Below are 133,550 nucleotides of genomic sequence, written 5' to 3' on the forward strand. Positions count from 1 at the left end.
AATGGGAATCGGTTTGCGTTTTTGGGGAATGGGTTTGCGGTGAGGGAGGGGGATGATGGGAGGGATGGGACGGGTTATTTGGGGTTGCTGGGGGGTGTGGATAGGCAGCCGGTGTATGGGGAGGAGTTGGTGGAGAAGTTGGCGGGGTGGAAGATGGGTGGTGGGGAGGCGGTGGGGACCGGGGGGGGGAGTGAGGTGGGCTGAGTGGGGGTGGTGGTGGTGGTTGGGCTGAGGAGGAGATGGATGGGTGGACCGGGGCGGTTTGTGTGGGACTTTTCTGTGGTCGCTTTCCGGTCGAATGACTTCTAGACTGTGTTCGGTAGCGTATGGTAAACCCGTTCTTTTGAGAGGACATGGTACGCGGAGGGCTAAGTTTGGATTTCAGATGACTATTCGGATAAGGTGTGGAAGTATAAAGTCATATTAAATACACTGTGGCTACGCATTATATGCGGCTTCCGATCCTAGAGAATTCGATGGACAGTAAAAGCATGTGTCCAACAGTATACATGTAGTCTGTACATATGCAGCCAGACGATGGAACATTACGCTCTGCAAAGACACGGCCCCTGATTCGAGTCTGAAACCCCTAGCAAGTCCATTGAGACATAGAATTCAGCTATCTATCTACGTAGAGCGCAATCTCCACAGTGTGACAGAGTTGGGCTGACAACACTGTTACTGCTCATATCAAACATGACCCATTGGAGCATCAATTCATAAATGAACACCTACTCAGATTGCGAGCAACCCGCCATCCACAGTGACGATTTTGCTGGTCACGTAACCTGTCTTGACCATCCACAACACCGTCTCCGCGATCTCTTCAGGACGACCGAGGCGTCCGACAGGGAGTCCTGAGTCGGTTAGCGGATTTTCCTCATCGCGATATCTCAGGAGACGACATGGGACCTACTCTTTGCCAGTTGTTCATTAGATGCAGGAAGCATGGCGGCAGCCTGGATAAGTGCGGGCGCGACACCATTGACTGTGATGCCCTTCGCAGCGTAAGCTCCGGCAAGCCAGTGGACCAACCCATGTAGCGCTGATTTCGAAGAGCTAAACAAAGAGGGATTCAGCATTGCATTATCGATGGATGTCGGAGGCGAGATCATGTGGTGCTTACGCATAGTGTGGCCCGAGCACCCCTCCGTTGAGGCCGGCAACGCTGGAGCAGAAGATGACACGTCCCCAGCCAGCCTTCTCCATATCAGGAAGGCAGAGTTGTGTGAGGAGGAAGGCGGAGCCGCAGTTGGAGCGCCAGGTCAGTTCAAAGTCCTCGATGGAGATGTCGGAAGCAGAACGCAGGCCGGGCTTTGACAGTGCGCTGCCGGCGTTGTTGAAGAGAATCTTAGGGGAGCCGAGAGATGAGGATACGGAGGAATAGAGTTTTCGAGCCTAAGAGATATCTCAGCACTACCGAAGAGCGCATTCAAAATAGATGTATAATTCAATGCTAACAGCTGATCAGAGATTGATTCGATAAAAATAACAACAGCATTAGGAAACGTGGCCCACATACTTCATCATAAATGCTCAGGTCTGCTTGAAGCGCTTGGACGTTGACGCCTTTGGCCTTTAGCTGATCAACGAGAGCGTTGGCAGCGTCAGAGTTGGTGTGATAGTGGACGGCAATGGAGCAGCCCATGTCGGCAAGAGCCAGACATGTTGCTTTGCCAATACCACCGCTTGCGCCGGTGACAAGAGCAAGTTGGGAGCTCAGATCAGTGGTAAGGGCCGACATATCTGGTGTTGTGTAGGCGTTGGATAAAAGTCAGTGTTGCGAGCTTGTATCTCACCCAGGCCGGAGTTAAGGACCGGACCAAACCGGCCACCACTTTTTCCTCTTGCCGAAGCCCGGTGCCCCACCGCTCCTCCCCACAATTGACAATATCGAACGGCACTCACGAAGCTGACGCGGCTGTGCACACTTGCAGTCTTGATACTACCTGCCTGCCGGAGTTACGGACATGTCAGCCCGTCTTGGTTCCGTGCTCAAGGTAAGGATGCAAGCGTGACGGAAAGCCGTGTCTAGTGATTTCTGCTGACGGCGCCGCGGCGCTTCGCCATGACTCCGCCGCGGCACGCGGGGCTTGTCCGTCCCAACTTGCGGCCTCGGTCCGCTTCCGATGAACTGTTCCCATCTCAAAGCACGACTGTGTGCTCGAGTTTTACTTTCCTCGAATCTTCTCTTTGACTGCTCCTACTCCTTGCCAAATCTCCCTACTACGTGCCTGCGCTTTTGAACCGCAACGGACAATTTTACTGAGCAGTGACAGCTTCTCCGACACCCCGCCGGCATCTCAACCCGTACTCAACAATCCCCACCCGGAGGACGCCAAAGATCCCCGAACAGCAATCTTTTGCTCCGCTCAATCGCCAATATGTCTGTCTCGGACGCACCTGTCAGCAACGCCGAGGCTGCCACGCCAGCCCCCATCCGCGTCCGCGCCCAAGACGCCGAGAAGTTCGTCCAAGACGTGCTTGTCGGGAATGGCGTGACGCCCGAGAACGCCGCCATTGTTGCCAAGTGCCTCGTCGCGGCCGATCTTCGCGGTGTCGACACGCACGGCATCAACCGCGTCCCCTCGTACATGGAACGCATCCGGCAAGGAGTCCTCGACGCGAAAGCGTCGCCGACGCTGCAGCAAATCACGCCCGTGGTCGCGCAGGTCGACGGCCAGAACGGGTTCGGGTTCGTGGCGGCGCGGCTCGGGATGGAGGCCGCGATCCGGATGGCGCAGGAGTTCGGCATCGGCATGGTGAGCGTCAAGCACTCGAATCACTTTGGGATGTCGGCATGGGTGGTGCAGCAGGCGCTGGACGCGGGCCTCATGTCGCTCGTCTTCACCAACTCGTCGCCGGCGCTGCCGGCCTGGGGCGGGCGCGAGAAGCTCATGGGCGTGTCCCCCTTGGCGTGCGGCGCGCCGGCTGGGCGGTCGAAGCCTTTTATCCTCGACATGGCGCCGTCGGTTGCGGCGCGAGGCAAGATTTACAAGGCGCTGCGGCGCGGGGAGGCGATTCCTCGCGACTGGGCGCTGGACGCAGAGGGGCGGCCGACGGAAGACGCGGCCTCGGCGCTGCAGGGTGTGATGTTGCCAATGGGTGGACCAAAGGGCTCGGCGTTAGCGATAATGATGGATGTTTTCAGTGGAGTGCTGTCGGGGAGCGCTTTTGCGGGCCACGTCACGAACCCGTACGACGCGTCCAGACCTGCCGACGTGGGCCACTTCCTCGTCGCCCTCAAGCCGGACCTTTTCATGAGCCTGGAGGAATTCAAGGAGCGCATGGACTACTTGTACCAGCGCGTGGTCGGGTCGGAGAAAATGGCGGGCGTCGAGCGCGTGTACTTTCCCGGAGAGATCGAGCAGCTGACGCAGGACGAGCGCGAGCGAAACGGCATTCCGTATGTGGAGGCCGAGGTCACGGCGCTCAACAAAGAGGCACAGCTGGTTGGTGCAGACAGAGTCAGACCCATGGCCTGAGCGACGCCACCGAGGCACCCGCATCACCCGCATCGGCACTGGGGCTGATTTACCCGAGCGTCGTCGGCGTTTGATCTGCTCTGCTCAGTGCCGCGCCCCAGAATGTCCAGTCGGCAATGCTACAGCTCTCAGACCCCAGCGTCGCGATGCAGCGAATTCGGTGTTTTTGCGTGCCAAACGTCAGGAAACGAGTGCAGCCGAAGCAAGGACAAGCTTCCCCGCGTGGGGCGCGGCCAAGTTTTCTCCACGGGTCCAAAGCTGGAGCGTGTCTGGTTGGGGAAACTAGGCCGCCGCTCTCTCCAGAAACCGAGCCCACAAGCCGGCTTTGTGTGCGCAACGGCCGCCCGAAACGATCTCGCAGCAATCATCTGCCGACATGCTTAGCGCGCCAAGCCGAGGGCCAAGTCCGCCGTCGGCCAGTAGCAGCGTCCGCGTTTCGAGCCTTAATCTGCCAGCATGGTTTGCGCAAGCCCGGCCGCGTGGTGGGTCTGCCTGCAGGTGGATTGCGAGCATCGAACGGCACATGGTTGCGGTGAGGCTGCGTACGCACACGCACACCCGCTCAGGCAGGTGCAGCTGTCCTTCAGCTGCTGCGGTCCTCTTCCCATCAGCCACCGAAGACAATAAAGTCGCCAAGGCTTTTCCGCCGCCTTTTGACGTGCCGTCAGCGCCGCTGGGGGCGATTAGCCGACTGATCAAGCTCCCGAAGCCTCTGCCATTCACACCAGCCAGTCCGCGCGCCGGAAGTAAGCCGTGCCCAGCGCTGCACCCACCAACGGGACGCACTGCTCCAAGCGGCCAAGTTTGCCAAGGCTGCGGGGGTTGTTGCGGAGAGCGGCGTCGCGTGCAACCACAGACGGCTGGCGCCGTCCTATCACAGCTGCTTCTAGCCGATCCTTCGCCCATGGCACCACAGCGCTCGAGCCCGCGATCTGTCTGCCGGCCTACCTAACTCCGCCCTGACGTCCGACACAATGCACTTTTCCGGCAATGTCACCTCATCCGTCCTGGCAGGAATGACTCGGGCCGCGACTACGGCACGCCTCGCCGCGGTAGCTGAAGGCGAGTCTGGAGTCCCCACACAGATCCCTGGGCTAGCTGGGTTGTGGCCTTGTGGTGGTGGGGGCAACCTGGCGGGGGACAGTTGGGCGCGTGAGCCAAGTATCTTCCGCTCAGTGGAACGCGCCGCAGATGCCGTGTAATATAAAGTTCCTGCTTTCCGCCTCTGTTTGAGCCTCTCCAGCTGCGGTCGTACCGGTTGTGTTCGGCGGTTCGCTCTTCTGGATTCTGTCCCTCTTCCCATTGCCTTTCCTGCCCTTTTGATCCCCTCCGTCGCGCCATACCGCCACCATGGGCATCTACAAGGCAGCGCTGAAGGACACCCCCAAGGAGGTGACCAACTGGCGCCTTTTCTATGGCGTGTTCGGTGAGCAATCGTGCTGGCTGCTGCGAAGCGCATTTCGACTGACCGTTTCTCAGTCTTCGGTCTAATGGGCGCTGCCCGCGGTCTCGACGAGGGTCTCACCGGCACCACGGCCGAACAGCACTCCTTCATCAACAAATTCGGCCTCGAGGACCCTTCCCTCAGCGAAGGGGAGCAGGCAAACCTCCTCTCGAACATCACCTCCATGGTGCAGATGGGCTCCATTCTCGGCGCCATCATTGCTTTCTGGGTAACGGATAAGATTGGGCGCCTTTGGGCGACACGCGAGCTCTGCCTTGTTTGGGTTACCGGCATCTCCATCTACCTTGCTGCTTCGGCCAATGGCAGCATCGGCATGGTTTATGCGGGCCGCTTCATTGCTGGCGTCGGCATTGGCCAGACCACCGTCGTCGCTCCCACCTATCTTGCTGAGATTGCTCCGAGGGCACTTCGCGGACTTTGCGTCTGCATGTTCGCTGGCAGCGTCTACCTCGGAATCATGCTGTAAGTCGTCTCTGCTTATCTCCGGACCTTCCTCATAGACGTGCGCGTGCGCTATCTAAGAAACGAGAACATGCGTTGACGCAAAGTGACTGCAGGGGCTACTTCGCTTCTTGGGGCTCCTCGCTCCACATTTCGGACGACAGCCAGAACCAATGGGTTGTTCCCAACAGCCTGCACCTCATGTTCGCCGGCATTATCTTCATCCTCAGCTTCGGTTCCATCGAATCCCCCCGCTGGCTTATCAAGGTCAACAGGCACGAAGAGGCTGCTGCGAACCTCTCGCGCCTGCGCCAGCTCCCGGCCTCGCATCCGTTCGTCCAAACCGAGATCATCGACATCAATGACCAGCTCAACCGTGAGCAGGAGGCAACCCACGGCGCTTCCCGGTGGGGCGTCGTCAAGGAGCTCGTCTCCACCCCAGCCAACCGGTACCGCCTGATGCTGTCCCTTTTCTCGCAGCTGCTGGGCCAATGGAGCGGCGCCAACTCCATCACCATCTACGCGCCCGAGTACTTCAAGATGATGGGCACGACCGGGCAGTCGGAGAAGCTCTTCGCGACGGCCATCTTCGGCGTCGTCAAGTTCATCTCGGCGCTCCTCTGCGCCTTCTTCCTCATCGACTTCATCGGGCGCAAGCGCTCGCTCGGCTCGGGCATCGCGCTGCAGTTCGTGTCGATGCTGTACATGGCCATCTTCCTCGCCATCGACAAGGGCGTCGCGGACACGGGCGCGCCGCAGAGCCCGTCGCAGAAGCACGCCGCCATGGGCGCCATCGTCATGATCTACTTCTCCGGCTTCGGCTGGGCCCTCGGCTGGAACAGCGTCCAGTACCTGATCAACTCGGAGATCTACCCGCTGCGGCTGCGCGCCATCGGCGGCTCCATCGCCATGACGATCCACTTCGTCAACCAGTGGGCCAACAGCAAGGCCGTGCCCAACATGTTCATCGCCCTCGGCAACTCGGGCACCATGTTCTTCTTCTCCGCCATCACCCTCATCGGCTTCGTGTGGGTGTGGTTCTTCCTGCCCGAGACGAGCGGCAAGAGCCTCGAGAGCATGGACCGCATGTTCGACCTGCCCTGGTACCTCATCGGTCGCAAGGGCAAGCAGATCAGCGACGCCGAGCCGAGCACCCTGGCCGAGGCGTACAATTCGGAGAAGGCGGGCGAGGAGAAGCGCCTCGAGCACGTGTCGGAGCAGGAACGGGTTTGATGAGGGGTTTTTTGATCCCCGGTCGATGATGACGATGATGGAAGGGATAGGCGTGATGACGTTTGGCTGTTTCTGTTTCTATGATGTGAACGACTACTCGTACTATCCCGTGTTACGTGTCACGAAAAATGAAAAATTTTAACGTCATCTGTCGTCCTTTGAAGACTTGCTGATTTGTGCGGAACTGTTGCTCGTTCGGTGTGGTGCTGATCCCGGGAAACGTCGTTCTCCGTTATCTTCGCCGTCTTTCCCTACTACTCAACGGACGAGTGTGTTTGGAACGAGGGAGGGAGGCACGGTTTAGTTGCCTTTCCTTTGAGGAGGTCTAAGCCCTTTTTACATGGTATATCAACGCTTAGATCGGTTTTCGTCAGTGTGAAATCATCCTCCCTTGATTTCTTAGTGTGTCCCATTATTTACCCACTCTACCGCGATTTCAACTTTCACTTGAGTGCAATATTCAGAATACCTACGCGTTTATTGAGACTGACCGCAATCAGGCAATCTTCTACCATGTATCTCTTTTCTTTTTTTGCGCTCTTGCAGGACAGAGGGAGCATGGTCTCCTGAAGAGTGGGGGTTCACATGCTCCGAGCTCGACGGGTGTCCCAACACACCGGCCTCGCATTGTTTTACTTTATACGGGTCTCCAAATGGTTAGCTCCGTGGGCGCCGGGCGCGGCCCGCATGCTACAGCTCCTTCGCGCAGCTGATGGCTAGCGTGGATCTGTTTTTTTAATGCTCATGTCATGGGTAGTTGAAGCCATCGTCCGGACGTGTATGTAGAATTTTAATTGGAAATGCGCTCCTCCATCGATGGATCGATCTTGTCGGAATCCATTCCAGCCATCCCGTGCAGGGCTGGGTCGAGCTCGTCGGCCCGGGAAACTTCGCAATCAGAAACCTTGCCAAGGGGACACTTCCTCTGGATTTTAACGGGATCCTCGGAATCGTTCCGGACCCATATGGCGTCCGTGTCTCGGTCCAAGATGTGGGCGTAGGCGATGAGGGCTCCCGATCCCCTCGGAGCCATCAGGGCGGTAGGCGACGGCACGAACTCGAAGTCTCTGCCTGACGGGAGAGCTTTGGCAAAGTTGACCTTGACGGGGGCGATTGACCTCGGCGGAATCGTCGTCTCTCGCACAGCCCAGGCTTTGAGATCCTTGTAAAAATTCTACATACACGTCCGGACGATGGCTCCAACTACCTGCGTGTTGTTTTTTTTTTCTCTAAGAACGAACTAAGGCATAGTTACGCCATGTTCTGCTATTCTTCGCGCTAGCCATCGGCTGCGAGAAGGGGCTGTACTCGACTTCGCTTATGGCCACATTTAATTTTCCCTCCGAGAAACGGACGTGTTCAGCAGTCGTACTTGGCCTGTCACCCTTTCTTCCTCCCCGTGTGCGCGTCCGTTTCTTGCGCTCTGTCCGAATATTTCACTGGCATCTCAACTCACAATGTATCGAAGCAACGCACTTGCACCACTTTTAGCATCACATACACGCTCATTGAAATCATCCTTTGACGGCGTGGAGCAATGAACAAGACAGGGAGCAAGTGACAATGTGACGGTAGAAGCTACGGCTTGCTGGGAAAAGCTCACCATGCCTGTGTAAGATGTTCTTCTGAACACCCACGGAATGGTAATGATACTTCCGCCCTGGATATCACCTCGTACCAACAACAACCGACACACTATGCCCCCTCCACCGTGACGCAGAAACAGCTCCCATACGAGAACGCTGCATGTATGTATGTACTTGCATGCTATGACGTCAGCTCGGTCTTACGAACATGGCGGAGAAACGCCATCTCGCAGACCACACCAGCGTTGTCGGCGAATGTATGTGCAGGGATTTACAAGTTCCCTCGGATGCGTCATCCAGCGGCGCTTTTCTGCGACGTTGTCTCGTCACAGCTAACCGTACAGTGCTATTCCCAAGCGCGCTGCTTCCTGCTTCTTCTTTGCTCTTGTTGTCTGGTATTCCTCTGCACCTGCGGAATGTGTCGCATGGGCGAGGCTAACGGACGGAATCGGTGTCCCCGGTATGATGGCGCCGAATCGGGGGGTTCAGGTATCACACGCAACCTCAGCTTCGACATCCGACGCGCATGAAAAGACTTAATCACAACTTTAGATAGTAGGCAGTCGCAGATCACTTCAAGAACACAGACGAACGCATCTATGAGAATGTTGCAAAGCCAAAAGCTTATGTATTCGTGTATTGGTATATACAGGCCAGCAGGACGGCGGCCAAACCAAAACCATTCCGCTGGAGAGAAAGTCTTCTAAAGAAAACGAAAAAAAAAAAGAGAAACGCCGCATGATCATATCACATAAAGGAGAGACTCAGACTCCACCAATCCCTCTCTAAACTCCCGCCTCCGTCTCACTCCCCTGACTTCACGACCTCCAACTGACTCGCCTCGACATCCTTCTCAAACAACGCCTCCTCCCTCGTCTTGACCGGCGCATCCCCATCCGCCGCCGCAGCAGCGCCCCCCTCAACCCCCACATGGCTGTCCCGATACGCATCCAGCTCCTTCGCCTTGAACACATTCAGATAGATGGGGAAACTCCACGCGACGACGAAAAACGCCAGCGGCACGACCATCGCATGCCGCGTGCCCGTGCGATCCGCGACATTCCCCAAGATGGCGGGCACGACAGCGCCGCCGCAGATGGACGCGACGATGAACGACGCGCCGCGCTTGGTGTGGCGACCGAGGCCGCGCAAAGACAGCGTGAAGATGGTGGGGAAGATGCAGCTCTCGAAGAAGAGCACGAGCATCAGCATGGCGAGGCCGGCCCAGTTGGCGCTCGTGCCGTCGCCGCTGTCGACGGCGATGGCGCACACGATGAAGACCATGATGAGGGTCTGGAAGGCGAGCAGGACGAGGCGCGGCTTGACGTAGTACATGAGGCCCGCGGCGGCGAAGCGGCCGGTGGCGAAGAGGGCCTGGGCGATGGCGTAGAAGTTCGCGCCGAGGTGCTGGGCGCGCTGGAGCGGGATGTCCGGGCGGGCCTGGGTGAAGTAGTTGATGAAGTAGCCGGCGATGCCGACCTGGGCGCCGACGTAGGAGAACTGGGCGGCGACGCCCCAGAAGAGCGTGTACTGCCTGCGCAGCGGCTTGTCGACGAAGCCGGTGGCGGCGGTGGTGAGCTCGGCCTGGTCGGCCATGTCGGCGTCGGTGATTTCGGGGATGGGCGCGAAGTAGAAGACGATGGCGAGGAGGCCGACGAAGGCGGCGATGCCGAGGTACACGTACTGCACCGACTCGAGCGACTTGCCGTCCTCGCCCACGTTCTTGAAGATGACGTACGAGGCTAGCACGGGCGCGACGACGGACCCGACGGCCTGGAAGGATTGCGAGAGCTCGAGGCGGAACTCGCTCCACTTGGGCGGGCCGCACACGGCGATGTACGGGTTCGCTGACGTTTCGAGCGTGGAGAGGCCGCTGCCGACGATGAACATGGCGCCGCAGAAGCCGCCGAAGGAGCGCTTGACGGCGGCGGGCCAGAACATGAGGGCGCCGACGCCTGGGGGGTGGGAGGGTCAGCGGTGGGGGGCTGGCGTTGGCTTGTGCATCATCACTTACAGTAGATGCTGAGGCCCAGCATGAAGGTGTACCGGTAGCCGAAGCGCCTGACGAACCAGCCCGAGTAGGTGAGGGGGCCGATGAAGTACGCTCTGAGAAGTGGTTAGATGACATGGTGGGTACCAAGTTTCGGGAGACGGCATACCCGAAGTAAGCACCTTGAAGGCCGGAGGATTCGCCCTGGGTGATGTTGAGGGCGACCTGGAAGCGCGAGTTCAAGACATCGAGCAAGCCGTACGCAAAGCCCTGTCAAAAGCGTCAGTTTCGTTTCTTCTGCGTCCCGGTGGTGATGGCGGGCGCATACCCAGAGGAAGAAGAGCACGGTAACAAGGGTGACTGGAACGATGGACTGGCGGGTGGTGATCTGAGAGGCGCCGGTGATGGCTTTGTCGCTGACGCTCTTCCTCCGACGGTCCTCTGCGATGGCCTCGGCGGCCGAGGGGCGTCTCGCCTGCTGGGCGTGCACGTCGTCGAGCGTCGGCTCGGCGCCGCCCTTGATGGTCACGGTGAGACCCATGCTTGTTCGGTTCAGCGGGAAGAATGAACGGCGAAGAGAATGGCGAAGAGAATGGCGAAGAGAATGGCGAAGAGAACGGTGCGAAGCTCTCCAGTGAGTGAAGAGGGCCCGAGTGCCTCGTTGCTGGATGGAGTGAATGTGGAGGGGACGAAGCAAGGTATTTGTACGCCGTTGTGCAGAGCAGCTATCGAGGACGACAAATGGCGCTGCCGGCAGCGGGCCAACGTCGCCGGACACGCCCATAGGACTGCGGAGGTTTTGGCGGAGAAAAGCTGGGGAAATGCCCACGGCGCCACCACCAGTTCGCGGCCAGGCAGGCCCTCTCGCGATCCAAGCTCGCCACTAGCCTGCCGCCTCGGCGCCGCGCTAGAAGCATTGCAGGGCTTCCGCCGAGGCTGCTAGAGCGCAGGCGGGCTGGCGGGTGCGCTAGGGTGCGGGCGAGGGGGGTGGTCGATGACGCGGAGGGCGGCAATTGCGATGTCGAGGGTGCAAGCATCGCCCAAGCTTCCGGCTAGCCACAGCGCCCACGGCTTGGCTGCATGGAGCGGACGCGGCCCAGCATGTTCGGTGCATGCGCTGGGCTGGCGAGGGCTCGTCCAGAGCGATCTGGCGCAAGGAAGACTTAGCCGAGTGCGGGGATGCGGGGCCAATCGTCGTCCCCTCTCCCTCGGTCACTCCACAATCGTTCAGTGAGGGCGAGCCGGGCTTGAGCCACTTCTCAGCCCTACTGTCAAGCGCTGCACCAATGTCTTACTGCAGCCGCTGGCGTGAGCCTCAACGATGCATCAGCTCGGGTGGCTTCAACATGGCCGGAAATCATACATTAGCTAGCTACTGGTGGCGTCCGAGGCCCGACAATCGTCCAATAAGCCTCGATACAATACAAAATGGTCATCCAAATAGCTATCAGCCCAAGGAAGCCAAGGAAGAGAAAAAAAATAACGCAAACTCGATCAAAGCGTTAGGAAAGGACGCAAAAACACAGCTCGGGGAATCGGAAATGATAATGATATAGGTCGGGGGGAAATGTAAGGCAGGAAGAAGATCGAAAAAGTGTCATCAAGCCGCACATGTGAGAAGAAAATAGAAAGACGGGACCAAGAAAGACCGAGTCCCGGAATGATGCAAGGGAGAAGTGAAGGGATCTGCTACAAAGCCCAAACAACATACAGTAAACAATAGATGAATCACCGGAAAGCCTCTCCTTGCCTTGGTCAATACTTCTGCCTGTGAGTACATGGAGGAAGCCGATGTGGGGTGCGGTTCAGGAATGATTTGGGCGTTCTCAGACTTATCCCCACTTGCAGTATTCACACGGATCGTGTGCACACAATGGGCACCTTATCGAGTTGGCATACAGGTTGTGGCCGCCGCACCGACAACAGGTCCAGACGTCAGTGTACGGCAAGGAGTTGAGCGGAATCGTGCCGTCCGAACACGGCTTTCCCCACCGGCAAGACGGCACTGGGCCATGGAGTTGGTCGGAAGCCGGAGTGACGGGGGTCGGGAGACGTTGAGGTCGGTAGTCATTGGCTTCAACCACCTCAGGAATCCCCCTTGTCCCCGAAGAGTTGCTGCGGGTAGAGCCTTGCGTCCCGGGCATGTTTGTGGTCGCAAAGGGGCTTGAAGGCGTCCAAACGGAACAGTAGGAGCATGGGTAATGACCACAGATCGGGCATGCTGGGGCAGTCTCGCACAGGTTGTTTGCGCCACACTGACAACACGTCCAGACGGCGCTCATGACTGCAATGTCCTGGGTTGTGATGCCTGGTCTTGATGACGCCACGGAAGACAAGTGTTTGCTGTGTCGATGCTGGAAAGTTCGAGTGAGAGCTTAGAATCACAACAAAGCTGAGCTGTGAGTGAGGGTTCCGAGAAAGATTGAAGTATGGGAAGCTGGAGAGATGACTGAGCTCCGCGGGTCGAAATAGAAACCGATGCTCTACAAGAACAGGCCGTGACGATGGCAGCAACTCATATACAGACAGCAAAGAGTGAAGCGGACGTCTCGAGGGTCAGAATAAACGCATGTGCGTGTTGCACACTGCTGCGGAATTCGCCTCACCGGGCGCTGTCGCCCTTCACGAAAAATGGTTGCAAAGGTTATTGGGTGACGGCCTTCGGCAGGCGAGGGACCAGAGTCCCGTAGGTCCATTTTGTGGCATGAGGACTCGTGGAGTACGAGAGTTGCCAAAGTGGCTCGGCGGGACACACGCCCGTAAGAAAAAAAGACTTTTGGCGATACCAACGCCCCAGCTCGCCCTTCACGAAGTTTTGGGACGGGGCGAAACCATGGTGCCTAATTCAGCGCGGTGAGAATCTTGGCGGTGCTGGTGCGTTGGCCATTGGCCGTTGGCAAGAAAACGACTGAGGGGAGCTACCTACCCGTGATGTCTTCACCATGTGGATCAGCCAAAAACCCACGGCATGTGATGGCATGCGATATGAGGTCAGCATAATGGAGCGTCGCGCAAGGGAATAGACTCATACGCGGATGCAAGTGCGCGGTCTCTCCCGAGGGCTGCATGTGCGGGAGGCACAAAGCGATTGGGATTGGTGTGTTATTCTCCGAAGACGGCCGTAGCCGCCCGTGTCGGCAAGGTGCTTGGGATGCGGTCGGGCGTCATGGCAGGCGGGAGCCTGTCGTCGCGCGCGCGAGCGGAAAATGGTGGCTGAGATCCAAACGGTGTACACCTGCCACGATGCGACAAGGACCGGCCGGCCCTGGGGAGGGCGGCTGCATTAGGTTGAAGAAACCCAAACCCACAGCAGCCGCGCGTGAGATTCCCTGTGCATCTGCGTCAGCGACATGCCGCCGGCCCATCGCCTTGCACCGCAGCAGGCGCCGGGACTGCGGTGAGTGTAACGCTGGTCCGGCAAAGACCGGAACAGGACAAGTATTAGCTTCAGGCTCAGTCGTGTGACGAGCGCGGTTGAATTGCTGGCAGGGCGAAGGGCGGCGGAGGCTGGATGCACACCGGAGGATGAGTTGTGAGGCGTGCGCTTGGGGCCGGGCGTTGCGGTGTCAAGCAGATGGCAGCGTCGCACGGCGAGCAAAGGAGCTGGGTGGTGCAGATGGGCGCATATGGGCGGCGCAGACGGGCCTCTTTTCCCTGACGCATCAATTCAGGGACGAGACCCAGTCAGGCGCGCCGAAGACGGGCGGTCCTACCTACCTGCCTACCCCGCCGTGACGTGCTGCAAGCCACAGACAGCCCCGCAAGGCTTCTCCGCCACACCAACCCTCAACACCATGCGCCACATCTCCAACAATCATGCAGCCTCGTGCCGAAATCTGCCTCGCCCACCCGTCAGCCACATGCCACGGCTCACTGTTACCCTATCGCCCCCATCGACACCGCCGTCACTCCCGCAATGCCCCTTCGAAAGGCTGGCGCCTCCCGCCCGGCCCGCTCCGGAGGAGCTGATCATGGGGCGAGCCCTGTGGCTATGACCTATCTAGACACTCATATGCGGCGCAGCCTCACGTGCAGTAAATGCGGACGGTTAGTGCGATGAGCATGCTGGTATATATGACTTGGCCCAACATCGCCACCACCAGTCACACTCACGTGGCAGAGGAGTATGAAGGTAACCTCGATCACAAAAGCATCCTCAGCCAACACCACTTTCCAGAATAGGCACGACAGTTCACCGAGCTGGCTCAAGAGTCAAGATCAAGCAGTGGTCTCGTCTAAAGACTGTATTTCTGAAAAGAAAGTATCTATCAAAAAGAATGTATCAAAACCCCAGACTCCCTCCACTTGTGCCCCATCGGCTGAAAAACCCCCTATTCTCCCTCATACTCCCTCCGCTTGTGCCCCATCGGCCCCAAAAACCCTCCACTTGTGCCCCATCGGCTTTGAAAAATCCTTTACTCCCGAGCTCCAGAGCCATATGGCCATGGCAAATCCGCTGGCACAACAAAGGTCTCTGGGACCATGTCTTGTCTTGTTGTTGTGCATTTGGTTTTGTGGGAGGAGGGAGGCAGGCAGAAAATGCGCTGCAGGATTGTTTTGATGCTCATTTTGATGTTGAGCTATTTTTTTTTTTTTGTGGAAAGGCCTATCGATTGTTAGTTGAGTGATCGCTGAATGTGAGGAGGCTTGCTTCTTACTTGTTTTTTGCCCTTTTCACGGGAGGAGGAGGAGGATTGGTGCGGATTTGATGTGTTTTTGTTTGTGGGTTGTGAGGCCTATCGCTTGTTAGTTGACTGGTAGCTGATCTGAGGAGGGCTTCTTCTTACTTGTTTTTGTGCCTTTCCGCGTCGAGAAAAATTGGTGTTGGGTGAGTCTGGAAGTGCACATTGCCCGCCATGGACGGTGAAGGACTCTGCACAAAGAGTGGTGGAAAGTGTGTGTGTATTCTCTAAGTGCCCTCCGAAGAGGGATAGGCAATAACTACTGCTAGATGCCAAAGCGCTAGTGCACGGATCAACAACGGCTGCACGAGCGGCTTTGCCTGATGCAAAACACTCTCGTTGCTGTGATGCGCAGGATCGCCGTTCGCCATGACGTTCTGGCCATTGTTGTCGGCGTTGTCGGCGAAGTGGATGGTCGGGTCTTGGTCTGCAGGCGGCCGCTGTCGGCTTCGGTGCTGCGGCAGCAAGGCAGTCGTTGGCGCAGGGGAAGAGATAGCGGTTGTGGCTGGGGGGTGTGAGCGTGTGGATGGTCAAGGTGTGGATGCGTAGCTGGGCGCACAGGGAGCCGAGGTAGAGTAGGCAGCAACCCATCGCACTTGCCAATTGATGCCGCTTCGCGCTTTCTACATGTAAATGCCGGCTATGGAAGGCGAGGTCGCAAGCCAGTCCGGTCATCGCAGCGATGGCAGTGGCATCTGGACTAATCACTCCATCGAAACGACCTACATGGCGACGTGGTGCAGTCGGAAAAGCTTTCAGCTGATCTTACTCGCAACAATTCTTGCTGATTTCCCGACTTGGAAACTGCAATGAGAATTTCTACCTTATCGCGTCTTTTTGGTATGTACAACGGATCGCGCGTGGGTCAACACCAATGACCACGAACACTTAACCACAACACAGGGGCGAGGCAGCAGCGCGTGATGCCGCCATGACTGATGCTTTCTCTGGGGCCGCGAGAAGAATTTTCAGCAGGCTCAGCATATCCATACTCTCGCCGTCTCTCTCCTCTCCTTTTCTCCTCCAAGTTTGCAGACGGCGGTCGTGATGCACCGGTGACACGGCTGCCAGGGTTCCTTTCCCAAACGGACGCTTGGGAGCCGAGCCGAGCCAACCCCGGGCACAGAGCGTAGGTGGGGCGAGGAGACGTGCGTGGTTCTTTCCAAAGAATGGCGAGCGAGGGCGGCAGCTGCCGTGCGGCGGCGCGCGGCCCCAGTCGAAAGCCTGCCAGAATGCATGGCCTGCGGTTCCGTTGGTCGCTATGGCGGCGGCATCACGGACGTCGTCTTGGCTGGAGATGGTGCTGCGAACCACTAGGTCGAGTTGCTCCCATCGCGCCGATGTTGGCGTTGTGCGCGTCGTTTCGGACTGTCGTCATCTCGGTTGGGGCGCTCCGCATTCCGTACTGGCGGTCATCGTTATCGAGGAAGGTTCAGTCGTCCAACCACTCGCCGTATGCAACAGCGAAAAAAGCAGCGTAGGGGATAAGCTGGTCATACACTGCAGGGATGGTGGAGGGCTGGCCAAAGGCGTGGGGGTTGGCGATGCTCTTGATGTTGGGCATGTACTGCAGGATGTCAGGCGAACTCTCGGTAATTGGGATTCGGTGGACATGTCTTACGGTGAATGTTGTATCTCACTGGATCTGCAGCTTCGAGCTTCGAGCCCCTTGAGACGCAAGATTCATTGTCGTGGATTATTCATAGCTCTACGCTAAAGGAAAGTTTGGCTTCGGCAAATCGAGCACAGCGTTTCATCTCTTCATGCGCACGGTACAGCCGTCCGGGAGCTGTTGAGGAAGCCATGTTCGAGATGGAGCACGAAGAGCATGGAACCTCATCCGCGGTGTCGACTTCGGAGGAATTTGAACCGGCTTCCGTCCGTGTTCTATGGGGGATGCATCACTTCTCTTTCGTAAGCATCTGAATCGAAGTACCTTGACGCTTTGAATGACTTGTTCAAACGTAATTTTAGACCTGGAAGCTAAATACCTATATAAGGCGGGAAGCAATATGTCTAGTGAGAAAGAGAAATTGGGAAGCCCGTATTTTGTGTTTACCAGTACGCTCCTCGACACGGCGCTTCAAACCCTCGACGCGAGGACCAAAACCTCCACAACAATAGCAAGGCAGCACGCTCATGATGTACTGTGGTCGGAGACACAAGTAATCTTAGAGTCTTAGCGTTGGGCTTTGCAGTAGGGGTAAAGTGGCCAGTTCAACCAATCAGGACTCTCGTCTATACTAGTCCCGCACGGTGCCTCGTCTTCCCCTTGCTAAAGGATCCAAGCTAACTTTGTTTATGCGTCCCATCACAGTAGAAGTCTATTAGTTCAGCATCGCAGGAGGTAAAGTCACATAGCACAGAAAAACCAAGCATGTTCAACCCTTTTGATTGTACGACCCAGATCGGCTGCCTTCCAACCCAAAAGCAAGAAAATCTCACATCATAGACTTTTTTCATATAACAATCCCGGGTGCTTGTACCGCCCTCTTAACGCCCCTTCGTCCTGAGTTTTCGTGGCTACGTCGAGAGGAGATGTTTCTGCATTTTTCCAATCTTTCGAAGATAACATAGCAACATCGCTGAAGTGGTCGAACACCTACGCCTGACTCTTTACTCCACCATATCAATGTCATCGATGTTAGCCGGCGCAGAGTTGGCAGGGGCGGTGCTGGCAGCCGCGCCAGCTCCATTGGAAGCGTGTCCACCAGCAGACTCATCCTCACCACCTCCACCGAAATAGTCTGCCATCTCGGCATCGAGCTCCTCAACAGTCTTACGGGGCCTTCCTCCAACCGCCGGCTTACCCTCGCCATCAGGCTTCTTGCCACGAGGCTGCTGTCTCCTCTCGCCAGGCCTACGACCGGCTTCCCTTCTTCCGCCATCGCCACGACGGCGGGGAGGCGAGAGCCTACGGCCATCGTCCTCACCAGGCACGTAGCGATCAATGCCAGCAGGTGCGGGCTTGGTAGTATCGCTATGACGGGGCCTATCAGGGCTCAAGCTGCGGTTGCTCCTGCCTCCCTCAATGCGTTCGAACAGGCTTCGCGAGGGACGCTCAACGGAATCGAACGGGTTGCGGCGAGATGGCCCAGATGGCCCCGGCGGGACGAGTGTCAGGCGGATGGGCTGTCCGTGTGCGTTGGCACCATCGAATTCGCGAAGAGCGACCCGTGCGTCTGCAAGGCTGTGATAGACTACACGCGCAATGCCCTGGCTGCGGTCATTGCGGTCGAACAGGAGTTTAGCGGTCTTGACAGGGCCAATGCGCTCAAATAGCTCCTGGTGCACATCAGCTAAGCCGTCAACGTCTCCATTGCGAGCGATACATACGCGGATGTCTTCCTCGGTCAGATCGTAGTGCAAATTCTCGACGCGGATCTCATAGCCGGCTTCCCTGTCGTCCCAAGTGGTGAGCAAAAGGCCTCAGCAGTTGTGGTCCGAGGGGGCGTACTTTTCGTAGTCGGGGCTGCGGCGGGACGGACGCTCGGAACGATAGCCCTGGGTGCGCGAGGGGCGGCGGGCTGCGATGTGTTAGCCATGCATGCCACGGTGTTTTCAGTGGAGGATACCCACCATCGTCGTCTTCGTAACGGTCGTGGACCCAGTCCCTGCGCCACATCAGCAAAGCTCTGATGCACGTTGGCGCACCTGGCGTTAATTTCCTACCGATCGAGATTCCTGGACTCATCTCTCTGACTCGACTATTATCGCAGAGAGGAATTGCAGATTAGCGGAGGTCTCACAGGATACCATGGCAGCCTGAAACAAGACTCGTCGGCGAACAGCGGCTGCATCTCCAAGAGCGACAGGAGCGGTGCAGGCAAGAGCAAGGTGTCGGCTCGGAGCGGTTACGGAGCGCCATGGCTATGAGGAGGGAGGAGGTGTAGAACCTAGCGGGGAGGGCAATCAGCGCGCGGGTCAGGCTACGCAGCACGGACAGGAGCGACAAACCTTTCTTACGCCGTCTCGCGGGTAGTCTTCAGTGCGGCGGCCGCCTCTGCGTCCGCGTGGGCCTCCGCCACCTCGCTGTGGGCAGCTTGTCAGTATGGTTGGGCTGGAGCAGCAGCGCAGCAGCGCAGCAGGGCGTCTCACCTGGCGGTCGGAGATGACGTCGTCAAGGGCGCGATCCATTGCTGCGTGGGATCGGGAGGAAGCCGCTGGGAACGGCCGGGGCAAGGCGAGCAGCTAGGCGGCGGTGCAGTCGGGCGGTAGGGTTGCAGCGAGCTCGGTAGCAGGGCGGTGGTGTCGGAGGGTCAAGCGACGGGCGGGCAGACGTGAAGCTGCACGTCGGCGGCCGCGGCGATTCATGCGCGCGGATCGTCCGGGCGCAGCGCACCGGCCAAGGCCAAGGCCGCCCTACGGCGCGACTGTTTCGCTCCGCCCATGGCCCCAGCCCAGCCTTCCGCTGCCGCTGCCAGCCAGCCTGGCGAGCGTCGCTCGAGAACGCCACCCACGCACCCACGTTGCCGCCCCCGCCCTGCATCCGTGTTGTGCCACCTGGACACACACCACCCATCGCGGCATCTCGCGACCGCAGACGGCGGCAACCGGCAAGCAGTGCGCCGAGCAGCCGGCTTGTTGGGCCACCGCAGGACCATCAGGCGCGCACCACGCACCGGCCGCAGTCCATGCTCGGCTCCCCTGAGCGCGGCCAGCAGGCCACGGCCAGCACCTCAACTGGAAACCATATTTAGACGCCCGGGGCCGTGCGCGGTGCGCGGTGCCACCGAGCCGCAAGTGTGGAGCAGGCCGCCTGTGGCTCGACCGATCACTCTGGGGTCCCAGGGTTGCGTCGGTCGACAACGCTGCACGCCAGACCACGCTTCTCCGCCCTATACGACGCTGGCACCTGGGCGCGCGCCGTCCGCGCCTGCAGCGTTACCTAAAACCGCACTTAACTCGATGCTTGATACGAACCGCGACTGTGTTCTGCCGACACTACCTGGAAGCTATGACGATGTCGCCAAGCACACCTCGTATTGAACGTCACGGGGATAGGGGCGGGTGAGGGACTGCTTCTAGAAGGACGCACATAAATACCAATGGACAAGCCATCGAGAAACAGCATCCAACAACCAGCTCTCACCACTTCCAACACTCCAATCCACTTTACAACCTTCGAACCTTTCCGTTCATCAATCTTCCAACAACCGCAAATATGTTCACCAAGACCGCCGTCGCTTTCCTCGCCGCCGCTGGCGCTGCCTCCGCTGCCCCCGCTGCCACCAACAAGTACTTTGGTGGTCTCGCCATCCACTCCGGCTCTGACATCCAGAACGCTGGTGTCTCTGCCTCCAAGAACAGCCTCTGGCTCAACCACGCCCAGGACGCTTCCTGCGACAAGCAGGGCACCGACTTCGCCACCTTCTACATCCAGGACGGCGCTGCCTACCTCTACTCCACCAGCGCTACTCCCCAGCAGCGTAAGTTTTGAGCAGATTTCAAGATGCGAACGAACAAACACTAATTGTCCTCCCTAGTCTACGTTGACCGCTCCGGCATGGGCCGTGGCAACATCGGCTACACCACCGGTGCTCAGCCCACTCCCAAGAACAGCGAGCGCACTGGCTTCGCTGTCAGCGAGAGCGGCTACCTCACCTTCGACGGCTCCGACGCCTTCTACGCCTGCCCCAGCACCGACGGCAGCTACGGCATCTGGCAGCAGCAGTTCTCCGAGGACTGCGTCTCCTTCGGCTTCAGTGCTCAGTACACCGACTCGCCCGTTGGCTGCTCTTACTCCCAGCAGGGCCAGTAAGCGGCTCGTGGCAGCACTTTGTCTTTTAGCATCGCATCGCATCGCATCGCATTTTGTGGAAAAATTTCATGTAAATATAAATAGCATCGCATCGGGTATCAATTAGCTCATGGCAACCACGCTCATGAAGTAATCGATAATGGGCATCGAAGCAACTCGCTTCGATCCATTCAAATTCTCCGGCCATTCCTACAATTGAGTGACATGCGCGCCTCGGTGCTGTTGATGATCTGATCCTGTTTCATGCATAACAAGATGCCTTGGCGATCCACGGCCGAATGTACCCTTCATCATTAAACTTAAAACTTTATCGTTCCTAACATATCATCCTCGTCACCGCCTCTTGGACCGTGCTCATTAGTAGGAGAACGTGTGTCGGATCCACCTGCCTCGCATTCTGGAAGGTTCATAGCCGCTGTTGACCCACGCGGGATGAAAGATATTACGCTATGCTATTCGACTACTTACAGCACAACAGTGTTTCCATTATTGTATTCGACCATCAGGCCATCCGCGTCGTTACGGAGCCACGGTGCTGAAGCGTCCTGTTATGATCGTCATTTTGAGACTGATATGTCCGCTGGAGAACGAACCCATTCGGCTCCGCGTTTATGCTGCTCGAACCGCAGGCGGCCCGCAGTGTTCATGCAAGCATCGCCATGCTGCAAAAACATGTCCATCTTCGCCCGTGGAGGCACGGCACCTGCGCCTTAACATCCCCGAAGAAAGAAAAGCCGAAGGACTAGTTACGTCCGAGAACGCTGTTTGACCACCACCATGCATTCGCAGAAACTCCCCGGCTGAGCTGAGGCACAGCTTCCACAAATCCGATCCATCGAACAGCTGCGCAGCTTCGATCGGGGATCAAACTTGTAGTTCATGGAAAGAATTAAATTCCACGCCGGCGCGCAACAACCCGCCCTTTCCTGAACGCACTGCTTTCTTTTCCCTAACGTCGCTTGGAACCATCCACCAAGCGTTGCATCAACAACACCACGTCGGACTTGACTTTAGGGGTGGCGGTTGATCAGCCGACGGGCTGGGCAGCCCCAGAATAATAAGTGGGGAGACCAGCGACGCGTACGGTTTAGCGGGCGTGGAAGACGCCGCAACGGGCTTGGGCCCCGGCCGGTCGGACGCGGGTGGCGGTGGGAAAGGGAGAAAAAAAGGCGCGATTGGAACGATGGGTACGAGTGGCGGGGACGATGTCACGTTGTCGGGACAAGAAAATAAAAATTCTATCTATAGAAGTTCGTTGGGCGCTAAAAAATTAATAATGGTACTGACGACATACCTACCTACCAGCTTGAGGGCGAGGCGAGGCGTTGACTAGGTTGAATGAGGCTGGGCTGGATGGAATTTAACCCCCGGAACCGACGTTTCTCGATGTTGACGATGCTGGATCTGTGCGTGTTCCGGGATCGGAGCTGGAGGCCTTGAGGGGGGGTTGTTCATATTAGGTGCGGCTGGCCTGAAGCATTTTGATTGGCTGTGTATTTATCGAGTCGCGAAATACGGAAAATGTGATGGGCAGCGCGGAGGTTTCCAGCGAGCCCGCAGCGGCCGGGGGCGGGAGGTGTTCCCGATCTCCGCGCCAGGACCGGAGGTTTCATCGCCCATGCGAAATATATCGAGCGCTGATCTTGAGCTCGAAATACGAGTGTGAGAGTCGACGTCATGGCGATGCAAGGCTGCGTTACTACACGAACGTCGACGTCAGGCGAGGAACTCGCCGCACTGGGGCAAGAAGCAGCTGGCTTTCCGCTCTCTGGCCCTTGCAAAACCGAGCAGTAAGATCATTCTTGATATGTCTTCCTCTAATCTCAATTAGGTTCACTTGGTCACAGCCTGAACAGCAGGAATTATCACGTGGCCAGAGAGAGAAAGCATATCTTCCGCGTGTTGTCTTTCTCCGCCTTTAGTACGTGCTAAAGCTCAGGGTACATCGCTTGCTGAAGTGCGACTTCGTCGCACTGGTTACGGCTACACCAATCGCCAACAACGTAGACTTGGTTCCGTACTTGACCATCTCAGCCACACCCAGTTGAACTCGAGGAGATCCAATGATGATGATGAACGCCAATATAGAATGTTCTAAAGCAGCATCAGTAAGAGATGTAGTCGTTCCGTATTGTCGAAGTGCTTTCCATCATGAAGTCGATCTCACCACTTTCAATTCAAGAATCCATGACCGCGGGAACTGAAGAATTGTGAGATTGCTTGGAGCTTTTCTCCCGAAGCGTCCAGATTCGACTGACTCCGCTACACCACTACCAGAGCCCCGATTTGAGCCAGAAACAGTGTTCCCCGGCTCAACAAACCACCATCCCGCATATCAGTGGAAAAGAACTCCCCAATGTCTCCATATGCCTTCCCTCATTTAATGGCCTGCTTCTCCAGCGGTCCCTGACAGTTCGGGCACATCTTGATAAGGTTGCCACCACCATCTGCACCACCACCACCACTCTCGCCTCCACCTCCCTCAATCTTGTCGAAGGCGCCGACCGCCGTGCCACCACCTCCGCCACCGCCATCGCTACTACGCACAACCGAGATCGCCGAGCTCTTGCGCGCCCCGCGCTCCTTCACGCCCGTAATCACAATCTCCATACTGCAATCGCAGCTCGGGCAGAAGAATCCCTGCAGCGTCTCCTCCTCGATCTGCTTCTTGCGGCGGTTCCAGAAAGCAGTAAGGTACTCGACTAACACATCCACACCCACGAATCAGCAGCACACATCACTTCAAACACCACCACCACATAAAGAAAGAAAGAAAGCAAGGGAGGAAGGAAGGAAGGAAGGAAAGTAAGAAAGAAGCAAGGCAATCAAGGCAAGACAAACAGACGAACAGCGACAAAGACAAGAGCAATCAACCAGTACTCACCCCCAAACCCAGGCCACTCCCTCACCAACCTCCCCACCTCACACGCCTCGACCCTATCCAACCCCGCCTCCACCACCCTCTCCGCCACCCACCCCCTCAACCCATGCTCGTCCCTCTCGAACCGCCGCGGCGCCAGCGCGTCCCCGAACAAAAACGGCACGAAATCCGTCAGCAGGTCCGCCTGGATGCGGAACAGCTCGTCGAGGTAGTCTTTGACGCGGCGCGCCGCCGCCGCCTGCGCCGCCGGGATGCGGTACTCCGTCGCCAGCATGTAGAGCCGCAGGTGCCGCAGCGCGGTGTAGGCTTTTGGCTCGGTGGGGTCGGTCGGTGGGATGAGGGAGGGGTAGACGCGCGTGTACATGTAGGTTATGAGGGCGCAGAGGAGCGAGGGGTGCGAGTGGTCGGTTGGGAGGTCGAGCGTGATCATTAGGCCGGGTCGGGCCGCGGATGAGGATGAGGCGGGAGGGTCGGTGGGCGGGGTAGACGCGGAAGCGGTCGCGGTCGCGGTCGCGGTCGCAGCGGAGGGATCCTGGGGGAAGGGTCGGCGGGGTTAGCGACGGTGGGCTGGGCTGGGTGGCGAGGATCGTGGTGGGTGGGCGGAGTGAGGTTGTGCGGTGGGGAGGGAGCCAGCGGGCGGCGGTTTTTTGGATCCGGCGGGTGACGGGTCGGGTGCGTGTGTGCGTATGCGTGTGCAATGGATAATAGACGGGGCATACCTTATTCATCTGGTCTTCGATATCCAGAAGTTGCTGCGCAAACCAGCCGGACTGGCTGGCGAGGACGACGCGGTGCGCCGACAGCTCGGTGCCGTCACTGAAGCGGAGAGTGATGTCGGAGTAGAGCTCGTTGTTCGCAAAGTGACCTGACACCTGGTTGATGAACGGCGGTTTCTTGCTCCTGCAGGTCGCCATGGTGAAGTTGTGGTGGTGGTTGGTTAAGAAGCGGAGTTGGAGGAGAGAGGCAGAAGAAAGGTAAGGGAAGGGCATGGGGCAGACTCTTAAAGCGCGAAGCCCTCAGTGACATGTGCTAACCATTTTTGTGAAAACAGTGACAGGCTGGCTGAATATCTCCTCGGTTGGTGCGGTCACTGGCGTGTCTACCGGCGCATATCAGGTTACGGAGGGTTTAAGTCTTCTCACTCTCGCAGAGAATGTGGATAGTTGAAGATTGTCTCCAAGCCATCGGCACGGCCCTTGAGGGCCAGAATCCCTGTGAGATTCTAGGTTGAGCGCCTGGCAGAGCCTGTTTTACGCGGTGAGCGGAGATCTGGGTGAGCATGGCACCAACACTGAGATATTTTAGCGGGGGTATATAGGTTAAATCCGCCACTTTTTCTCCCATCCAGCCGATAAAGGTTACGTGGCTAACTGGTTTACCAGCCCACGACTCCTAGGCAACGCTCGGGGATTAGAGCGTCATGGATACCGAAAAAAGGTGGTGGTCCCCCGTGTCACCTTTCTGTAGCGGTCCGGTTTACCGGTGCCGCACGGCCAGCTTAGGGAGTCCTTCGGGGCCTTGCCCATGTAGCTCTGTGCCAAGTTCGTCCAGATGGCGTACTTGGTCCGGCCGTGTGGTGTTGCAGCCCAGGGTTCAATCCCGGGTTGCATCAGCTTCAGTTTTGCTTTTTTGCACACCCGCCGCCTGGAATAGATATCCGAATGCGAGCCTTAGTCTTTTTAAACGCGATCACACTGATGATTCTAAGATCTACATAAGTTAAACACATGCTTTATCTAGACTGTAGTGTCGCCAAGGCATCTCAGTCATCTTCCTTTGGCAGCGAGCACTTATCATACCGTCATCTCACCTGCGAAGTCATGGTTCTACTGACACCTATAGGAATACGGCACCTTATAATCCTCAGGAAGGGACAGGTTGTCGATTTCACATCAACGTAATCTTTTTCATGAGGAGGCATGTGAAACCACACTAATTTCTTCGCATTACTCTCTTGCCGAGTAAGTGTTCTACCGTCACTATGAGCAGGATGTCATTCTTCCTGCAACTGAATTGAGCCCACCCGCATCTGTCTCACACAGCTACTGCAACAAACTCACGTAGATGGTTGAACCTGGGAGCGCGACCGTAGAAGTGACTCTTGAATCTTCTGTTGGGCGCAGGTGGCTTCAATCTTCCATGTCCTCACTCGACGTCCAGTATCTGCAGTGTCTGGAGGTGACAAGGCCAGACAGACTGAAGCTCCAGCCGCCCACATCCGTCACTCATGCTACAAAGGTCGAGAAAGCCCGCGGATTTCGACGACATGACACGACCCAGTTCCAGCACGCGTACAACGTAGACACCAAAGTCGAAGTATTCGCTATGTAATTCTTTCGATACAAAACCCCATTTGTAGGTGCCGCATCCAACGCCTGCGTATATCAAAGCCTGGGTATAACCATTCCGTTCCCAAAAATGCCCAAGTCCGTTCCGACGGGCTTTATCTTGCACCATAAATACTTTATCCCGCACAACTCCCTAAACGAAGTGGACTTCATATCCCAACAAGACTTCCGTGGAGTTGCCTTCCCAGCCTCTGTTGCCTCCCGTCGAGATCATAAAAGTGCAAGTGGGGTCGAGGTAGAGTTGCGAGATGACTCCGGTTCTGTGTCCGGGTACAATGGTGTACGGAACCGCCGCGTGCTTGGTGCCTTCTTGTTCCTTGAGGTCATACAAACGGAGAATATCATACGAAGCGCTGGATAAGCAGGTCAGCACAACTGCTTCTTCAGTGTCTGGACTGAGTACGTGAACTTACCAGACGAGGTGTTTTCCGTTGGGCATGGCCCTGACCGCACTGACCGCACCACTGACAGAGGGGAACCGGAATGTGCGAGAGGGTTCCCGCAAGCTCTTGTGTAGGCTATATTCGTCAACAGTGCCATTGCGGCGTCCAGCATAAATGTAGTTGCCGTCTGGTGACCAGCAGGCGTTCATGCACCATGGCGGAGTGCCGCGTATCCGTGCTATCGGGTTTGGCTGTCTTCGGTCCCAGATGCGCAACGTGCCGTCTATGGACGCGTCCAGGAATGTGGTTTCGGAAGAAGGGATTGTGTCGTCTTGCGAAGAGAAGGTGTTCGAGACGGAGGCTCCAGCATCGGCGCCTTCTTCGGCGTGCGGGAGACCGTTCATTGTGACATCAGGCTGTGTTGTTGTAATGCCTGGGGCATTCGCATTTGGTTCGGCAGACGCAGCCGCAGGAGCACCGTTCTCGCTGCCCTGCAACAAATCGAGGGCCTGGACAGGGCCACCGACGTCCGTCATGTCGATGTCACCCTGCGCATCCTGCTCTTCGGCGTGTCGAATCTCATTTGCAATGGCTCTTGAGAACTCATCATCTTCATCGTCGCCAAATGCAGCGCCCGATGGATTTGCGTTGGTGTCACCATTTCCACCAAATAAAGAGTCGTTATCATTGTCGCCAAATAAAGAGTCGTCTTCGGCTCCAGGTGCATCTTCATCCTGGCCTGCTGCTGGCACACCATTTGTTAGAACGCCGTTGGTGAGTGGCTTTGCGTCGTTGTTAGAGCTGAAGGTTCCATTGGAGTAAAGCGGTGGGCCTGCCTCTTCTGGTACAGGCAGGGTCGATAAGGGGCGCTGCTCAATCGCGGAAATTTGCCCTCCACTGGTTTCAAATCGCCGACGAACCTGGCCAACGTTGAGGTCCCAATCATTAATGGTCTTATCCCAACTGCCAGACAAGACCGATTTCTCGTCTTGCGCAAGACTCAAAACTGAGACAGCGGACGTATGCTTTCGAAGAGACGTGATGCGATGACCTTCTTGGTGCCGAACGGTCTGAAGGTTAATCGCACCGGATTCAGTGCCTGAAAGAAGCCAAAGAGCTTGGTGGTGCACAGCTAAAGAATACACGGGTGAGAGAGATAAACTGTCATCGTTTGTGGAAGGAGGGGTCCTGTCTTTTGGTTCGTTAGATTCTTCCGGGCGTGTGGCGGGCTATGTTTCACTGACCCGAGGTTTCCTCATTCTCCCAGTAACTTAGCAAAACGCCGGCTTTCGTGACGCTGTCCACGAAAGGGTGCCGTTGCGCCACGGTCAACATCAGTTTGGCGTTGGCAGTATCCACCCAGTTGAATTTTCTTATATATCCGTCCGCACCTCCGCTGAACACCCAGCGCATGTCTGGGGTCGCGGTAATGGTGTTGATGGACGTGCTGTGAGGAGCCGCGATGGTAGGAACTATGTCGTAAGAGCTGGCCGTGAGAGCTTCTGGGCGCACTGTGGGGCGCAGGGGGAGGGTTCCGTTCGGGGTGACGGAACGACGCGGGGACGCAGAAGCAAGGCGCATGGCTTGGTCTTGTCGCGACGGGGCTGCATCTGGACCGGTGCCGTTCTGCATTTGCGACCCGTCCGGCGCACTCGGCCGCTGGGAGCGCGAGGGGGAGTCCGGGGTATCATCCTGGTCCTCGTCCTCCTCGTCGTTGTCCCCGTCGTCGTCGTCATTGTCCCCTTCTGCATCGTCGTCGCCATCTGCGTCGGCATCGGCGTCGGCATCAGCATCGGCGTCGGCGTCGCCCTCGTCAATGTCGTCCATGGTCTCGTCAACCTCGTTCTCGGAGCTGGATTCTGGGCCTGGGTTAGAGACTACGTGACGTCACAGGGGCGGACGGAGGGCAAGCACCATTCTCGTCGTCGTCCTCAAAGCTCACCATGTTGGGCGCGCTTTACGCAGTGTATCTTGCGAGTCGCGGGTTGCGGGTGGCTGCGGGGATGGTCGGTTTGCTCGCGGGGTGGAAGCTGGATGGATGCGCCCAAACAAACACGGCAGCAGGTAGGAAACCGGGAGCTCGGGCGGCACTTGGAAGGACTCTGGCAGAAGCAGGCACACGATAGCGCTTTGGCGGATGGTTGTCAGTGGAGCAGTACAAGCACGAGGTCGACGTTGCACGCGTTTCCATCGGCAGATCCACGGCGCGGGCGGTGAACCCTCACTCTCAAGCCTCGCCCTGGCCCAGGACCCCGTCGCTGTCGATCCTCCGCCGACGACACCTCTGCCCTCACAGACGACAACCGTCATGGCGCGCGGCGCGAAAAGCCGCAGCCCCCCAAACAAGACGCGTATCGCTCTACAAGTCATCGTGATGGCAGGTCCCACAAGCGACGGCCGCCGGGCGCCGATGCGCGGGCTCCCAACTGGAAGGCTGCGTCGCAGCTGCCGCAGCTTCCCGGTAGGCGCGTTGATGCCAAACCGGAATTCAAGCATCTCTGTCCTACAAGAGCAGCCGATTGAACAGGGGCTCTGAGCAATCAAGCCTGAGCAATGATCATCCGAGCATTGTTCTGTAGCTTCCTATATTACGTCGACCCTTCGTCTACGTCTGCTCCTTCCTGCGGCGCTATCGCTACAAAGTTGCCTTTAGTCGAACCCAGTGGGTATCTTTGCTGTTGACTTACTACACTTGTTTCTGTGTTTGTTTCTTCGGAATCGATTCCGTGCCCTTAGCATCACGCTGGAAGACTAGTCTTCATTCACATCACGGGGTGAGGCTGATCACCATCAAGAAAGAACACCGGTGAGCACTGATGAGCCCTGCGAGCACCGGCTGTTACCTATAGTTAGGTGGCCGTCGCGGTTGCCGTTTCCAGCGGTGCGCCGCAACAACCATTCTGCGTCCGCCGCTCGGCTTTCCTCACCCAACATCTCTACACCCCGCTTTGCAACTGCGTCCGCACAGAAAACACCTGGTACATCCTGCAGCTAGGTGCTTGTTGCCATCGCTCGCCTGCGACGCAGTACCAGCAGCTGCTCGTCTCGCTGAAGCAGCTGTCCCTAACAGGCATCGCAGTCCTACAGTCTACTTGCGCTCGCTATCGCTATGGCGCGAGCCAAACCTCAGTTCAAGAGCTTCGTGGCGGGCCCGCCGCCTGAGCCTGCCGCTACCGCAACTCCGCCTGAGTTGACGATGGCTCCCTCCACGACAAGAGCGCCGCGCTCTGCTGCCGATTCATACCAGTTCGCCGCAATGGATGCCGAAGATGAGGTGAACCCACACCTCCACGAGAAGTTTTCACGCATAAACATCGCTGGTCGTTCACAACATGGAACTTCATTCGCCAGATCCTCCGTTGAACCTTCGGTTACCGTGCCTCATACCATCCGCCAGTATGTGTCCGAAGCAAATCTTCCCGTGGCCACTGAGTCATGGTTATCTCGGCCAGAGGTACCGACCACTGAGGAAATCCTTGATACAGAGGATTTTCTGAGTGACACGGTGTCAATTCTGCCAAACAACATCGACGGCCCCTGGGCATCGAAGGAACGGTATCTCGAGAGTCTGTTTGAGCTCTTGAGAGAGGACACGGTCCGGCCCTTACGCGAGACGGTCGGCCGGATCCGCACGAAGTCGTGGGGAAAAGAAGACGAGTATGGCAGTACTGTGGGCATTTATAATAATGTCCACATAGTCGGTTTTACCTTCTCTCCTCGTGGACTTGCCGCCCGCGTCCAATTCTCTCTTGCCCGCGCTGGTAAACGAATCCACTGGGAGCAATCTAAGCGGCTGCTTACAGGCTCACTCATTGCACTGACACCGGAGAGTGACAACTTCCGTTCTAAATGTACCGTGGCGGTCATCGCTGCCAGGCCGTTGGCCAACCTGGTGCAAGACCCGCCTGAAATCGACATCTTCTTCCCACGCCCCGAGGAAGTTGAGATTGATCCTGGCCAATGCTGGATGATGGTCGAAGAGCGCAGCAGCTACTTTGAAGGTACACGACACACGCTCCGTGCGCTACAGAAGTTGATGAGAGAACCGTTTCCTTTATCGGAGCATCTCATCAACCTCGAGACAGCTGTCGATGCCCCGGACTACATCGAAAGGAACCCACACCTTGATCTTACTCCAGTATTCGAGGGCGAAACAAGCATGAATGTCCTTCAGCCGTGGCCGGACTATCTGAAGACAGAGCTGGACAAGACTCAAGTCCTTGCCCTACAGCGCATGATCACGAAGAAATGCGCCATCATTCAAGGACCCCCTGGAACTGGCAAGACTCACGTGTCCGTGGTTGCTCTAAAAGCCTTACTGAACAACATGGAGCAAGGTTTCGACGCACCCATCATTGTCGCTTGCCAGACCAACCACGCTCTGGATCAGCTTTTGCGTCATGTTGCAGCCTTTGAGCCTAGCTTCGTGCGCTTAGGCGGTCGCTCTCGCGATGAAGAGATCAAGAAGCGCACACTCTTTGAGCTCAAGCAGGTTGACAGGCCACCGTCCATCGCCGGTGGTGCGATGAGCCCGGCGATCTTCCGCCTAAAGAACATTGAGAGGCAGATGCGTACGCTTCTCTCTCCTCTACAAGTCAGGAGTGCGTTCTTCTCCCACAATCTCCTCCACCAGCTCAAAATTATCACTGAAAAGCAATTCGAGTCGTTTGAGCGTGGTGATACTCGCTGGGAATCCCATGGCGCCCAACAGGAAGATCATTCTGAGGATCGAATCGCTGACTGGATCGGCAAGCACTATGAGTTTGTTGAGAGGGGCATCCCTCCAGACGATTTCGCGTTTGAGTATGAAGAGGTCGATCTCGAATTCGAGCAACTCAAGGAAATCGAAGCCGAGAACATGGTCAAAGACGATGAAGACTACGAAACACTACCAGGCGGTATAATAAACCTGTCAGAGAACCTTGTCGGCAAACATTCTACGTCCACGAGCGTCACGGATGAGGACGTTCGACGACTACTCTCGAAGACCGACAACATGTACAAGATCAAGGACAAGCTGAGGGGCGTGGTGTACAATTATCTGAGGAACCAGGCGAAAGAACTGATCTTGAAAGCATTCCGTGAGGTTGCGAAAGAATACCAGGAGGCTGTCGTACAGCGTGCCGTTGGTCGATGGGAACTTGACCATATGGTACTGAGGAAGCAAAAGATTATCGGTATGACAACCACTGGGCTCAGCAAGTACCGCGCTCTGGTGTCGTCTCTGGAACCCAAGATCGTCCTGATTGAGGAAGCTGCCGAGACATTGGAGGCCCCGGTGACCGCAGCTTGCGTCCCTTCCTTGGAGCACCTCATCCTCGTTGGTGACCATCAGCAACTTCGGCCCCATTGCCATGTCTCGGACCATGAAGATGACCCTTTCTTTCTTAACGTGTCGCTCTTTGAGCGCCTTGTAAGGAACAAGGTAGAGTACGACACTCTTCGCCGGCAGAGGCGCATGGTTCCGCAGATCCGACGTCTTATCAGACCCATCTACGGAGACCTCATCAAAGACCATCCCTCAGTCAAGGACCCAGCCATCCGCGCTCCTGTTCCTGGCATGGGTGACATCGACACTTTCTTCTTTACTCACGAGTGGCCGGAGACCGTTGATACCCAAATGTCCTCGTGTAACGCTATGGAGGCCGACATGATTGCCCAATTCTACAACTATCTCTTTATGAACGGCATGCCTTACGGAAACATAACGGTGCTGACCTTCTACAACGGCCAACGCAAGCTAATCCTAAAGAAACTCAGGTCCCATCCGAACTTACAAGGGACCGGACGCGACCTTAGAGTTGTCACCGTTGACTCCTACCAGGGCGAAGAGAATGAAGTTGTCCTCCTCTCGCTGGTCCGCAGCAACATCAATGGCCGCGTTGGCTTCTTGAGCAACGTGAATAGGGTTTGCGTTGCTCTTTCACGCGCTAAACGAGGTTTCTACATGTTCGGCAACGGCCAACTTCTTGCCACCGAGAGCAAGATCTGGTCGGAGGTCATCACCGTTCTAGCTGGTAAGAAGAGTCTCAAGGAGGAAGCCATGCGGGTTGGCTATCACCTGCCTCTGACTTGTGTCAAGCATGGGCGCAAAACTTTTATCGGTGATCTCGATGACTGGAGCCTTGTGCACGGCGGCTGCGAAGAGATGTGCAAGGGAAAACTTCCCTGCGGTCATCACTGCATTCTACACTGCCACCCGTTCCCGCACGAGACAGTCAGTTGCAACCAGAGTTGCCGAAGGACCCTAGGTTGTGGTCATATGTGTGCAGCATCTTGCGCTGACGAATGCCGTTGCACAATCTGCGTGCGTGCAGTCGGGTCCATTCTCCGCCCGGGAGCGAGGCCTACGCTTAACACTGGCCAGGTTGCGCTGAGAAAGAACGACACTGCTGCCCACTCTAGGCGTCCTCCAACGCCTGGTGCTGGACCCACTACTCAGCCATTCCGTCAGGCCGGCTCTGTACGGATTTCACCACTTTGTGGCGCCCATCGCAAATCGAACAGTGATGGATCTGACCACTCAACATGGCAAGCCTACACTCAGAACGTCAGGGAGCACGATGCAGAACTGGCACAACGAGCAAACCAACAGTACCAGGAAAGGCTGGAACATTTGGACCAGCGCCGCACTGCCCTATTGGAAAAGGAGATGGAACGTTCCGTCTTCAATGATGACTATCGGAGCGCCCCTTCAGCTTTACAGGCTACGGCTGGTGCTAAGTATTCTTCTGGAACGCGTGGTGCTACCCCACCCTCAACTGGCCGTGGCCCCCATCGCCAGCGATGGGTGCACGATTACGACCCTGTTTCGAGCAGCAGGACACCGACCAATTCGGAGCAGAGCCTCCTTGACTAAGTCTTTTCTTAAAGAACCCACTGATCTACACAAAGAGCGAGTTCGCTGCCGACGCCAGTAACACAACGCTGCATTGATTCGGCAACGTTCCATCTCCTGACAGCCCGTTCTGGCTCCTATGATTTCTCCCTTAGGACAGTGGCATTACGGGAGGGACTGCTTTCCTATTTTCTCTTTGACTTTTTCCATGATCGAACTTCAGCCACTGGTTCAACAATTTCAGTTCAATCGGCACTGCACTAATAATCAGCGGTGAATTTAATAAGGGCTCGGATTTGCTGGGTTTTGCTTTGCTTTGGTAAAAAGTCTTTACTTCAACTGCGGTCATTCTTTTTCATAGGCAACATAGTTATCAGCGAGGACAATAAGAATTTCAATCATCAGAGGGGCCATGCTTGTCTCTGTTCCTACCGTATTACTCATTACTATTATCTTGAGAAAACCCCCACGCCCATCCACAATTACCAACGGGACAAGCATATGTAGTAGCCACAACCCGCTTCCTCCGTCCTTTGTTCCTCCCTTCTTCCAACAACAACAACAACGACCATTTAAGCCACACGAACCCGAAATCCATGCACTGCATGCACCCACACATCCCCTCTCCCCTCTGACTCATCCTTTTTTTGTCCTTCCCCTTTCTGACTGATCATCGCTGTCATTCTCTTCCCTCCCAGTACTCCCAGTACTCCCAGTCCCACCATTCCCTCCCCCGTGCGCTCACAAGAAATACCGAAACGTGACGGCCCGGTCGCCCATCTCGCTCAGCTGGCGCGACGTGTAGTCGAAGTGGGCGCCGCGCGTGACGGCCGTCTGGCGGCGCCGGTTGAGCACCGAGTAGCTGAGCATCAGCACGGCGGCGGCCGTGGCGCCCGCGAGGATGAAGCCCAGCTCGAGCGCGTGGCCCAGCACGTAGCGCGGCGCGTCGCGGTCGCGGTAGAAGTTGGATGCGATTGCTGGGGGGGGTTTTTTTTTTTAATCTTTCTGTCGTTTTTTTTGGGTTCGGGTCGTGTGTGCGGAGGGGGTGGGGGAGAGGGGGAGGGGAGAGGGGGAAGGGGGTTTAAGGAGAGGAGAGGGAACGAAAGGAAAGGGAAGACGACTTACCACCGCCCAAGGAGCCGAAGCCAATCTGGATGCCCATGCCGGCGGCGCGCTTGGACGTCCCCGCGAGGTTGTTGCTCAGCCAAGTGACGTTTGCGAGGAAGGCCGGGTAGATGGCGCAGGCGGCGATGTAGACGCCGGCGTAGACGACGCCGGGGCGCGCCGACGACACGCACGTCACGAAGCCGACGGCCATGGCGAGGAAGAAGAAGAGGAGGAAGGGCGAGCGCTGCCCGCGGCGGTCGCTGAGGAACGCGAAGAGCACGGAGCTCGCCGCCGCCGAGACGTAGATGGGGATGGTCAGCAGCTGCGCCGTCGACGGCGACACGTCCATCTCCGTCTGGATGATGGTCGGCAGGAACAGCGCGATGCCGTACAGCGGGCACGCTATCCCCCAGTACACGACGATGTTGACCCAGATCTGCCAGTCGAGGATGGCGGCGCGCACGTGCGTCCAGCGGATGGCGTCGTCGTTTTGCGGCACGACGAGGCGGCCGGAGGAGTCGAGGTCGGGGGCGGTGTTGAGGTCCGAGATTTGGTACTTCAGGCGGTGGACGACGAAGGCGCGCTCCTCGGCGGTGAGGAAGGTGGCGGTTTGCGGGTAGTCCCAGATGACGAAGTAGGAGAGGAGGGCGACGAGGACGGTGCCGAGGCCTTCGAGGATGAAGATCCAGCGCCACACTTCGAGGCCGCCGATGCCGTCCATTTTGGCGATGGCGAAGGCGAGGAGGCCGGAGAAGGCGCCGGCGATGCTGGCGGCGCTGAAGAAGAGGGATTGGCGCCAGAGGGCTTCGCCGCGGCAGTACCATGTCGTTATGTAGAAGGATGCTCCGGGGTAGAGTCTGTGCGGTTTTGTGTCAGTTTCCCATGTGTAGGCCGAAGTGTGTGAGGGGAAAAGATACCCGGCTTCCGTAAGCCCAAGGAAAAATCGTGCTGTGAGGAGGCCCTTGTAACTTTGCACGAGACCCATGAGCGTCATTACGATGCCCCAGGCGAGTACGGTTATTGGTAGCCATATGCTAGGTCGTAGCTTCTTGAGGACGATGTTGCTGGGAAGGTCGAAGGCGCAGTAGGAGAAGAAGAAGATGGTCAGCGTCCAGTTGTATTGGCCGCTGGACATGTTGAGGCTTTCGCTCAGGCCCTCCACTTTGGCGTTTGCGATATTGGAGCGGTCGAGGAAGGACATGAGGTAGAGGAGAGCGAGGATGGGAACGATGCGGACGTCCATCTTGCGGAGGATTTTCTTCTGGTCCAGGTGGGCGAAATTTCTCATGGAAACGCCGGCGGCAGTTGCTTGCTCGTCAACCTCTCGCTTTTGGTCCGCGACAGACATTCTTCGGCGTTGCGTCTCCCGACGCGGGCGTTGGCCTGTGTCGGCATCGGCCTGCCGAGGGTCGGGAGAATCGCGAAGAGCAGATACAAGGTCTACCTTTGGCGCCATACTGTCGGGATACAGCTTGAAGAAAAAAAATGGCGGGGACAAGGGTGGAGGAGAAGGCTAGCTTCTCAGCTCGAGTTTTGAGAATGGGTGGCATTGACTGCAAACAGAAGTCTGAGACATTCGCTTCGGGGAGACGAACGGATCGAATGAGACACAGCGAGACGACGATGAGTCAGCGTGGAGTGAAAGCTCGTCTGCTGTTTGATCAGAGCTGAAGGAATGTCGGCGCTCAAATAATCGGTTTGCAGCCAAGGTGTTGTCGGTACTGTGTAGAGCGAGAGATGGAGTGGGAACGCGCTGGCATTGAAATGGGCAAAACGCACCCACTTCTCCTTGAAGCAGGAACCGTAGTATGAAAGCAGCACGCTTCCATTATCTCTAGAATATAATCTTCTGGCCTTTGAATCATAATGCCCGTCAACTCGGTCAAAATCGCAAGTTTACCGTACCTTTTGACTCACTCTCCTTTCCCTTGCCTTATTGTGCTCTTTCCCAATCCGAGCACGCCCTCCATTACTCATCCCATAATTCACCCTCCCCCAATCTCATCCTCATCATCCCCATCACTAGGTACCAAACTCCGCCTCCGCTGTCCACCGGTACCACCACCCAACCCCACCCTCGCCAATGCCGCCAACACATCCGCATCCTCAATCCCCACCTCGCTCATACCCTCCCACTCCTCCTGCCCATCGCTGTCATCGTCGCCGTCGCCATCTAGGAGCCCTTCATCGTCGTCGGACCTGTCCAGCAAGTATGCGTCCGCATCTAGATCGTCGCCATTATCGTCGCTATCACCGTCGCTGGCATCGCTGCCGTCGATTATACTTCCGTTCGTTGTTGTGCGCGGAGGAGGGTGTGCGGCGAGATAGGCTTGCAGCGCCCAGGCCCAGCCGAGGCACATGGCGAGCCAGACGCGGCGGTTGCGGGAGGCTTTTTCGGCTGTGATGGCGGTGGCGGGGTTGGTAGAGGGTGGAGCGTCGATGTCGGTGTCGGGGTCGGTGGGGGATGGGGGGGATGACCATGGGGCGCCGGAGGGGTAGAGGATGGTGAGGAGTTTGATCAGGAGGAAGGTCGTGGGGGGGATGGTTACGAGAGTTGTGTGAGAGGATGAAGAGGTGTCGTCCCGAGGCCGGTTGTGCATCGGAACGCGGACGGTGATGCTGCAGAGACCCGTTTCGTCGTCGATTACGGTCGTGGCTTCTCTTTCCGTTTGAGCCGCTTCCCCTTGTTCGTCTCCTCTCGCTCTGCTGGTGTCGGGTGCGGTTGTTGTCGAGCCCCGGTAATAATTCCTCACAAGCCACCTCCCGCACCACCCCAGCTTCGCCGCGTCTTCGGTAAGCTGCCGCCTGCTCCTCTCCTTGCCCTCCCGCCCATCACCGTCGCTGTGCCACCGGTAGCACCGCAGCGGGCCGCCTCTCGTCGCTAGATCGACCAGGTCCGCCGCTGTCCAACTGCTTACATCTGTTCGGCACTTCGTCCGCGTATCATGGAGGGTGGCGGCGGTACTGCGCAGCAGCCAGTTGCCCTTTGTCGCGTCAATCGCATTAGCTCTGCCGTTGAGAGGCTCCACTGCTTTGTCTTCTTCTTCTTCTTCTTCTTCTTCTTCTTCTTCTTCTTCTTCTTCTTCTTCTTCTTCTTCTTCTTCTTCTTCTTCTTCTTCTTCTTCTTCCTCCTCCTCGTCCTCCTCGTCTTCTCCCTCATCCATCCCCTTCCCTTTCCTCTCCATCACATCCAGCGCCACCCAATTCCCTCCCTCTCCGCCACCTCCCGCATCCACCACCACGCCGCCACTACCACTCCCCACCCTCCCATGCCCGTGTCCGCGTCCGCGTCCACGTCCGCGTCCACGTGCTCTCCTTGCCACCTTCGTCGACCAATTCCCACTCCCACTCCCACTACTACTCCCACTATCACTATCACTCCCACCCCAACTCCCACCACTACTACTACTACTACCACTTCCCCTTCTCCCCATCCTCCCACCATTCCCCATCACCTCATCCTCCGCCGCCTCCTCGTCCTCCACCTCCACCACCTCCGCCTCCGCCTCCCCCTTCCCTTCCGCCACTCCCACCACCCACGCCTCCAACGCCCGCGCATACACGCGCTGGAAGCCGCGCGCCTCCCTCACGACGCCGACCCAGTGCTGCGCGGCGAGGGTGCGGGCGGGGGCGGGGGCGGGGGCGGAGACGTTGGCGTTGGCGGAGACGTTGGTGGGTGGGTCGAGGCGTGGATGGAGATGAGGAGGAGGAGGGATTGCGGTGTGGTCTTGGTCTTGGTCCTGGTCCTGCTCGGAGGAGGACAAGGAGGGCGAGGCGGAGGGGGAGTCGTCAGCGGCGTCGTCAGCGGCTTCGTCATCGGAGGAGGCCTCGTCAGAGGATGATGATGATGTGGTGGGGGAGGGGGCTGGGGAGGAGGAAGAAGAGGAGGATAACGACGACGATGACTTGGACTTTGAGGAGGGGATGGAGGGGGGTGGGGCTGGTTGGAGTGCGGTGGTGGTGGTGGTGGTGAGCTTCAAGCCGTTGGGGGGAGGTTGGCTGTGGCTGTGGCTGTGACTGTCGTGGCGATGGTGGCTGCCGTCATGGCGATCGCGATGATGGCTGTTCTGCTTCTGTTGGTGTTGGTGTTGTCGCGGATGGTGGTCGTCGCCTTTTCGCGCAATATCTTGCTGGTCCGGCAGCACGTGGAGCTGGGCCGCGACGAAGAAGCTGTCGGCATCGTGCCAATGCTGCTTGGGGAGGGCTTGGCCCATGGCTGGTAGCTCGTGTTTGTTGTGGCTTGCGCGTGCGCGCGCGCGTGTGCGTAGTCGATGATGAAACCTTGTGCGTGTTTCGCAGCGTCGACCGTGTCGGCGGCGGGTGGAGGCCGACCCTGGCTCGAGCAACGTCCGGCCTCGATCAATTGGGAATTTACCGGTGAGTCGCGGTGCTATAGCTGCGACGCGCTTGGCCGTTCGAAGCACAAGTGTGTCGGGTGTAACGTGCGAAGAGAGAGGGAGGACTGTAGGAATGAGGGGGAGGTGAGGTTTCGGTGTTGAATGGCGGGGCTGCGGGTCTTCATGAAGAAAATAAAGACAAAAAGCAGTGTCACCTGGGCGAAGATGGAGCAAGGTAGGACAAGTTTTCAGCACGTGATGGCAGGGTCCAGGTTTTAAGTCCGGGATCCAGGATAGTTGCGACGGAGAAGAATGACGCGGGTGACGACGGCCGCGAGCTGGAGCGTGGATCCCCTGCGTTGGAGACGGGATAAGCACGCGGCATCTTGATACTGACGCATTGGACGGAAAGTAGACGGGACGGTAGCGGTCGACAGCCACACAGTCTGCAACGTGTGTGTGCAGGGGTATCATATTGCCTATTTTCTCTATTGCTGCGCAGCTCTAGGGCTACCTCCAGAGACCGTAAGGGCCGGTTGTGAACTTCCACAGCTTGATTGTGCCGTCCTCGCTGCCCGTTGCATACAGCTTTCCATCGGGTGAGAACATGCTCGTCCAGACCGGACCATGGTGACCCTTGCCAATCTCTGGTGTGACTCGTTAGCGCGCGCATGCAAGGGCAGAGCTCAGGTGATGTGCGCTTACCCAGTTCCTCGCCGGTGCTGAGGTCGAAGACATGCACCCACGTGTCGCTGCTGCTACCCGCGACGAACTTCTCCTGCGCGCTGTGTAGCGCGACGCTGGCCAAGTCGTACTTTGTCGTCACGCTCTTGATCAGCGTTGCGGGCTGCCTTCCGTCGAAAAAATACGCCGTCTTGCCCGCGGCGACGCTCAGGATGCCGCCTCCCTGGCTGCCGTCGGCCCCCATGTTGTCCAGCTCGCAGCTCCCAAAAGTCCCGTCAACGGCGTACTCGCCGATTGTCGACTGCGTCCGCAGGTCCCACCACCGTATCTTCTTGTCCTCCGACGCCGTGATGATGATGTTGGGGTCGTTTGCCCAGACGATGGACTTGATGGATCCCTGGTGCACTCCAGCGCCGATCTCGAAGCTCGCAGACGACACGCCGTTGGGCTCGGTGGGCGACGAAGCTGCGCTGGTACTCCTCGAAAGATCGAAGATGCGGAGTCTCTTGCCGACCGTGCCCGTGGCCAGTATTTGGGGATGCGGCTGGTTCGGGAAGGCGACGGCGCGGACAATGTGCTCGTGCTCGAGCGTGTGCAGGGCTTCGCCGGTCTGGGTATCCCACACCTTGGCCGAAAAGTCTGCCGAGCCGGTGGCGGCGAGGGTGGCGTCCGACGAGATGCGCGCCGACCAGACGGCGCCCTTGTGGCCCAGGAAGGTGCCTATCCAGTCGCCAGTCACGCCGTTGCGCAGCATGGGGTTGTTGTCCTTGCAGGCGGAAATGAGGAAGTAGTCATCGTCAATGACGGACGAGAAGCTGATGTGGGTGATGGGCCGCGAGTGGCCATGGCACGTCAAGGGGACGACTTTGACGGTTTCTGGAGCGTGTTGCGGTCAGCATATAGCTCTCGCGCGTCTGTGAGGCCGTGAGGGCTGCGAGGCAGCTCTGTGCCAGCGCTGCTCGGCTGCACCGACGGACGTACCGGTAGCCATTGCGGGCGCTCGGGGCAAGGAGAGACGGGTGTGAGGGTCGGGTTGTTGTGGCGGGCAGAGCTGCTCATAGGATGCTGTAGTTCAAAGGCAGGCGCGAAGGAGGGTGAAACGTGGGCGCGAGAAGCCGAAAGCACCGTCGGGCTCTTGCAGATCCGGACCCTGGGAGCTAGTGGGGCTTTTTCGGAAGGCGTCTATTGTACAAAGGGACGGGGAGGGACCAAGGAAAGAAAAAAGAAGACTCGTGGGAGCTCGTCACGTCGTGAGAAAGGGAGACAGCGGGGGCTCTGCTCTTGTCGCGGGGTGCAGCGGCGCGGAGCAGGAAGGAGCGAGGTGATAGCAGAAGCGCCCGCGTTAAGGCTGGGCGGCGGCTTTGTTATTCGCGGGAGACCAGACCCAGGCACGCCATTCGCCTGCCCTCAACAGCGCTATTCTGGAAAAACTGTTCGCCCGAGTCTGTCCTGAGACCGCACCTCTCACCTCGCCTGCGTGCCCTGTCGCCGTCACACGCCGCTCTGCGCCATCCCACACCATTCCACACCATCTGCGTTGCCATGCGCACCGTCTCTCCTGTTGTCTGCAAGTTCCGAACCAGTAGCTCCGCATATCACACATTGCAAACCTTTAGCGAGCAGCCTGTCGTGGCACATGACCGCGAAGTGTAAGCCTATGGCAATGGTCCATGCCTGGCCGAGAAGCCGGGAGCCACTACGAATGGTGAAATAATTCAATCCGTCTGCGTCGCCTTGCAATTCGTATTGGCGGATGTTTTATTCCCTACGCTTGTGTAGCACCAAACATCAGTGGTATTTTTTGCTCGTTCGTCCCAGTCGCAGGCAGCGGCGAGGCGATTGCGCCTACTTCGAACAACACGGCCACTCCATTTATTTCCATGTGCTAAAATTCTTCCTCCTGTAGTCGCGTCGAGTGATGAAAAATTACCCTTCATAATAACAGCGTCAGACTCGACCCCAGCAACCGTTGTTGAACCCACGCGCACGAAAAAGGCTACCGTCATGCTCAACACCACGCTAACCACATCCGTCACATCACCACCCAATCCGAATTTCCCAGCGGCAAAACCCCGGCTTTGACGTGAGACGCCCTCGCCCAAGCCAAGAATAGGCCCGGTGCCGCCCTTGAACACCTCATCGCCCGGTCGCGCGCCGTCCCGGTCGCATCACTTACCTCCTACCCCCCATCCACGCGCGACAAAACACCAAACCTGCATTTCGATACACATGGACCTAGCCTTCTTCGACCCCGACCGCTCGCACGCGGACCACCTGCGCGCCGCGCTCGAGGCGACCGTCGCCGCCGACGCCCGCCGCGCGGCAAAGTACGGCGTCCACGACAACCACACCTCCTCGTCCTCTTTCTCCTCCTCCGACGACTGCTGCCACCACCATCTGCTGTGGCCGCGCGGCACCACGCCCGACGATGTGCGCGCCGCGTACGACGACCGGTTAAGTGCTGCGATGCGGGAGCTGCGGGAGGCGACGGCGGAGACTGAGGAGGAAGAAGACGGCGAGGGGGTGCAGACGATGCCGAGGGTAGTGGCGGTCGCCGCTGGTGGTGGTGGGGGGAAGGGCGGGTGGAAGATGAAGAAGGGACGGGGGGAGTTGGTGACGCCGCCGTCGAGTGGGGATGAGGCGGGGGTGGTGGTGGTGGGAGGTGGGGGGAAGAGGAAGAGAGGGTGTGGGGAGGGAGAGGGGGCGGATGGGTGCGCGACGAAGAGGATGCGTGTGGATGTGGATGTGGATGCGGATGTTGTGAGGTGAGTTGCGATGTTGCGTGCGGATGCTTCTTCTTTCTTTTCTCTGTTTTTTTGAGGGACGCATGCTGATGGTTTTATGGTAGGTTTGGCCGGCATCTTGCCACGCCGCGTTTTTCGCCCAAGAGGAAGTCGCATGCTTCTAGGCGGCTTCCGAGGGGTAGGAGATTCGCGGCTGGACTCCAGGTGTGTAACACGCATGCGATGACGACGCGGTCGAAGGTTAGGAAGAGCAGGAGTACTGGATGAAGAGAAGACTCGACCTGACCATTCAAACCACAATCACCTCCCGATGGTCAACTCGGATTCGCTACTGCGCCCCTCGGACTCCTTGGGAACGAGTATCATGAGCCGGGCCCTCGCAGCCTATCATTATCGACTTGCGTTGGTCGACAGGCTGGATGGCTGCCCGGCGATTGCGGAGCCAACAGCGACGATATGGATCCAACACCGGCAACATGCATTACCGGCCTTTCGGCAGAAACAGCTGTGCTCGCTACTGGGTTGCACGCACTGACGGCCGGAACGCCGCCTCGCCGTGCCGTGGGTACGGTTAACATCCACCCGAAATCAAAGACCCTTGTCGGAGGTCGTTTATGTCTTTGTTGTGTGGAAGAGAAGATGCAGGAAATGGAAATACTCCGGGCTCGTGTTGGAAGGAAGAGAAGTGCCTGGAAATTCTTGTCTGCCGAACGCACGGAATGTGAGAAAGGAGAAGTTTCATCTGAAGTGCGTCCCGAACCTACACCGTAGTTAGTCTTAGGTTGGATAAAGCGTAGATGGACTGACCTGGAATGGTCAAAATCTATGGGTGCAGGCTCCACGATCAACATGCTGCTCTGCAGTTGCATGTCCATGTGTGTTCAATTTTTGTGAGGGTTGTATCTGATTGACAATTGATCCAAGCCCGGTTCTGGCTGTAAGCGTGTGCTATATTGCCCACATGGTCTACAATCCATTGGAGGACTGACCAGGGCGTGTTGCTGCCTGAAATCAGCGAGCTTAGGTAACCAGAAATGTGCAATTCCATTGGCCAGAATCCCCCGCACCCCATGTCGCTCATCCGTCGCCTCAAAACAACATGGACACGGGCCATCTCCACATACCCTCCCACGTTTTGATACTACCAGACACACTCCGCCAGCCTTCTAATGCACTCCCCCACGCATCCCCTCCCTGAAAGCCTCACGCCGACCGAAGCTGATGAATCTTCCACCTCGTCGCACCGCACCGTCAGCACCGACATCGACGGGCAGCCCCCGGCCACACAGCCCTCAGACCCATGTGACTGTTTCGCACACCTTCGGCCCGCAAATCTGGAGGCCTGCCTCGCCTTCGACGAGGTAGCATCAGAGATCAAGAGCGCGCCGGACGCCTTTCCTTACCACCGCAACTTCCTTTCCATCGAGTCCATCGTGCCGCTCAGCTCACTACAGCACCCGCCCCGGCCAGCCGATGGTTATGATGACGACGAGGACCCGCCCCTGAGCCAAAGCCAGAGCCAGTCCGGATTCCCGCCCCAGGCCAGCGCCACCGAGACGGAGACGGATGAGGAGACGGCCACGCAGGACCCGCGCCTCGTCTGGACCGGGCACTACCGCTTCTCGTTCGACGCGCCGCTCGAGCTGCCGCCGCTAGGCTGGCGCGTCGGGTCGGGGCGGTGGAAGAAAAGCAAAGGAAACCCGTCCACCACCACCACCACCCCGGCTTCCGCCTCCACAGTGCGCAACCACGGCGGCGTCGACCTGCTGCTAGCCAAGACGCGGGTCCCAGCGTCCGGGCTAGCGGGCCTGCACGCGCGTTTCGCCTTCGAGCGCAACGGGGCGTTCATGCTGGTCGTCGAGAACCCGCGGCGGCCGGTCGTGGTGCTGGGCGACGAGAGCTTCGACAGCGGCGGGCGCGTGCTGGCGAAGCCGCGGTGCCGCATCGGGCTGGGGAACCTGGCGTACGTCTTCGAGTACGTGGTGCGCAGCGGGGGGCCCGCGAAGGAGCGCGCGTTCCAGCAGCGGCTGGGCCAGTTCCTGCGCGAGACGTTTGGAGGCAGGGATGGCGGTGCCGGTGCGACGCCGCCGCGCGAGCTGCTGGCCAGCCCCGCCGAGGCGGATCATCCGCTGTGCGATTGGCTGATCAGGGGCACGGTGGGCAGGGGCGCGTTCGGGACGGTGACGGCGGCGAGGCATCGGGTGACGGGGAGGATCGCGGCGGCGAAGATGGTGGTGAGGACGCAGAGGAGCGTGAGGGAGTGCATGAGGGAGATTGATATCTGCGCCAAGGTGCCGGGTCATGTAAGCATCCTCTCTATCTCTACATTCGATCCAAGCAGAAAACAAGCAACACACGCATGGCTTCTAGCAAACGAAGCCCGAAAAGACGCTGAACGAAAGTGTGACGTGCAACAGCCCAACCTCTCCTCCCTCATCGACACCATCTACGAACGCGGCGAGCGCTGGTACACGGGCCCGCGCCCCGAGCGCGTCTGGCTCATCTCCTCCCCCTTCGTCCGCGACACGCTGGCCGCCCACATCCAAACGACCTCGCCCGCAGCCTCCGCCCTCTCCACCCCGCTCCCGCCCCACCTCCTCCACCTCCGCCTCACCCTCTTCCACCAACTCCTCTCCGGCCTCGCCCACCTCCACGCCCACGGCTTCATCCACCGCGACATCAAGCCCGCAAACATCGGCATCGTCTCCATGCCCCCCATCAGTGCCCCACCGCCACCAACAACAACAACAACCACCCACCCCCTTCCCTCCTTCTCCTCCATCGCCGCCATCCTCGCCACCACCACCACCACAAACAAACCCCCTCCCCCCCGCATCGTCATCCTCGACTTCGGCCACGCCATCCACGCCCCCCGCGCTCACCCCCGCCCCGGCACCGTCGGCACCATCCCGTACCTCGCCCCGGAAATGGAGCCTCTGCCTCTTCCGCCGCCACAATCGTCGCCATCATCGCCATCATCGTCACCGCCACCACCACCCACATACGGCCCCGCCGTCGACGTGTGGGCACTCGGCGTGGTGGGGTGGCAGTTGTTCGTGCAGCCGGGCCTGCCGTGGCGGCGGGTGCCGGAGGAGGAAGGGGTGTGGGCGGGGAGGGTGGCGGCGTTGAGGGGCGCTGTGGGGAGGGTGGGGGAGAAGCGGGGGGAGGGGGAGAGGGAGAGCAGCAGCAGCGTGTTTGCGCTTTTGGTGGAGATGTTGGCGTGGGAGGAGGGGGGCAGGGTGGGGGCGCGGGAGGCGTTGGGGCATGCGTGTTTTGGGGGGGTGAGGGGGGAGGTTGAGGAGGTGGAGGCGGAGGCGGAGAGGAGGAGGCGGGGGACGAGGAAGAGGGCGAGGAGGGGGGAGGGGGAGGAGGGGGAGGAGGCGCTGGAGGTGGTGGGGTAGAGGTGGGGGAGGGGGAGGGAGGCTGTTGTACATGCTCGTTGGCGTGGGATGGTGGGTGGTATGGAGGTCTTGGAGTTCGACTGCAGCGGCGTGCCGATCGATTTTTTAGATGGCTGATACTGTGACTGTAGTTGGAAGCCTCAAAGCGGGACATATCATGTGGCATGGTTTCGGGACGGACGCCAGACCATTTTCGTTGGCATCACTTCACAAACACTACGTATTCCCTAACGCCCGCGGTCTCACCCTCCATTACCCCGTGCACGTAGCAGTCGCCAACTACATTGCGCCAGTGTCTGGTAGGCTCGAGCTTACTGTCGGATGGAGAATACCCCATTTCCTTCGGCCCGCGACCATCCAGCGGTCGAAAAACGAAGGGAACCTTGCTGCCGCTGGGAACCCATATATCGTCGCCTGGTTCCATGTTGGACGGGCCGAACCCGACCAGCCCTCCCTTTGTGATGAAGAACTTGCGGTTGAAGACATGAAAGCCGATGTCCGAGAGCAGTTGGGAACGGATGTTGTCCGGGAGGTGCTCGTTGGGCCAGAAGAACACCCAAGTCTTCAGCTGATCGATATCGCTCTTGGTAGGAATCCGTTTGGCGCCGTCCGAGGCCTCGGAAGCGCGGCGGTTTCCAAAGATGGCTCGGTAGAAGGCCTCTCGGTTTTCGACGTCGGTGTCCGGGTCCCGAGCGGTGCCGGGACAGACGGGGTAGAGCAGGTTCTTCCGGCTGCGGTATTCGATCACGGGCGCGCATTTGCTCGACAGGAAATGCTTGACCGTCTCCGCTTCGAGCTTGGTGCAGGCCGCGTCGGTGGTCTTGGCGACTTGGCCGACGTGGACGCAGTGCATCGACATCACCGCTCCCCCGTGGTGGACGACCGCGGTAGCTCTGTTTGCAGATGCGTTGTACTCCCTGCGGTTCCGTTCGCGATCTTCCTCGATGCTTTGGCCGGTGCGGTCGAGCGTGCGGCTGAAGTCTTGCGCCCATGACGGGAGGGGACTCGAATGTACGTGCCTCCCATCCCCGTACATGATAGAGAAGTTGCTGTATAGTCGTTCTGGTGACTGGATAATGCGTTTGCTGAGCTCCCTGTTCAGAGTCGTCATGTCCAGCTTGTAGTCGACGTCTATCAATCGTTGACCTTCATGGAGAAGTCCGAGAAGCCCGTATATCTTGTCGCGGGGGTTCGTCGCTTCACGGTGGCCGAAGGACTGGACAAGTTGTAGTAGCTCCAAGCTTTCTGGATGTGAGAGGCTGCCGCGGACTCTGTGCAAAGTCTTGATATCCTGGGGAAAAAGCTCCAGTATCTCGTACGTGGGTCGGCCATGGGTGGGGTATGACAGGTAGCCAACGACTTTTTCGTACAGTGAGGCGCAGCAGCTAGCTTTGGCATGGTGTTGTAACTGCAAGGCTGCATTCACTATTGTCTCCCACCGTATATTCAGAGCCCCACATACAAGCGTCGTCTCCTTGGGCAACACGGTCTCTTGCACGGTCCAGATGCGTTTCCACCAAGGACGCCGTATCAAGGCCCACAGCGCTTGGATTGGTTCCACGAACCGGCGATCATCGGTGTTGTATCGCGATGTGAGATAGGCGAAGCCAGGTATTTTGTATAGATGGATCCCCTCGGCCAGGATTTCCAGGAGCTTGAATGCTTCCGACATTCTTGGTCGATTTCCGTGCCACTCACACCGCACAGAAGCATTTGAAATAGGGCTGGACACTCCATAACTGGCCTTGTTCGGGCGATGATCCGGATCTTCGCCATCGCCGTCATCGGAGGAGTATGATTCAATGTCGACGGGTATTCTGGGCACGAAGCCAAGTGTTTCGCAGGTTCCGAATGTCTCGAATGCGCACCAGTCGTCGATTTCCTCAGTTTCCTCTCCTATCCAGAGTATGCCTTTTCTACAGGTCTTGTAGATCTCGCCCATGATTCCGACTTGTGCTGACTTCTCAGCCTTGTCGCCCTGGTTGATACAAAGAGCATCAATCCACAGCACGCGAGACTCCATGTGTTCCCGCAAGTAAGTCAATGCAGAAAAGAGGTTGACTGTGACGTGCACCATCTCCCCCTCGCAATAGATGGTCCGTGTTCTCGACTCGTCTCCCCAGAAATAAGACAGAGCTTCGAAGGGTTTGATGTTCTCATCGTCCAACGAAATGACTTCAACCCTGAGTCTGATGGGGTCGTCCAAGAATCCGGGGAGCAGATTGACAAGCCGGATCTGTCGACTCTTGATCGGAGTGAGGTAGTTGTAAGCAGTGCTTGAAGAATCTTGATCAGATCCTTTGCCTACTGAACGCGGTTTGTGGACGGCGCCGGCCTTGCCGAGCTGCTTGCTGTTGCCTCGCATCGCTTCCGAGCTCGGTTAAGTTGTGGAGGTTATCCTGCCTGATGCACTTGGAGTATTTCAGTGGTCAGACGGAGAGCACAGGAGGGGATTCGCCAAGGGCATCTCTGATCCCACCATTCAACCTACTTATTCGCTGGGCTACCCCGCTTCTGCGTTGACATCAGCAAGCAGATGAGACATGTGAGGCTGAGGTTGCACACGAAGCAAGATAAGCAAGCCCATGAAAGGTCCTACCAATCAGCAACGACGACGTGGTCGGTTCCCAGCCTTCCCCCGCATACACAACGTGACGACGTATCACAGACATCCGAGACACAAATATTTCGATACGCACCGAGCTGCACATCTGGAATCTTCTTTTTAGTTTATCTGACCGGAGTGATGCGTTGCTTCCTTCCCATTATTCGTCCATGATGCCGACATCTTGAAACACTCATGACTCAACCTACACACACTTTCTTGACCCTTTCATACATGACAATCTCAATGTCAAAACCGAAACCGGTGAAAATGAGATCAAAAAGGTGAGAAAATATCCTCTGGTTCAGACTTTCGGAACGAGATCCGCTTCCAGTGCTGTCCCTCAGGCTTCTGCTGAGATGGAGCAGGGGAAGAGCCCATGTCATAATGCTGGTTTTTCCAAACTCTTCTCCAACTTGAGCGACCGTTCATCATTGACGCCATACGCCGACATGCATGCCGACCAGGCTTGCTGGAAGAATGGCTTCGCATAGTGCCACGCGTGTGACTTCTGGTACTGAATGCCAATGTCGATCAGGAGCTGGATGGTTTCTTCGCCACACTCACCGAATGCCTTCTCCGCATTCGCAGCTATCTTGTTGTGCATCATCTCCGCACTCTTGTAGCGCGCAGCTGCGATGTGCTTTGAGACAAGCTCGAGTGCGGCATGGCAAAGGGGTTTCGACCAGGTGCAGTTCAGTCTCGCGATCACCCAGAACTTTCTCTCGGCATTGTCAAGCTCCTCTGCCTGGCGTCTTTCGCTCCCAACGGAGAAGTAGAGTTCGATCAAGGTAGACTGAGCTCGGAGAGATTGCCCGGGGAGCCGTTCCAGCACTTGGCTGCATTGTTGTATCAGTTTACGCAGGTTGCTCTCGGCTTCCGGGTGCCGTGCTTTCACCTGGACACGAGTGAGGAGCAGATTATACTCGGCGGAGCGAACCTCTGTAGGTTCGCTAAGAGCCGAAGCCGGTCTGATCTCTTCTGTAGAGATGGTCGCGGCCAACCGCTCAACAAGCTGTACAGCATCTGCAGCTCGGTCGGAATGTTCAAGCAGGCTCACCACCTCATCCATGTGCTTTGTGAACCGCACATCCCCAAGCCCCCATGCTTCGGCGGCGCTCTTGTTGAGCCAGTGGAGGACGGAGGTCGCCTCACCAAACTGGCTGTGCTTGTGGTAGAATCTTGCCAGGTCGTACGCAAGAGACACCGTGTCATCGTGCATTCGGGGCAAAGTACGCTTGAAGCCATCAAGCGCTCGCTGGTATTTGATCTGGGCCTCTTCAACGCGCCCTTGACGATCAAGTCTTTCAGCCTCTTCTCGTATGGTATAGTATTGATCTCCGCCGGTCTCTGTCAAGGTCGGGGCCGGACGTCGCTGGCTTCTTTCGATGCCAGTGGGCTGTCGGTGCCATTCCGAGGGCGAGAGGATGGCTGACTGGACCGTGAATGTCTCGTGAGGGGAGTCTGAGGGGTTCGAGGGTGTGCTGATGTCGAACCAAGACGGAGCTGCGTTGCAGATTTAGCCTTTCACCACCTCTGTGATCATAAATCCAGAAAGGTGCACCTACTAGTCACAATGATGTCATCAGCTTGTCCCCTGAGCCTTTTCTTCCCTCTTTGTGCCGCTTTGCGGACCTGCGCCTCTTCAACCCGCTGCCCAGACATGCGGATGACTGTCCTCTGCCCCTCGCTTTTGCGCTTGTCCAGTTTGGCTTCCATGTATCGCGCTACATTGTTTGGGATGTATTTGTGGAAGCCCCATTCATTGAACTTCTCCTTGTATTGCCTCTCGCTAACAGGGGTCAGCGAGCCGGTAAACTGAAATCAACAAGACGAAATCACTTACGTGGCCGAAAAATTATGCCCCTCCATGAGTTGCTTTGTCGTCTTGAGATCATTGTTCTCCTCGAGGTAATACTTTTCGATCAGTGCCTTGTTTGCCGTCCAGTCGAGGGGTTGAGTGGCGCCGCGTCCTGGAGGCGCACTCTGCTGCACTGGTGCAGTGAAAGTTGTTTCCTCAGACATCTCTTGGAACAATGGAACGGACGGAATAGCATGAGCTCCAATATGGCCGAACACTAGTGATTGAGCTCGACCTGTGTGTTGCATTGGTGAGACATGACGAGCCATGTTGGAAGGGGGACCATAGCTTTGTATCGGTCTGAACCCGTGGTTGGCACTGCGACCGTCGAGTGCATACTCGTTTGGCTGGTAGCGGCTGGTACTCGAGGAGCTCGGTTGTGGCAGCTGCTGAAACTGTGAATCCCACGTCGAACCGTTGAAACCACTCATGAAGCTGTTGATGTCCATGACGGCGTTTCCTTTCAAGTTGTTTGCTGCCTTGAGCCGTTTATAGGGGTTTTCTCTCGCAAAATGCAGATGTTTTTGTGGCTTGGGGCATGTGACGATCCCAGCGTGGCATGATGAGGGCAAGGCTGCAACCGTCAGTTTGTTGGGCAGTAACCTGTTGACTAAAGAAAGCAAGTCTTGCGAGAGGTTACGCCACATGCAGGCAATCACTCGGTAGAGCTGGGAAATCTTACTCCCGAAGGCATTGCAGGAAGACCCCTGCTCCCTCCTCAAAGTCCTCGAAAATCCACCAAAGTCCCACGTCGGCCTTGCCACTACGTATGATAGCCCCATTCCAAAAGCAAGCCAAGAAGTTTTGGTAATTTTTCGGCATCCGCCTTCCGACTCCTCGTAGAGTCGTGTGAGTGCTTACCCTTGGAAGGCAGTGATCAACATGAACTTTTGTACTGGACTTTTGCACTGCAAAAGTCTGTCTCGGCAACATCACAGGTCTGGAGCCGAAGCTAACACAGGGACTTTTGCAAGGACTTTCGGGGCTGTTTTACCATCGCTGCCTACTTGATATTGGCGAATGGCTAGATTCTCCGCAGAAGCCCGGCCGATATCTTAATGTATTTTTGATGTATCAACGAAAATCCCCAAAAGTTCATAGAAATTTGGAAGCTCAGAAAGCTGGTGAGGACAGGTGTGAGGCGTTCAGACGCGCGCGCGGCCTCTCGTGGTCTTCGGAAGCCGTTGATATTTAAAACATGGCTCTATCGCAGACATTCAAGATACACGCTCCACTCGTCTTTGATCAATAAGATAGTCGAGATTGATTTTTTCTGCCTTTCTGAAGAAACTAAAACCTCCCCCATTTTCCCAATGGCAAACTGCGAGCAAGGTCGCTCGCTTGATGGGTCGAGTGCGATTGCACCTCCTGAAAAGGTACGATAAGTGAGGAAGCGAGAATAATCTACCTGTCTGACGCGATCTATATTAATTTTAGAATTCGAGCGGTCATGAATACACAACTCTTACTCGTCACTGGAGTGGGGCGGCCTCCGGACCTGCAAGCTCGGGCGAGACGCCCGCTGCCGCTCGTGGCGCACACCCCGCCAGTGCCGCCAGCCCAATGGAGCGCTGGCTGAACCAGGGTATGGCTGATGAGCCATATCACAATATGCATGCCGTCTCAAATGCATCGACGGGTCTCCAGAAATTCTCCACTGGTTCAGCCTGGTCCTCGTCAGCCACAAACGGCTCCACCCTGCCGCGTCAAGGAGACGGGAATCAGCTGCATGGAAAAGGCACAAAATGGCACATGTGATGGGTTGGTCAAGGGGAGGCACTCACGAGTAGCGTTTGCTGCCTGATGGGATCATCATCCGTTTACTTCCGTGCAAGGCACGTACCGGACTTCTACTCATAGCAATATTTAAGCCTTGTTCCCTCTTCGCTTGATTTCACAAATCTGCCTGCCTCTGACGGTCGCATCCTTGCACTGACCCAACACCGAACGACACGAAACCCCCGACAGCTACGCAATGGAGAATGATGTGTTTGAATCCGCTTCGGACATGGACGAGGATTCTCAACGACTGGAAGATCCCTTCGCGCACGCGTTCGGAACAGCCGAAGATGAGGGTGCCATGGGCATTGACTGCGAAATCAAGACTTACGATGGCCGGTACAATTCCAAAGGCGAACGCGTCTTCCTCCAAGTCGGCAAAAAGAGTGAGTTGCTGGAAGACAAAGACAGCGATTTCAACTCTGCGCTCGTGTTGAAGAGGATCTTCAACCATGCAATGGAGATGAAGCACACCGAGCTGTACATCCAGTCACCCCACATGAAGAAGGCCCTCCGAGAGACCATTCAGCGCTATCCAGGCGTTGACTTGCATGCGCCGTCGATAATCATCATCAACGAACCAAGGTGTATCTTCCATTACCGAAAGGAGCTCGAGGCCTATCGCAAAACGCTCCAGGATGAAGACGAGCAGGAGCACGTGAGGTTCTTGCTCCAATACACATTCCGTGCACTGCATCGTGCAATCACCAGCTTCGTTGATCATATCGAGCAATCGACATCGGAACCGGGGCTGGAATATCAGAACCTCTGGATGCTTTTCCGCCCCGGGGATATCCTGCTCTACAAGCTCTCCAAATCCACTGAAGCCATGCGATTCCGGTCTATGGAACTTCAGTTCAAGACTCCAACGTCTAAAGAAAAGGACTGGGTTGTGACGGCCGACGTGATGAACTACGATGGAAACGTCTTCGGCACTGTTGCTTGGGTTGTCCGGATTGCTCCATATCAGGGCTGGAAACCCGTCAGAGAACTTATCGTTTTCCCTTTAGAGTATCATCCCGAGAAAGGAAAGGTTCGTGAGCAGCTCTTAGAAAGAGGAAGGAAGTTCGTGTCCCTTCGAGAAGCCAAACATCAATATTACAACGGTGAGGTCATGGCGCTGTCACGTTGTCGGAAAGGGACGTTCCTCAATGATACTGACAGCGTTGAGGCTTACGAGACTACTGTAAGCCCCTTCTGTCATCTACGTTATAAAATTCTTTGTTTTAACATCGCATAGGTAAAAGGACGGATCATGATTGATGTCAAAACCTTTGACAGAGTTTTGCCGCGTCACTCAATTGATATTGAGTACGAAAATCGTACTTACAGCCCGGAGAAGGACGAGCATCTTGGAATGAGTGAGACGGACTTGATAACATGCGCGCATGACATTCCTGGATACTCTTTCGCCAACGGGCAGTGGGCCTTGTTTGAAGTCGACAAAATCGAGGATGTCAAATTCAATGACAGCGCGTTTGACCAACTCATTTTGCCGCTGGATCAAAAGGAGATGATTTCTTCGGTGGTAAGAGTTCATTCCACTAGACGGGTCACATTTGACGACATCATCTCTGGCAAAGGGAAGGGTATCGTCTTTCTCCTGCACGGTGATGCCGGAGTGGGGAAGACTCTCACTGCCGGTCAGTCACTGCTTTCCCCAGCCCGTGCTCATCGCGTACGTTTTCAATTGACTTGGTTTCCAGAGAGCGTTGCCGATTTCACAAAGCGCCCCCTGTTCACCGTGGGATGCGGTGATCTGGGCGTCGATGCCTTCTCCGTCGAGGAGAACTTGGATTCGACCTTTGAACTTGCGCTGACCTGGAACGCAATCGTGCTCCTGGACGAGGCCGACATATTCTTGGAAACCCGCGCCGGATCAAACCACGACTTGAAGCGAAACGCCATAGTGTCAGGTATACAATCTCCCCAGACGCGCCCGTAACAGACCGCTAAAAGTAGTCGTAGTGTTCCTACGCATGCTCGAGTACTTTGAGGGCATGCTGTTCCTCACCACGAACAGAGTGCGCAGCATCGACGCAGCGTTCCGATCTCGAATTCACATCGCTATCCACTATCCCGCATTGACTTTCGACTCCCGTCGCGAGCTGTGGAAAACCTTCATCCAAAAAGCGACGTCAGAGGTGCACTTCTGGTGGGCCGAGGAATACCTGGATCATCTGGCTTCGCAGGAACTGAATGGACGGCAAATCAAGAACATTGTCAGGACTGCCCACTCTGTAGCTGTTGGAGAAGGGGGCTTTCTCAACTCTACTCATATCAACTCGGCCATGGTTGCAATGATGGCGTTTGACGCGAGCATGGCAGAGCCGTCTCCGTTGCCTCTCATTCAGTAACGCTTCTTCTGTCCGTAGTATTTACTCTGTTTCTGTTGCTGTTCCTCGGTTGGCAGAATCTACCCTTCTCTTCTTCTTACGTCTATTCCAAAGCCTCAGAAGCAGCGGTACGACATGTCCATTCATAAGCCCTACTACACCCCTCATTTCCATCCCCTACACTTCCCGTCGTACCTTGTGTAACGCATCCATCCCCCGCACGTCTGGGGATGGTGGGTCGTTGGATTCTCGGCAGCGGCACGATGCGCGTTTGATCGACATGAGTGGGCATGTGCTGCTGCTGCATGACAGACAGCAGCAGCTGCAGGGACGGCAATCCAAAAAAGCTTATCGGCTCGACGCGGCGCGAGGCGGGGTCGCTCAGGGAATTAGATGTGCCGACGAGGGGGTCCATAAGTAGTGTCTCAGCTGTGCGGCTTGGCTGATTACACATTGCGTGGACGTGAGATTGAGGACGCGTACGTCGCGGGTTTGGCGCTAGATGCGCCGAGTGACTGCCGTGGCGCCCTCGCACTTCGCTCGCCATGTGTGCACAGTTTCCGAGTGGTGGATGGTTGGTCTCTGAATGCGGTTGTGGTATTGCAACTTCGGCCTCTCTATCTAATAATTTCGCTTCGAACATGTGCGCTGCTGCTATGCTATCCCCAAATCCAATGCCTCCCCCTTTTATAACCACTTTACAACCCTGTCTACGCTATGCATGCTGCAAGAGGAGAGAGAGAGAACTCTCCCAGAAAAGAACCCAAAAACGCCGTAGGCTATGCATAGACCAGGACCTACCCTATTCGCATCTCGTGACATCCAACGTGGAAGACGATATAAAAGTTACAACCAATAAGAAAGAACAAATCCAACAACGAAGAAAGGAGCGTCATGACCTCGTGACCGTCAAGAGGAAGAAGAAGCAGGGAAGAAGAAAGAACAAGAATCCCTCACAGCGCCATCACCGCCACAACGACGCCCACCACGGCCGCCACCGCAGCCCCACCCCTCGGCACCCCGAAGCTCGCTCGGCCCGCAGAGCTGACCGAAGAATCCGTGCTCTGCGTAATCTTCTCCTCGCTGACGGTCGCGCGGCCGCTCGTCGCGCCCGCGACGCCGTTCAGGTTATCCACGGCCTCGATCGCGGGGCCGACGTTGAAGAAGTCGACCAGCACCGCCCACGGCGCCTTGCCGTACGTCTCGCTGCACGAGGCGGCCGACTCGCCCAGCGAGCCCTCGCCGACGTCGGTGGTGTTGGCCGAGTTGGTGGTGGCCAGGTACGTGGTGTTGGGGCTCTCGATGCCGAAGGCGGACTCGGCGTAGAGGAAGTGGTTCATGAGGAAGAGGCGGTCGCCGCTGGCGGCGGATTCGGCGTCGCCCTTGAGCGACGTCGGGCGGTCGGGCTCGCAGCTGAAGTTGGACGGCGACGTGTTGTCGTACGCGTTCTCGTACAGGAAGGTGAACTCGTCGAGCAGGTAGGGGGCGGCCGTGTTGGACGATGCGTCGAGCGAGGCGACGAAGGTGACGAGGCGCGTGTTGTTGGAGATCATGGACTGCAGCGTCGGCCACTCGGAGGGGGCCTCGGTGGTGGATTCGGGCGTGTAGGCGTAGTCGTCGATGCCCGAGGTGGTGAATTCGGCGGCCAGGTCCGAGGCCGAGGCGTCGTCCGAGTTGACGAGGAGGAGGGTGACGACGTCGTTGGTGTTGGCGTCCATCCACGTCTTGATCTCCGAGAGCCAGTCGGACAGCTTGCCGGCGTCGAGGAGGGTGCAGGAGCTGTGGCACAGGTGCCATTCGTCGGCGTTGTCGTCGGTGTAGTGGTGGACCTGGGCGGTCAGGAGGCGCACGCCGGCGTTGAGCTGCACGGTCGAGTTGTAGTCCTGGTTCCCGGACGAAGAGTAGCTGGTGGTGGAGTCGGCAAGAAAGGGACTGTCGTGGGCGCCCAGCAGGGTGACGTTGCCATAGGACTTGCTGCACAGTGAGGCGGCATTGTTGCAGACGGTTTCGGCGGCGGCCGAGAGCGAGAGGAGCGGCAGGACGGAAGCTGCGCGGGCGAGGGTTCGGAAAATCATGGCTGCGGGCGTGGTGTTGTGGTGTTTCTGTTTTGGGCAGTGACGACTGATGGAGCAACAGCGAGTGGTGGGAGCTCCAGAGGCTAGCGGGAAATAATACACGAGCGGATAGGAAGACAACGGTCAGGGCAGACGGGAGCCACGTCTTTAACTAGGCCGGCGTGCGTCTTACTCGGGGCGTGTGGGCTGCTACAATATATTTTTGTCTCCTGCACTGCCCCGCTGGGGCCAGCAGAGCCTAGCATCCGCGCGTCGTCAGCGCCGCGGCCACCGCCCTAAGCAAAATGTCGCGCCGAGCCACCAGCCGCGTGCGCGAGCTGCCAGTGCTGCCAGTGCCGGCGCATGGCCGCGACACGAGCCCAAACGTCTCGGCCGGCGGTGTTGTCGCAGCACGCGTGCCGGAGAGTCGCAGGTCGCAGGTCGCAGGTCGCAAGTCGCAGGTCGCAGGGTCGCAGGTTGCAGCCGGCCTGCCGTGCCCTGGCGTGCCCTGCCGCCTTCAGGCCCCCCCGTTCTTTCCAGAAGACCAGGGCTCGCGAGGATCACTGGCCCCACCCAGCCTTAGCACCAGCCCTCCGCCGCGTCGCCCCCCGGCCTGCCCAGCCAACAACAACGCCATCGAAAGCAAGCCTCTCGCCGCAGCCCCTGCGTCTGGCGTCACCAGTCGCTTGTCGCCCGCACCACCCTGCACCCTGCACCCCCAACCTCCGTCAGCCTCGTACCCCAAACCGCCGCATTCCACAAAACCGCTTCCCTCTCTCTCCAGAATACGATACCCACCACACACATCTCCACCACACAGCCCGCCCGACCCTCTCCAATCCCGCCACGCCATCCCGCCACGCCACGCCATCCACCCACTCCCACCCCGACCCACCACCCCGGGACCCATCCGCCACCCGCCGCCGCCATGTCCAACGACAACGACAACCACCACCCCCCCATCCCCCTCCACGCCCCCATCACGACCGCCCCCTCGCCGACCAGCGTCTCCCCCGCGCAGCCCGTCCCCGCCCCCGCCTGGCTGCAGGGCAAATGGCACGTCACGCACAGCACGCTCCCCATGTGGCGCACCAAGCGCAACGTGACCATCACCTACACGCCCGTGGCCGACAGCACCAAGATCGACGACCTGGTCGAGTACCAGGCCCTCGACGGCAGCAGCACCACCGCCAAGATCAAATCCGTCCACGGCGTCGACACGCCCGCCGCCGACTGCGCGGGCTGGGCGTGGGACTGGCGCGGCAAGGGGTGGTTGGTCATTGCGAGCAGTCGGTGGGAGGTGCTGGGGTATGGGGACGAGCTGGACGGTGGTGGAAATGGTGGTGGTGGGGCGCAGACGCAGCCGCCGGATGCCAGGCAGTGGGTTGTTACGTATTTCGCCAAGACGTTGTTTACGCCGGCGGGCATCGATTTGTATAGCCGGCACCCGGACGGCTTGAGGCCGGGGACGGTGAGGGCGATTGAGGAGGCGTTGGCGGGGGTGGAGGATGAGGGCGTGAGGAGTTTGGCGAAGGAGCTGTTTGAGGTGAAGATGGATGGGGCGAGGAAGGATTGATGGGTTGGGTGGGTGTGGGAATGGGGCTGGGCTGGGCTAACGTTTTTTGGTTGATGTGGAGGTTATGCGGTTTAAGGTTATTAATGGGAAGGTTGGGGCCCGGGGCGGGCGGCGCGGAAAAGGTTATTGTTCAACCGGTTATGAACGTACTTTCCACGAGGCAACAACACGCTTGGAAGGAGGATGCAACACCGACGCCATCTAATTTTGACGGTAATTGGGTATTTACTGCTGGCTGGATGTTTTAATGATTCGGGAAATGGAATGATGCCCTTCCTCTTCTTGGCGACAACGGATGGTCTATTGGAAGCACGGTTGCCGCAAACTCGGGATCTACCGACTATTTTATCTCCGATCTTATCGATATATTGGCTTTCTTTGATTCGTCTCATCACCCTTCTCGTTTCCTTTCCTATTCCGAAATCCCTCACTCATTTCGCTTACCCGATCCGGACTGCAGTAGCACCCAGACTAACGTTGTTTTTGTGTAGTTGCCCACGTGTACTCCTTTCTCATATCCCACGTGGAGGCGCAGTTCGATGGGCTCCGGATCAGCAACAACGGCACAGTGCGCTGCGGTTGTATTTAACCCTCCCTGTGTCCTATCAAAGACTGCAATCTTCCTGCATTGCACTTGAACAAATATCCAGATGTGAATATGGAGAGTTTGAATCCCGACATCTGGACGTAGAGTTCCATTACCCGCAGGAGCATCGTACTGCCTGCTGGATTGAGATCGGGAAGAACAGTCCCAACTGCATGTCCTTATGATGAAAGCATGACACGACGCGATACGCTCAAACCTAGGCATCAGTGGTAGACAACCGCAACTTAAACCTTGCAGTGTCGACAATTTTAACAAACACTACACATCAATGCATCAATATCAACACCCTGCGTACTCGAACTCTCGACACCTCCCACCCATCAATAAAGTGAATCATTCCCAATCCACCACGAACGAACCCCGATACTCACCCACAACCCAACCCAAACCCATCCACCACACCAGCCCGACCCTCCTGAACCAGGAAAAAAAAAAAAGAAAAGGACCACCGTCTCTCACAAACCCCCAACCGCACCGCATCCACTCACCAACCATCCCGCAACTACCATCCGTGATTCGAGCGGTTCGGACAGGTTTCTCCCCCCTGGTGGTGTCGCTTCCGACGTCCCATGCTTTCAGAGACTTCCAGGTGTCACTTTGCAGAAGAGGCTTCGATGAACGAGCGTGTGGTGGAGACATACCTAACCATGTCTGTGTGGTTGAGTGGCCTTCCTTGTATATGTTTAGTACCGAGGTTCGCTCGATCACCTTCTATAAGTCTTTCCTAACGCACAAAAAGCTGCCTCCAATACACCTACCTCAAACGCACCCAGCACTTGTACAGCTACTAGACATAGGCACAAGCAAGCAAGCCATCATGGAACGACAATAGCGGTACCGCCCGCCCTCCTCCACACTCGCTCGAAAGGCGATCATTCCAGCAACAACGAATGGATGATGCAACGACGACACGACTCACTACCGCAAACGAGTCTGAGCGCACACGCCTGAGCGCGAAGCTGGCGAGGCTATTGTAGATTATGATGGCTTGAGTGACGATGGAGAAAGCCCCGTGGTATAAACCACCAGAGCGGGTCTTTGAGAGAGTAATGGTCCTCAGCCGTACTGTTTCGCATTTCTACTACCACTCACAATAGATAGGTACAGGATGGACGTGGGTACCTCTAGTATCTTCATCAAACTCCTCCGCCGCTCAAATATCCTCGGCTGATGATAGGTTGGAATCACTTGGAGGCCGACCGGTGCAGACAGCAAGCACCCCGAAGGAAAATACCTACACCATTGTGACATCATCCATCGCGTACCTCAAAAAAGATCACGCGACAAACAAACAAGAAGACCGACGAGAGACTGCAGTATGAAGACGTTGGCATCATTGAGTTCCATGTAAATTTACGTACGTTTATATTTCATATTTCCGTGCAATACTTTGCAAGTAAGTCGAGAAACCCAGCCAGAGTCTCTGCTCCTCTCAAGTACCACCACCAAAAAATCCCGTAAACGTTTAACCTCTCAAAAAGAAAAAAAAAAAGGAAAACAAGTAAAAAACAACCATAAGCTAAGAACAAGAGAAAACCCATATAATCATGAACACATGAAGCCAAACCGCAATGGCACCGCCAGCGCCAGACCCAAAACCTCTTTCCCCTCAGTAGCTAACTTGTACAGCACTCACCCTCTGATCATGTTACAACTTCCTTCCACTCCCCTCCTATCCTCATCTCACAAGAGAGACGAAAAAAAAAAAAGAAAAAACCTACGCACTCGCCAACTTCTTCAACAACTCCTCCTTCTCCCCCGTCGGCAGCGTCTCCAACGCCGCCAAAATGCCCTTCAGGCCCGCCTCCCTATCCTTCCTCACCAGCTCCGCGACCTGGTACGCCGTCGTCTCCCTCGTCAAGCTCTCCACCTTGGACGCGACCTCCTTGCGGTTGGTCTCGATCCACTCGGCGACGGCCTGGTCGGCGTTCGCAAAGTCCTCGACGCCCGACCAGGCCGCGAGCTGCGCGAGCGCCTCGTTGCGGCTGATGGCGCCCGAGTCGGAGACGGCGAGGCGCTTGAGGATGTACTCCTCGTTGATGCGGCGGCGCAGGCGCCAGTAGAAGAAGCGGCGGGCGTTCTGCCAGCGCAGCGGCATGCGGATGGCGCCCTTGGCCGCCATGCGGCCGGCGCGGTCGTGCAGGTCGGCGAACTGGAGCGAGATCTGGCCGTACACGGGCAGCAGCAGCTGCTCACGCTCCGTCATCTCCGCCCGCAGCTTCTGCTGCTCCTCCTTGGACAGGCTGCTGCTGTCCGCCAGCTTGCGCTTGAGCTCGCCGTACGTCGGGTCCAGGCGCGCCATCGTCTCGAGCTGGCGGTCCTTGCGGAACTTGATGCCCACGATGCCTTCCGGCTCGAGGACGCCGCCGCGCGAGTCCTCGTCGGCGTACATCTCCATGAACTTGGGGTTGATGGTCGGGTCCACGACGACCCACGAACCGCCACGGAGCTCGCCGAACGGAGGAATGTAGACGAAGACGGGCTGCTCGTACTTGACGAGCGCGTCGACGATGTAGGAACCGTACTTGAGGACCTCGTTGAACATGTCGCGCTGACCACCAGAGAAACCACGCCAGTTGGCAAGGATGAACAGCGGAAGCTGCTCTCCGTTGTTGAAATCCTTGATGGCCTGGGCCGTCTTGAAGGCCGAGTTGGGGTACCAGACACCACCGGCCTCCGAGGTGATCTGCTCGATGGAGTCGGGGTTGGCGGGATCGGCAGGAATGACGTTCTCAACGGCGCGGGTCTCGACACCGATGACACCAACGGGAAGACCGCCGAGACGAGCACGACCAACGACAACCGTCTTGGCCCAGCCGCCAAGCGACTCCTCGAAGGAGCCACGGTCAAAGAGACCAGAGAGGTAGCCCTCTTCGTCCTCCTTACCGGCAATGAGCCACCTGACGTCGTAAGGCTGCTTCTGCGGCGGGTAGTAGGTGATATCGCGGTCCCAGTGCTCGGCAGTAGGAGACAGGGGGATGGGCTGACCCTTGCTGGACGGGATGTACGACAGCCAGCGGACGATCTTGGACACACCCTCAAAGTCATCGGAGGCAGTCATGTGCGAGACACCGTTCTTGTACATGATTTGAGTGCCACCAAGCTGCAGGTTAGAGGTGTAGACCTCACGGCCGAGCAGCTTGTTGATAGCCGGAGCACCAGTAAGGATGATGGGCTGGCCCTCGATCTGAATGGCACGCTGGCCGAGGCGGACGAGGTAAGCACCAATACCAACCGAACGGCAAGTGACCAGGGTGATGGTGAAGATGTCCTCGTAGGCCCTGGAAGTCTCACCAGCGATGAGACCGGAGCCACGCAGACACTCAACACCAAGACCATCCTCGGCACCAATAATGGTCGTGATCTTGTGCCTGACCTCACCTTCGTCCTCGATCTGCTCGGTGATGACCTCGCGCCTGTCACCCTCGTCGAAGGCCTTCTTCTTCTCCTCGGTGATGTAGAGGTACTTGAAGCCCTTCTCGGGGTTGGTAGGGTCGTTCCAGGCGACGGAGAAATGCGGGATCAGCTCCTCGGCCATACCGATGCGGGCACCGGAGTTGGCAGACAGGTAGATGCGAGGAATGCCAAGCTTGCGGGCAAGCTCAGAGCATTTGTGGAAGAACTTGTCTTCCGCCGGGCCGAAGGAACCGATCTTGAAGGTGATGTCGTTGGAGATGATGATGAACTTACGGCCCTTGGGGTACTCAGGGGTCTTGGCCGTGACGATCCAACCGACCATACCGATGGTGTTGGCACCCGGCTCGCGGTTGACCTCGGCCAGGTTGTCGTTGTCGTCGAGAACAAGCTCGTTGTACTCGATGCACTCTCCCTTGACGGGCTGCTTCTCCTTGAGCGCCTGGCTCTTGGCGCAAGAGGAGTGCCAGCAGTTCTCAATAGCCTGCCTGAAAAGCTCAGGGAAATCGTAGACGTATTGAGTGCCCATGATGTGGGCCTTGTAGCGCTTGGGCTGGAGAGCACCCTTGGTGGGGTAGGGAGTGGAGACGGGACGCAGGTGCATGGCGCCAATCTTGGTAGTACCACCAATGCTGTGGAAGAGCCACTGGCCACCCTTCTCGGACTTCTTCTCGGCGTAGAGCTCAACGTCGACGACGTAGCCAGCAGTGTTGGTGATGACCACGCGAAGAGGGTAGGGCTCGCCGTGCTCGTCGGTGCAGATGATGCGAATCTCAGCACCAGTGACACGGAGCCTCCAGGCGCGGCGACCGAACCTGTCGAGGAAGCTACCGAGAGCCTCCTGGACATCCTGGGGCTGCAGGGGGAAGACGGTGGAAAAGTTGATGAAGATGTGGTTCATGTCAGAGCCGTTGTTGCCAATAATCTCGAGAGCATCCAGGATGTCGTTCATCAACCTGTCAGCCTCGGAGATCATGAACTCGGCCGTGGGAATGCCCTCCCGGAGACGGCCCGGACGAACAACGGCACGCGTGAAGTACCTCTTGTCGTTCTCCGCGCCCTTGCCAACAGCCTCATAGATGTGGATGTTGCGGTTCTCAGTGAACACAGGCTTGATGTTGAACTTGCTCAGGCGTCCAAGCTCAAGCTGGAAAGCAAGAGCTGGCTCGATGTGACGGATGCTGGCGTCTTCTTCATAGAGGGGGCCCCTGAAAGTGTAGTAGCCGGGGTAAGTGCCATCCTTGTGACCGCAGATGAAAGTCACACGGCGGACGCGCCTAGCCAAGAGCTCCTCCTTATAGTCGTTGACGATGGGAGTAATGCGACCCAGGATCTCAGTGTCATCGAAACTCTCGGCATCCCTGACGGCAACGTTGCAGACGGCAGTAAGCTCATCCTCGCTCTCCAGCCTAGGGGCAGGCTTGCGCTTGCCAGCAAGATCGGCGATCAGACCGTTGTTGCCGCTGGAAGCCCGCTTCTTGGTCGAGCCGACCGTAGGGAAGGCCTCAAGAGCACGCATCAGGTACTCCTCAGCATCCTCGAGGAAGGGAATAGGCACAACCGCACCCTTGCGGGTGGGCTCACCCTCCGCGCCACGGCGCAAGTAGCTCATATCGCTGATGGAGTGAATACGCTTGCCGAAGAAAGAGCTCTGTTCACCGCTGGGGGTCGAGGGGGTGGACGGGTGCGAAGACTCGACCGGGAGGCCAAATTCAGACTCGCCGACCTTGCGCAGGGCGAAATCCCAAGAAAGGACGTAGGGCGCCTCGGTCTCGATGTGGTAGTCGATCTGCTTGAGCTGGTAGGCACGGTAGGCGCGGCGCGTGTAAACCTCAAGAGCAGCCAGAGCGACATAAGGGTCAGAGTGAGCGAAGAAGGTGGGCAGAACATCGAAGACAGTGTACTTCGAGTCAACGACCTCCTTGATGATATCGAAATCAGGCTCCCTGTGGTCCCAGCCACTCTCGCCGTACTTGGACTCGACAACGGAAGTGCGAAGGATGTGCTCCATCTGAGAGGTACGCTCCTCAAGGGAAGGCATGGCGCACTGGATCAAGACCTCGCGAGCCTTGATGGCGACCTTGGCGGTAGCCCTAGACTCGAGCTCGGTCAGCTTGCGGAGAGGCTCCTTCAGGTACTTGGCAACGTTTCCGACACCCGGCTTGTTGGGCTTGTAAGAGTCCAGGATGGCAAGGAGAAGGTTGTTCTTGGACCCAACCCTGGTGTGAGACAGGACAGTGTAGACGATAGGTACAAGATCATCTTTCTGTGAATCCCTGAGCTTAAGGACAATCTCCTCGTCCCTGTTCTGACGGTAAGAGAACTGGTACTCGACAGCAGTGTACTCTTCAACGAGGGTAGCCATGATGGCAAACTCGTGCGCCTTCAGGCCCTCAATGTACTGGTTGGCAATCTCAAGGAGAGGGGAGAGAGTGGTGCGGAGAAGGGAAGCATCAGCAGGGTCAACACTCTCCTCAAGGAAGCGGTTGAAAGTCTTGATGAGCTGCTTGGCGGGGAACTCGACATTACGGCTGTGGGCGCGATCCACAATCTGTTCGAGAGCAGCGTCGAGCTTCTGAGGCATGCGGGCGTGGAGAGCAGAAGCCTGAGCATTCCACTGGCCGTAAGGAAGCTCAGGGTCGCGAAGGACAGCGATGAGCTCGTTAAGAGTATCGGCCATGATGACCTGGTTGTCGAAACCCTTGAGGATGTCCTGAAGAATGTTGTACAGGTAGGTGAAGCGCTGCGGGGGCTTGCTGCCCATGATTTGAGGCGGACCAAACTCAGGCAGCTGGCCGAGGAAGAGCTGGGCAGTCTTGACCTTCGAGGGGTCGTCCAGGGCCAAGATACCGAGGATATCGCCAGCTTCGAGAGTCGCGCCGGGCTGCTTGATGAGGTTGACGACACCATCCTCCTGAGCGATCAGGGGCATGTACATCTTCATGACCTCAACTTCGGCGAAGGCCTGTCCCTTGCTGATGTGCTCGCCGTTGGCGACGCTGAACTTGACAAGCTTACCAGGACTGGGGGTACGGAGCTGAGTGGGGTCGTTCTCCTGCTCGAGCAGGCAGGTCTTGCTGTCGACGGAAAGACGCGTCGCACCGACTTCCTCCTTCCAGTAGACGTTGTGAGACTTGCCGCCGAGCAGAACAAGGAGACCGCCGTCCGCAAGAGCGCGGACACCGACCTGGCACCTCGAGCCGTTGATGAACAAGGTGTAAGCATCGGTGCTAGACCTGGTAGCGGTGAACTTATAACGGAAGCCCTCGTAGATGAAGTCGATGGGGAAGACGGTCTTCAGGACATCCTTGGACGGAACCTGACCCTTCTCCAGACCCTTCTTGTACTCGGTGATGCAAGCCTCGCTAGCGACGTGGGCCTTTTGGACTGCACCGCAGATGACGGCGATCATCGGGTCAGGCCTCTCGGCGGTGAGCTTCTTCGAGATGAGCTCATCAAGCCAGCCGGTGGTGATGGTGTTGTCTTCGAAGGCGGGAGTCTCCAGAAGCTTGATCAGGTACTCAACAGTCGTCCTGAAGTCGCCACGAATGCTCAATTCCTTCAATGCAACAACCATGTGCTTCCGAGATGCGGTACGGTTTTCGCCATAAGCGAAAATGTGACCGAACTGGCTGTCGGAGAAGCTGTGGATACCACCGGCAGTACCGACGGAGAAGTAACCCCAAACATTGGAGCTACTCCTGAAGTTCAGCTCGTGCATGGTACCGCTGGAAGGCTTGAAACCCTCTCCGGGATCTTCCGAGGTGATACGGCAGGCAGTCGTGTGACCCTTGGGCTTGGGCTTACGCTGGTTGACGAGGGACTCCTCAGAGGAGAAATCGAAGTCGATCTCGGTGGCGGAGTGGGGGTCAACACCGTACAGAAGACGGATGTCGCGGATCTGGTGCAGCGGAATGCCCATGGCAATCTGGAGCTGGGCTGCGGGCAGGTTTACGCCAGAAACCATTTCGGTGGTGGGGTGCTCGACCTGCAGACGCGGGTTCAGTTCCAGGAAGTAGAAGGCATCGTCCTCGTGCGAGTACAGGTATTCCACCGTACCCGCCGAGACGTAGCCGACCAATCTACCCAGCGCCACTGCTGATTTCTCCATCCGTTGGAACGACTCCGAGTTTGCGACCGTCACCGGCGCCTCCTCAATGATCTTCTGATGTCTCCGCTGAACGGAGCAGTCACGGCCGAAGAGCGAGATGTTGTTGCCGTACTGGTCAGCCAGGAGCTGCACCTCCAGATGCCGAGCGTTGCCGGCCAACTTCATGATGAAGATGGGCGAGCCGGGAATCTCGCTGGCGGCAGCGCGGTACATCTGGATGAAGTTCTCCTCCGACTCGACCTTGCGGATACCCTTGCCGCCGCCACCCTCCGAGGCCTTGACCATGACGGGGAAGCCGATCGCCCTGGCCTTCTCAAGACCCTCCTCGGGCGAGTGTGTGCAGCCCTTGTCGTACACGTCCTCGGGCACCGTGACGATTCCGCCGTCGTCGACGACGACCTGGTCCACGCCAGTACCCGACCACGGGATACAGGGAACGTTCGCATGCTGAGCAACGATTGTAGACGAGATCTTGTCTCCGAGCGAGCGCATGGCCGAACCGGGAGGGCCGATGAAGACGATCTTGTGTGGCGACGCGGCGAGCGACTCGGGGAGCTTCGGGTTCTCGGAGGCGTGACCCCAGCCGGCCCAGACGGCGTGGACACCCATGCGTTCTGCCACGTCGACGATGAGCTCGACGTTGGCGTAGTTGTTGTTGTTGGTGCCTCCGGGGACCTGTTTGATCGCTGTCAGCTCTCGCCCACTCTCACGCAACGCTCGGGGTGGCTACGCACCTCAACATATTGGTCGGCCATGCGGATGTAATCTGCGTTCGCCTGCAGATCTTCCGGGGTGGCCATGACGGTGAATTGGATTGCCCTCTCGTCGCCGAACGTCTCGTACGCCCATTTCCGCACCGATCTGATCTCCTTGACCGCTGCGATACCGTTGTTGGCGATGAGGACCTGCAAAGAAGAGCATCGTTAGGCAACCGCGCATGACCGCTGCTCGCGAGGCGATTCTTACATTCGTGATGACGGTGTGGCCTGTCGCGCGTTAGCTGGGCTGGAATCGGGCGGCGGGAATGAAGAGTCTTACCGTCATGGCTGGCCACGAAGTCCTTCACCTTCGAGGGTGGTGCGTTTCCGAGGTGGTTAAGCCCAATGAAGTGCTCACCTGCGGGTCGTCAGCAGGCTGCGCAGCTGGGCGCAGAGGAGCTCGTGGGCGGTCGATTTGCCGCCTGGCGCGTGGGAGCCCGCCGCGGTGTCCGTGAGCTTACCGATGTTCTTCTTGGCTGCCCAGCTCGACGGTGTCCCGTTCGGCTGAGCGCCCGAGTCTGCTGAAAGTCCCATTTTCTAATGTGCGTGAAGATGGGATGTCGGGGTTGGGAGAGGCGGCGGGAGGAATTCGGCGCGTCTCTCTGGTCTACTGGGTGGGGGGAAGGAGATCTACTAGGTAGAGATCTAACGCAACAGGCGGACGGGGTATCGAGAATTAAAAAGATGCAAAGCAGACCGGTGCCAGTGTATGCAGGGAGCTCGCGGGGGCGGGGAGCGAGATAAGAGGCAAAAGCACACGGGGGAAGGCAGGGCGGCAGCTCAAGAAGTTCAGCTCGAGGTCAACGGGTGAGAATGGCTGGCGCGCCGCGGGGGAACTTTATGGCCAACTGCATGGGCTTTGCGTCCGAGCTTCGCAGGTGCCCCCAACGCGTCGGAAAATGCAAGATGCTGGATAAGAGCTGCGGCGGCTGACGGCGCCTCCACGCCGCTTCCCCAGCGATGCACCATGACGGAGTTTATCGGAACGCCATTTGCGGCGGCTCCCTGACCGCGCCCTGACGGGCCGCAACAGAATTGCGCAGCGGGCAAGCGGGCAAGCGGAAGCTGCGCTGTCGGGTTGGAGTGGTCCCTCAACGCGGTGGCCCAACAAAGCGACTCCCTCTCATCCAAATGCTCACCAAAATCACAGATCATCCCTTCCGATTCTTAACCGAGCGGGCCTCCGTTCCTTCCTGCCGCCGCCGCCGTGTGCCTGTGGCCTGTCGCTCTCTGCACCGTCACCGCTGTGCCGCCGTCAATTGGTACCTGGCAGCTGTCGCATCCCCCCAGAAGCCGGCCTAAAAATGGCACCGTCGCCTCCGTCGCCTCCGTCGCGTCCCATTCTCCGGCCCGCCAACTGCGATCAGGATGGATGACCTCTCGGCCCCGGGGGTTGCGGCTGGCGGCGGGCGGCTGATGAAGGGATGCAACACCGATCGGACCCCCACCTTCCGCCGGCGCAAGCGCCCACCTGCTATATCGTCGCCGTATCCGTAGGTAGTGTGCCTCTCTTGATCCGAGCCGACAGCGATCTCGAATCGCCTCTTTTTTTTCGCGTCGATCGCGGGTGCATTGGGCTCTTCTCCAGCGCCCAGACGCACCCAAACGAAAAATGCTGGGGTACAGCTTGCGTTCGGGCCGTAGCTCGATCTCCGTCCGCGGCAACACGCTCGCTGGTACTCAGCTATTGATCCTTGCCAGCCACCCGATGCACCTGAACCCTTTCGGCTCCGCCCTCGCGGAAGACCCTACAGCTCCTGCGTGCGCCATATCGCCTCAGCCGCTCACTCAGGGTCGACGGCTGATACCGCCATACCTCTTTCGGCAAAGCTCGCCCTGTCAGCTTTGTCATGCTTGTCAGCCCCGCTGGCGCTGCACTTCATCCCATGTCGTCCTGCATAGCTTCTCGCTTCACACCCTCCTGGTGCCTTGCCTTTTCAGATAAGCTTGATTGCTATTTCTCGAATGAGTGATAGCCAGCGTATGTCCTCGATATCAATGCTAGCTCTTTGCCGACAAACACCCCAGGTGAAGCGGTTTTTTTTTTTTTTTGAGAGCGAGCATTACCCGCCTCTCGCCCTCTGATTTAGAGCACCGGCAAGCCAGAGGCTAGAAGGGGAGAAGGATATGGCGGAACGGAAGAGGTTCAAAAAATGCTGGATCTTTTGTCGGTATGTACCAGGAACCAGAACTGACGTCGTGGAAGTACGGATGCCGTGGAACCAGCCGGGGGTCTCGACGGTGGCGGGGTAGAAGAATGGACCGTGACCGCCGCCAGATTTGTCGTCGTCGTCGTTGTCGTGATGACCGCCATGTCGGCCATGGTGGCCATCGCATCCGCCGTACGCGACCACGTGGTGTGCGATGCGGCCCGTGCTGGCGGACTCGGCAGCGGCTGTGCGATTATGATGCGGTCGCGCAAGCCGCTGAAGAGATGCATGTGGGACTGCATGTGGGACTGCACCGAGCGAACGGCGAGGCGTTGGTCGTGCGACCTGGACACGATGGCCTAGAAGCTGAACTACCGAGGTGGGCACGGCAAAGGGCACGCACAGCACATCGCAGTGTGCCAGCTGGAGAGCCATCCGACTGGCTTGAAAGGGATTTGCGGTAGTTCTGAAGAAGAAAGAAGAGGCTTGAGGCTAGAAGAGAAGCAAGCTTGAAATAACCCTTGTGCAGCTGATGCTTAACCAGGAAACAACCTGGCCCGCTTCTCTGGGCAGGTACGCCCAGCTGTTCCCTCCCAAATCTTCCCAGTAGAATTTCTACTTCACACCTACAGCCAGACATATATCTCTGCCACGGCCTCACCGCGGGGAATCATCTCCAAAATATCCCTATCCTAGCACTACACCAATGCACCAACTATTACCGGCTGCTGCGCCGAAGGAAACATCCGGGAGACCATCCTCTCTGATTGCCAGACACGACGAACTTCACTCTGGTTTCTGACCGTACGCAACGTGGCTGCATTCCCGTCAGTACTGGCACCTCGAAGAACTCCAAGGCTCACTTACAACGTGTAGTACGGATGAATCGACTTGTTCTTCAGCTCCTCCCTCACCTCCGCATTGATGACCTTTACCTCTTCGAGCTTCCAACCCAGGACGTTGGTGAACATACGGAACGAAAAAGCCTCCAGTCCATCAAGGTACTGCATCAGATTCACAAGACCGACCTCTTTCTACACCAGTGGTCAGCAATTTGTTTCAACACCCACACTTTCGATCCATACCATCTTCGGATCCTTGGGCCAAGGGCCCAGAGGAATCTTATACACGCGTGTATGCACATTGACGAAGCCTGCATCTTTCAGCCACCCCTCGGCCAACGGTCCCGGATACAGTTCTTTCCCGAGCTTCTTGCAACCCTCCTCCAGCGTTGCGAGGAAATGGTTGATATGCGCGTCGGCCTTCAGCGATCCGTCGTCGGATCTGTAGTGCGTGTCGAAGAGGTGGAGCCTAGACAAAACAGTCAGCAGGGACGATACCACACCAATCGCACCCCACAAGCCAGCCAGTCAGCCAGCCACTCACTCGGTCCAGCCGTCCGGCCTGGTGCACTTGAACATGTTCCCGATGAGCGCCGGCCAGTCGGAAATCGAGCCGTCCAGCTGCCTAGCGTAGATGAGATCGAAGGGCGTAGCGTGCGTCCAGGGCGCTTCGACGTCGTCGACTTCAAACTTCACATTCGGCGGCTTCAAAAACCCCCACATGTCAGCCCCAAGCCCAATTGACCCAACAACACCTTCTTTCCTCCCTGCGCACAAAAGAATACCGAAAACATACCACCCAATGCGGCTGCACAGGCGAGAGGTCGTTGCCCAGCACCTCGGCATCCGGATGATCGTCCGCAACCTCAATCGCCCATATGCCCGTCCCCGTCCCGACATCCAACACGCGCTTCAGCTTTTCCTTCCCGATCGGCGCGAAGAAGTGCTTCCTGCCCGTGGCCAGCATCACCATGTGGTGCAGCAGGTCGAGCCGGTCCTGCTCGTTCTCGTCGTTGGGCATGAAGTAGGCGCCATCTTTGTAGGCGTGGTAGCGGCGCCCGTTCTCGACCGGGTAGTTCACGACGCTGGACGAGAGCGATTGCGAGTACGCCGACAGCTGGTCCTCGATGGTGCCGACGGCCGAGTCGGTTTCGAACTACAGCCAGATTTTCCCCCCCGGGTCAGATCGAAGCTGGAAACGCCAATGGCTTCTTCGTATTATGGAAAGGGAGGGGGAGAAGAAAAAAAGCAAGTAACGTGGCGCAGCAGCGACCACATGCAGCATGTTGCGCCAAGGTACACGAGCTCCACTCAGCAAGGATGACGCTTACCCCAGTATCAACCTCGATGTGCTGCTCGGACGTGAACATTGTGATCTTTGAAGAATCGCAGGGCGCTAGTGCAGGGGGTGGTTGTCAATGCCACAAAAGAACTGCAAGCTGATGGGGAAGGGGGGTGGGAATCGAATGAGTCGGCTCCGCGCCCACGGGGCGGGCCGCCATAGTTTAAGAGCGGGAGGGCGTAATCACCGTGTTCGTGCGGCGCAGCAACGAGACAATGCAGCAGGGATTGACAGAAAACAGCCGACAATGCCCCCACAGGGGCCCCGCTTCTCAGGAGAGGTGGACGGCTACTGGAATCCAGGTTGGGCCAACTATCGACAGGGATAGTAATCATGCCGGGTACCTGAGCCGCCGGATTGCAGAGAGGGGAGACGGATCGGCCATCTTGCACGAAACGGCACGAACGGCGCGAAGAAAATGTGATGGTTCCGATGGCCCATGGTTGGTCAACCGCTTGTGTCTGATTGGCTGGCATGTCTGGACATTGATGTACGCAGAGTACCTGGACACCACTGGGGTCTTTCTGAAGTTGGAGGTGTCGATGCCGTCTTCGTAAGGGAGATCCTGTCACTGGTCGATGGCAAAGGTTTTCAGCATCTCCCTCTCCATTCTTGCTCTCAGCCGCTTTCACCCCAGCAGTTGTACGGGTAGAGCTTCCAGCGGGCCATATGCATCAACCCCTTTCTCGTCATGCAGGGTAGCATGCCCGGAAGGAAAGGCGATGCTTTTGAAGTCGAGGAGGTCTCTGAATGGGTGCCACACCAACCACGCCGAATTCCGGATATCGTCATCCAAGAGATAATTGAAATAGACAGTCTTCAATCACTGGCTACTCGGCGGTGTCGTCTGGAAGCGTGTCGTCCAGGTACTGCTCACGGGTGGGCTTGGCCTTTCCACTGTCGAAGACAATGAAGAAGATATGATACTGATTGGTGGATAAAGGACTCGTATCATCCCTCAGTGGTAGCGTTGTTGGTCAAAAGCTTGACAGCTTCAGGGTCCTGTGTTGGACGAGGATTGAGGATGGAAGCGGTTGAAAAGAAAAGAAAGTCAGTGAAGCCAGCGCAGTGGATGACGAAAAAAATTGACCTACGAATTCTGCAGGCAATTGAAGCAAGTATGCCGACGTATGTGCAAGGCCAAATTTACCAACAGTAGTCGAAGGTAGGTATCCGGGCGTAGATGTAGATTTAAACGACCTTTCTCCATATGCAGCTGAAGCAGATATCCGGATGTAAATGCAATTATCAAAAACATACAAATGCAACCAGGTATAGGATTTCGTAATCCATGCGGAATAGATGTAGGTGGGTCAATTTATCTTGCCCCCCACTGTGCCTGCCTCGGTGCCCCGCGATCGCGGTTACCAGTTTGAGGAGTCAGCAGGACCGGCACACAGTCACCATTCGGGCGGTCTTCACGTCTTGCGCCATTCGGGTTCCGCTGCCAACCTATTCTCAAACATCTTTTTTCAGTCCAACCGATCAACGTGCCACCAAGCCGACTATGGAGGAGAGGCAAAGCACCGTACAGGTATTTACAGACGCAGACTTGGGTAGAGAGTAAGTAAAAGCCTACCTCATCCGTGGCCCGACCACACAAACGCGTTTTGCGGAGACCCACGGTACTGATCCTCTCTTAGGTTGTTACAGGACCGCGTCACGGCCAACGCTGAGGTTGTTTGTGCGGACGGTCCAGTCATCGTAGCAAACTCCTACCACCTTTGCAAGAGCGCCTGGCTCATGGAAGCCCTCGGCTGTGTACCTCAGGTAAGCAAGATTCTACGGAGAGGAATTGGCACTGCCCTGATTAATGTGGCGCTGACGACTCGGAATGGCAGGCACAGCAGATAAGACGCATCGAGCTCGTGTACAATTATCCCGTCCCGGGTCTCCGCTACGATTTCCAGGCCGTCTACCCCATGGTGCAATACCTGCACTGCGCCGAGTACACGGAATCCCAGGGTGCAGACGACGACCTCCTGAGGAACATTCATTTGCACATCAATATGTATGCGATGGCAAACTCATTCGGCATTCCAGGACTCGAAGCCTACGCCAGCGACAAATTAAATAAGATCATGGATCGGCTTGTTTTAGATCCGATCCTACACGAAATGATCCACGCAGTATACGGCAAACCTCCCAGCATCGTCAGCGGCATCAAGTCGAGGCTCGTGGCTTACCTCGCAAAGAGAGCATGTATGCTAAAGAAGTTGAACAAGTGTACTGCCTTGATGAGGATCTACGGCGATTGTGCTGTGGATGTGCTGGAGGAACTGTCCAAGGATTCTTACATACTTCCAAGATTGTGGACCTCATCACAGCAGGTTGACCGTGGTTGAGGGACCCTGGAAAGCAGCCGATTCTTACTTTCTGATACTGTCACTACCTAGTCTAGTAGATGACAGCTTCACCTGTAGCAATCAAGTCACTTTCCCACCATTTCCCCGAAAACGTAGTCGTTTTGTCCAGCAACAATCTCATCAGTACAACACCAGCATCCCTCTATAAATGATGATTACGACCAATCGCCCGATCCAGCTAGAGTCTAACCGATTGCCAAGCAGCAAATATCCAGAGCAAGTACACATTACGACAACCTATCTCCATGTTTTCGCTACCCCACTAACGAGGACAGATCGAACGACATACGATGTAGCTCCAAGAAAAACACGGCCAACAACCAGCTCAGGCGACGTATCGAATCCCGTCCATCCATCCTTTCCATCACTCGACATCACATCACAGCCACAAACCGAATTCCCAAATATTAAATTTTTTCCATCATTCCATTTTTTTTGGTGTGCTATCTGTCTTTCATATCATTCTAGCCTCTCCACCGCCCAACCAGCCAACAGCACACACACACACTTCCCCCCTTTCCATCCAGGGTAAAGCAGCGGCATCGTATTGTTGCGGCGGCGACGGCGGCGGCGACAGCGGTGGCGGTGAGTACCAGTAGTACTACTTCAGTATATTCGCCCCCTCCAAAAAAAAGCAAACGAAAAAAAAACCCAACAATTTCCCTGGCCCAGCCCAGCCCAGCCCCCCCCAAAAAAATATAAAAAAATTCCCTCCTCCCCACACACAACCTTTATCATCATATCCTTCATCTCACTGTTTCCTTCCTTCCTTCTTCGTCTTCTTCTTCTTCTCCCAGTTTGGCAGTCATCCTCCCTTTTTTTTTCCAGCCCAGCCAAGAAAAAAAAACGAAAGTCTGCCATCATCGAATCCCCTCCTTCCCTCCCTTCTCTCATCCTCAATCAAGATAAAAAAAATAAAAAACAAAGAATCAAACCCCCTCTCGGAAAAAAACAAGAGTCGAAGATAAGAAGCAGAAACAGAACCGAGAAAAATCTGTGTACAACCGAAACGAATCTCAAATTGGACAGAAGAAGAGAAAGTCAAAAGAAGAGAGAGAGAGAAAGTCGGGTAATAGGAAAATGGTTTTCTCAGGCAATTTGTCTTGTAGTAGGTTGGTCGTTTGGTCTGTCGGTCGGACGATAGGTAGGAAGCAAGGAAAATAAAAACAAGAAGGAAGGAGCTCGTAAGGAAGGTGCTTTGATTTGTTTGTTTGTAAGGAAAAGTCTTTTTTTTTCAATGATTGAACGTTCTTCTGTCCTGGCTGTGTTTGGTCGTAAAAAAAAAACAAAGTGGAAGCCAGCTGGTCGGTTTGGATGTTGTGCGTGTGCGTATAGCAGCAGTCTTTGAAAAGAACAGCAACAAAAAAGGAAGAGGGGGGTATCATGCGGTGAACTGATGATCTTATGTACCCGAAAAGGTAAGAAAAACAACAACAGTAGTCGTCGGCGAGAAAGCCAACGACTGAGAGAGTAGCAGGTGTGCTAAGGTCAAGAGGTCGGCCTAATAGTTGTGGAGTTTTTTGAGAGTTGTAGGGAAAAAAGGAAAAGGCAGTCGCGACTCGTGTTTCTTTAATGTGAGAGTCTGTGTGTGAAGGTTCTGTGCAAGAACTGGAGACGGAAAAAGGACGAGGAAAAGCAGCAGTGAATGGCAACAGCAGATGGAAAGCGCCAGCCCAAGGTTCCGAGATAAACCCCAACCAGAAAACGAAAAAATGCTCTGCAACGCCAGGACGCCAAAGACGCCTTGAAATCCCGCCCATGTCCTCGCTAAAGCAAACAAACCCAGAGGACAATCTGTGAATTTCAAGCCCGTCTTTTCTTCCCTTCCTGGCTGAAAAGGCTGAACTCTGCTGTGATGAATCGGATCGGAAAAAAGTCTTGATGATGATGATGATGATGGTGGTGGTGATGATGATAGGAAAAGCATGAAAGCTTTTTTAGGTCATGTTGTCGTTGTCCGCACGCAAGCGGTGTCCGGTCTGGGGGCAGGGACAGCGCCTCGTAGCCCCGCGCCTCGTGGCACTCTATGCTCCACAATCCCCCTGGAATTCTCCATCTCCGATCTGGCCGAGCACTTCGATTTCCCAGATTGACCGGATCGCTGCGTCTTTCGTCTTTCGGTCTTTTCTCTACCACGTCTCTCCGACCTCGCTCAATTGCCTGGTGTGGCCAGGCCTTTGCAAAATCGGCGGGACCGGCGGAATGCCTGCACCCGGACCCTGATCCATGCTAGGCCTACGGCTCTTGGGCGCCGAGACACTCTTTCTTCTGGGCAGACCAGAGGGCGTGGGAATGCCGGTGCCGGGCGTCGGGATACCGGAACCGTTGGAGCCAACGCTACGACTGAAGTCGTTCGTCTTGCTGCGCGTGAGAGGCGTGGAAATGGATCCTATCCTGTCGCGGTGGGCGTTGGGACCTGATCCGGGCTCGTCGAGGTCGTCGAACTGGGAGCGCGTGTTGGCCCTGTTGCGTGTCCTGGTGCGAGTGGGAGCGCCGTATTTGTCGTTGTTCCAGAAACTCGAGTTGGCAGCGCTGGTGCGAGGGCGGCGGGCTTCGGTCGTGTTATTCGTGGAGAAGTGGCCTAGCGGGGTGCCGCGGCCTGGATTGCTGCCGCGCGACGGAGGCCGGCCGCTGCCACGAGAGACGGGGCGACCGTAGCCGTTGCTGACGCCACTGAGCTCACTGGCGCGGCTAGTGGGCCGGCTGCTGGCACTCAACGTGTCGCTGGGAGCGCTCATGAAACCCGAGATGCTGCCAGTCTTGGCTACGGATGCACCAAAGTTCAGCCTCGAGATGCCGGTGGTGCTGTTGTCCTCGCCATCCTTGAGAGAGCTGTTAGTGCTTCCGCTAGTCCGTTGCCGGCCGGCTGAGCGGACCGTGGTGTTCGAGGGCTGGTGTGAGTGGTTGCTCTGAGCGCTGCCACCGCGAGGGCTGGCGCGCGGAGGCGTGTTGGTAGGTGCAGGCAGCTTGCTGCGCACGTTGTGGACGCGAGCCTCGAGCTTCTGCATCTTACCAATCAGCCCACGAATCTGATACAGCGAGCCCGAGCGAGGGAGTGCTCCATCACGGCTAGGCTTGTACGAATGGCCTTGTGTAGGTCTGCGTGCCCTTGTGGGTGAGGAGCGGCCACTCGCCGAAGTCCACGGCATCGACGGGGCCCGATTGTGCCGCGTGCGCTGTGGGCCACCATAGTCTCTGGGACGTGGCGTGTTGTCGTGGAAGGCGATGGAGCCTGTACGCTGGATCGGAACGCCACGCATATCCTTGGAGCGATCCATGAACTCCGCAAAGTTGGGGGATGGTGGAGTCGTGGCGCTGGTGCGGTTCGACTTGGTGGGTGGCGGTGTGGACGTCGTAGGCGACGATACGGTCGTAGCCGACGTCGACGTCTCCGACACGGGCGACCGTGACCGGCCGTGGTCGGCGGTAACCAGGGCGTGAGTCTTCTCGGTGCGGTGACGGGAGATGGTGTCTTCGGCGATGCGAAGTTTCTCCTTCACGATGTCGGCTTCGATGGAGATGTCGGCGAGCTCGTCACGTAACCGCTGGTTCTCTATCCGCAGCTCCTCACGCTCCTGTTCGCCTGCCTTGATCTCCTCCTCGAACATGACTCCGCGCTCGATGGAGATGTTGTACTTTTGCTCGAGGTCCTCCAGTGACGAGGTCTGGTTCCGGGCCTGGCGCTCGAAGTCATCGTTGGCGACCTCGATGTCGCGGAGGCGCAGCTGCATCGACCGGTTGGTCTCGCGGAGGGTGGTAATCTCCTTCTGGAGAGCGTTCTGCGCTCCATTGGCCTCGGTCTTGGACTGCTTGTACTTTGCCTGGCGTGCGGGGTGATGCGCGTTAGCTGTCGCTCATCTTCGTCGACGACGGGCCCCCCTGGAAACGGGTCCGCCAGCGGGCCCCACAACCGAGTCACCGCGACGACCACAACGGTCGCGATGCGCGGGGCCGCAACATTGGAGGGTATCTTACCTTCCACTCCTCGACCTCGAAGCCCATGCCCTCCAGCTTCTCCTTCAGTTGGCGCTCGCGCTTCTCCGACGCCTCGATGTCCTTCTCCAACTCCGACTCCAGCTCGCGGCTGGAGGCCTGGAACTCCTGCAGCTCGCCTTCGAGCTGCTCATACTGCTGCTTGTAATAAGCGAGGTCCGCTTCGAGCGAGCCGCCGGGCGCGGGGCTCGACGGGGGGCGGTCCTGTGTCGACATTGGGGTGGTGTGCGTCTGCTCGCGCTTCGCTCGCGCGAGAGGTCCGCCGGTGATGTAGGAGGGTTATCGTTACGGGGCGGCGTTATGAAGTCGTCACGTGAGGTCGTTGTGGCGGGGAAGAGGGTGTGTCGTGAGTGTCGTCGTCCGGCGCGATGCGGTGGAGGCGCGTTAGGCGTGTGTCCCTGCCGCAGGCTGTGCCGAGCGGTGTGTGAAGGCCTGGGCGGTTTCACGGGCGGGTAGGGGCGCGATGTCGTCGGGGGGCGCGCGAGGTCGGTCGTCAGGTATTCTATTGCCGCGGGTTCGCATTTGCGCCCATGTCCTGGTGTGCGGCGGCGCGTCCGTGGGGTTGCGGTCGGAAGAGGGAGTAGGTGTGGAAGGTGTTTGGCTCGCCAGCAGCAGGCGGGCGCTCGCACGGTCGCGCAAGCAACAGCCCGGCCGCAGGGATCTTCTCCGGAAATCCTTGCACTTGCATGAGCGCCCGCGACTGCAGTCCTAAGGCCGATCTCGTTGAGCACGCCCGAGACCACGTCACGGCCGCATTTGTGCACGGCGTACCCAGTAGTGGCGTTTGGCAGCTGGCAATGGCTCTGGCAGGGAATGGCAGGCAGGCACCCTCACTTGGGCTCGCATCGCAGCAAGCGCGAGGCGCCCGAAACTCCACCCACAACGACGCACATGACAGCTACAGACGAGAAAAATTCGCCGACGGACCCTCCCCGTTCAATACTGTTAAATTAATTTCCCTGCTTACCGCCGTCCCGCTTGACCAGCTCCGCCGCGCGCTCAACGCTTTTGCCGTAGACGTCGCCCACCTGCGTCGACGTCTGCTCCATGGCGCCCGCCAGCTTCTCTGACGCCGAGCCCACCAGTTCTCGGCCCGCCTCCACCGCCTCCCGCATCTCCTCCTGCGCCTGCGCCGCCAGCTCCTGCGGGCCCGGATACCGCCGCAACGCCTTGAGGATGAGGTAATACAGCTGGATCACCACCACGTGTATGCGCTCCTTCATCAGCATCGTGAGGCCGTGGCTGAAGAAGCCCTTCAGCACCTCCCCACCCAGCCCTTGGTACAACCCTGCCATGCCTTCCCTCCGTGCGATGGCCAGAATCGAGCCGAAGATGGTCGCGCGGCCCGCCCGCTTCGTCTGCTTCGTCGCGGCCGAATTCGAGTCCTTCTCCCGCAGCGAGTCGCCGCCCTCCGTTTCCTCCGTCGGGGCCTGCGATGACGCCTGCGCGCGCGTCTTGGCCAGCGAGACCGGGTACGTAATGGTCGAAGCGACCACCTTGCTGAAGGCCGCGATCAGAAACGTGACCCTGGACCCGGGCTTCGCGCGGCCCGCGCGCGGCACCACCAGCCTGAGCAGCGACTCGTGCAGCAGGAACGTCAGCGCCGGGTTGAGCGTGAGGATGAGGGCGGCCGAGTAGCCCGACCAGAAGCCTCGCACGCCCTTCTCGTGGCGAATCTGCAGCGCGATGTCGCGCGCGCTGAGCTCCGGGCTCGCGCTGCTCGTCCTGTCCCGCGCCGCCACCATGCTGGCCGTCTGCTTGCGCGTGACGATGTTCTGCACCGGCGTCGTCCAGAACTTGGAGAAGGCGCCGGCCACCATGCCCACGGCAATCTCCTCAAACGCCGGCAGCGCCTTCTTCGGATCCGCCTTGCGCGCCTGTCTGCTGCTCTTGACGAAATTGTACGCCAGGAAGAAGAGGAAGGAGTCGGCCACGCTCTTGGCCAGGTCTTGCGCCACGCCGCTGTAGAACGCCGGCAGCCCGCCCTCTCTGGCGTAAATCTTCTTGATCGCGTCGATGATGTCCTTGTAGTCGGCATCATCGTCGCCATTACCATCACCGCTCTCGAACTGTGCTTGCACCTGCAGCCGCGTGATGACGAGGTCGAGCGGGTACATTAGCAGCTTCGCTATCGCGGAACCCAGCGCGCCGGACGTCGCGTGGCCGAGCGCGGGCAAGGCGGGGCCGAGCGGGGCGCGCCGCGGCCTGGTTTCTTCCTGGACGATGTGGTAGAGGTCGAAAGCATCCTGATGGGCAGGCACGGCCGTTAGCAACGAGCGCAGAGTGCAGCTGTGTGAGGAAACCGTTCGCCGCCGCGAACGACGCGGGAGAAAGCTTCTTGGAACGAACGCACCAGCTGGCTGTTGTAGAGGAATCCAGCGGCCGCCTCGTCGTCGCCATTGTCGGCCATGTTTGCGGCGCGGTACGTCTCTTCTCAAGTCGTCGTCGGCAATTGCTTCGGCGGCGGACAGCTACGGATTAGGTAGGCGGGCAGCAAGCAACGCTCAAAGTCTGCATTCGCGAGCAGAAAACAGGACTGGTTGGAGTGATGATGATGATGATGATGATAATATTCTGCCATCCACCGGTGTCGTCGGACGTTTGCGTTCACATGCTGGAAAATGATGATGTCGGCATGCGGTCTGGGGTTGGCGGGCTGGGCTTCCCTCGGTCCACAAACCCACACACGTCATCCGCGACGCTCAAAAGAGCTTGGCATGCACCCCAGCAATCTTGTCCCGGCTCAGACGGCTGCACGCGGTCAATCACCCGGTAAGGCGATACGAGTCATCTCGCACAAAAATCGATACCGTGATGGCCTGGCGCTGTGGGTTGGGCTGGCCGGCTGTGGCGCATGGCCGGAGAGCACAAAAGCATAAGTCGCGAAAATCTCGCAGTGGAGAACGGCATATTTGATCTGGACCAGGAAAAGTCACGATTGGTGGGAGATATTGCAAGGGTCGCTGCAAAGAGAGCGCGGTCCAGCCAACCCGCGGGCGGGACTCCATTTTTCGTGTATCAGAGGCCTGCCAAACTGCCCAAAACATCAGCCGCTACATGCGAGATTCGACGTATCACATCGTCCGCAACAGGGGATGGCAGCCCATGCGAAGTCTCGCCAGCCTTGAGTCACAACACAACCCCGGACGTGATCGCAATTTGTTTGTAAACAATGTTGGTTGAATTTAACTGCCTGGAAACAATGGGTATCATGTATGCGTGCGCCTCACTACCTCTCAAGCCATCTGGCCGGCCCTCCCCCGCACGACCTCAATCTTGCTGGGGTTCTGCATGAACCGACTCCTGATCCCCCCATCCACATCGCCAATGCTGAGTTGTTTGATGTCGGGAAGGTCGAACCCTCCCTTGGCCTGCGACGTGAACGACTCTGCATTCTCCTCCTGCTGGCCGGGCAAAAGGACTTTTTTCGCTCCCAACGTACGTTTGATGTCTTCCAAAAGGACCTGCATGGGGCAGATGTATGCCACGTGGTTCCTGTCGCACCACGCAAGGACATGGCCACAGATGCGGCCATGCTCATTGTCAATGACCCAAGCGCCCGAATCACCGCCGACTGTAGTAGAACAATTAGCTGCTGGACTGGGAATACGTGCATTTGATCACTCACCACCTAATCCTCCGCTGACATGCCAGCTTCGGGCATAAGACTTGCGACCATGGATCTTGACCGCGGTCATTGTATGGCTAATGATGCCGCCTTTCAGACCACTTGTCCGTCCGAGACTGTGAACTTGAAGGCTACCCAGGTCTTCTGCCTTAGCAACCTTTATTGGGAAAATTAGATCACGACCCCGCACGCTCCCACCGACGAAAAGACTTACTTGACTTGGATATTCGTCTTCCTCTGGCGTGGAATGTCGCCTGTCCACAGGGTCCACCAGCTTTGGGCATAGCTTCGCCGGCTGCACGCAGTATCTCTTCCCTCCTTGGATGAGATTGTACGGCTGCAGCCGTTCATCCTTCAACTTGAGCAAAGACCAGTCGATCTCATGAACCACACCATCCCGGTTCCAGCGCCGAATCCCAGACGAGGCATGGACGTGCCCCAACTCGTGTGAGTCGAGATGGTCTTCGTCACGGTCTTCTTCACAAGGGAAGAAGTCGTCCTCGACGTCGTCGATGGCGGGCTGAGTAATGAGAATCTCTTCACCGTCGCCCGCCTCGATGCCTGGGATGTCGCCGGGTTCGGATGATGTCGCTTCACTCTCCGAGTCGGAAAAGTCTTCATCAGCAGAGTCGTAGGCATAGCTGCTGGCGCCATCGTCGAAATCTTCGTCGTCTGAGATTTCAAACGCTTGCGGAATGTCCGGCAAATCATGCAACAGAGGCTGCGAGCCTATCTGCGAGGTCCAATTGTAGTTGGGAGCCTTCGCACTCGATCGCAGAACATCTTCACTTCTGTAAGTCGATGTTAGCTGAAGCTTTGAAAACTGTATGGGTGGCCTTTGAAAGAGCATGGTAGTTACCGAGGGAGACAGATCCACCTTTTGTCGGCTCAGATGGAGGAATTCAAGGGAGCTTCGAGAATGGCGGGCGCGCAAAGCCTCAAGGGAAACACTTACTCCACATCTGAGTATTCGTCGCCATACTCACTCTCGTCTTCACTTGGAGTGTCCAACATGTGGTGAACACTCATTCCGAACGGCTCTCCATCGACCAGCACGACTCCTCCATACGATACGGGTGGCAGGTGTTCCCCATTATACGCCCCGATGGATGCACCGCACACTGGGCGTTGCTGAAAACATCCGTTCAGCGCCGGTATCTCGTCATCCTCATCCATCATAGATCGATACGGTGCTCTCCGCCTCCTAGTGGATCTCGTCAATTTGGAGCGCTTGATCTTTCCTTTGTGGACTTTAAGATCGAAGGCAGCACGATCGTAGCTAAACTTCTTCGCCAATGCGGCCTTCACCTTTGCCGTGCTGGCACAGGTGACGACTATGGTAGCTTTTGCGTCTGAAGGAGACGGGCCAATGCCAAAGAGATCAATGCTGGAGCTCTCTGGAGAGTCGCGGAGTACCCTCTCACATATGCGCATTAGTCGTGGAAGGATGGTCTGGTCCCACTCAGCTGCGATGCTTGGTGTAGGTCTCCAAAGCGGCTGTACCAGTAGCTTTCGTTTTGCTGCAGACTTTTGTTGCTTCAATTTTATGGATGTCTGCACGTTGATCTCATCGATGGTGATGTCCATAGCAGGAGCCGGGTAGCTGTCGGTCACGGCTCGATGCAGCATCGGCGGTTGCTCCTCTTGAGATGCAGATGTCAACCGAGCCTTCTTTTCCCGCCACTTGGTTTGGATTATGGCGACTCTCTTCCTGTATTCTCTGAAAGTCATCTTGCCGTGAGATCTTCGCCAAGCTCGTTGAATGATTTTTGCAGCGTCTACAGGCGCTAGCGCTTCCCGCGAGTGGGAACGAATGTCGTGGCCATGCTTGTGGCGCTCGGGAGCGAGATCCTCCCCACCACCTCTTAAGCCTGACTCGGGAGAGCGAGACAGAGACAAGAATGCAGTGAGCTCAGGATTGCCCTCCACAGCCTCTCCGTGGGCGAGTAACGGTTTGCTGTGCTCATGAGGAAAACGCTCGGTGAACTCTGCAACGTTCCGTTTTTGGAGCTTCGCTCGCTTCATGCCCAGGCCTTGGTCGTGCGCGCGCTTCAGGAGGCTTGGGCTAGGAGAAGGGCTAGTTGTCAAATGGTGCCCCAAATCGTACGGATAGGGGTCTGCATCATCCAGGAGAGTGCATCTGTGGAGTCGTCCCAATACGCGGTCATAGACCACCTTGGTGTCTGTGCTCGAAAGGTGTCGGTCTGCAGCCGAAAAGCATTCTCGCACCGCCTGCATGTAGGCTGTGCCGCATTTGCCAGCTAATCTCCTGATCCAGATATCTTCGAGGCGAAGCTTGAAATCCGCGAGGGTATATTTGGCTTTAAAGATGTCCAAAAGGGGGATCCACAAGCCAATCTCAAGCAGGATAAGGGCAAGCCCATACATGTCAAAGTGTGGAGCATAAGCTGACTGTGATGGTGTCTGTGCTCTGGGGTCGTGAGGATGACGGTAAATGTTGGAACCAGTCGACTGTACCTCGACGTTGAATTCCGAAAAGAGATCGAAGGAGCAAACATAAGGTGACTGCAGCTCGTACTGCGGATGCTTGGAACTGTGGCCCGGCTCCTTCGGCTTGCGGAAGAGAAGAATGTTACTGCTGTTGACATCTTTGTGGACGAAGCCGCTGGCGTGGAGCTTGCTGAAGGACAGCACCAGATTCAGGGCTATGCGGAACCGTTTTTCCAGAGCAGGAATATTGGGTACTGCAACGTTGTTCTTTGCGCTGGACTGCAACACACTCAACAGGGTGACGGGGCGCATTGCTTGGAATTCGGCAGGTCGCAATGCCCGAGTTATGCCACCGTACACGAAGCCTGGAAGTTCAAAAACGAATCCAAATCGAGGCTGACTAAGGTCCTCGAAGTAGCCCACGCATTTGAGAGTGCCAAAGGCAGGGGCGTCGGAACCCTCGCCAAAGCGGCCAACGCCTCGGGCAAAGACATCAAGTAGGTTCTCGACACGTTCCAAAGGTGGTGAGAGTTCGTTCATCCGATAGACTGGATCAAAGCCCGCATACTCGATGAGGACAGGAATTGTCACAACGTCTCCGGACTCAAATCTCCAGGGGTTGGTCGAGGACTGGCTCCGACGGAAATGGCCGATCAGACGGGTACACGACGGGACTCCTATGCTCTCGTATGGCGGGGGTTCTTCTTCAGGGAGAATGAGGCATGACGGGTCAATCTTAGGAACAGACTCTGTCTCGATGGTTGATGAAGCAGAGACTGTCGGAGGGCTCACGAGAGTGAGGGAGGACTGGGTGTAGTCGTCATCCAAGAAAGGGGTTTTGAAGGGAGTGGAGGGAAGAGACTCGGATTTGGCCAGATGTGGTTTGGTGTCCCGGGAAGGGGTTCCAACGGCCGAGATCCTCCTTGCTCTGGAAAGGTCATAAAGGGTATCGATGGAAGTAGTGAGATCTCGAGCTAGGTCTTCGTAGCGGGATTTGTCGGCAGGTGTCCAGCTGCTCGGACTAGACGGCTTCTTTGTGTCGGAAGGACTCTGGCCGCCTGCATCTCTGATGCGGTCGGCCTCGTCAAGGATGTCCTGGATGGTGCCGAGAACGCTCGTGACAGTTTCGGTCAGGCCAGCCTGGGCAACAGACTCATCGATGCTGCCTTGGGATGCGGCGGAGCTGTTGTCGCTCCATTCAAGACCCCATGCGATGAGGCGATCTCGCTGGATGCGGAAGCGGCGATGGAGGGCGTTCAGCTCGGGCACGTTCTCCAGCTTGGCCTGCTCGTCATTGATGTCCTGCTTGGTGTCGGCGTACAGCTTGGTAAGGCGCCGGGGGAGGTGGGCGAAAGCGGACATGTTGGCGTGAGGTGGGGCTGTTGTCGTGAAGCGCGGGAACACCCTCTTACGCTGCTGCACAGGGCGATAACAACATCGAAGCTAGCCGGGCCAGTGTGTCAAGTAGCGGCAGAGGCGCCGGGGTCTCGATTATTTAGAAGAAGTGCCGATTAGGCCCCAGAGAAAAAGCTCGCGGGGCGGGCGAGGGCAGCTGCCGCGGTGCATGATCCTGCTGCCTAAACTTTGGGCACGCTGATTGGTCCTTCTGCCCTTTGCCGCCCTCAGCCCTGCCCGATCCAGCCGCCACCACTCTGGCGTACGCGTCCCGCATCGCTGTGGCTCAACACCTGACGTGCATACATTAATTCGTTACTATTGATTTCCGAGTCTTGAGTATATTGAAGCCTCAAGACATGTCTAGTATACCGGGCCGCCGGAGTAGCTTTGATGCCTGCCTGCTCCTTATAGCCGAGGTTCTCGCCGTATCCCCGATCATTATCCAATCATTGACGCGCCGCTCCATTCTGCAGGCAAGACAATCAGAAGCATGCACACAAGACTGCCAAATGAGCGGGGTGTGCCTGGACCGACGCGCGATGCCTGCGGATTCTGGCAGGGTAAGCAGTGTGAGTTTCCCTTCCCCAGTCCAGCCGAGGTGAGCCTTTCTCCCGGCGCGGTATATTGATAAATGGCCAAACTGTCTCGGACTCGGCCATCTCCTTGTGCTCTGGCTGTGTTGAGGTCGTTCTTTCTTTCGCTCAGAGATACTTCTTTGCGGCAGCAGCGACCCGCGCTCTGAAGACCGGGCTCTTCACCGGCTGGTTGAGCGAGTAGAAGGGGTTCATGATGGTCTTGACCCAGCTGTCGTATACCTCCATGAAGAAGTTCTTGATGGCCTCCTCGGCAGCAGGCGCAGTGGGATTGTATGCACTCGACGAGGGGTAGGCGGAGCTGCGCACTGAGGACATGGAAGCGGCAGACGAGCGAGGGTTGTCCGGGTTGGGAGAGGTCAAAAGGAGGAACTTGATGTTTCCAGCGGTCAGGAAGCACGAGATGTAGTTGTTGTGGAAGCGGTCGATGTGCTTGAGATACCTGCGACGAGGCACGTTAGCTGGTGCTTGGCAGCGGAGACACAGGCTCGCCCGTTGCTGCTTTACATTTGGCCAGTGCCCCACTGCACCTCCTCGACGATATCCAAGCTGCTGTGCACTATGAACTGGTTCATGTGTCGCGCGTCGTCTCTGAAGCGCGCAATGCCGTCGCCGCCGCCTCTTGAAGTGCCGAATTCATGCTCGAAGAGCGGGTTGTCTCTTGTACCGACGATGGCGAAGTAGTACGACATGACGAGCAGCCGGCGCCGGAGTGGGAGCTGCGAGGTGTGGTGGGGAAGCGTGGCACTCGAGCTCCGGGGTGACGCCCCCGGCCCGCATTCTGCCCAGGCGGTGAGCTGCGGGCCCAAAGTCGTCGCGCCATCGCCAGCGCCGCCGACTGCGACACACTGCAAGCCCACCATGTTCGGAGCCTTCAGACCCTCGCAGCCCCTCTCCGGAGGTCTTCTCTGGTCAGCATTGCCGCCTCTCTGGCTACCAGTGCCATTGTCCCTCATCCAGGCGATCCGTTGCTGATACACTCCCACAGGAAAATCCCGTGGCGCATGTCCGCTCCTCAGAAGCAACGGCAGCGAGAGCGCTTGCGTGCGGTTGACAGAGTGATCGCTACCGTCGACAAGGCACTCGCCAAGGAAGGCACCACGACCAAGAAGCTGGACCGCTGGATGGAGGAAATGCCCACCGAGGCCGAGATGCTGGCTAGGGACAAATACACCATCTTCGCCCGCTATGAGAAGAAGTACAGGAAGGGAATACACAGTATGTGGATACCCAAACCGTTCCTGTTCTCGGAAGAGCCATTGTCCGTGCTGCAGCCTGTGGCTAATAAGCAGTGCAGAGCTTCCAAAGTGGACCAGAGTATCCCAGCGTCTCAACCCGCCTGGTTTCTAAGGCTGTGCGAAATCGAAACGAGCCTACCTGCTGTATCATATCTACGGTAACCTCTGGAGTCATGGGAGCATTTCTTGGCGCTGTTGACGATGCCACCTGGTCCATGGTAGTGGACTCCGCCCTGAACATCTCCAAGCATCGATGCCTAAGAACGCACTACACCGTTTGAATCATAGAAGGGTCTACATCTTTCCTTCCGCTGCCTTAGTAAAAGTTAATGATACCAATTACTTCAATTCACTTCATACGCCACAATCTGATTGTGGTCAACTCCAGTTGCTGTGCTTGCAGATCAACTCGTGGAACCCCTCTGCTTTTCCATTACAATCATTTCAACGCCAACGACCACGTCTCACACTCCAGTCTCATCCAATGTTCCCGAAGAGCTGCTTTACAAGAAACTATGAAAGTTTTCCTCAAATATCTGTCATATTCCTTAATCTCGAGATGTCGTCCATCTTAGCCCGGGCTTCGTGAAATCGGCTGATAATCTGATTATCTTCGCATACATTTCACTCAAATTTATGCTTACACCACCGTTATGAATACATGGCGCCGACACCACATCTTCCACTATTTTTACACAATATGCGGTTCAACAAATCTGTCTCGACTGAGAACAGGTCTCCGTTTGGCCTCGCTTGATATGAGTCTGCCGGCCATCGTCAGTAATACACTGGTTTAGGGCTTGGGTTCCCATGAAGTACTGCTGCTGTTACTAATTTTTGAAGGTCAAGCCATTTATTTACGTCAGTCAGACGTTTTCACACTTCCCGCTTGGCCAGCTCGAGTCAACATCGAGGTTTTTGCTGACCTTTACTCGATGTATGGTTGGTTCCAGCCTCGAAAGGTAAGCGCTTAGCCCAATGCTATGTAGAACTTGTGTCGACCTTTGCGACAAGTACTAATTTGGGAACACTGTACGGGACGCAGACCAAGCGGCATGCTTATTTGACAGTCAAGGTTGAAGGTATCGTTCTGATTAGTACCCAACACAATCCACTGATGTCTACAGTGCAACGCAGACCAATCGCGGCCACAACACCAGTAAATCCCATTCCTACGAAGACGTAACACTTCGAAACCCCTCAAATCAAGAGCGACACCGCAGCCCTTCCAGCCCGCCACACTCCCCTACCTCTTCCAATCCGGAGCTTCCCTTCCCTAAATTTACGCAAAGTAGCAAAAGCAACCCGCCGCCACTGGCCCCGAGAGCATCGTCATCTCCAACCAATCGCCACCGCCCGACCACATGGCATCCACAAACACGCCCCGCTTACCCTTCGCCCCCTCGACCGTCGCAGATCCGCGCCCTGTACGCCTACCAAAACGTCATCCACGCACGCCTTTTGCAACGTGAAAAGCCAACATTGCTCGATAACACCCGGCCCCCTCAGCTCAGGAAAGAAGTGTCTCTGAGACCCGTCGAACCGGCTTTCACTCCCGCCGCTGTTGCCCTGCGTCACTATACAGATAAGCGCCGAAGCCGAAAGTTGACAGCCAGCTGTTTTTCTTTTTCTTCTGTGACCCAATGCCAATTCTGACCCATCACATCGCCACCACGATACCACCGAATTTAACTCCAATACTCGTAGGATTCCCGTAGTCGTCGCGCTAGCCCTGTGTCACTAGATAGCAAAAAATCACACCACCTGCTGCATAGTGACGCAAAAAAAAAAAGCCCCTCACATCACTCGGACGTAGAGCGCAAAAGGAAGCATCACGCATGTTGAGGAAAGAGCAGACAGAAAAGAATGTAAGCAGGAAGGGAGGGAGGGAGGGGGGCGAGAAGCACCATCACCACGTGTTCTCCCCTCTCTGCATCTGCACAGTGAGGTGATACGCGGCCGAACCAATCGCGTTGCTCTCCTCTCTGTACAGTGAGGGGATCTGCGGAACCAATCGCGTTGCTCCCACGACTAAAGCAGCACAGCGCTAGGCTAGCTGCTGCACGGCATGGGCGTGGCGCCCCCCCTCTTATTTCGTAGCGGTGTGGGAAGCGTACTGTATACACGATATATGATGTCACAAGGGTGTGGAATTGTCTCCTCGTCATCATTTGCCCTCCTACCTTCCGGAAGGATCGATCGCTTACTTAATGTGGCAACGGGAAAGAGAAGGTGGCCAGCCAGTCCAAGTGTGTGCATTCCGATTGGATATCAATGCATAGAGAGAGAAAGAGAGAGAGAGAGAGAGGAGCGTCGATTACTCTGTCCTTGTTGCAATAATAAACAAAACAGACATCGACATAGAGCTCCCGAAGTCCGCAGGCCGGCACGCAGGAGAGGGAGGAGTAGGAACATCTATCTATAGCTTGCGTCATGCTAGTAACCGCGTCATGCCCGTCGTCGTCCCATAATTTCTTTTGACGCTGTACATGCAAACGGGTTGCTCGTGCTTGCTCTTCCGATCTCCATCATCTTGTACGACTTTGAAATTTCATCTGCATGAAGATAGTAAGAGCACGCAATATGGGGAATCGCGCAACAACAGGGAAGAACAGTTTGAAGAAGACGAAAAAAAGATCTTCATCGCTATGCTTGAGTCTCTTATTCGAAGAAACAAAACAGGTATACTTAGAGAAGAGAAAAAGACGAAGAAGGTATAGTCTCGTGGCCCTGTTGTACTCCCGTCCGTCCTTACCGCTACCTACTCCACCCCTCTTAGCCGTCCAAACATCAAAGAGGCGAACGCACAGCGCCAGCCAGCCAGCTCACCATTGAGCGACCCCAGACACAAGGAGATGATATCAAAGGAACCCGCGAAATTGCGAGAATGAGAGACAGAAAATAAGAAGAAAGAAAATACCCTTCTCTTCTAACGCAAGAATCATATGCATCCATAAGCTCTCTCCGTCTCCAATGCCTCGCTTTCGTCAAGAAACACACAACAAAGATCCAGTAACGCTCTCCCACACCCCTCCTTAGCCCATCCAAGTATCCCATGTCTCTCATGTCCCTTCCCGTCCCGCCTGCGACATGGGCTCCAGCTCCTGCTATAACATGCGTGCTCCCGAAGCCAGCAGGAGAGATATGATCCAATCCACCCTCATCAGTGAACGCACGTATCCGGCTCTAAGCGTCCTAAACAGCGCGTGACAGGTTTCCCACTATGCCCTCGTATGGCTGACTCATGAAATCACTGCCTCGACGGATCGACCCAAAATTCCCTTTCTCTTTCCTTCTCGCGCTGGCGCTCCCGGTCCCTCTCGCGGAAATCCTCAGGCGGCTCCCTCGACGGTTCGATCATGCGAGGAGCTCGGCGTCTCTCCTTGGTGTCGTCATCTTCCTCGTTACTCTCGAGTGAATCGTCGTCCTCCCTGTCTCTGTGCTTGCGTCGGGAGGAGCGGTGGCTGCTGCGGTGCTCGCCACGATCGCGTTCGCGTTCACGTTCATGATCGCGGTCCCGGTCGCGGTCACGATCTTCACCGCTTCCACGTTGGTATTCTTCTTCTTTGGGGCGCGTTAGCACATCGATAACAGTGTCAAGAATGCCGGTCAAAGCTCTGGACTTCGACAACTTCTCGGAACCCTCGGATAAAGCAGAAGAAATGGGGTCCGCATCTTGGTGCTGGTGCTGGTGATGGTGATGAGGATGATGCTTGTCTTCTTCCTCATCCTCATGCCGACGATGACTGCGAGAGCGATGCTTGCGGTGGTGCTTGTGCTCAGAGGAATGTGCGTCATCTCGGCCTCTGCCTCGGGCATCGCTGCCCGACGATGACCCTGACGAGGAATGTGCGAGAGATTGCCTCGAGTCCGCGAAAAATGACGAATAAAGCGCAGCAGAATCAGGTGGGTAATTACCTCTGGCTTCACGGATCTCTCTTGTGCGATCCGCAAGCTTCTGGATATCCTCGCGCGTGAGGACGCGAAGCACAATCACGCAGTCCTTCCTCTCTTCGAACCTTTCCTTGGCCTCCTCCAGTGCTTCGGGATTGACGAGCCGGCGATCGATTTTGGTCCAACGAGCGTCAACGGGGATGTCTTTTCCCTTTTTCGCATCCTTCATAGGTGCGACTCCCTCGCGGATGGGATTTGGGTCCTCGGGAAACTTTTCAGTTGGCTTGCGCAAGATACCCCTTGGAGGAGGTGGAGAGTCTTTATCGGACTTCGGGGGCGACACAATGCGGACACGGCTGTCTCGCTCTTTCTCCTCCGATACGGACAGCGAGGTTGGCTCATCCACTATGGGTTCGCCAAAGACACTGTTGCTGCGTTCGCTATTCCGATCTGGCTTCTGGTCCGGTACAAGGTCTCCATTACGGTCCGGTCGAGAGACATCACGAGCGGCAGTATCGGGTGCGCGGTCCCTAGGAGCTTCGCCCCGGTCTCTATCGCGTCTACGACGCTCTTTCTCTCGATCAGACTCGCTATCCCTGTCGCGGGCTGAGCCAGCCGAGCGCTCCATCTCCTGCTGGAGACGGCGTCGGTATTCTTCATCTGGATCGATGTTGGGAGGAGCCTGCCGACGGTCCTCTCGGTCCTTGACATCATCCTTGTCGACGTAGTGTCGCTCGCGAGGGGCTTCGCCATCATCAGATGGGGGCTTCCGAGAGCGCCGCTTTTTCTCCTCGTCGGAATCGCTCCTGTGTTCTCGTCGCCGCTTCTTTTCATCATCGGAATCGCTTCTGTGTTCCTTTTCACGATCCCGCTGGTGACGCACCGCGGCACTTTCTGCAAGATGCTGAGCGCCATAGGCGGCTCCGACAGCGGCGGCAGCAGCTGGGACAACGCTTGGGATATGAGTGTCTCTGTCGCGGCGATCCTCGCGGCGGTCCTCACGGCGGTCGTCGCGGCGGTCCTCACGGTCCCTTTCGCGGTCGCGCTCCCGGTCATAGCCCTTTGGTCGATCCCAATCGCGATCGCCATTCCGGTCACTGACGCGATCCCGCTCAAAGTCCCTGTAGTCTCTGCCGTGACGCTCAGACTCTAACCGTGCTGAGCGTGGAGCATCCGGAATGTAATCGCGGGCACTCGGTACAGAAATTCCAGCGTCGAGAGGATAGACCGGAACGGATGGAGGGGGTGGCGGTGGTGCATATCGCCGGTCGAGGATCTCATCGCGAGTCGAGTGGTAAGGATCGTTCCCAGGACCAACACTGCTTGGACGACCAACACTAGGTGCTCTGATGCCGAAGCCCCTCGCTTCAACGTCGGGATCCTCATAACGCCGGGTTGTCCGAAGGCGGTCTCGGTCCTCATGCTCATCACGGTAGCCATAGCGGTCATCGCGGCGATCATCGCGACGATCATCTCGCCTATCGTTGAAGTCTTGATGAAGGGCCGGCGCTGCCCGTACAGACGCTGAGCGCGGAGGTGGCGGCGCGTACAAGCTTTCATCGCGATAATACGAATCACCAGTACCGGCTTTCTCGTGTGATCGATCGCGTGACGAGGCTCGCGCATGGCCGTAATCTCTGACACTTCCACTGCGGCCAACCGCAGATGCAGCTGCAATACCGCCATTGATCTTGTCAAAGCCTCGAGTGGTAACAGGTGGTCCAGTAAGATCGCGGGCCGATGAACGAGGACCATAGGGCTCAACCATGCTCATCGGCCGCCTTGTGCGGCTTTCCACGCTCCCTGAGCGAGGACGCCAGCTGGGCTCCGTATCTCGGTACATGCCAGCAGCATCCGTGTACGAATAGCCTTCGTCAACCGTGTCCTGCACGGGATAACGCTGAGTGGTCGTGTGGTAAGTCTTCGAAGATGACCGGCTGTGGCCGTTGCTGCTACTGTGGCCGTTGCTGCTGGCGTTGCCGTTGTGGCGACGGAGGAGGTCTGCCTCGCGCGGGTCGACTCTTACGGCCTTGCCATCATCGATGCTGTAGAATTTCTTGTGTCCATGGCTGTGGCCTTGTCTGGATGATGGTCTCGCCACGGGAGCGGTGGCAGTCGCAACGGTATACGCACTGCCGCGGCTATCGTGGCCCCGAGTCAGCGGACTCGAGGGTCGATCATGAGCGTGCACCACGGTGTTGTGAGTAGTGGTGCGAATTGGCACGCCAGCAGCCAGGGTGCTCGCTGGCCGCCGTGAGTTTTCGAGTGTGGAGCTACGCGGCCTGCCAGTGTATGCATCATACCCCGCACTGGCTCGCGTGGCAGCGCTCGGCGCAGTCGAATAGTTCGAGGTGTTGGACGAGGGTGCGATGCGGTCGCCGCTTGACCGTGGCGACCTACTGTAGGGGTCGTGGTAGGTGTCATAAGAGCTGAAGGAGCCTGTTGTTGCTCGACCAGGATTGTGTATGCGACGGCTTCCCGGCGAGGAGGACCTGTAGTAACGCGGCTCCATGTTTTGATGTCGCGGAGAGGCGGGGTTGAGGCTGGAGGGGTGCGGCGGGGTATACTGGATTGTAGTAGTGCGGCAAGGCACGGATGGCGGCTTCCCGTGTCCGTGGGCGAGCGGAAAGGGCTGGGTTATGGGCAGGGAGAGGCGCCTGTTGAAGGGATAGTTTTCGGATGCCGGGCGGCAGGTGCTTGGGCTACGGACTGCCATGTCAGCTTCAGCGCCGCAATGGGGGCTTCGAAAGGACTCAGGCGCCAGGCGCTCTGGAGGGTGGGAGGGGCCTCACAATTTTTATTCAGTGCGCTAGGCGGAGGAGATATTCGCAGGCTCTAGAGTGGAGCAGGCCGGCTGGCCGCAGCTTCAGGGTTCGGACTTGAGTGCGGGCCTTACATGAAGCGCGCGAGCGATAGCCCTACTCGACGTGATGGCAACCCGATGGCCGTGCAATGTAGCTAATGCGCCAGGCGGGCAAGGATAAGGCTCGGGCGCGGGCCAACGAGTAGTGGCGGAGGATCGGGGTCTCGTGTACGGTGGAGCGGCGGCAGGCCGAAGATCGCGGAATTCTGCAGACGCGGTGCGGTATGGGGCGGTGCACTGGAGCAGCAGCGCGGGGAAAAAGTAGGTTGTGCTTGCGCTTGAAGCGTCGGGCGGTGATGATGAAAGCCTGCGCGGCTGCCTCTGATGCCGGCCAATTACGTCAGTCCGCGACTAGCCTCCGGCCTGTCGAAGCCCGCCTCCCCATTCGCGCTCGTTTCGGTGCACCCTCAGTCCGCCAACTCTCCTCCCGCCGCCCCAGCGCCAGCGAGCTACTGCGTCTCACCGCGAAACGCAGCCGCCTGCCCACACGCCTGCCCACACGCCCGCCGCGCCGTCCGGTCGGCGCTTCGGCTAAACGCGCTGCTTGGCCACGGCCTGTCCCCTCCTGCTTCAGGTCCAGGGAACCTTGCTGCGTGTACTACGAGTGAGGCTTACGCCCGCCTGCTGTGTCTGTGTGCTGGTGCAGCACACGCTCAGCCAAGTGGGCGATCGGCGCATCCCTGCCATTCGTCTACCTACCTTCTGGCGCTGGCCCGGATCCGCGGCCAATTCCTGACACGGCCCTTCTGATGTCGCGCGGCTTCGTCCGCAGTGTGGCCAGCCCTACCTGTGCCATCCGCCCTGAGGAAATAATCCCTCACGGATTGGCGAACGGGCTTTTCAGCGACTTGAGCAGGACTCCACATCGGTCTCCATGCTGTTTCGGCTCGACGTTTCAACATTCGACGCTCTCGACCCTGCTGCCGTTGTGGAGGGGTGTGCATCTGTAATCTCCACTATGAGCCTGGCGCTCCGCCGGTCAGCGTCCGCGTCCAGATGAGGCGGGCGTCCGGCCAGCGTCGCGGTGGCCATGGCATCCTCCGCAGAGGCGAATGATGAGAATCTTACTGAAAAGGGCATGCGCATCTCTCCATCCTCCAGATTCTCCATATATGGTCATTGGCTGCTTTCCCACACTTGCCATTGCTCGGCAGAACGGCGTTTCTACTAATCCTAAGATCATATGTGGGGACAAGCCGTAGCACCAGCTACATGCAGCGCGGCGGCGGCGGCCAAGAGAGAAGCGTCCTGCGAGGACACGCATCAGATGGAGACAGAATCCGCCCCAGGGCCTTGTCCGTGGCGTTCGACCTTCTGTGCGTGCTCAGATTGAATCTGGTCATCCGCCAGCTCGTCTGCGTACTCGTCTGCAGGCCCTGGAGTTGATGTGCCAAGTGCCGCAAACCCGCATCTACCCCATGCCTACGGACATTGCTGCGCAGTTCCAAAGACTACCACTCACCAATCGGGCAACATTTGCAGCTTCAACTACTGCGGGACCTGGCATTCCGGACCACGTCGCCACGACCCACGAGGAGAAGCTGCAGACCACCTGACAACCCGTAGAATCCCTTGACCCGCTCTCCTCTCACCGCAGCATCGTCAGGGTCCCCTCTGCGGCAGGCTCGAGGCTCGTCGGCATGCGCTGGACCCTTGCTGCGGGCCGTTGGATTTGGCTTTGAATGCTCGAAAGGGTCTCGACCATCCGCGTTTGCGCAATCTCATGAGCAGGGTTGCGGGATCTACAATTATCAGCGCATCTTCGAGCTGTTGACGTCAAGCGGACTTCGCTGGTCTGCAGGCCAATGACTCGCTCTCCCCCAACACAGACTAGCTGAGCCACGACACCGCTCCAACGGCGAACAAGAATCTTCCGCCGGATGGGGCGCGAGTCGGTAGACTGCGACTTGAAGGAGTGCAGCAGGCCATGTGTTTGCAACACGTACGGATAGATCACCTGGAGGACAATCATATCGCCTTCGGGTCGAGATTGGCGTTTTCCCGCTGCTAGCTGCAGAATCGACCGCCATGCTGCACATTGCTGCCCGAACTGCTGGCAGCCTCGTGCTTCAAGCTTACTTTGCAACACGGCTTAATCGCCTTCTTTCGTTCCTCCATGCATTTATGTTGTGTAACCTCTCCTTCAGTCTTTGCCTTCGTGCGCGCTGCCACAAACGGCAGTTGGTCGCACAACAGTCAAAACCAGTGTCTAAGAGCCCTTGCCACGCGATAAAGGATGATTTCTTCACGGGAATATCGAGTACTGACCAATCATCGATGCAGGCACCCATCGTCCTTCGTTGTCTCCACGGATGTCCACCGCGCCTGACCGCCCCGTCGCCTCGTAAGCATACCGGAATGGCGCCCCCTCCGCGGTGGAGAGAATGCCAGAGGCAGGACGACTCGCTGTTCCTGCGTTGGCCGGCCTGCTGTGTTCCCTGACCTTCGGCATTCAGGACGGTCCTCCCCGCTCATCTTTTCCCATACTTGCTGGTCCAGTTATTCACACCGGAGCCGATGGTGCCAGAAGGTCGCTTAACCCCACATCTGTCAACGGTATCTGTGGGTCTGTGGCGTGGCTCGGATCACGATGGAATGATACGCGGACGCTCACCATAGTAGTTGATCAGCTACCCGGCGTTTCGGTTGCGAGATATCCTGTTGTTTCTACCGCCTTGATCTACAGGCTCCACACCGGATTTGATCTCCAGATCAGAGAATGACGCCTACATCGCCGCAAAGTCGCTACAATCCTTCAACACGTCAACGCTGAGCTGGAAGCTCCTCACCGACTAAATTAGTCTCCACGCGCCATTGTCGAATGCGAACGCAAGCCTCTCAATGGAGCTCCCGACGTTACTCGGCTCCATTTGCTTCTTTTCCTGCAATGAGGATTCGCCGCCAATGAGGCAAACCACACAGTTTGGGACATTCTGATGACCATTGCGTGACAGGCTTTATCGCTGGAAAGTTGACGATCTTGACCGATACCTGAACGTCGACCTGTTTCCCCCATCATGCTCTCTCGCCACAGTGTCAGAAATCCAACGCACAGGCGTTTGGCTCTCTCGGCAGTATGTGGCGAACTCGTTCGCTTGTCCGACCTTTCGTGATTGTGACGGCTAGGCCGGGCTTTCATTAACTACCTGATGAGGCCACTCGCCTAAGACTGTAATATGCAAGTATGAGGGCGGCATAGTCGGTGAAGAGAGAAACCAGCCCGCCTACATGCGTAGTGGAATCGTATATCTGGCTTCATTTGTACAGTTTCCATTCGCCCATTTACAGCCGGATATCTGCTTCAGCTGCTTATGAACAATGGTTGTATCAACCCACATCTACGTCAACATACTTGTTTCAACTGCCCACACAAATGATCGCCGTATTTCTTTCGTCGCCCTCTGGCGGGGAGTTTGTAAGGGTCTTTCAATCTAGTGTGTTGAAGCTATCTGCGCCGGGAGCTCCTACAAAGCTTGGAAAGGTTAGTCATTGGCCCTCTCTAGACACTCATTTTGATATCACTCCAGCTCGCATTCAGGGTGTCGAGATAGATGAGACACTACTTAGCGCGGTGTTTCAAGGCCTTGTTGAAGGTTTTCTCGCCACAATGGGTGCAATGAGCAGGCGTGTGGTCATCAACAAGCTCCACCAGAGATTTTTTTTGTTGCAGAACTCGCACCATGTTCTGATCCCCCGTGTGACGTCTGGCCTTTTCGAATTCCTGTTGCACATCACATCTGTGCAGAATTCTCCCAAGGTCTTGAGGAAGTCACAGAAGACCTTGTCGGTCTTGAGTTCGCCCAACTGCACCGCAACGATATCGATAATCCTAGCCCGGATACTTGAGACGGTGGGCTCGAGCTTGCCGTAAGCAGCGCTGATGATCGTGGATAAAGCTGACTTCACCTCTTTCCAGTCGTCCAGCACCAGGCGAACTCTATCCATGCCGCATTCCGTGAGGCCATCGACCATGTAATAGTCCGCTAAGACAGAGAGATCGATGTGACGACAGACTGTCTTGTCTATGGCTTCTTCCTTATCGTCCTCGATGTAGGTGCCGCAACACATGGGCTCCACCATGCGGTTGACAACATCGTGGTCGCGATTGAGGTATGGAAGCATAGAGCTGTTCTCGAACACGAAACGCTTGGTGCTAGCTTCCTGGGACTTCGAGTAGTCAGCGCTACGAGAACATCGGATCTCCTGCACAAGATCACACTCACCTTCAGATTCGACTTGAATGCTCCCAGGACGAAGCCGCTACTGAGAAGCCAAGTGCTGTGGGATGCGATTTTTTTTTTTTTTTGCCGTCTGCACAGACAATGACGGTGTCGACAAGGAATTCGTTCTGGGACAATCTACAAGGGCTGGTCAGGACATACTCTGCAACTTATGGAAGAGTTGCTGGTTGAATTGCCACAAAGGTCTGCCTTCCAACAAACCACCCCCAGGCGGCGCATCGTCAAAGCTTCAGGGTGTTGACGTAGATTGGAACATTGGAGCCCAATATTCGCAAGTCGATGGTGGTAAATATGGGTCAGCAGGTACGGGCGCCGCACAGGGTGGAATATTCGGGCAGGAAGTTTTGGGCGGACGATGCCACGAGAGATGCGCCCGACCTTGAGCTCCACTTGGCAGGGCTTTTGGAAAGTTGAACAGTCACTCTCTACAAGGCGCTCGCGCGAGGCCATTGGCACCCTATCCTTTTTCCCTGGCCGTTTGGGGCGACGGCGCGCCGTGCGGGAGTCTTGCAGTTTGAGGAAGGTGTGAGTTGCGAAGTGAAAGAGACGGCGAAGAAGGCAAAAGTGAGGATTCCAAATTCCTTCGAAGTACCGCCTCAACATATCGATGGTGGCTATGGAATCTATCTACAACAAAGACCTAACGTCAGGAACTTCTTTGGCCTCCTTCCGTATCTGCTCCACCGTCTCCGCATACACCGCATACGCATGCGCCTCGGCATCATGGCCCAACAACCACTCCTCCCTCGGCAGCTTGATGGCCTTGGGCTCCTCCTTGACCTTCTCAAAATCTGCCTTATGCCACCGATCTCTCGTCGTCTCGCCCGTCTTCTGCGCCGCCCGCACGCGCTCATATCTCATCCGCTCATACGCCAACAGCGCCTCCCTCACATCCCCCTTTCCCCCACCTTCTTTCGCCGCAAGCTCCAAGCACACAGCTATCGTCACGCCATCCTCGACGGCCTGACTCGCGCCCTGGATGGACGTCGGCAGGAACGGATGCGCGGCGTCGCCGAGCAGAGCAATGCGGCCGTGGCTCGGCGAGACCCAGGTCGGCAGCGGGTCGCGGTAGACGAGCTTCCAGTCGACGAGGCGGTCCGGCGGCGTGTGGCGCACGATGGCGCGGACGGTCGGGCTCCAGCCGTCGAGCAGGGCGAGGGCGTCGGTGATGGAACCGGGCGCGGACCACGATTCAACGACGTCGTCGGTGTCTTTGTGCGTGCAGACCCAGCTGAAGGAGGTGCCGTTTTTGATTGAGGCGGCGAGGAAGTGGACATCTGGGCCTGATGTTGTGTTAGAAAGTCGTTATTGGGAAGGGGGACGAGAGGAGGTGTGGTGGATAAGGCGCGTATGATGCTGCTGCTGCTGCTGCTGCTGCTGCTGCAACTCACCAAGCCATCCCGTATGCGTATCCCCGTTCACGACGAGGTGCCTCGTCAGTGGATCCCGCGCCAACTCATCCGACGGGAACCAAGCGCGCCAAATCGCATACCCAGAGCTCTTCGGCTTGTCCTCCTGCCCCAGCACGACCGCCCGCGCCGTCGACCGCACGCCATCCGCCGCCAGCACCACGTCGGCCACGTACCGCGTCCTCTTCTTCCTCTTCCTCCCGCCCTCATCCTCGCCCTCCCCGTCCTCCTCCTCAACAACCACACCCGCCTCCTCCGCATCCTCGAAATACTCGCACACCCGCCTCCCCAACCGTATGTCCACCCCCAACCCCACCGCACACCCCCACACCACCCGATGAATCTCTCCCCGATGCCCGTTGAACTTCTTGCCCCCTCCCCGCTCCAGCCCTCCTTCTTCCTCCCACACCTGCGTCATCAGGTGCTCGCCGTCGAACCGGTTGAACACCAGCTCCTCGGACCGGTGGCATATCGCGTCCAGCGCGCCCTCGACGCCGCCCGGCCACCGCCGGAACACGCGCCCCGCGTTGTGCCCGAAGGAGATGATGTCGCCGAGCGGCGCGAGCGTGGCGAAGGACTCGAGGAGCGTGACGGCGTGGCCGTGGAGGACGCATTCGATGGCGGCGGTGAGGCCGGCGAAGCCGGCGCCGATGATGAGGACGGTGGTGCTGGGGTGGGTTTGGGGCGGGGGGGTTTGGGGGTGGGGGGTTGGTGGTGGTGGGGACATTGTTGCGTGTTTGGGTTGTTTTTGTTTGGTTTCGTTTGGTTTCATGGGCTTGGGAAGAGGGGCGCGGGATGTATGAGAGGGAGAGAGAGATGGTGTGGTTAGAGACAACGAGTCAGTGAGGGCGCAGAGCAAGATATCACTCGGGTCATAGGTAAGAGAAGTCGCGACACGCGTCGACCAGAATGCGGGGCCCCGCATGTCGACTACGGGGGCGTTGGACATGGGACTTTCCTTGCCGATGCGGAAATGCCGACGACGACGACATGGCCTAGGTGGCTTTTGGGCTGGACCAGGGGCGGGTCAGGGACTGTCACTAGCAAGGCTGGATGGCTGAGTCGGATGAATTGTGCCGGAGCAGGAGGTGATGGAATGGGAAAGCTTGGACTTCCCCACAGCCGGCCAACCCCACATCCCTGCACGCCCCGCGAACAAACGGCTTCTTATCCGGACAACACTTCGTGCTCTCCGCTCCTCTGCTGACAAGGAAGTGATTGCGACTGAATCATGGCTTGACTGCAAGGCCTACCGCCGCATCTAACGCTTGGCCCGGTTGGGTTAACGCTACCCTGCCATCGGATGCGTCCGCACAGACAGCGGCGTCGGATACGTATCATGATGCGTGCGCATGGTGGGGCAGGCTGCGACTGCCGAACAGCCTCGTCTCTCGTCGCGCAGCTACCGAGGTGTGCGACTTCTACCCACACAGGTCAAGTGAGTCCTCCAGCTACCTTACTCCCTCCTGCTCGATTCCAGTCCGGCTGGGACGAGGCCTCAGCTCGCCAACATGGCGCTCAATGCTTTCTCGCCCGCAAGCTTCAGCTCTTCCTACCTCTGGCCTTCCTTTTTCTTCCTCATCCTCCTGCCGCTCGTCTTGACTGTCCTGCATGACATCGCGCTCTGGCGTCGCATGCCCCCCGGCCCGCCGCCTCTGCCCTTCATCGGCAACAAGCACCAGCTCCCCAAGTCGCAGCCATGGCTCCAATTCACCGAGTGGGCCAAGGTGTACGGCCCCATCTTCACCCTCTGGATCGGGAGGCGGCCCACGGTCGTCATCTCGGACCCGCGGCTTGCAGCTGAACTGCTGGAGAAGCGAAGCAACAAGTACTCGTCGCGCCCGCGCATGGTCGCCATGGGCGAGCTCCTCTGGGACAACGCCAGCATCCTCGTGCAGCCGTACGGCAAGGCGTGGTCGGCGCGGCGCAAGCTGCTCCACCAGGCGCTGACGCCCAAGGCGCTGCAGCTCTACAAGCCGGTCCAGGAGGCCGAGGCGGCCCGGCTGTGCGCGCAGCTGCTCACGGCCCCGGCCGACTTCGAGAAGCTGATCGAGCGCTTCACGGCGTCGGTCGTCTTCTGCGTCGCCTACGGCCACCGCATCGACAGCCTGCACGCCGACGTCATCCGCCAGCGCTTCGAATTCATGCAGTACAGCGCCTCGCTCAACGTGCCCGGCCGCTACCTCGTCGAGACGTTCCCCGCCCTCAAGTACGTGCCCGACTGGCTCGCGCCGTGGAAGGCCGACATCAAGGCCCACGGCGCCCGCGAGGCCGCCGCCAACATGGCCCTCGTCGACGTCGTGCGCCAGGACATGCGCCGCGCCTCCCCAGCCCACCCCGTGCCCAACTCGCTCTGCAAGATGCTCCTCGAGCTCCGCGCCAAGGACCCAGACGCGTCGTCGTCATCCTCCTCCTCCCTCCTCAGCGACCGCGACTTCTCCTTCCTCCCGGCCTCCCTCTTCGGCGCCGGCTCCGACACCACCGCCTCCACCCTCTGCACCGCCCTCCTCGCCCTCGTCACCCACCCGCACGTCCTCGCCGCCGCCCACGCCGAGCTCGACGCCGTCGTCGGCCCCGACCGCCTCCCCACCTTCGCCGACGAGCCGGGCCTCCCCTACATGCGCGCCCTCGTCAAGGAAGTCCTCCGCTGGCGGCCCGTCGCCGTGCTCGGCGGCACGCCGCACGCCACCACCGCCGCCGACGACGTCGTCGTCGACCACGACATCTATCCGCCTTACCCCTCCTCCTCCTCCTCCTCCAGCAGCGACGGCGACGGCGACAGCGACGGCGACAAGCCCAGCGGACGCCGAACGACCCAAACCTACCACATCCCCGCCCACACCACCGTCCTCGCCAACTCCTGGGCCATCAACCTCCACCCCGACTACTACCCGCACCCCCACCTCTTCGAGCCCCTCCGCTTCCACCCGGACCCCGCCCGCCGCCCCGCCTCCCTCACCCCGCTCCTCCCGCACCCCAGCAACTCCAGCCCCACCTCCCCCGGCCACTCCAGCTTCGGCTGGGGCCGCCGCATCTGCCCGGGCGCGGGGCTCGCCGCCAACGGCGTCTTCGTCGCGCTGGCGCGGCTGCTGTGGGCGTTTGACGTCGCGGGGGTGGAAGGGGCGGTGTACGATCCGATGGCGTATACGGACGGGTTCAACATCCGGCCGAGGAGGTTCGCGTGCGTGCTGAGGCCGAGGAGTGGGGGGAGGGCGGAGGTGGTGACGAGGGAGGCGGAGGGGGGGGCGATGGCGGTGTTGGGGGGGTTTGGGGCGTTTGGGGAGGGGGGTGGGATGGGGACTGGGATGGGTGGGGCGGAGGGGGAGAAGGGGGAGGGGGGGAAGGCGTGATTGATGGGGGTGGGTTGGTATGGGGCGGGTGTGGTGGTGGTGGTGGTGGTGGTGTCTTTCTGATCTGGGTTGGTGGAGCCGGTTTGGTATGTGTGGTTTAGATGAGCTGTGGGTCAATAGATAGCAGTGGGAGGGGCGTCGTTGTAGCGCTAAGACACGTTGCTCGGGTTGTTCTCGCGCTTCGTTAATTATAGCTTACGATGGGGGTCGGTGTAGGGATGTATGGATATACTTTTCCAAAGTCGCCCGGGGGGACGGACAGGGGAGCTATCGAGTCGACCACGCTTGGAATAGGGAATAACGCTGTGCTTTAGACCAGTGGTTCTCCAGCCTTGAAACCTTCAACTTCCATACAGAACACGCTACCCACGACGAAGAAGAAAAAGAATAGACCGAGCGGCTATCACACGTCCAACCGCTCCCGTCCACCCCCTGCAACAATCCCCACCCCCTCGATTGTTCCCACTTTCCTACCCCACGTAAACCGCCACCCGATGGCCCTCCCGCCTTCCCTTGCTCCTCCCCCGCACGACACTAACGACATACATACCCGCCGTCCCCATGGGCTTAGCGCCACATGCTACTAGACGTCACACTAGCTGGGCGCCTCGGACGGGAAGTGATGGGCAAGACCATGAAACGGCAATTGCTGCAAGCTATCAAGTGCCGGGTCGTTGCTGCTGCGGCACTTTTGCTGCCTATACCTTGCGGCTTAGCGCATGAGCGCAGCGCAGCGCAGCGCGGTGCCGTTTATAATACTCGCTCTGGTCCATTTCCTCGCTTGACAGCCAGCACAACGTCGACGTCCTCGAGTGGTTGTTTGGCGCGATCAGTCTCCATCTTCCCCCTATCTTTTTTATTTTTCGACGGCCTTTTCTTCTCGCGATATACGTACTGAACGTGGACTCCTCCGCCCTTTCCGCTCATCATGCCTTTTGGGATTTTGGAAGACCATAAGATGGAGGTGGTGCCGGGAACGGGTTCGTCACCTACGTCCCCCCATCCATCATTTCAGTTTCCATCGTCCAAAAAGAAGAAGAAGAAAGAGTTGGCGGTGAAGCGAATGAAGATCGAGTGTGCTGACGTCCAAGTGCCATGTTGCAGCGTTGATGAACGACCAATCCGACCTGCCTCCCGAGCTCCAAGACGTCCCAGCCGACCACCTGAAGCACGGAACCGGAAAACACTCACACATCCTGCTCGTCCCCCAGCCCTCCGACTCGCCCAACGACCCGCTAAACTGGCCGCTCTGGAAAAAAGATAGTCAGCCTCCCCCCCCCCCTCCCCGCCCGCACTCGTCGCTATTTTCCACGACGTGTATGACGCGACCAAAACAAAAACAAAAACACACACTAACCACTCCCCCCCATCTCTATCACCTTCCAGCAATCCTCCTCATCGTCGCCTTCGCCGCCGGCGTCGTCGGCGCCTACGGGCCGATGCTGGGGCCCGGTTTCGTGCCCATCTCGCGGCAGCTGGGCGTGTCGGTCAACACGCTGTCGCAGTCGACGGCGTGGCTGATCCTCACGCTGGGCCTGTGCGTCTTCCTCATCAACCCGGTGGCCAAGGCGTACGGGAAGCGGCCGGTCTACGTGGCCGCCATCGCGGTGCTGTTCGGCGTCAGCGTGTGGGGCGCCGTCGCGGAGAGGTACGGCTCGTTTTTGGGGAGTAGGGTTGTGGGTGGGATTGGTGAGTTTTTTGTTGTTCTTGTTCTTGGTGTTTTTGTCGTTGTTGTGTTGGGGGTGACCTCTTTTTTTTTTTTGAGGATGATGATGCTGATGGAGTGTTTTTTTCTTTTCTGGTTCGAACAGGGATGGCGCCGTACGAAGTCCTGGTCCAGGCTACCATTTCGGACATATACTTTGTCCACGAGCGCGCGACGCGGCTGGCGGTGTGGAACTTGTTTCTGCTGTGCGGCATCGCGGGCGCGTCCTTCATATCGGGATACATCATCGAGGACCTGGGGTACAGGTGGACGTTCGGCGTCTGCGCCATCCTCTTCGGCATAAGCATGATCGGCATCGTCTTCTTCGTGCCGGAGACGGCGTACGTCCGCGACGGCGGCGACGCCGGGTCGGGAAACTTGGCAAGCGAAAAGGGGGGGAGCGATGGAGAAGAGTTGGGCGGAGGCGGCGGCGGCGGCGGCGGCGGCGACCATGGGCTCAAGGAAGGACGCGCGGTGCATATCGAACATGTGATTCACGCGGGGGCGGACGAGGCGAAGCTGTCGTACTGGCAGACGATGAGGCCGTGGACGGGGCGCAGGTACTCCAAGGCGCCCATGTGGAAGATCATGGCGAGGCCGTTTGTTATATTCTTCTATCCGGCGGTGCTATGGGGCTTCCTCATCTACGGGACCACTCTCACGTAAGTCTTTCGCTTTCCCTCGCCAAACCGGCTGGCTGGCTCACGGTGTGGACCAGATGGATCGTCGTCTTCTCCGTCGTCAACGGCGTCATCTTCGTGGAGCCGCCGTACAACTTCACGGTGGCGCAGACGGGGCTGACGGGGCTCTCGCCCTTCATCCTCACCATCATCGCCGAGGTCATCTCGGGCCCGCTCAACGACCGCGTCTGCATCGCGCTCACGAAGCGCAACCACGGCGTGTACGAGCCCGAGTTCCGGCTCGTGCTGATGGTGGTGACGGTGGTGCTCGGGACGGTGGGCTTCTTCGGGTTCGGGCTCACGGTGCACAACGTCACGCACTGGATGGGCCCGGTGGTGACTTACGGGCTCGCCAACGCGGCGCTGGCGTTCGCGGCCGTGTCGGTGTTTGGCTACGTGATTGGTGCGTGGGGGTCCTGACGCTGCGGCGACTTTGGCATCATTGCTGACCTGGATGCTGCAGACTCGTACCCGCAGCTCGCCGAGGAGGCGTTTGTGGCCATCAACGCGCGCAACCTCTTGACGTTTGGGCTGACGTACTTTGTCAACGACTGGCTGGCCGAGGATGGGCCGCTGGCGGTGTTCAACACGCTGGGGGCGGCCTTCTTGGGCGTGTGCGCACTGACGGTGCCGCTGTGGGTCTTTGGCAAGAAGATCAGGAGCTTCATTGCGAGGCAGGACTGGCTGGTGAGGTTTATGTCGGATCTGGAGTGAGGGGAAAGGCGGGGGGAGCTGCAGCTAGAGTATCAGAGGCCTGAGGTGCGTCATGCGCGGTGCTGGATGGGTGAGGTTCGAGCCGATCAGTAATGGGCGCGTGGGGATTGGCTGGTGCGGCGGAAGTGGGGCGTGGGGCGGGATGGGCGGAAACAGTCGTCGGTCTCGACAGAGTGGTGTCAGTGTGTCACCATCATATGGTGTTGACCTGGACGGAGCTGGACGGAGCTGGACGGAGCTCGGCCTCATCTCTTGGCCGGGTTTGGACCGCAGCCCCCGACGCAACCCGGCCCTCACTCTGCAACGCACGCTGCCTCCCTCTCCTGTGCCTGTGCCTGTGCCTGTGCCAGTGCCAGTGCCGCACTCGGCCGCGGGCGATTGCGACATGCAGGCTCGTGGTGAGTTGTCGCCGATCATGGCGTGTCGGAAGCGGCCGGTGCAGCAGAAATGCAGGCGCGACGCAGCCGTGGGCTGATGGCAGCTGCTTCATCGTCGACCCCGGATTCTCCACGAACAGCGCTGGCCAGCCCGCTAGGCCGAAGCAGGCAATCTGGAGGCAATCTGGAGGCGGGCGGCCAGTCGGCGCGCGCCGAGTCGAGCTGATGCGGTCGGACGACCCTGCTCGATACGGGCGGTGCCAGGCTGAAGTGTGGTGTGAGCATCACCAGCCCGCATCAACCCACCCGCCAATCCTCCCCCAACTCTCGCGCCCTCGCTCCCCGCGCCCAATAACCGCCCCGACTCTCTCAGCTGACATCAGGTACACCCCCCGTCCGGCCCCCGCCAACGCTCGCTTTAAATCCGCGCCCGGACTGCCTGCAAAATCCCCTGTCGCCATCCAGGGATTTGAGCCTCTTTGCCTCATTGCCTACCCCGCCCTGTACATACAGCCCCCCCTCTCTCCTCTCTTCGCGTGTATGATTTAAGCCCTGCTCGCCCTTTAATCTCCTCTCTCCCCTCTTCGCTCCTCTCCACTCTCGTGCGAAATCGAAATCGAAATCACCACTCCACACCTACATAATGTTCGCCGCCACCCGCGCCTCGTCCACCATGCTCCGCGCACGGCCCGCAGTCGACCTGCTCGTCCAGGCCCGCCCCGCCCGCATGTTCCACGCAACACCCAAGCTGCCCTCCAACATGCCGCGAGACCCTCATTCCGGTAAGAAAAAAAAACCAAACCCAACATCAAAAACCCCTCGACTAACTCATCCCCCCCTCCCAGCCCACACAATCTCCCAACGCATCCGCCAAGGCGCCAAAGCCATCCCCGTCGAGATCTATCCACTGGGTAAGCAGCGTCCTCCCGCCGCCGCCTCTGCCCGCCCCTTCCACACCGCCTCCTTGTCCTCGTCCTCGTCCGCGCCGAGCCTCTTTTCGGGCGGCTTCCACCATCCCTACGCCGTCACGCGCGGCGCCGGCGGCGAGGCCCTGGCCATCCCCCGCGAGCAGGCCCGAGCTGAGTATGTCGAATGTGCCACAGTCGCCGTCATCGCCTGCGGCTTGACCTTTGGGGTCTATTCGTTTGTCCGGCCCGGCTTGGAGGACCCGACGTTGAGGTTGCATCGGAGTAGGCCGGAGGATAGGCATTAGGGTGGGGATGCTTTTTTTTGGGGCGGGCTGGAAGGACTAAGGAAGGGGTGGGGGGAGTTTTGATTGTGTTTGTTGTGATACCATATGGTCGTGTACGTGTATTTGCTGGTGCTTGTTCCAAGTGCTGGAATTGAGAATCTCTTGTTTATCTATTTTGGAGATGAGTGATGTGAGTGTACGGCTGTGTGGTTTTTTCTCGTTTCAAACGCTTCCCACTGTCTTACCTTTTTAAGCAGTTGAAAGACGTGAATGCCGGCTTAAGCCCTCGTCGTGCACGGGGGTTTACTACTCTTCATGCGTCGTGAACAGTTGGAACCAGAAGTTGAACGCGAATGTCCGTTGATATACCACACATGCAAACCAAGACATGAAACCCAACTACCTGCGAACTCCGGCGCCATGGCCCATAGTGAGGCAGACTTGGGTTAGTTACTTCAGCTCACTCACAAAGCAGCACGACAAAACATTTCCTCATTCACGGATGCACGCGCCTGTGTGTGCAATACGCCGATTGCTTGCTGGCTATCTAGTAACCAACGGACGGTACTGTCCAACCGTAGGACCTCCCGTCACTTATTCAAACTGGCCATAGCTGTCAACCCGTCTGCCTGTCTGTCTGTCTGAGCTGAAACGTTGTACCCAACCAGTAAGGACTTCCCGTCACTTATTCAGAGCTGCCAGGGCTGCCAGGGCTGCCATGAGAGCTGTCCGTCTCGAGACTTCCGCTGTTTCCTGCTTTTAGCTAAGATTGAGTTCAACAAGAAAACAACACGCCGCGGCAGCGCGCAGATCAGGCAAAACTTACTTGCTCGCAGCGACGGAGCTGACCTCGACCAGCCGCGCCTTCAGCTCATCGCGCTCCTTGGCCAAGACCCTGCAGAGGTCGCGGCCAAACTCGCCCAGGACATCCTGCATCTCGGCCGCGCCCTCGTTGATCTCGGCGCCCTCACCACCACCATCGGCAGGGCCAGCAGCAACAGCAGCAGCACCAATGCCGCTGCCGCCACCACCACCACCCTCCTCGCTGTCACCACCATCATCATCCTCGTCAACCAGATCATCAACCACGGCCTTGACATGCTTCGCCGCAACCGCGACAACCACCGCCCTCAGCGCGCCGTCCCTCTCCGCCGACGTGCACGCATACACCTCCCTCACGATCCGCTTAAACGCCGGCCTCACCAGCTCCCACAAGCCCTCCAGATCCTCCGCGAGGCGCACGCACGCCAATTCGGCGAGCTTCAACGAAGACTTCGTAGCACAAGCACCAGCGTCCTTGTCGTTCTTGTCGTTGGACTCCGTCTGCTGTTGCTTGGACGTGGACGCGACGGCACTCATGGCGCCGATGTCGTTGCCGACGGCGTACTTGTCGGCGAGGAGGTAGACGCGCAGGTGGACGAGCAGCATGGCGTCGATGGCGCCGACGAAGACGGGCATGTCGTACGTGCCCGTGTACATGTACTGCAGCATGGCGCGCACGGCGGGCGCGTCGTCGGCCGGGAGGTGGATCAGGGAGGTGTGGCTTTCCTGTTGGAGTGAAGGGAGTGTGAGTCAGCGGGCCGGGCGCTTGGTTTGAGAGATGAGTGGGGGAAGAGGGAGCGGACGGACGGACCTTGAAGGTGTTGTCCTTCATGGCGTTAGCGAAGAAGTCGCTCTGCGAGCAGACGATGAGCTTGTGCACGTTGTAGACGTGGCCGGTGCTGTCCTTGATCTTCATGTCCGAGTAGCGGCCCGTGAGGAAGAAGCTGGTGGGGCTGCGGGTTCAGTTTTAGCTCTTTCTTTGGGAGGGGGGAGGTCGGAGGATCGAGCGAGGGCGGCGGCGGGTGAGGGGGGGACTTGCCGCTTCATCTTGATCAGGAAGCCCATGGGGATCGCGTCTCCAGTGGGAGTGTCATTCAGCTTGAGCGACATGGTGAAAGGGACCGCTTCAGTTGTGCTGTGCGGAGCGGAGTGGAAACGGTGAGGAGGAAGAGCGTCGGTAAGGCGGGCAGAGTGCTTCTTATATAGATGGGATTCAGGGTCCTTCCGCAGGCGCGCATGTGCCCACTTTCGCACGTGACGTGGACGCGCCGGAAAGGCTTGGACGCCACAAGATGAGGCTGGGTGGGTGAGAGTTAGCTCACTTTCGCACCGTGTCACTGGCGGGGGAGCCATGTGGCAGTCAACCGGTAGACGGCAGTCTGTGGCTTGTCTGGCATGGCGCGCCACCACACACTCTTTTATATAGCTAATCGTTCAGCCGCAATGTTTCAACACATTCGTTAAGGATACCAGCCTGAAGGACCACTGGCGCAGTCGAGATACGCAACATAGACTACATATTGTAGAATGAGGCTGCCCCTATTGCTCCTTATGGATTTTGCCATACGAATCGTTCGTGGACTTGAGTCACAGAGTAGTGGATTCGCTGTATTGGCTATGGCGGTGATTAGATATTCTTTCAGCAATAACCACCGTTCTGATCCTAACGAGAAATCGGGTCGGTACCTTTGACAAGGCTTTCAAGTCTTGGATCCAGTTGGCCCCTTACTATAAGAATCTCAGAGGCGGCAGATGTGGTCGAATTTCATTATCCGGCTCCACAAACTCGGAGAGAATATCGGCACGGACGAGATGATAGGTAGCATCGACGATCTTGCGAAGCACGAACTGGACGGGAGACAGATTCGTGTGCCATCACTACGGCTCGCCAGGGTTCAATGTACAAATGGAAACCGCTGCGTTTGAAAAATCTCACTGATCAAGCATTGGAAGCGAGCGATGGCCAGTGGGCGACTCCATCCGCAGGAACCTACACAAATGTCTCCGCGGATCGGCTCAGGCATGGTATGTCGGGCAACTCACACACACCGAGAGGAGGTACCTCCGAGGTGGCATCGGTATCAAGCGATGGAGAGCCGAGTTAATCGACCGTTTCCGACGAAGACCGACTGAGGCCCAGCGCGAGCTTCAGCGCAAGAAGTTCGGATCTTCCGAAGTCCGCGAGGGTAAGCCGATCGGACGGTTCATCACCGAATGTATCAGATTGGCAAAGGACGCGGATATATCTTCTACCGAGGGTCAGCTTCTGCAGGCTCATGAGAAGATCCATATGCGATTTCGGCGTGACCTCAGGCCCCCCTCCAGGCACACAACCGTCGACCGTTACGTCAGAAGGGCGGAAGAACAACAGTCCTTATGGTCCGATCTGACGTAACGGCCGATTTCGCCACATTGGTGGCTTGGGACCCGCGCCTAAGGGGCGCGCCAGCGACATATCCAAAGACCCACTTAGGGAAACGAGATCCCTTAGTAGTGTTCATGTTAGGGAATTCGGAATCGGTAAGTGGGGAGGAACGCTCGTCGGCAGAGGAAGGATCGCTATCAGAATCCGAGAGGTCGGCAGGCACGTAAGACTCGAGGATGCGATCGAGCTAGCGGGTGATTGCCAGACGGACTGCGCGGGATATACCCAGGGGCTTAGTGAAAACCCGATCCTCTAGAACGGGTTAACCGAGGTGGTAAAACTCCCAGCGGGCCGCGATGGAACCCGCGTGGTAGTAGTCGAGGTTTCGCCAGGCGCGCTGGTCGGTCGTAAGAGTAACGAAGATCTCGAAAAGATCGTCTGCCGGGACGAGATCGCTCTCGGGGTCAGTAAGGGAGGGGTATCTCCAGAGGACTATTTTTAAGACCGAGGTGGCGTAGGCTGCCGCGGTTAAGACCCGACCGTGGAGCTGAGCGGCTTCTTGAATGCGACGGGTGAGCTCGTCGATCGTGGACTGGTATTCAGAAATTCAGAATCATCGGGCTCTCACAGTCGATGAACGTAAGTAACGAAAAAACTTGCGGCAGAAGAGTCAGGTCAGTGCTCAGGTGTTATTTGCTACGAACGGCATCTTTTGTGAAGCTCTAAACCTTTGCCGTGGCTGGGGCATCTGGGTTTTCCCATGTACGGGGTTGCCTTCGTCATCCCCCTGATGGGCTTAATCCGTAGCCACTTTAGCCATCTTCAAAGTTCTTTTCAGCCATTGCCCCGCGAAAACTCATACATCGGGGTTTGTGCGGTGCAATCAATATAACCAAACTTCGGTCAGCTCATCAGCACCGCAGCTGGGGCAGAACGTGGGTTCCTTAGCGATCCAGTGCTCACAGCCCCTGATTTCCACTCTCGTATCTCTACTCAAACGCAGAATGACATTCCGGTCACAGTTCCTGCAAATGAAATTTCCAACTCCGTTGTATGTACCAGGAATAATTCCTTGGCCCGCAAGCGCTCTGAGAGTTGATGTGCTGAACCTGCCAGCCGCATTGGCAATATCCCAGAAATTCTTCTGCCGAAGAAGTGCGGGAAAGTTCTTGGAAGCAGTCATGCCCAGATAGTAGTGGAGGACGCTGTCATTCTCAGGAATGTTGTTATAGGCGGCGCTGACGATTCGAAGAAACAGCTCGGGCCGGAAGAAGTCAGTTTCCAGCAATTTCTTGATCTCCTTCGTACAGTACTCCCGGAGACCGCCGATGCCGCACCTGTCTGCGAAGAAGTATACCGAGAGGTGCATGTCGATCTTTTCGTCCTGGCCAACGAGTTCAGTGACGGAGTAGTGGCCCGTGTACATGAAGCGGATCGCAGCTTGGACGACGGCCGGGTCATCGTCACTTAGGTCCACGACATTGGTCTGGGCCTCCTAGCAAAGCAGTAAGCGTTAGCAGTCAGTAGCTCAGCGGACTCAGGCTACACTACCTCGAAGTTGTGCTCTTTTTTCATAGCATTGGCAAAGAAGGAACTCTGCACGCAGACGATCATACGGTGGACGTTGTGAACCGTGTCGCCACACTTGATCGTCATGTCACTGCCTTCACCGCTAGCCAAGCACCTAGGTGAGGTTTGTGAGTAGGTTGCTTCGCAAACGCGTGTTTTGGGGAGCCTCACTTTCGCAGTCCCTCTCTGAGGGTCGGGAAGTTCTCGTCGTCGGATGTCTCCATGGCGGCGAATCCTGGAAGGATCGTGGAAGGAAGGTTGGTGGTAAGGCGGAAGCGCCAGAGAACTGAAAAGCTTGTTACTTATGGTGCGGTGGACCCTTCTTTGAAGCCACCGTCACGTGGATCAGAAAGTGACAGCTTTCCTGCACCCGAAGTGTCGCCCCTGCCAAATTAGGCTACGCTAGTGCAAGTGAAGTACCAAATCAATATTCTTCCGCACACTCTCGCGTCTCGCTTCCTCTACAATTTTTCTCGCGCAGGCGTCTGCCACCGACACACGCTCTCCCACCGACACACACTCTGCCACCGGCACAAGGCTGCAACATGTCGGTCGACCCTTGTGATGACCCGATCGCTCCTCTGCTGGAAGTAGTGCGCAGGTAAGAGCTGCTGCACCCTCCCTTCTTCACTCTTCCAAGCTAAGTCTATGCAGCCACTTCAACTCTGAGACCTTTTCCGACGTCGACGTGGTCTGCGCCAACGACGACGCGTACAAATGTCACAGGCTGGTCCTCAGCCAGAGCCCGGTCTTGGCCAAAGCCCTCGATCCGCAGCTGGGCTTCAAGGTAAGACAGCCCATCATCTTGGAACCCCCAACCACGCTAGAACGCATGTCTTGTTCTTTAGGAGAGCACGCGAGGCGTCATCGAGCTCAACAATGACGATCCATCCGCCGTCAAGGCCATGCTCGAGTTCTTGTACACCTTCGATTACACCGACCCAAACGGCGCCGACTACTCAAAGATACTCTTATTCGACGCCGAAATGTACGCTCTCGGCGAGATCTACGCCATCAGCAGCCTCAAGAAACTCGCCAAGAAGCGGTTCCAGGACATGTTCGAACGGCCTCTGGACGGCCATATTATAGCCCCAGCCATTCGAGCCATCTACGACACCACCCCGGAGACCGATCGCGGCCTGAGAGATGTCGTTGTGGCTTCGTGCAAGCCGCGCATCCGATCGCTCTTGAAGGATGACGATTTCAACGAGATGATGGATAACGTCGGTCCATTTGGAAAAGACCTTTTACTCTACAAGGATGACTATACTTTTATCCCGGTCGAAGAATTCCAGCGCCGTCAAAAAAATGGAACTAGACTTCTGATGAGGGTCTCTTACTGTATTACCGAACTACGGCCAGAGTCACGATGAAGTCTCTGCCAACGGGCACTTTCAAAGCTATCTGTAATAATGTTGCGAATGTCAGCTGAAGGCATATCACCATTGTCCCGACTGCAACTCCGGCTACTTCTTCAAGACGTGGGGACATGGCACACTTGTTGCGGCTATAGCGGGTGGATTGCACGGGCTCAAGAAGCGCCTGTGATAGCACCATTTCGGGACGCATGGCCCAACGGCAAGAGCGTCATGTCGGTAGGCAGAGTCTATGGGTCTTGCTTCCGCTACGCTAATGCAATAAGAGTTTTTTTTCCCTAACACGGTGTCCTGGCTTGCTTGCCACGTCAACTACTTCCACATCCTCCCCCACCAACAAAAAAAAAAAAACCGAAAAAACTCAGTACCGCAACACAGGTGCCATTAGCGCACCCAAGCCGCTTCGGACCAGAAAAGAGTAAGAGCCGCGTGACTAACGCTATATGTAGCATGATAGTTTGTATGCTTGCCCGTGTGCCGACCGGCCTACACACCAGGCGATGCTCAGCCCGTTGCCTGCTGTCTCTCGATACGCACTGGTATCCGAATCAGTTGAACGACATCCACGTACCAATGTCGAACGGACTTGAGAGGTAGAGAAGTGGCCCTTCTGACGAGCAACTCAGCAAACCTACCCTCTCACACTTCACACATCTCACAACCCATCTTGATCACAAACCACCGCACACACAACACCTCGAACCCTTCACATCCGGTCCCACTCAAGAATACATAATCTTCATTCTGCCCGCCCGCTCCGCCTCCGCCTCCGACGCGCACATGACTATCTACAGGAACACCCCCTCCCTACTATCCACTCATCATAAACCATTCATGCGCGACTTGGACGAGCTCATTACGTTCGCTTCCGGTATATAAACAACACCACCACTCTCGCCTCCCTCCCGCCCCCCTCCCCCTTTCTCCTTCAGCTGCGCTCCGCCCGCCCACCTCCTCATCATCTCGGCAGACTAAAGCTTCAAAGAGGGGAGAATCCAAACAACACCCTCCTCTCTCTCTCCCCCTCTCCACCACGTAAAGGAGAGGGCGCCTTGAGCCGGACTGATGTCGGAGTCGGGGGTGGGGAGGTAATCGACAAACACACCAATTGACACATCTTCCAACCAAGCATGAGGACGCCAATTCTGCAGATGACGATGACGATGACGATGCAGAAAAAAAAAACGAAAAGACGACGTCTCTTCTTTTCCCCCCACCACCCAGTCCAATTCCTGCAACAACAAATGCTCCAATGCTCGAAGCGCCACCCTTTCATATCTCGTCTCTCCCTCTCTCTCGCCGCCGCCTTCTTCTTCATCAAGGAATGTGTGTAAATGTATTCCCTGTACCGTCCAGTCCCGTGCCGATCCGTCCGTAAACCCTTGTCCAGCAACGTTTACCGTGCCTACCCTCTTTCCCACAAGAAAGATGTGGGTGGGGAATAAAACGCCTATGCTCCATTGGGAAGAAAAGGATTACAAGAGAAAATAAGAAAGCGCAAAAAAAAAACAGTGACAAAACAAAACACAAAAAAGGGCATGGAAACGCCCGTGCCTCCTCTCTCTCTCGCACTCTTCTCCTCACCACAGAGTAGGGAGAGAGGGAGGGAGAGAGAGAGGATGAGGTCTGGTCACGATGCGCGCTATCTCTTGGACGACAGAGTTGCTTCCTGGCCGCCGCAATCGGGTATCTTGACGCCCTTCTTGAGCTCGCGGTTGACCGTCATGAGGCCCCACTTGTCCTCCCAGTTCTCGTCCTTGGTGTTGTACATGATCTTCCAAGGCTCGTCAAACAGCTCAAACCTGCAAAGTGATGAATGGAGTCAGCACAAAACGTCTCCACCATTCGTCCGATTTTCGGCATGTGCCCGGCTGCTGCTTACCAAAAGTACTCGGTGCCGTTCTTCAACGCCGAGCAGACCCAATCGTCCAAAAACGTGTTCATCTCGTCGATGCCGGCAACACTGCCCTGGGTGTCGCTCGAGCACGTCGACTCCCCGCAATCGTTGCCGCCGCCAGACGGCCAGCCCGTTTCGCTGATGACGTGCGTCTTGCCCTTCAGGTTCTTGGTGACGGCCACGTCGTGACCTTGCCAGAAGGTCCAGGTCCAGCTCGCAGCCTCGGTGGCCTCGACGCCGGCGAAGAAAGGGTGAATGTTGGCCATGACGACGTCGACCTCGGACGCCAGATCCGCGGTCCAATTGTCTCCCAGATCGGACGTGGCGAGCGGAAGGTCCCAGTTGTGATCCGTAAGGTTCTGCTTGACGTCTCCGAGAATCTTGCCGAGCTCGTCCGAGCTCAGGTCTTTGCGGTAGAGGACCTCGTTGCCGACGATGACGCCGGCGAAGGGATCGGCCTTGTGCTTGTCGAGGATCTCCCAGAATTGCGAAAGTTGCCTGTCGTTGGTCGTGTCGTTGTTGCCCAGCCAGACACCCATCCACACTTTGACATCGGTGAGACCAAGGCGGTCAATGGCGGTCAGGACCATCTCGGTCTGAAACAGCCACCTGCGTCAGCTAACGTCTCCCTCGCTTGGGTACTAGACATTACTCACCTGGTTACAATCGGTTCCATAAAGACGAATTGCAGGAGTGAGCTGGCTGAGAACCGCCACGTCACGAGTCACGTTGTTTTGGCTCAGCGGGTTGGACAGGCAGTCGGGATACTGGGCATTCAGAGGGGTGTAGTCCATTCCAGGGAAGACGCGGTGCAGGTCAGGATTATTCAAAAGCTTCTTGATCTCGTCCGAGTTCTTGTCGAGATCGCCATTCTTTGCCTGGTCGTCCGAGGCGGATGCTCCGGCACTTTTACTATCGTCAGGCGACCCGGCTCTGCTGCCGAGAACCCCGCCGATAACAACGCCGACGATGACGGCAACGACGACAAGAGCAACCAGAACGATGGTCCACAAACGTTTCTTGCCGTTCTTGTTGGCCGCTGCCGCACCAGCGCCCTTCTCGAGGCCGCGGTTGTCATGCGTGTACTCGGTGCTTCCGCCAGGCACAGGTCCATAATTTCCGTTTCCGTCATGGTTAAGACTGGCCATAGCTGCGGCTCCGCCGACGCCGGCAGCGCCAGCACCGGCGATGGCACCCTTTTTGCCGAAGAGGGTGTTGCGTTTTGAGGGAGCCGGTTGCGGGATGCCGTCGTCACCGTCGTCTTCAATGTCATTGGGATCAATAGCAGCGAAGGGAGCGGATCTGGAGTGGTAGTTGAACGGGTCGTCGGACCATGACGAGTAGCCGTCGTGGCCAGAGTGGTTGGAATGGCTGTTGAGAGATGGGCGCGACTCATTGGCACCGGGGTGGGTCAGAGGCTCCTGGGAGCTGTGGGCGGCGGGATTCATGGCGTGACTTTGCGACGGGGTGCTGCCGGCGAAGGGCGAGTAGGGCGAGTAGGGCTGTTGTTGGTTTCCTGGAAAGCGGTTACCAACAGCTCGCGAACGGTCCCAGAGACAGCGTCGTCGGCATGCGCGAGCGGCTTCGGCACTCGGGGCTGATGGCCGTCGCGTGCGACCGACTCACCTGAAGTGTCCATACCGGCGTAGGGGCCGGTGGGGGCCGGAGCGAAGTTCTCGAAATTGCGGTGCTGGGGCGGCGGCGGGGGAGTTAACGCGTCGGGACTTGGCTGAGCGTGGCCGGCGGGCGGCGAAGCGTAGGTCGCGTACGAGGGGGGACTGTCGTCGTTGTCGAAGGAGAAGCTTCTGCGAAAAGGAGGTTGGGAGGACATTCTCGCGTTTCACGCGGTCCGCGGCTGCGGGATGCCTTGGCTGGCAGCCGGGTTCCAAAGCTTGGTGTGTAATCGACACAGCCGCAGCGGCAGCGGCAGGGCTGAGGACGGGACGCAACTCGTGTCGGCGGAGCCGGGCTGAACGGCGCAAGACGGCAGCAGGCGAAGGAGCACTGAACGCGCAGGACTAGGTGCAGACGGAGGAAAGAAAATTGTTGATGGCTCGCGAGAAGGCTGGTAGCTGGCTGGGTGAAACAAGGTTCTGTTTGCGCCGCCTTGCCTGCCTAGCAACGTCGGCGGGTGCAAGAATAGAAGCGCCCCCGCAAATCACCGTCACCAGGCTTATCGATTGCGGATCCCGCCCAGCGCCCAGGACGCGCCCGCCCAGTGCGCCAGCAGCGCAGCAGCGCAACAGCAGCGCAGCAGCAGCGCCGCGCGAGGCCACGACACGCTCGCGAAGACGCCGTCGGCGGTGTTGGCGCAGCAGAGGCGACAGGAACGGGCAGCCGGCCAGGAATGCGCGCCGCCTGCGAGGGCCTACCTTGGCTACCTTGCCGCCGTCGCCTCCTCCTTCCAGCCACAGCACGCATGATCTCGAGGCCATGTCACGGCACCGCCACCGCCAGGCCAGCAATACGAAGGAAACGAAATGACACCTGCTGTTAATGGGAGTTTTAGCGACGCCGTCGTGAGCCTCTCTTGCTTTCGCTCGGGATCCGAACTATCACGACGTCAGCCATCTGAAAGCAGCGGTCCGTGGTCGCCGAGCCAGGAATCGTCAAGGCCCGCAACCGTGCGCGCAGGTGGAGTCGCGCTCGTCATTGGGAAAGCAGGTTTGTCGGAGAGCGTGTCGGAGGAGCAGCAGGTGCAGCGAGGAGCGAGACGGCCGACGGGCGCCACGGCAATATAACACTACTTATCTTGTCGCGCTGAAGGACGCATACGCACTCAGTTCCACCCAAGGTACGTAAGCTGGCTGGCCAACACGTCGTCCAAGAATGAGCGAGCCTTCACCACGGCCGTGCGCGCCTAGACCAGCCGCCTCTGGACAACGCGGGGTGCGTCTCGTCAAGCGCAATCCCATTTCTCAAAGGCCAGCGCTGGGGAAGGCGCGCCTCAACGCATTCTCCTTGCCGCGCGCGGGACGAGACTATGCCAGTGTACGGATTATGGGCGACCAGACGACGGCCAGCTCCAACTGACATGTGTCAGGCGCGCCACGAGGCCCTGCGATAGCGGCGCTCGGTCAGCGTCTTCGTGTCTTCGCCTTGCGTCGTCCTGAGCGACGCAGCGACGCAGCGACACGTGCCTGGAGTAGCCTGGCGCCTGGCGTCGAAGCGTGAAGGAGGCCTGAGGCACCGACGCGGGCAGCAGCAGCTCGGCCACACTGGGCGGGCAGGCGGCGTTGTTCGGGGCAGCTTCGCTCCTCTCCACATGACCGTGTCTTTCGTTGCCCACCACGCCACGGCTCGCCATCTCCACAGCAAGCGACTCGTCATCCCCGGCGCGACTTACTCGCCCGGTCGCGTCTCGGACCGCCTGTGGCTCGCGTCGCTCACACAGCTTAACAACGGGTCTTTCCATTGCAGCCTCTCCCCACCCACAGCTGCAACACCCACACCGACCGGTGAGCCTGAATCCAGGAACTGGCTGCGATGATGACGGCCAGACGTGTCCGTCAAGAGCTGTCATCTGCCACTCCAGACGCCTGCCGTGGGAGCCGCCCGGCCCGCTGTTGACAAGAGAGGGAACGCGAGCGACAAGCGCTGCATGAGGGATGCAGCCGCCGTTCAGCCGCCGCTGTCGTGCCGCACGAGCTGCTGCTGACTGCTATGCTGCTCGCACTGCTCGGACTGCACCTCGTCCCAGCCTCGTCCGCCAGCCCGGCGGATGCGGAGGTGGGCTTGCGCTGCGCGACGCGAGACGCGAGACGGCGCAGCGTCTGCGCCAATGCATAGGCTGCTGCACCACCCGGTGTCGCCGCCCGGTTGGCCAGCTGCCTATCTGGCTGGACCCTTTTCCGTCCCTGCTTATGCCGTTACCCCAAACATTTCTCTATTGGCACCTGCACCCAACGTGCATTGCGTAATGCCGACCGCACAGCCCAGGCAGATCTCAGACACAAAAACCAGCGCGCATCGAGGAACACATCCACACACGGAGAGAACCGCTCGAAAAGAAAACAATCAGCACTCGAACCTGCCTTTTAGGAACAATCAGGCAAAGGATCCGTCGTGCTTGCTGCATGTCTCTGCCCGCATGATATGCGGGTTCGCAATCGGCAAAGGCACCACCTTTAGCTAGGATGGGGGCTCAGCAGCGAGCGCAGCCCAGCGGTCATCAAGTATCAGGGGCAACCAACAAAATCCGAAAAGCACGCAGCACTGCTCGGTCCCCATCCCCAATCCCCCCATCAGCCGGAAGGCAACCAACGCGTGACTTGTCTGACTTTCCCACAAACTTGCTCGTCTCCTGCCATCCACCAGAGACCCCCCTGCCGCCCGGCGATTCATCACGCTGCCCCAGTAGTTCCCCACAGACTCTCGTCTGGACCCTCCGTCTCCAGCCAGTGATGGATTGTGCTCTCGTCCAGAATTGTGGGACAGTCCGGATGGGAAAGACATCGAGAAGGAGGATTATGTGACGAATCGCGGTGGATCCCAGCTGGACATGTTGGGACCTTATTCGGTCTTGGCAAATATGGAGAAAAAAAATCAGAAGCCCTGATTGACGGAACATGCTCGGTTAGAGGTAGTACTATCAGAGATAATCGAAGAATGCTACCTGATACCGTGTAGCTCCAGTACACCTTTCCTCAGCACAACGTCAACAGTTCTGATTATGCGCTGTCCTATCAGATCTCTCAACATTCATGGGGGGTTTCCCTCATGCCATCGGAGTTACGACAACGTGGAATCCGTGCGTTTCGCGTGTGGCCGCAATGCAAACGAGAATCCAGATCTCGATGCCGCAGTCGACGCCTTGAGCAGTTCGTAAAAAGGAAAAAGCAATTAACAAAACTTTAACCGGCCGCCTCGCTTCGATCCTTCTCGGATAAAGGGGAAAGACAGTGACAATTCTGTCATAGAACGAGGATGATTGAAGTGTTCTTAGGTAATGCTCAGGCCACCATCTACTAAGCTGATATCTCCACAGTGTCGATGAAAGGGGTGTTCGCCTTTCCTACTTCGAGAGGTGGAAGCTAAGGCACTACTTTCTAGCAGTGTTGAAGATAGATGATATTGGACCACCTCGGGCCCAGAAGATGACGAAAGCAATTGACAGCACATCTTAGACACTTATAGAACATAAAGCCGCTGTGCTATAAGAAAAAGTGTCGAATTTGTGTAACAATTCTGTGCGTGAGACGTTGAATGAGCGCAAGAGCAGGCGTCATCTTAAACATTCGTAATTATTTGTGCATGTATCTACGCAGCCAAGTCTCTCTCCTACACTAATACCATGGTTGCATGTCACTCGATTTAGAGATCGTTCTTAATTATTTGGCTTAACCCGGCGGTGCCGTGTATACTACTTCTACTCCCGGCATCAGACGTACAATTCTATCGGTCTTATTCAAGGCCAACGCCCAGCCCAGCCACTGTCTAGCCAGCTTCTTTTTACAGCCTGTAGTGAGGCATAGATCTTAGTTAGGCCTAAACAACGGTAGTCCAAAAGTAGCAAAGCAAACCACAACGGCGAAAAGAAAAGGAAAAAGAACAAACAACTAGGTCAGACCTTCGCCCCATTCAAAAACCGTTGTCATATGTTTCCCGCCCCGTCCATACTACAGCGTGTAGAACTATACCACACACGGCCCAAAACGCTAGAAGCCATCCTTCGATATAAAAGTACTAAAGCACCCATCATCACCTAAAGCGATGGCCGGTGCATGTACTAAGCTCGGCCCTTTCGGCCCTCCCCCAGTCTCCGCGCTATCCGCCACCGCCAACGAGAAGAGGGAACGACCAGTCAAAGAGAATGACGAGATCCAGTCCGGGGGGTGAAGGGAAACGGGGAAGAGAAACCCAACGTCTGACGTCTACCTAGCAAAAAAGGACGTAGTCGGTCTGGCCCCCGGTCCAGTCGATGAGATCGAGAGATGACCGTGGCGCATTTTCCGGATTTTTATACTTTGGCTTGCCCCCAAAAAAAATAAGACGAAAGAAAGCCCTCACTCTTCCCTCACCCCGCTCTTAGACCGTTTACCCAATTAGGTAGCTAGCATGAAAGTGTCCCCGACGGATTCTAGGCCCCAAAGGTGGTTCTTGTCTCACTTTCTTGCGGACGACTCATCCAATTGGTCGGTGATCCTGTTTTGCCTTTTGGAGGAAGGTAGGAAGAAGCGAGGAGGTATAGGCATGACCCCAGACCCTATCGCAGCTTCCTTCTCATAGTAGACGCCAGCCGGCACGCTCAGCCGTCTTCCCGCTTGGTGGTCTCGGCGTTACACTCGGCCACGGCGAGCTAAGGATGGGGGGTACCGTGCACAAGAAGGGACCGACAAGTTACGTGGTTGAAAAATCTACCATTCAGTGCGAATATAGGACGCTTGTTCTAGCTAGTACTTTGCGCAATGCTGCCGTGATGGTGAGATCGACGAAAGGGTTCCTGCCCTGTGCTTGCATCATACAAAGCCAAAGGGAAAAACAGCAAACGTGCTCAAACGGCGGCGCTATGAAATGGGAAGAATGATAAAACTTCTCAATCGTGTATACTTTTTTTGTGCATCGTTTCTTTTGCCGTCCCGTCCCGTGTCGTCTCGCTAAAAGCCGGAGGGATCCCCTAGAGCCAAACAAAGGAAACCTAGCCATGGGCCAACATGGAGACTATCCGTTCGCATGCGCATAGTTGACGCTAATGCAGGCAAACACCAGGACTCCTTAGCCCATCATCCCACGTATGCTGCACGCAAAAGACGATGTCCGTGGCGCTCTCTGTCGAGAGACTGGGAAAAGCCTCGAGTACGGGTCTCGTTTTTGACCCTTGAATCGCATCGCAAAAGCATACACCATCCCTCTCCTGAACGCTTCGCAAAAAAACAAGGAAAGCAAGAGTAAACAAGCGCGAACCTCCCTTAAACCAGGCTTTACTCATCCACATTAGGCATTGCAGGAAGTCTTTGACCGATCATATAAGGAGACACATCAACAGAGAGAGATGAGACAATGAAACCTTTGTCGCACACCAGCACCCTTTACGCCAACCGTAACAGAGAGATAGCAAAAGAAAAAAGCAAACAGATATACAGACGACGGATGAGGCAAGCCTGTTCCGAGAAGGTGTGCTTGAGAATCGATGACGGCTGCCGCGAATAGGAAAGACCCGTTACGGGCGGCTTGAACCAGCAGCATGTTTGCCGACCATGCATACCGGGCCGCATCGATGACTAGGATATGCCAGCTAGGGTAAGATAGCATGAGGTTAGGATAGGGAGACGCTGTATTGAGAGGAAGGAAACGGAATGTTGCACAAATCGGATCACACCCGATGCTCTCCAGAGGCTGCAGCGGTCAGGCCATGCAGGCCGAGGACGCCCCCTGTCCCTGGCGCGTGGGAGTGGATTAGCCGTAGGGTAGGGGATCCCAATTTTCCCGGCCCGTTCGCTTAACCGTTGACAGCGGAGGGTGTGGGCCAGATTTGGAAAGACTTCCGCCCGACGCCGGGTTCATCGAGTCGTGCAGATACCGCTGCCGTTCGAGGTTGCGCGGATCATCGTGAAATTGGACCGGGGCAAGCAAGTACTTAAGGCGAGGCGTCGCGCTTCGCACGCTTGCTCCGCTCCAACCACCGCCTTTTGCCCACGCGCGTCTCGAAATGTGGCGCAACTTCCTGGCCTGCTGCAACCATGGTGCTCCGCATCTTGTTGCGGTAGGCGTCCACTGTAATACCTGTCAGTAACCGGCCAAACCCCGTAACTTCATGGTTACTGGCATCGTTGAGCGCAAACTTACGGGATCTTTGCAGGAAAAGCGTCCTTCCCGCGAAAACTCTGCTCTGGCTCCAAGTCATGCGGTATCCAAGATCGTTGAGGGTGATTTCCTTGTTCCTCTTCGATCTGGTCATCCGCGGGCGTGGAACCTTGGCTTCCGAACCGTCCATCATCGGCACGGGAACCAGAGTCCTGCCGGTCACAGGCATAGCGCCGCTGCTGCCCTCCTCTTTCTCGTCCGGATCGTCGAAAAACCGAGTCCCGCGCGGAGACGCCGGAGGGGACTGCATCTGAGTAGGGAAATACGAGCGGGGATAAACCGAGTTGTTCTTGCGGTAAGAATCGGGCATTTCCTCCATGTTCACCTGGTCGAGCATGACGCGCACGCGCACGCGGGTGCCTCTCTGGGCGTCATCGACGAGGATGAACTTGCGTCGTTTGGCCTCGGGAAGATCTCCGAAGAGCTCAAGATTGCGCTCTTCGTCTTCCTGCTGCTTGGTCGCAGCAGCTGCTGCATGCGGCGGCGGGCGGGAAGCAACATGGTCCATGTGATGGTCGAGGGGTGGTACAGCGGCGGCGTTGGGAGGCTGGTTCGTAGGGTAGTTAGGATAGAAATCATTGGCTGGCCTGACGTCGCCATTCGCTGCACCTCCTTGGCCGGTGGGAGCTTGGTGGTGGTGCGTGTGGGTGGTCTCATTGTACTCATTCCCGGCTACACCGCGATAAGAGATTAGCTGCCGTAACCTTGCTCCATGGTTGATGATCTGCGCCAGGGTATGGGTGTTGTGCATGACAATGGGTACAAACGAGTACAAACGACGGTGCAAATGCGGGGGAAAGTTACATCAAAGAGTAATGTACATGCGATACAAATGCGATACAAAACGACAGGATATGATTATCATTGCAAAGTCCGTTTCAAAAAAGCGCAATCTCAAATCGCGCTCGTCACATCTGTGGAAACATACCGCTAACGTCATCAGGTCCGCCCTGAGCACCACCCGCAGGGTGTTCATGGTGGTGGTGCAACTGCGGACCGCCCATACCCATATTTGGTGGCCTGGCACCTGGAGCCCCAGCAATGCCTGCAGTGTTAGGGACACCAGGGGCCGGGGCGCCGGGCCCTGCCATGTGGCCTCCATGCTGCGCCTGTACAGCTTTCCTGTTGTTGATCTTGGCCATCCGTCTCACTCTCCTACTCCGCAGACGCGGGTCTTGATTGCTGTTCCTCCAGCTGTCGACCGCGCGCTGGATCAGTCCGCGCTTGCCGCGCAAGCACGGGTTAAGTTGGGCGAGCGCCCATCCGACTGTGTTGCATTCCGTCTCGTAGTGTAGGCGGTTTCCCTTGTACTGATCCTTGTGGCAGCACGCACGCGGGTAAACGCAGTTCTCCGTCTTGAATTCTTGCGGCAGTTCATCAACGTTCACCGACTCGACGTCGCAGCGGATGGTGTATTCCATCTTCACGCGGTCTCTCGAGTACTCGAAGGCGATCCACTGCACACCGTTTTGATCTTGTCTAACGACCAGCGGAGTTGTGGCAGGAATCGGGCCAGGTGCCGCGTTCGGATTCACGCTCGCGCTGCCGCCCGGGGTGGAGTGGATGCTGCCGGCGCTGCCGGGAGGTCCAGTCGGGGTCGATTGCGGAGCACCCAAATTCGAGGGTGGTCTTTGCAGGGGAGTCTGGGTGAGCTTCGTTCTCGGGCTGCCCGGCAGTCCGGGGGTGTGCGGGTGCGCTGGGGGGTGCTGCATTGGCTGCGGCTGCTGGTGTGACATCAAGGGCATGCTGGTCTGGAGAGGAGCCTGGTGCTGTTGCGGCGCATATGGCGATTGCTGCGGCATCTGGTACGGCGGATAGTACATGTTCTGCGGCACCTGCGGCGCCGACTGGCCGTACAGCGGCCGTCCATGCTGATCATGCTGCGGCGATTGGATCGATGCCGGTGAATTGGACTGCGGCGTGTGGTAGATTGGCGGAAATTGCCTGTTCATGGTTGCGGTGGCCATTGAGAGTTCTGAATTTTCTGGAATGCGTCAGTGGCCGTCACATCTGTCAGACGCGGTGCCTGCGTCTGCTGTTGGGTTTATAATGGCGCGCGCCCCCGACGCGTCGTTTCGGCGAGACTCGGAGCAATCGAGAGCCGGAAAGCGGGGGTGCAGTGGCGAATCGCGCGCGCACGGGTTGCTTACCTGAAGACGTGTAGCTACCGGACGTGCTGTTCGTGCTGTACGGACTCGGGTGAGTCGCGTAGTAGGGGACCTCCTGCGGGTTCTGGCCGGGAGGGATTTGCACGTTGCTGACGTAGGGCGACTGGTGCTGCGGCGGTGGCGGGTGTGGCGAGGCGTAGGGTCCCTGGGTGGTGGGCTGTTGCGGCGGGTGCTGCGGTTGCTGTGGCGAATTGGGGTGGTGTTGCTGCTGCTGGTGGAGCACGCCGGGGCGTGGATGTTGGAGGTGAGGCTGCGGCGGTGGAAGGCCCTGCGTAGCGGGGTGGGGATGATGCTGGAAGGCGCGGACGGTGTTAGCGCTGGTGGTGCATCGGCGCAACGGATGTGCACGACGTGAATTGGGTGTGGCTGCTCGGCGGCGACGAAAAAAATAATAATACGGGAAGGAGGCGCGGCGCGAATGGGAGATGGGCAGTACCGGCGGCGGACGCGTTGGTGTGGTGTAGAACAGGGCAGCCCCGGAGGGTAAAGGCAAAGGAATAGCTGCTGCTGCTGCTGCTGCGCTGTGTCTTGAACCGCGGCGCAAGGCGATCGCGGGCAGAGGCCGGGGCTCGACGAGGATTATGAGCGAGCCGACGGCAGTGGTGGTGATCTGCTCTGCTGCGAGGACAGGGTCCGCGGATCACGGCGACAGGCAGGGCAGCTTAAGAGAGGCGCGGTGGAGGACGAGGATCAGATAGGATGAAACGCTTGTGGACCGGGCGCGGACGAGACGCCGGCGGCAGCAAGCATGGATGAGGCTGCGCGAAAAGACGCATGGGAGGGGGAGCTATGGGGGGGAGCTTGGCGAGAAGGGGCGTACCATGTAGCCTAGGACACGCGGGAGCTGGGGTAAGGGCAGGAGATGACTCGCCCGCTAGAGGTGTGCAGCGCAGGCGCAGGAGAGGGCGGATGCATGCAAGCAAGAGCGCAGAGCAGAGACGCCGAAGCCAAACGGGCGCGAGCGAGGGACAGCTGGGCGGGCTGGGGACGGTGACGGGCGGCGGGCAGGGAGGCACTCACCAGATCGTCCGCCACAGGCGCCGGCTCTTCCTTATACCCCGGAGCACACGGCGCCGTATCTCGCTGCAGCGCATGCGACATTGTTATTATTACCAGCGCTGCTCGGCCGCTGGAGTCAGTGGTGACTGCGTTGGGCGACGGGTGCGGGCTAGCAACGGCCGTCCGTGCAGCAGCGACCGGGCCCGGGCCAGCTGCGTAATTTCAGCGCGCCGCGACTGGCTGGCCGCGCGGTGGAGCCAGCACTGAAATAAACTCAAAACGCCCTAAGGCCGCCGCCGCACGCCACGCGTGTCCTCACTGGCTGCAGCCCTGCGTGCGCGGAGGGCCTGCCCGATCGGGCTGCCCGTCGCCGCGGCTGTGTGCAACGGCCGCAGAGCGTGGGCGTCGCGTGCGCCGGGTCACTTGCCGGACTGGTGTGTGGGTGAGCGCTGCTCCTGGTCCGATGCCTGCAGCGGCGCGAGAGGATCGCGCGGGCAGCGTGAGCGGGCCCGCCTTACTAATGCCGAACCAGCGCCACCCCTAGCGCTGCCCGCTAGCCCGGCGCATGAAACCGAGAGCGCGACTCGACAGCCGCAGCGGAGGAGGAGGAGGAGGAGGCGCTGGAGGAGGTCAAGGGCCTCTCCTCCTCTCCACAGCCGCCCTGCCACCTCTGGCTCCACCCTCTCCCGGCCTCGTCGGTCGCCGCTGCCGGCCTGCGCGCGCGCCCCGTGCCTGCCAGGCCCTGCCGCATGCCCAGCGCCGCTCGAGATGAGATCCCTCGCCAGATCCGCCCGGCCATCGACGCGCACAGAGCACGGGAGGCGAGCGAGCAGCGACATGGGCGACGGGCGATCGCCACCGTCATCATCCCGCCGCGCGCGCTGTGGGGGGGAGGGTTGCCTGCGAGCCCAGCGAGCCCAGCCACACCTGCGCTGCACCGCGACGCATCGCTGCCACGAGCGGGGCAGGACCGCCGCCTGGCAGCTGGGCGACAGGGCCCGCCGTTTGACGGCCGACGACGCTCGCCGTTTTTCCGCGCCGTGTCGAGTCCTGGCAGACCCTGCCGGTTGAGGGCGCGATCTACGGCGCGCCCCCGGTCGCTCTGTGTTTCTCGCGAGCGAGGACAGCACCGCTCTCTCGCTGCCCGCGCCGCCGATCGAGAACATAGGGCCTGCCGCCGCCGTCTCTTGACAGCTCACTCACCTCTGCTGTTGCGCCTTGCGACAGCGCATCGAAGAGCCGGTGCCGGGCGCTGATTCAGGCCCGTCAAGCGCGCGCTGCGCTGCCGACTCGACGCCCAAAAGTGCGGGCGCGCCCAAGGGTGAGGCCTGCACGCAATTCATGCGTTCGAGAGCGCGCTGGTGCCTTGGGCTGGAATCCCCAAGCCGCCAAGCGGATGCGCCGGCAGACGTGCAAATCCCGAGTTGAGTTAGAGAGAGGAACAGCCAGCTGCTGCCGCGCGCGCGGCCGGGGGGAAATTGGATATACAGGCACGCGAAGGTAAACTGGCGATATACTTCGCGCAGCCCGGCGCGAGCTCCTGGTCTCACCTTTTACGAGGCATAAACATTGCAAGGTTGGCGCTACTTGGCCTGCTGTTCGCTGCTATCCACCCGATCAGCGCGCTTTGCTATACACAGCTGCCCCGAGGCAAATCACGCTTCTCGGCACTCTCCAGCCGGCACTCAGATCTCTTGCCTCGCCCGCGGAGGAGCCTGTGTTGCGTACTCGACCGTTGCGGGCGGTACGTCCGGGCTTGGTGTTGGATCAGGCCATGATAGGCACGGCCGCCTGCTGCTTTGAGCCAATGCTGTCAAGATGCTTTTTCCCCAATCCCACAAAAAAATTAGGCCCGGTGCCGACCGGGTCAATTCTTCTGCTTCGGCCAGAAGTCCGGCTCGTCTGGACCCTTCCTTCGAGCCTCCGCAGCGTCGCGCGCCGGCAAGACGTCAGGACGCATCACCAGGCATGCCACAATGCAAAAGCGGTCACTGCTACCTGTACCTCGCGCGCGCGCACACGGCGGATGCGCGCTCGGGCGCTTGCGCTCTAATCTTCATCCGGCCTGCGTGTCTCTGGCACGGACATGACGAGCCTACTTGGCGGTGGGCGGCCAGAGACGTCGCGTGCTCTGGCGGCGCGCGCTGCATTGCCAAACCTGCGACACAGGCAGTCGCATTCGCAGGCAGGCGTCCGGCATCTCGCGGAGGCGATCTGCGGGCCTCTGCATCGCCGCGTACCTCCAAGATTTTCGCGGGCGGCGAGCTGCAGCGAGGGCTGCACTGGCTGCACCCGGGGCTACGAAGTACGAAGCTCGGCCCCGTGACGCGCGCACTAGAGCGGCGCGGTGGATCCGTCGTGCTCTTTTTCTTCAGCATCACGCGTGGGCTGCTAGAGCAGGCGCCGGGTCCGCCTTCGGGGCCGCAGCTCACCGCGTTTGCTGCTGTTGGCGCGGTGCGGTGCGGTGCGCGTAGGGGCGGTGGTTGGGGTGAGGTTGAGAGCCGTGATGCTTGCGGCAGTGTGGCAGAGCTCTGAGAGCTACCCCGGGCAGCCGCCACGAGGGCCGCTGTGCAGATTGGAGCTTGGGATGCGCTCCGGCGACACCCATGCCTCCCGCGCGACACCCTCGTCCAACGGCCGGGCTAGCCGTGTGATGGTGGGCTGAACCATGCCGGCGCCGCTCGCGTATTTTGCATGGGCCGGCAGCGATAACGATAGGCCATGCCCTCTGGAGCTGCAACCGTGGTTGCCGCAGGCATTCGTGCTGTCATGCACCCGCACATTTCTTGTTTGGACGTCATGGCGGTTTTCTCCGGTCGGCTGCGCTGCGATCGTCGGCGTCGAGTTATGCCCAGTTTATGCTGTTTCGGCGGAGAGCAGGTGCAGCGCGACCTGTGCCTTTGGCGCGGGCAGATGGACCAGGCAGGCCTGCTAGCAGCAACTGGCCCAGAGCCAAAATTAAGGTTGCTGTCAACGCGTGTCACGAACCACGGGCAGTGGCCAGGCCTCAGGGCCCCCAGCCCGTGATTTTCTCAGGCCTTCACCATGCTTCCCGAGATTCCTTGAGGGTGCGCTTCCCACAGCCGCACCTGCATCGGCCGCTCGCAGCGTGGGCGGCGCCGCCGATGCCTGCGCTCCCGGTCCCACGCCCGCGAGCGCGTGCCGGTGAAGATTATGCCGCCGATCCGACGCGCCTGCTCCCTCTCGCCCAACGCCGCGCGCCGTTCGACTCGATGTGACGGCGCCCGTAGCCGAGGTCGCTGAGCGCAGTCTCGCGATGCCAACGTTCGTGCATAAGCGCCAGCCCGAGTCCGCGCGCGTTGATTTGCCAGGTTGCGCGGCGACGCTGCCTCCAATCTCGACCGGGTCGGAGGGTGCGCCCCCTGCTCGTGTCCATGGGGCGCGGGCGCTGGGCAGGGCCCCCCAGGCCGTGCCGCTCATTCCCGGGCGTGGCCGGGATGGCCCCTCGAAGGACCGTTTCTGACAGGTCGATGGCGGGGCTTGGCTCTGGGCTGGTCGCGCGCATGGGCTGATGCGTGCATGTGGGATCGCTATTCCGTCATTGATGTCAGGCGAGAGGTTGATGAAGGAGCAGGTGGAGAGGCAGTCGCGCTCTGGACGGTTGATTACGCGCTGGAGCTTGGCGGGGAAAGCACAGGGCAGCGCGCCCGGACTGCTGGGCTCTGAGCCGTGTGGTGCTCGCGGCGGACTCGAGCTCGCAGGCACCAGGCGGCTCTCGCGGGCCCGTCAATGCAAAAGGCATTGTGACGCAGATTGACAGGCGGCGGGGCGTTTCTGCCTTATGCGACACGGCCGTGAAACATGGCGCGGCAGGCGGGCAGGCGGGCTGGCGGGCTGGCTGGCGGGCAGGCGGGCTGTCGAGAGAGCGCAGAGCGCTGAGGTGCGTTTGAGAGCCGCGGTGTGGCCGGGCCAGGCCCAGGCTCCGCAATCACCACCACGGTCGCCCGCGATCGTCACCAGCCTGGCCGGAAAACCAAGAAGATGCAAGCTTCCGATCCTCGCGGCGCTAGCGAGGCGGCCAACGCAGGGCGGGCGGAGCGGCCAGGCAACGCTCTGCTCCGGACACATCTTCATCTCATCGGCGCGGGCAGGGCGAGCGGTGCCGTCTGCTCAGTCGGCTGTGGCAGCGTGCTTCTTGCGCCGCCCCTTCAAACGCGCAAGCTGACGTGGCTCGCATTTCCGACTGCATCCCAGCAAAACGCGGGGGGCCTGATCGGCGCCATGCCGTTTGTCGCTGTGGCCGCTGCGCCCCGCCTCCACCACTCACAGCGCGCGCCCAGCGCTATACATGGCCTGCTGAACACTGTGTGCGAAGCTCTCCATGAGCTTATCCACTTCTCCCCGACCGCACTGCCCTCGGGAGCGCCTCTGTCCGCGTGCTGGCTGCCGGCCTTGCTGCCTCATCTGGCCGCTCGAGGAAATCGCAATAATGGCTGGAGCATGGCTGGAGCATGGCGGAAGCATCGCCCGATGGCCCTGACCGCCGGTGCTGGTGCTGGTGCTGGTGCTGGTGCTGCATTGGAGCGCTCCAGCACGGCAGTCGCAAACGCGTCTGAGCCTGAAGCTCATTGATGCTCGCACGCCCTCGCCCTCGCCGAAGCCGTCGCCGAAGCCGACGCCCACGCCCACGCCCACGCCCACGCGACGGCGCCCGTCCGTCCCTGCTGCGCTCCGCGCCTTGGCCGCCCCGTTCCGCCCTGGCTGCCCTGGCTGCCCTGGCTGCTGACCGTCCTCTCCATCCGCGTCTCCTCCCTCATGCGCGTGTCTCGGGCGGGCTGCATCTCTACGGCTTATTGAAGAAAACCAGCGTCACATCGGCATCATGCTCTCGCTGCATCCGGGTTTTGGCACCCACCGCGAGAAGGGCGCCTGCAGCCGCGCCCCCAGCCCATTCGCCCACGCGCTTTGCACCGCATGGGGCAGCGCGGATCTTGGGCTGGCTGAGGTTGCACAACACCACAGCGCACCTCCGCGACGCCGCATCCCGTGCCCCCACCGGCTCACTCGTCAGGATGCTGCGGCTGGCTCTCGCGAACCGGTCCGCAGTTGCTTGTTCACGTAGCACGGCAGCGCCCTCCAGATACCCACTTCCCGCTGCCGCGCTTTGTACGCTGCTTCGACGGCCAATCCTTCGTCGAGCCATCAGGCAACTGCTGCAGCGGCTGCTGTCCGAAAGCGACCGCCAGCAGCCTGGCCTCCTCTTGCCCTGCATTCTTACCGTGTTCCTCCCGCCCGCCGCTGCCCGCTCCATCCCATCCCAGCCGGGTGCAGCTCGCTAAGACACTGGTGCATCCACGCCTGTACCCTGAGGACGCTACCTCCAGCTGCTGCCAGCCTGCCCAATTGCACGCCCGCCTGGAATCCGGTCGCACGAAAACTGCCCGATTCTAGCGCCATCATACACGTCTCAGCCAGCCGAACCTCTTCCACCCGTCTTCTAGAACCATGCGTGCCTGCCCTGGCTGTCAGGAGCCGCCTTGTGTTGTGGTACAGCCGCCCATCTGAAGCTGCTCCCAGCAGGTTGCAACATGTCGTCGTGTGGGGAAGATGAGCCTGGCCTGGTAGTGCACTTGGCGGACGTTGCAATGGCGCATCTGGCCGAGCATCCGCCCGCTGTGGCCTTGTGACGGTCTCTCTGCCCGACAGTCCACCCTCTCTGTCTTGCTGCCCTACTCTGCGAGCTGGCCTCCCTTACTCGGCCCCAGGCTCATCTGATCTGGATCTGGACCGAACCGGACTGGTCTGATGTGAGAAGGGATGCGTGCAGGCGCAAGCGGGAAGCATCAGAAATCCAAAAGAGTCAGTCATCAGAAACAATAATTTCGCCGTCATCATCACAAGCAGCGTATCTTGGCCCGCCAGACGGCATCAGGACGTGGAGCCGAGGTCGACGGCAGCGCTGATTATTGAAAGTTGAACTGCCGCTCCAGATCCCGTCCGGAGAGAAGTAGCCCTCCGGATTGCTAATGCTAATTGAATGTAGGCCGGTGGCTGGGCCCCCCCTTCTGCTTCTTCAGCGTATCAGCAGTGAACTACCCGCTAGATCTGCTAGGTCTTAGCATGCCTCACCAGCTAGCCTAGCTACTTTCGCCGCTCAACTCCTTGCCAACGCGGCCGAACCGAGTCTCTGGGCCTTACATATCCGCGTGCGCTTACGCACAGCCTACCAACCACCCAGCTTGCGCCAATGCCATAGCTGTTCACCTCTTGCTCTCGCCAGTTGGCTCCACCTACCCCTCCCTTTATCACCCTCCATGCAGCGAAGCGACCCGCGAACGTGGGGGCCAGGGACTCAGAATCCAACTGGTACTGTTCCCTGCCTTGCTCGCCTTGTCTTTGGGTATCGGCCGTTTGTTTATTGTTTTTTTTATTTTTTCATAGGGATCAGCGAACATGTCTTGACCACCGAACCTTCAGTAACTGGTCTCACGGTAAGAGGCAACGGATCCGAACAGACGGACAGTCTGGCGACAGGCCCCAAAGGTCCATCTATTTTTCTAATCTCCGCCTACCAATCGTCAATGGCCCCCATTCTGCCTTCCTGACCTCAGCCCAGACACGAGTTGGTGATCTCGAGATCGCGCCCTCATGACTTGCCACCTACTCTATCGCAGATCACCACACATTTCCCCCTGGTTTTCCTCCTCTTCCGCCCCTTTTCATCAAATCAACCTCCCGTCATTGTTTTTCGATATTCGCGCGGGCGTCGACGGCGTCCCCCGCGGCGACCTGAATGCGACCAGCCCTCGTACATCTGGTTCGTTGTGCAACAGCTACACTGCAGCCTATACCATGCAGGCCCACCCTGCTGCCACGGAGTCCCCCGTCCGCGTCGGCACAATCGCTTTGTCCTTCTTTTCTGTCCGGCGGCACTGCGCTCATACACACGCATGTACGCACGCACACACGCACGCGCGGCACTCATGTCCAACGCGCACGCATCGTACACCGTACTCCCAGCCGCCACCGACTGGAATCGTACAGGCAGCGCATACGCAGACAATAGGAGAGAAAAGCAGCACAAGGACGGCTGGGCGCGGCAGGAGAACAATCAGTTCGTCCGCTGCGTCCAAATTCGTTTCAGTGTCTTCCACATGAGGAAGGTTTCGTCTCAGGTTGCGACAGTAGGACCGGTCACGGACAGACCGCTGAAGCGCTGGCCCCGGGAAAGACGTATGATAGATGTCGTAAGCTTCAACTGACCGCCAGCCGTTTACGATACTCGGTACACTGAAGTCTTACATGTTCTCTGTAAGTACATACCATCTGCATTCGATCTATGCGTAGGCTTTTCTTGGCATCTGCAACCCCCCTCATTACCCGTCCGCAAGCTAGATGCGTGAACATGTATCCAGTACACCATTACGGCCTTTGGGAGACCTTGGCATACGACAAAGCTCCTTTTTGCGCGCTCAACCCACCGGGCGCCGGTTCTAGAAACGTTCCTGCATTGGAACGTATAGTAAGATTCGATGGCAAGACTGCAGCCCGGATATCTGTACCGCCTTGACATGGAGGGAGGGGCGCTGGGAACCGATCAGTAGCGCGGGCCGGGACGGGCCTAAACCCCCCAGTCCCTCTTTCCTCTTCAGCATATCCAGAATCAGCACTTGTTCAGTAATACACCCAAGTGGCTG

General features: G+C 58.0%; 37 protein-coding genes across 37 annotated transcripts; 14 read left to right on the forward strand and 23 right to left on the reverse strand.

Moving 5' to 3' along the window:
• Positions 1–735: 735 nt before the first annotated feature.
• BKCO1_390001 (3-oxoacyl-acp reductase) lies at positions 736–1,744 on the reverse strand (the record flags this gene model as incomplete). The annotated part of the gene is made up of 4 exons (XM_020275315.1): positions 736–857; positions 917–1,059; positions 1,127–1,398; positions 1,523–1,744. The coding sequence occupies 4 exons, from the start codon at positions 1,742–1,744 to the stop codon at positions 736–738; spliced, it is 759 nt and encodes a 252-aa protein (XP_020128598.1).
• A 640-nt stretch (positions 1,745–2,384) lies between these two features.
• BKCO1_390002 (malate l-lactate dehydrogenase) lies at positions 2,385–3,485 on the forward strand (the record flags this gene model as incomplete). The annotated part of the gene is made up of 1 exon (XM_020275326.1): positions 2,385–3,485. The coding sequence occupies one exon, from the start codon at positions 2,385–2,387 to the stop codon at positions 3,483–3,485; it is 1,101 nt and encodes a 366-aa protein (XP_020128596.1).
• Positions 3,486–4,835: 1,350 nt separating this feature from the next.
• Positions 4,836–6,624, forward strand: BKCO1_390003 (mfs quinate transporter; the record flags this gene model as incomplete). The annotated part of the gene is made up of 3 exons (XM_020275337.1): positions 4,836–4,911; positions 4,965–5,412; positions 5,508–6,624. The coding sequence occupies 3 exons, from the start codon at positions 4,836–4,838 to the stop codon at positions 6,622–6,624; spliced, it is 1,641 nt and encodes a 546-aa protein (XP_020128597.1).
• Positions 6,625–9,014: 2,390 nt separating this feature from the next.
• Positions 9,015–10,741, reverse strand: BKCO1_390004 (glucose galactose transporter; the record flags this gene model as incomplete). Its single annotated transcript, XM_020275348.1, has 4 exons — positions 9,015–10,165; positions 10,225–10,316; positions 10,370–10,470; positions 10,529–10,741. The coding sequence occupies 4 exons, from the start codon at positions 10,739–10,741 to the stop codon at positions 9,015–9,017; spliced, it is 1,557 nt and encodes a 518-aa protein (XP_020128601.1).
• A 6,757-nt stretch (positions 10,742–17,498) lies between these two features.
• Positions 17,499–19,019, reverse strand: BKCO1_390005 (rna binding domain-containing protein; the record flags this gene model as incomplete). Its single annotated transcript, XM_020275359.1, has 6 exons — positions 17,499–18,167; positions 18,219–18,282; positions 18,340–18,409; positions 18,462–18,496; positions 18,849–18,910; positions 18,981–19,019. 6 exons carry the CDS (start codon positions 19,017–19,019, stop codon positions 17,499–17,501), a joined length of 939 nt encoding a protein of 312 aa, XP_020128602.1.
• A 1,027-nt stretch (positions 19,020–20,046) lies between these two features.
• BKCO1_390006 (cell wall protein) lies at positions 20,047–20,643 on the forward strand (the record flags this gene model as incomplete). The annotated part of the gene is made up of 2 exons (XM_020275370.1): positions 20,047–20,311; positions 20,369–20,643. 2 exons carry the CDS (start codon positions 20,047–20,049, stop codon positions 20,641–20,643), a joined length of 540 nt encoding a protein of 179 aa, XP_020128599.1.
• A 2,376-nt stretch (positions 20,644–23,019) lies between these two features.
• Positions 23,020–24,438, reverse strand: BKCO1_390007 (btb poz-like protein; the record flags this gene model as incomplete). Its single annotated transcript, XM_020275381.1, has 3 exons — positions 23,020–23,345; positions 23,528–24,056; positions 24,244–24,438. 3 exons carry the CDS (start codon positions 24,436–24,438, stop codon positions 23,020–23,022), a joined length of 1,050 nt encoding a protein of 349 aa, XP_020128600.1.
• Positions 24,439–26,005: 1,567 nt separating this feature from the next.
• BKCO1_390008 (transcription factor) lies at positions 26,006–28,200 on the reverse strand (the record flags this gene model as incomplete). The annotated part of the gene is made up of 4 exons (XM_020275392.1): positions 26,006–26,225; positions 26,286–27,447; positions 27,500–28,114; positions 28,170–28,200. The coding sequence occupies 4 exons, from the start codon at positions 28,198–28,200 to the stop codon at positions 26,006–26,008; spliced, it is 2,028 nt and encodes a 675-aa protein (XP_020128603.1).
• Positions 28,201–29,364: 1,164 nt separating this feature from the next.
• On the forward strand, positions 29,365–33,114 carry BKCO1_390009 (dead box helicase; the record flags this gene model as incomplete). Its single annotated transcript, XM_020275403.1, has 1 exon — positions 29,365–33,114. One exon carries the CDS (start codon positions 29,365–29,367, stop codon positions 33,112–33,114), a length of 3,750 nt encoding a protein of 1,249 aa, XP_020128589.1.
• Positions 33,115–33,834: 720 nt separating this feature from the next.
• BKCO1_3900010 (high-affinity nicotinic acid transporter) lies at positions 33,835–35,548 on the reverse strand (the record flags this gene model as incomplete). The annotated part of the gene is made up of 3 exons (XM_020275316.1): positions 33,835–34,070; positions 34,219–35,057; positions 35,118–35,548. The coding sequence occupies 3 exons, from the start codon at positions 35,546–35,548 to the stop codon at positions 33,835–33,837; spliced, it is 1,506 nt and encodes a 501-aa protein (XP_020128551.1).
• A 637-nt stretch (positions 35,549–36,185) lies between these two features.
• On the reverse strand, positions 36,186–38,414 carry BKCO1_3900011 (uncharacterized protein; the record flags this gene model as incomplete). Its single annotated transcript, XM_020275317.1, has 1 exon — positions 36,186–38,414. One exon carries the CDS (start codon positions 38,412–38,414, stop codon positions 36,186–36,188), a length of 2,229 nt encoding a protein of 742 aa, XP_020128552.1.
• A 633-nt stretch (positions 38,415–39,047) lies between these two features.
• On the reverse strand, positions 39,048–40,212 carry BKCO1_3900012 (wd repeat protein; the record flags this gene model as incomplete). Its single annotated transcript, XM_020275318.1, has 3 exons — positions 39,048–39,184; positions 39,243–40,097; positions 40,203–40,212. The coding sequence occupies 3 exons, from the start codon at positions 40,210–40,212 to the stop codon at positions 39,048–39,050; spliced, it is 1,002 nt and encodes a 333-aa protein (XP_020128553.1).
• Positions 40,213–41,450: 1,238 nt separating this feature from the next.
• BKCO1_3900013 (uncharacterized protein) lies at positions 41,451–41,990 on the forward strand (the record flags this gene model as incomplete). Its single annotated transcript, XM_020275319.1, has 1 exon — positions 41,451–41,990. The coding sequence occupies one exon, from the start codon at positions 41,451–41,453 to the stop codon at positions 41,988–41,990; it is 540 nt and encodes a 179-aa protein (XP_020128554.1).
• Positions 41,991–43,134: 1,144 nt separating this feature from the next.
• BKCO1_3900014 (ste20-like serine threonine-protein kinase-like) lies at positions 43,135–45,366 on the forward strand (the record flags this gene model as incomplete). Its single annotated transcript, XM_020275320.1, has 1 exon — positions 43,135–45,366. The coding sequence occupies one exon, from the start codon at positions 43,135–43,137 to the stop codon at positions 45,364–45,366; it is 2,232 nt and encodes a 743-aa protein (XP_020128547.1).
• Positions 45,367–45,568: 202 nt separating this feature from the next.
• On the reverse strand, positions 45,569–47,731 carry BKCO1_3900015 (het domain containing protein; the record flags this gene model as incomplete). The annotated part of the gene is made up of 1 exon (XM_020275321.1): positions 45,569–47,731. One exon carries the CDS (start codon positions 47,729–47,731, stop codon positions 45,569–45,571), a length of 2,163 nt encoding a protein of 720 aa, XP_020128548.1.
• A 622-nt stretch (positions 47,732–48,353) lies between these two features.
• BKCO1_3900016 (tir domain tetratricopeptide repeat aaa atpase domain) lies at positions 48,354–50,281 on the reverse strand (the record flags this gene model as incomplete). Its single annotated transcript, XM_020275322.1, has 3 exons — positions 48,354–49,477; positions 49,540–49,763; positions 49,818–50,281. The coding sequence occupies 3 exons, from the start codon at positions 50,279–50,281 to the stop codon at positions 48,354–48,356; spliced, it is 1,812 nt and encodes a 603-aa protein (XP_020128549.1).
• A 1,526-nt stretch (positions 50,282–51,807) lies between these two features.
• Positions 51,808–53,968, forward strand: BKCO1_3900017 (atpase aaa+ type core; the record flags this gene model as incomplete). Its single annotated transcript, XM_020275323.1, has 4 exons — positions 51,808–52,797; positions 52,852–53,254; positions 53,318–53,527; positions 53,580–53,968. The coding sequence occupies 4 exons, from the start codon at positions 51,808–51,810 to the stop codon at positions 53,966–53,968; spliced, it is 1,992 nt and encodes a 663-aa protein (XP_020128550.1).
• Positions 53,969–54,900: 932 nt separating this feature from the next.
• Positions 54,901–56,022, reverse strand: BKCO1_3900018 (plc-like tim beta alpha-barrel domain; the record flags this gene model as incomplete). Its single annotated transcript, XM_020275324.1, has 1 exon — positions 54,901–56,022. One exon carries the CDS (start codon positions 56,020–56,022, stop codon positions 54,901–54,903), a length of 1,122 nt encoding a protein of 373 aa, XP_020128555.1.
• A 907-nt stretch (positions 56,023–56,929) lies between these two features.
• Positions 56,930–57,577, forward strand: BKCO1_3900019 (histidinolphosphatase-like protein; the record flags this gene model as incomplete). Its single annotated transcript, XM_020275325.1, has 1 exon — positions 56,930–57,577. The coding sequence occupies one exon, from the start codon at positions 56,930–56,932 to the stop codon at positions 57,575–57,577; it is 648 nt and encodes a 215-aa protein (XP_020128556.1).
• A 2,324-nt stretch (positions 57,578–59,901) lies between these two features.
• Positions 59,902–67,001, reverse strand: BKCO1_3900020 (acetyl-carboxylase; the record flags this gene model as incomplete). Its single annotated transcript, XM_020275327.1, has 5 exons — positions 59,902–66,384; positions 66,444–66,614; positions 66,676–66,695; positions 66,748–66,825; positions 66,929–67,001. 5 exons carry the CDS (start codon positions 66,999–67,001, stop codon positions 59,902–59,904), a joined length of 6,825 nt encoding a protein of 2,274 aa, XP_020128611.1.
• Positions 67,002–69,403: 2,402 nt separating this feature from the next.
• Positions 69,404–70,829, reverse strand: BKCO1_3900021 (methyltransferase domain-containing protein; the record flags this gene model as incomplete). Its single annotated transcript, XM_020275328.1, has 6 exons — positions 69,404–69,434; positions 69,485–69,651; positions 69,703–69,928; positions 70,004–70,164; positions 70,256–70,615; positions 70,791–70,829. The coding sequence occupies 6 exons, from the start codon at positions 70,827–70,829 to the stop codon at positions 69,404–69,406; spliced, it is 984 nt and encodes a 327-aa protein (XP_020128610.1).
• A 1,479-nt stretch (positions 70,830–72,308) lies between these two features.
• BKCO1_3900022 (uncharacterized protein) lies at positions 72,309–73,146 on the forward strand (the record flags this gene model as incomplete). Its single annotated transcript, XM_020275329.1, has 3 exons — positions 72,309–72,364; positions 72,445–72,571; positions 72,643–73,146. The coding sequence occupies 3 exons, from the start codon at positions 72,309–72,311 to the stop codon at positions 73,144–73,146; spliced, it is 687 nt and encodes a 228-aa protein (XP_020128613.1).
• A 2,150-nt stretch (positions 73,147–75,296) lies between these two features.
• BKCO1_3900023 (nuclear distribution protein) lies at positions 75,297–77,376 on the reverse strand (the record flags this gene model as incomplete). Its single annotated transcript, XM_020275330.1, has 2 exons — positions 75,297–76,988; positions 77,143–77,376. 2 exons carry the CDS (start codon positions 77,374–77,376, stop codon positions 75,297–75,299), a joined length of 1,926 nt encoding a protein of 641 aa, XP_020128612.1.
• Positions 77,377–78,110: 734 nt separating this feature from the next.
• Positions 78,111–79,570, reverse strand: BKCO1_3900024 (mitochondrial carrier; the record flags this gene model as incomplete). The annotated part of the gene is made up of 2 exons (XM_020275331.1): positions 78,111–79,406; positions 79,514–79,570. 2 exons carry the CDS (start codon positions 79,568–79,570, stop codon positions 78,111–78,113), a joined length of 1,353 nt encoding a protein of 450 aa, XP_020128607.1.
• Positions 79,571–80,396: 826 nt separating this feature from the next.
• On the reverse strand, positions 80,397–84,601 carry BKCO1_3900025 (het-s domain protein; the record flags this gene model as incomplete). The annotated part of the gene is made up of 4 exons (XM_020275332.1): positions 80,397–80,734; positions 80,789–80,945; positions 81,003–81,579; positions 81,744–84,601. The coding sequence occupies 4 exons, from the start codon at positions 84,599–84,601 to the stop codon at positions 80,397–80,399; spliced, it is 3,930 nt and encodes a 1,309-aa protein (XP_020128606.1).
• A 737-nt stretch (positions 84,602–85,338) lies between these two features.
• On the reverse strand, positions 85,339–85,922 carry BKCO1_3900026 (trafficking protein particle complex subunit 2; the record flags this gene model as incomplete). The annotated part of the gene is made up of 2 exons (XM_020275333.1): positions 85,339–85,672; positions 85,738–85,922. 2 exons carry the CDS (start codon positions 85,920–85,922, stop codon positions 85,339–85,341), a joined length of 519 nt encoding a protein of 172 aa, XP_020128609.1.
• Positions 85,923–86,091: 169 nt separating this feature from the next.
• BKCO1_3900027 (mitochondrial 54s ribosomal protein 31) lies at positions 86,092–86,580 on the forward strand (the record flags this gene model as incomplete). Its single annotated transcript, XM_020275334.1, has 3 exons — positions 86,092–86,141; positions 86,219–86,448; positions 86,528–86,580. The coding sequence occupies 3 exons, from the start codon at positions 86,092–86,094 to the stop codon at positions 86,578–86,580; spliced, it is 333 nt and encodes a 110-aa protein (XP_020128608.1).
• Positions 86,581–89,718: 3,138 nt separating this feature from the next.
• BKCO1_3900028 (zinc finger protein dhhc domain containing protein) lies at positions 89,719–92,874 on the reverse strand (the record flags this gene model as incomplete). Its single annotated transcript, XM_020275335.1, has 1 exon — positions 89,719–92,874. The coding sequence occupies one exon, from the start codon at positions 92,872–92,874 to the stop codon at positions 89,719–89,721; it is 3,156 nt and encodes a 1,051-aa protein (XP_020128605.1).
• A 3,927-nt stretch (positions 92,875–96,801) lies between these two features.
• BKCO1_3900029 (salicylate hydroxylase) lies at positions 96,802–99,602 on the reverse strand (the record flags this gene model as incomplete). The annotated part of the gene is made up of 4 exons (XM_020275336.1): positions 96,802–97,386; positions 97,449–97,485; positions 98,164–98,749; positions 98,858–99,602. The coding sequence occupies 4 exons, from the start codon at positions 99,600–99,602 to the stop codon at positions 96,802–96,804; spliced, it is 1,953 nt and encodes a 650-aa protein (XP_020128604.1).
• Positions 99,603–100,386: 784 nt separating this feature from the next.
• Positions 100,387–102,225, forward strand: BKCO1_3900030 (cytochrome p450; the record flags this gene model as incomplete). The annotated part of the gene is made up of 1 exon (XM_020275338.1): positions 100,387–102,225. One exon carries the CDS (start codon positions 100,387–100,389, stop codon positions 102,223–102,225), a length of 1,839 nt encoding a protein of 612 aa, XP_020128590.1.
• A 928-nt stretch (positions 102,226–103,153) lies between these two features.
• Positions 103,154–105,324, forward strand: BKCO1_3900031 (mfs general substrate transporter; the record flags this gene model as incomplete). Its single annotated transcript, XM_020275339.1, has 6 exons — positions 103,154–103,205; positions 103,330–103,488; positions 103,612–103,914; positions 104,037–104,592; positions 104,649–105,013; positions 105,074–105,324. 6 exons carry the CDS (start codon positions 103,154–103,156, stop codon positions 105,322–105,324), a joined length of 1,686 nt encoding a protein of 561 aa, XP_020128591.1.
• A 1,020-nt stretch (positions 105,325–106,344) lies between these two features.
• Positions 106,345–106,914, forward strand: BKCO1_3900032 (uncharacterized protein; the record flags this gene model as incomplete). Its single annotated transcript, XM_020275340.1, has 2 exons — positions 106,345–106,483; positions 106,547–106,914. 2 exons carry the CDS (start codon positions 106,345–106,347, stop codon positions 106,912–106,914), a joined length of 507 nt encoding a protein of 168 aa, XP_020128557.1.
• An 801-nt stretch (positions 106,915–107,715) lies between these two features.
• On the reverse strand, positions 107,716–108,631 carry BKCO1_3900033 (btb poz domain protein; the record flags this gene model as incomplete). Its single annotated transcript, XM_020275341.1, has 2 exons — positions 107,716–108,441; positions 108,527–108,631. 2 exons carry the CDS (start codon positions 108,629–108,631, stop codon positions 107,716–107,718), a joined length of 831 nt encoding a protein of 276 aa, XP_020128545.1.
• A 2,332-nt stretch (positions 108,632–110,963) lies between these two features.
• BKCO1_3900034 (btb poz domain protein) lies at positions 110,964–111,873 on the reverse strand (the record flags this gene model as incomplete). Its single annotated transcript, XM_020275342.1, has 3 exons — positions 110,964–111,575; positions 111,632–111,764; positions 111,821–111,873. The coding sequence occupies 3 exons, from the start codon at positions 111,871–111,873 to the stop codon at positions 110,964–110,966; spliced, it is 798 nt and encodes a 265-aa protein (XP_020128594.1).
• A 321-nt stretch (positions 111,874–112,194) lies between these two features.
• On the forward strand, positions 112,195–113,022 carry BKCO1_3900035 (btb poz domain protein; the record flags this gene model as incomplete). The annotated part of the gene is made up of 3 exons (XM_020275343.1): positions 112,195–112,250; positions 112,304–112,436; positions 112,498–113,022. The coding sequence occupies 3 exons, from the start codon at positions 112,195–112,197 to the stop codon at positions 113,020–113,022; spliced, it is 714 nt and encodes a 237-aa protein (XP_020128595.1).
• A 1,645-nt stretch (positions 113,023–114,667) lies between these two features.
• On the reverse strand, positions 114,668–116,753 carry BKCO1_3900036 (murein transglycosylase; the record flags this gene model as incomplete). The annotated part of the gene is made up of 4 exons (XM_020275344.1): positions 114,668–114,827; positions 114,908–115,518; positions 115,579–116,438; positions 116,549–116,753. 4 exons carry the CDS (start codon positions 116,751–116,753, stop codon positions 114,668–114,670), a joined length of 1,836 nt encoding a protein of 611 aa, XP_020128592.1.
• A 5,745-nt stretch (positions 116,754–122,498) lies between these two features.
• Positions 122,499–125,994, reverse strand: BKCO1_3900037 (ribosomal protein l24e; the record flags this gene model as incomplete). The annotated part of the gene is made up of 6 exons (XM_020275345.1): positions 122,499–122,635; positions 122,708–123,397; positions 123,654–124,709; positions 124,876–125,511; positions 125,714–125,767; positions 125,847–125,994. The coding sequence occupies 6 exons, from the start codon at positions 125,992–125,994 to the stop codon at positions 122,499–122,501; spliced, it is 2,721 nt and encodes a 906-aa protein (XP_020128593.1).
• Positions 125,995–133,550: the final 7,556 nt, after the last annotated feature.

The sequence above is a fragment of the Diplodia corticola genome, assembly GCF_001883845.1.
Source record: "Diplodia corticola strain CBS 112549 chromosome Unknown scaffold39, whole genome shotgun sequence".
Classification (NCBI taxonomy): domain Eukaryota; kingdom Fungi; phylum Ascomycota; class Dothideomycetes; order Botryosphaeriales; family Botryosphaeriaceae; genus Diplodia; species Diplodia corticola.